This window comes from Gorilla gorilla, chromosome 5 (genome assembly GCF_029281585.2).
Source record: "Gorilla gorilla gorilla isolate KB3781 chromosome 5, NHGRI_mGorGor1-v2.1_pri, whole genome shotgun sequence".
Classification (NCBI taxonomy): Eukaryota; Metazoa; Chordata; class Mammalia; order Primates; family Hominidae; genus Gorilla; species Gorilla gorilla.
In genome coordinates this window covers 51,347,297-51,486,880 of record NC_073229.2, presented here as the reverse complement: position 1 = coordinate 51,486,880, position 139,584 = coordinate 51,347,297, and the positions used below count along the sequence as shown (strand labels likewise).

At 53.2% G+C, this 139,584-nt stretch overlaps 3 protein-coding genes and 1 long non-coding RNA gene across 7 annotated transcripts; 3 read left to right on the top strand and 1 right to left on the bottom strand.

The window, feature by feature from the left end:
• The first annotated feature begins 533 nt into the window (after window positions 1–533).
• On the top strand, window positions 534–25,823 carry IP6K3 (inositol hexakisphosphate kinase 3). 2 transcript variants are annotated; one of them, XM_004043837.5, is made up of 7 exons: window positions 534–781; window positions 8,284–8,412; window positions 11,846–12,223; window positions 19,177–19,390; window positions 20,568–20,743; window positions 21,858–22,033; window positions 24,290–25,823. In XM_004043837.5, exons 3-7 carry the CDS (start codon window positions 12,025–12,027, stop codon window positions 24,755–24,757), a joined length of 1,233 nt encoding a protein of 410 aa, XP_004043885.1. In that variant the 5' UTR covers window positions 534–781; window positions 8,284–8,412; window positions 11,846–12,024; the 3' UTR covers window positions 24,758–25,823. The 2 variants fall into 2 exon arrangements, with proteins under 2 accessions (XP_004043885.1, XP_004043884.1); XM_004043836.5 differs by lacking the exon at window positions 8,284–8,412 and having other exon boundaries at window positions 550–781.
• A 9,848-nt stretch (window positions 25,824–35,671) lies between these two features.
• On the top strand, window positions 35,672–49,867 carry UQCC2 (ubiquinol-cytochrome c reductase complex assembly factor 2). Its single transcript, XM_004043835.4, has 4 exons — window positions 35,672–35,888; window positions 46,011–46,085; window positions 46,923–46,992; window positions 49,685–49,867. Exons 1-4 carry the CDS (start codon window positions 35,751–35,753, stop codon window positions 49,780–49,782), a joined length of 381 nt encoding a protein of 126 aa, XP_004043883.2. The 5' UTR covers window positions 35,672–35,750; the 3' UTR covers window positions 49,783–49,867.
• A 1,007-nt stretch (window positions 49,868–50,874) lies between these two features.
• On the bottom strand, window positions 50,875–128,350 carry ITPR3 (inositol 1,4,5-trisphosphate receptor type 3). Of its 3 annotated transcripts, XM_055390200.2 has the most exons (59): window positions 128,265–128,350; window positions 127,922–128,047; window positions 109,099–109,169; window positions 91,550–91,671; window positions 89,436–89,522; window positions 88,626–88,784; window positions 88,335–88,433; window positions 87,905–87,988; window positions 84,782–84,928; window positions 84,446–84,541; window positions 83,902–83,952; window positions 83,572–83,714; window positions 82,483–82,582; window positions 82,238–82,398; window positions 81,475–81,616; window positions 80,149–80,310; window positions 79,476–79,648; window positions 78,806–78,925; window positions 78,284–78,466; window positions 76,864–77,115; window positions 76,625–76,769; window positions 76,134–76,275; window positions 75,212–75,411; window positions 73,713–73,842; window positions 73,170–73,227; window positions 71,574–71,739; window positions 70,497–70,661; window positions 70,340–70,414; window positions 69,800–69,925; window positions 68,885–69,007; window positions 68,589–68,789; window positions 67,292–67,543; window positions 66,971–67,096; window positions 66,745–66,870; window positions 64,777–64,897; window positions 64,026–64,216; window positions 63,254–63,402; window positions 62,957–63,065; window positions 62,734–62,824; window positions 62,479–62,648; window positions 61,896–62,070; window positions 61,602–61,786; window positions 61,176–61,376; window positions 60,910–61,020; window positions 60,321–60,416; window positions 60,098–60,199; window positions 59,864–59,950; window positions 59,261–59,371; window positions 58,997–59,189; window positions 58,647–58,772; window positions 58,018–58,190; window positions 57,240–57,404; window positions 56,329–56,521; window positions 55,716–55,820; window positions 55,507–55,634; window positions 54,542–54,707; window positions 53,730–53,890; window positions 52,352–52,513; window positions 50,875–51,726 (listed from the first exon to the last, which is right to left on the bottom strand). In XM_055390200.2, the coding sequence occupies exons 1-59, from the start codon at window positions 128,306–128,308 to the stop codon at window positions 51,658–51,660; spliced, it is 8,097 nt and encodes a 2,698-aa protein (XP_055246175.1). In that variant the 5' UTR covers window positions 128,309–128,350; the 3' UTR covers window positions 50,875–51,657. The 3 variants fall into 3 exon arrangements, with proteins under 3 accessions (XP_055246175.1, XP_063563594.1, XP_063563595.1); XM_063707524.1 differs by lacking the exons at window positions 127,922–128,047; window positions 128,265–128,350 and adding an exon at window positions 102,482–102,573; XM_063707525.1 differs by lacking the exons at window positions 109,099–109,169; window positions 127,922–128,047; window positions 128,265–128,350 and adding an exon at window positions 95,537–95,556.
• On the top strand, window positions 115,885–118,375 carry LOC109027313 (uncharacterized). Its single transcript, XR_002006448.4, has 2 exons — window positions 115,885–116,266; window positions 116,617–118,375. It is a non-coding gene; the product is annotated as an uncharacterized lncRNA (long non-coding RNA).
• Window positions 128,351–139,584: the final 11,234 nt, after the last annotated feature.

The following is a 139,584-nucleotide window of genomic DNA, read 5'->3' as shown; positions in this document are numbered from 1 at the left end:
ATGCCCTCCTCACTCTCTGCAAAGTCCTCTATTCTCTCACCAGACACTTATCCTGGAGTTGCCCTCTGACTTGCTGAGCCCCCCAGCTGTAATCCCCTGACACTGGGGGTGCTTGGTCAGCCCTAGCAGGGGGTCTCAAAAAATGCTTGTTGATGGACTGATTGTCCTCAGTCTAACTGACTGTTGACTGACGAACGTCTTGCCGCCTGACTTTCCTTCTCTGGCAGCCACAGTTTGGGGTAAGCTGCAGTGAGGTTCTTGCAGAGAGGATGGGGCAAGAAGCCCAGCAGAAGGGAGAGCACGAACCCCCCAACCCGAGACTCACCCCTTTTCTTTTGAATTAGGAATCAAAAAATAACCAGGGCCTTGGGGTGATGGGCCCTTGGTGCCCAGGTCCTGACATCTATGTGGGCAGCTGAGCTGAACTCTCCCCTGCCTCAGACCACTCCTCCTTTCCTCCTCCCCTCTTCTCTCTCCTCCTCTTTGTCCCCTCCCTTCCAGCCCCTCTGGCCCTGCCCCAGAGCAGCAGAACACCCAGCTGACAGCTGGACATGCCAGTCCCCACCAGCCCTTCCCCAGAGGGTCAGGTGACCCTTCCCTCCCCAGGCCACGGCAGCCCGGCCCTCCCCGGGCAGACCTCCCGCACCAGGGCTCTGGTGAACAGCAAATGCTCCACGCTGGGACGGGCCGTTGCCTGATGCCTGTACATGGTGGGCACTGAGAGACAAGATTCCTGGGCCCTGCCTTCCATACACTCCCCACGATCTTGGAGGAAGCTCTGGTGAGTGCTGCCTTGTAGGCAGGGATGGGCAGGGCCAGCCTCTTTGACGGGGCCTGACTGAGGGGAGAGAGGGTCTCGTGTTCACAGGGCCTGTCTATACCCTGGGGTCTTGTCTCCATTCCGGGCTGGCCAGGAGTCTGCCCCACGGAGGTGCCAGCGTCTTCGTGGAGGTCTGTCCATCTGTGTATGGCGGGGGTGGGGTAGGGTGTTGGGACAGTTCAGTGTATAGGAATTCTGGCATCTGTTCCTCTTTCATCCCTCTCCCTTCTCCCAGGGGAATTCCACCCCTCCCCTTTCAGGGGTGCCTGGAGCCCTCTCACTTCAGGGTGGACTGGGACTACAGAGGAAGCTGGGGGGAGGGGCAAGTACCGGGGGCTGCGTTAACCCTTAACAGAGGCTGGTGTCCAAGAAACGCGGGCAGCATCCCCTGGGCACAGGAACAGCATGTCCTAGCCCAGCAGCCCCAGCTTTCCACGGGAGGGGGCAGGAGGCCGGCACAAGGCTGGATGACATCAGCATCTACAGCAGCTGCCTGGGGCCTGGGGCCTGGTGCAGGGTGGTGGTAGACCACGGGATGGCGGTCATGGGGGTGGGAGACATGTCTCCACCAAGCGGTGGTCCCTGATGACCTGGGCAGTGGTGGAGTCTTGGCCCCCACCCATGACTCTTCTAGGCACCCTAGTGAACCTGAGAACTGAGCTTGCCTTGGGGGCCTTAAACCCCCCATGCCAGGCCCCTTCCCCTGAAATTCTGATCCCATAGGGAGGGACTCTGCCTTCTACATTTTTAAAAAGCTACCCATTTATTTTTTAACCTTTTATTATGAAAAACTTCAAGCATACAAATAGAGGGAATGATCTCATGCACACTTGTACATCCTGCGCCTGATTTCAGCAGTGGCCCGAGTTTTGTCGTATTTGTTTCATTGAATACACTACAGCTAGTGTTCTGACATCACAGCACGCCTCTCCCCTGCACAAAGTCCTCGGTAGGTCCTCACATAACCCACTGTCCACTAACAAATGAACAACTAACTACCCATGAGCATCTGCATCCTGTCTGCAGTCTCCTTTCCCCAGCTGGCCCTAAATGTCTATTAATGTCTTGTTAGAAAAGGATCCAGTCAAAAGGCATGGGGTCAGCAGGTCTCTTAAATCTCTTTCAATTAGGAAGAGCCTCTGCCAGCCCCCCGACCCCCCACCATGGTGATTTTTCCCCACCACTTTGCCTTGCTGAATCAAAGGGGGGGTTGTCCCATAGGAGGGTAAGAACATGGCAGGGTCAGACAGCTCTCAGTACAGATAGGGAAGCTGAGGCCCAGAGAGGCAGGCTCAGGGAGCCTGAGGCAGAACCAGGTCTCCTGTCCCCTCCTGGGCCACTTCCCTGCATCCCTGCCCCTCAGTGCTCCTGTGGCCTCTGGGGCCCTCCCCGTCCTCACTCTGCTGCTTCCAGGGGTCACCGGCCAGGCCAAGCCCAACCCCTGACCAGCGGCATCTCCTTCTTTCTCCTGCCCTCCACAGAGCCTGAATAAATCCTTCCCAGGCAGAAACCCGGATGGTTGCTCTCTTGTTCACTGGCAGCCACAGGGAACAGCAATAAACTTTATGAGCATCAAGTCCTTCAGGGAAGAAAGCCTGTGCACTGGCTGGGGAGGCGCAGGGTGGCAGCGCGTGCTGGCCCGCAGGCTGCAGTTGCAGTGTGTTACCTCAATACTAGTTACTGCAACTCATCCGGGGCTGGGAGGCCCAGCTGGCAGCTGAGAGGCCTCACCCACCCACCAGGGTGCCACAGCCTGGGCGGGATGGACGGATGGGGTGGAGATCGCTGGAGACCCCGTCCTGCTCTGCCCAGATGGGCTCTCAAGTGCCCCACCACCCCCAGCCCATTCCCACCCCCTCCCCTTCAGCCCCTGACCCTGGTTAAGCAGTGGGAGGGGAGGGTAAGAGATGTTATAGAACGTTATGGGGAGAATCCAACCTCAATGATGGCTTCTGAGCTTTTCAAAAACACCTGCCCGGTGGAGGCAGAACTTCAGCTGCCGTCGAGGCTCTCTGGGACAGGTCTGGGCAAAGCCAGGCAAACCTAGGGCAGTTCCAAGAATGTGACCCCCGGTCGCTGGGTGAGGAGGTGGGTGCTGGCTTTAGTTTCCAGTTAATCCCTCTCAGGCATTTGGGGCCTCAACGTGTGTGCTGCTGCCCTCTGGTGGGGAAAAACCTTGCCTGCATTCTCCCTCAGCCACACACTCCCACACACGCACAAGCATTCACACACACTCACACAAACATGCAAACACATGCACGCACACACACTCCGTCCCATTATTGTGTTTTGACCTTAAAGAGCTGTTCCATCTTGCAACCATAAAACTGCCATGCTAACCGCTGGCAACACCTTACGTCTGTGGCTCATAGGTCTCTTGCACAAGACAGGTGGTGGCTGATCATATTACTTAGAGGAAGGCAGCAGGTGTGGGGCAGGGTGTTGGAGGCTGGGAAATGTGTAGGCAGGTCTGGGTGTTTAGCAATATCCAAAATCCTGGGTGCAGCTTCAAGAGGCAAAGTCCGGAGGAGAAAAGCATGGCTGGGAGGGGCTGTCAAAGCAGTTGCTAACCATGGCTGAGGAGCTGCGTGTCCAGGGGTCAGGATCTATTAGGGGGCCAAGAGGGAGAAGCCCTCGCAGCCTCTGCCTCCCCCAGAGCAGCCCTTCCAGTGGCACTCGACTTCGTGAGTCATCTTTCCCCCATGTTTCTCCCACCTTGACAGCAAGATCAGAACATTGTTGGTGCTGCTAAGTACATTTGTCAGTGGCTGAAGGGTTTCTAAACTAATAATCGCTGTATTAAAATCGTATTTGGTCCTCAAGCTGGAGAAATGTTGGGAGATTTTAAATGTTAAGAAAAAAAAAACCCTCTCAAAGGATAAAATCAGCCCCGAAATAAGTTTCTATGACTGAGGAATATGAAGTATTGCTCTGTGATTCTAGAAACCAAGCCTTCTCCAGGAAAGAGATGCTCTCCTAAGCCACATATTTCAGCCACGGCTGGGAAAGTGATGTGTGAAGTCCCCCAGCACTAGGTATTGATCCCACTGAGCCGGAGAGCCACACGGACAGAGGGCGCACCATCCTACAGCCCTTGAGTCATTTTTAGAATGGATTTTAAAACTCCATTTTTCCCCCTGGAAAATAAGCTTGTGCCTTCCAACCTGGATGGCCCCAGATGATGCACAACCCCTCAGCCATGTGAGAAACTCCAAATTTCTCCTGCCTATTACAACCTAAGTGGTTTTAAATGGTTTTTGGGTCCTCTCATCTCTAATAGATTAAAAAATGCTCCCTCAGGCATCACAAAGACATTGAATGGTACTTGTACCAAACCTCTGGCTCCGAGAGGCTTGTGAAATGTAAGTTAGAGCTTCAGAGGTGAGAGGCAGGCCATAAACCATGCTGCTTTGCCGCCTGCCACATTTTATATTACAGTTTTCTTTTGCTACAAGCTGTTTCTTAATTATCTTCTACCCAGAAAGCCCTCTCCCCACCACCTAAGATTTATCGGGATGTGGTCCCGAAGGCTTCAGCACCTTGGTGATCTCAGGGTACCACCTCCCTGCACTGAGCTGGGGCCCAGGCCAGCATCTCCTCTGGCTGGCCAGGCTGGGCTCACTCTCCGTCCCCCTCCACTGCCGGCTGCCTCTGCAGGCGCACTGGTGCTGCAGCACTGGCAAGGCCAGCCAAGCACTCCCGCATCCTCCTCCTCCACACAACACTCCCCTCGCCTCCCACCATCTCCTTGCCCTTCCCTATTGCTCCCTGTACACACACTCCCCAAAGCAGGCCCTCCCCAAGGTCCCCAAGGCTGAGCCAACATCTCCCCTCCTCCTGGACTCCTTCCCAGACCCCTCAAACCACCCTGATCTCAGCCAGGAGCAGTACCTCTCCTAACCTCTTCTCCAGGACCCATTTGTCAACATAGTTTTTTCCCTACCAGTCCCTATGCAATACTCATTATACTTTTAGGATCTGTTGATTGAGAAAAATAGACGATGACAAAAACTACTAGGAATTCAATAATGCCTTTAAATGAATTTGTATTTTGTTAATTACCAACATATTTACATACATTTGAGAATTATCGTGCCTCTAGGGGATTACTTTCCTACTCTGCAGATTGTGGTGGTGAGGATTTGGGTACGGTCTTGGCAGGCCCCCGGGTGGGAGCCCTCACCCAGGGCCCTAAGAATCCGCACTGCCAAGCACTTCGTTAGACACTGCCCACCAGCAGCATGCTGCCCCTGGGTGTGCGGCTCTTGCTGCCCAGTCAGGTGCAGCTTCTGAAAGCTCCCTATCCTGACACAGGTTACTGAGGCAAACAGCATAAAGAGGGCCCCAGACAGCACCCTGGCCCTAAGAGCCTGACTTGGGTCTTGGTCCTGGGTCTCTGAGACTCCCAGAGACAGCCAGAGCAACTCAGCAGCCACTCCCCGTCCAAGGGGACCGCACGTGGTCAGAATGGGCGTCGACTTCAGAGTGAGACAGACTCATCACGGCCGAGTCCCAGCATTGGTGCCTGATAGCTCTGGACCCCGGGAAAACTCTGCAACCATTCTGACCCTCAGTGTCTCCATCTGAAAATTCCTAGCTGGAGACACAGAGGTGTGATTGTAAAGCCAGGGGTCCAGAGTTGACCCTTAGGAGTGGCTATGATATAGGATATGTTTGTGCAATGAACTATTTGAGTACCTGACTCAAGTGAAGTTGCTTTCTTTGTTTTTTTTTTTTTTTTTTGCTTGTTTTTGTTTATTTTTTTTCTGAGATGGAGTTTTGCTGTTGTTGCCCAGGCTGGAGTGCAGTGGCACGATCTTGGCTCACCGCAACCTCCGCCTCCCAGGTTCAAGCGATTCTCCTGCCTCAGCCTCCCGAGTAGATGGGATTACAGGCACGTGTCACCACACCCTGCTAATTTTGTATTTTTAGTAGAGACAGGGTTTCTCCATGTTGGTCAGGCTGGTCTCGAACTCCTGACCTCAGGTGATCCGCCCACCTTGGCCTACCAAAGTGCTGGGATTACAGGCTACAGGCGTGAGCCATTGTGCCCGGCTTTTTTTTTTTTTTTTTTTTTTTTGAGATGGAGTCTCGCTCTGTTGCCCAAGCTGGAGTGCAATGACATGATCTTGGCTCACTGCAACCTCCACCTCCTAGATTCAAGCAATTCCTCTGCCTCAGCCTCCCGAGTAGCTGGGATTACAGGCATGCGCCACCACACCCGGCTACTTTTTAAAATATTTTTAGTAGAGAGGGGGTTTCACCATGTTGGCTTAGGCTAGTCTCGAACTCCTGGCTTCAAGTGATTCACCCGCCTTGGCCTCCTACAGTGCTGGAATTACAGGCGTGAGCCACCACGCCAGGCAAAGTGAAGTTGCTTTCAACTTAAGAGCTCCATACTGGGTGCCTGGCTGTGAGTTAGTGCATCAGGCAGGATGGACTAGGTCCTGCTGCATAACAAGCCACCCCCAAATCTCAGTGACTTCATAGAGTGAAGATTTATTTCCATAATGCTATATATCCAGTATGTACAGTCACTTAGGGACCCTGCTGACAGAGGCCACACCTCTGCATGTGCTTCCAAGATCACCATGGCCAGGGAAAGAGAATGGGGGGAACATCTCTTGAAGTTCCCACCCAGAAGTAACACATGGCACCCACCCACGTGATGCTGGCGAAAGCAAATCACGTGGGCCATGCTTACCTTCACAGCTGCAATCATACCACGTTCTCACAGGGAAAAACAGAATGTTGTGAACAGCCCTGACAATGGCCACAGTCAGCCAGTCTGTTTGCGGATATAAGAAGCCAACAGGCTTTGATAAGATATAGTCCATGACTAATCTATTCCTATTTTGAACCCCTACAAGTTTGATTTGTGGTTTCGTCTGCCACCTTCCCTAAAATGGGAGTGTGAGTCCTAAAAGAGATGCATCTTCCGTAATGTTAATGAACTCAGATTTAGCATGTGGAAAGCGGTTATAAGATACAAAGACTCTCCGGAAATAAAAATGTGCCAATGGGTTGTGACAAGTTATGATGCCCTTATCCGCCTCGGCTTGATGGGTGGCATCTGTCATTGTGTCTGGCATCAGCGAGGTCTTGGGGTCTTAGAATCACTGGTATTGTCCTGTGTCTCCACTCTGGAAGCCAAACCCACTCACGGCCCTGCTGTCAGTGACCCTCTTTTCTGACCGGGGAGTGTCTCACGGGCTAGCACAGGCTGGCTGTCACTCAGGCCCTGTGGGGCTGCGGAGCAGGGTCTGTACTGGCACAGACAGCCCAGGGCCTCATTTAACAAAAAGCTCGGTGGCTGCGCACCATCAGCAGAAATTAGCCCTGGAGTCTCCTGGAGTGAGGCCCAGCGTTACTTCATTCAGGACATGATGCAACGACAGGGCAGGAGGACACAGAGACCTGGGGCCATCTGTCCACTTCCTGGTGGTGGCAGGAGTTACGCAGCCTTTAAGTTGAGCTCTTCTGGCTAGAGGCATCTCACCCTCTTCCCTGCTTTATTCTTACTCCCCCTATGCCTCCCCAAGGAGCCCTAGGGAAGGATGCTGGGCAAGGGGTCTGAGCTGTAGGGATGTGGGAGGAGATGTGGGCTGAAGACAGGGACAACTGTCTCCCTTCAAAGCACTAAAGAGAGCCAAGGATATTTGGCAGCAGGCGCCTCACCTGCCATGCAGCACCCAAGTTGACTCATGGAAGTTGGTCCTGAGAATAATGCAGGCAGTGACAGACCCTGCGTGGTGGCAATGCTTGGAAGGAGGACTCCACAAAGGAGTGTCTGCACTTTGTCTTCCGAGCATCATGACAAGGCTGTGGCAGAGGGTGACAAGCCAAGCCTCAGAGCACTTCCCCAGTTCATCTCAGGCCTCAGCAAGCTCCAAGAGCGCCTGGAGTAGACCCTGGACTTCTGACTCTTGCCCAAGGCTCTTAGGAAACACAACAGGCCCAGGGCGCTGATCAAAGGCAGGGCCCATGCCAACGGCAGAAGTGCCTGCATGTGGCAAAAGGAAGGTCTGGGCTGAGAAAGGTCCTGCCAACTTGAATGATTTAATTGGGACTTGCCCGTGAGGAATGGGAAAAACAGAGGCCTTCCCCAGCTCAATCCCACAGAGCTGGAGGCCACACACAAAGGCAGAAACAGATAAAGAACCCTACTCTTCCTTGGGAATTTGAGGTCAGCATCAGTGCCAAGGGGAAGCCACAGACTGCCTTCTCGAGCAGCGGCGAAACCCACCCTGCCCAGCCCCAGCTGAAGCTCCAGGGGCAGAAGCCACTGCTCCTCCCTCCTCCTTCTGCCCCTTCCCACCAACCTGTGTCAGAACTGCAGATCACACAGCTCAGGAGCAGGAGGCCCTGCAGATGTCACCTAATCTACATCCTAGGCTGACCCCCAAGAGAAGGGGCCTCAGTTTCCCTAGCAGCCAAGTCCAGGTTTTCTCTTTTTTTCACAGGCTGGCTACCTGGTAGACAATCGCTGCCAATCCATCCAAGTCCAGGGGCAAGGGAGTTTCCACTGCTGTGCCACAGGCTGCGCTGATGGCCCAGGGGTCTTCCCTGCTCACACTGCGCTCTCTGAGAAGGTACAGCCAGGGTTCCTGAGAACATCTGAGATCAGAGGGGAAGGTTGCAGCAGGAACCAGTTCCCTGCTGGGAATGACAGTGCCTCTCGGGTCTCACTGATACCCCCAGCCAGGAGGCTGTGGGGAAGGTCGATACCAACCCCTGCTCTAGGTGGGCCTTCAGCCTGATCCCTTGTGGTGGTTTCTGCAGAGGTAGGAGACAGATGTGCTCCCCTCTCCAGCTCACCCACTCCTAGCCCATGTACTGAATGTCATCAAGTGGGATAGGGGACAGGCCAGGGGGTAGACCGGGCCTGGGAGACAGGAAAACCTGCCCCAGCACCGCCAGTGACTTATAGGTGACTTTGGCCAAGTCCTGGCCTCCTTGTGGCTCAATTTCCTGAAGTTTAAAGTATATAAACAACAACCCTCAGCCCCCTGCAGTGTGGCCGGGGCGCACACTCTGGGGCTACCATGCCTGGGTTCAAATCCCTGCTCTTCCTATACTAGCTAGGTGCAGATAGGGAAGCTACTTAACCTCTCTGTGCCTCCGTTTTTTCATCTGTAAAACAGGGCTGGTAACACGAATTGCCTCATAGGGTTATTATGGATTGTAAGGCTTAAATGGGTTACTCTATACAAAGCACTAGAACGTGGCCACAGCGAGCGCTGTATGCATGTAACCATTTATTGCCATTATTTCCTTGCCACACCTTGCCACGGTGACATCCATGTCCTTAGAGCTCTTTGCGGATGTGAGCTGGGGAAAGACGAGGGGTGTGGACTTCCCAGTGCAGCAGCACGAGGTCCCAGGTGTGATTTGGCTGGGACGCAGCTGTGGAGCTGGGCTGGCATCCGCTGAGGCCAGGTCTGGCTAGTGTGGGGCCAGCCCTGCGGATACAAGTGTGCGGGGCAGGAGTCTTGGCCCTTCCAAGAGTGGCTATAAATGAACTTTACAGACTAGATGTCCTTGTGGTCACCAAAAGTGCCTCTGCCTGGGGACAGGTCAGGTGGCAAAGGCCAACATGCCAGCAAGCCCAGCGAGAGGAGAGGCATCAGGCTGCCTTGGCTTCTCTGCTCTACTCCTTCTTGCCTTCTCCAAATTTGCAAGTAGGATTGGGTTTACAGGCAACTGGCATATCCTGTCCCATAACCAAAGGGTTAGCAAACTGAAGTTATCAGCCTTTTTTGTGGGCCAATTTTCCTCTGTGTCCAGATACCTGTCACCAACTTCTTTTCTCAGGTCCTGAAACAGCTTCCAGATGGGGCTCACCTCTGTGCCACACTGGAGCAGGGCTGGATCAACGCCTAGGCTGGAGTCTCAGGCCCAGCCCCCTCACCATTAGGCCTCCATCCTCCCACCCCAGCAGCCCCGGTTCACCCAGTCACTCCAGCTACGCAGCCAGCCACAGAAGCCTCACCCCGCATCCTACGTACCAGCCAAAAGCCACACTCCTTCTCCCTCCTATAGAGGCACTTCTGGCCTGTAGGGCAGTAGCCAATGTGGAAGAGGCCCAGTGTTGGGGAATGAACAGGCTGTGTTGAGGTTTTCAATGCCCGAGTGAGCTGGAGGTCCGGGCGGCTGGCAGGAGCCTCTCTGAGCCAGAGGCCTGAACAAATTGATGGGCACTGCTGTGCATGAATCCAGCTGGCTGTGCTCGTGGCCTGGACTGAAGGTCAATCAGAGCGTTAATCACGCCCAGCACTGCCCAGCCTGGTGGCATCCATGACCAGGAGTCCAGCAGAGGGAGCGAGTATTAATAACTCGGTGGTGACAGGCACCGCTGTGGGAACGTGCTCTCAGGACAGGACGAAGAGGGCAGGAAGAGCCTCCCCTTGCAGTGTCTCCTTCGCACTCTCCTGAGACAAAGTCAGGACGTCTTTAGGGGCTGTGTTTCCAGCCCCGAGTGCCAGCTTTTGCCTGAGACCCACAGGCCCACCCTCAGGGAGGGTAAGAGGAGTGGGAGGGGGAGGAGGGGGCCAGGCCTAGAGAAGAGCAGGCCCCGGCTTTACTTCCCACTCTCCTGGCCAGCCGCAACCCTGCGCATGGTACTGTAGGCCTCACTGTCCTCATTTGCAAAGTGGCCTGCCTGTCCTACAACCCAGAGCTGTGAGGAAAATAGGACCAGCATGGCAATAATGCTAGAAATAATGATCAGATTTACTGAACGCTTTGCTCTGGGTGCTGGGCTGTCCTTTCCACGGGCCTTATCTCAACCATGTCCCTAACTCCATGAGGTGGGTATACTTATTATCCTGTTCTACAGAGGGAGAAGGAGAAACTGAGGCCCAAAAAAGTTCAGTAACTTGTGTGAGGTCCCGCAGCAATTATGTCATGGTATCATGATGTAAATCAATGATGCACACCCATGCTGTACAAAAATAAAGCACTCCTGGCCGGGCGTGGTGGCTCACGCCTGTAATCCCAGCACTTTGGGAGGCCAAGGAGGGTGGATCACCTGAAGTCAGGAGTTCGAGACCAGCCTGGCCAACATGGCGAAACCCCGTCTCTACTAAAAAATACAAAAATTAGCCGGATGTGGTGGCAGGCGCTTGTAATCCCAGCTGCTCGGGAGCCTGAGGCAGCAGAATCGCTTGAACCCGGGAGACAAAAGTTGCAGTGAGCCGAGATCACACCACTGCCCTCCAGCCTGGGCAACAGAGTGAGACTCTGTCTCTAAATAAACAAAATAAATAAATAAATAAATAAAGCAAGCAAGCACTCCCGTACCCATAATCCCCTGCAGGACAGTGAGAGCCCCAGCAGCAGTGGCTCAGCTTGCTTCTTGTTGGGCCTGGGATGAGTGTTCCAGATGAAGGCAGGCAACATGTCAGGTGAAGTTAAGATACAGTCTCTGCACCCTAGAAGCTTAGCATGTTGCTTGAATTTTTAAAATGTTTTAATATTTAAATTCAAAAAGTACAAAACATTATTTAAAGTCTCTGGCTGGGCACAGTGGCTCACGCCTGTAATCCTAGCACTTGGGAGGCCAAGGTGGGTGGATCACTTGAGCTCAGGAGTTTGAGACCAGCCCAGGCAACATGGTGAGACCCCGTTTCTACAAAAAATATAAAATTAGTTGGGCATGCTGGCACACACCTGTAGTCCCAGCTACTTGGAGGCTGAGGTGGGAGGATCATTTGAGCCCAGGAGGTCAAGCCTGCAGTGAGCCAAGATCATGCCACTGCACTCCAGCCTGGGCGACAGAGCAAGACCACATCTTAAATAAATAAATAAGTCTCCTTCTCATCCCTGCTCCATGGAGGCAACCACTGTAACTGGTTTCTCATGACAGATTATTCCAGAAGTACTCAATGGATATTTACAGTCCTGTTTAAGGTACCAGTGAGGAACCTGTTCTGGGGTCGAGGCTGTGTGGGCCCTTCCAAGCGCTGCCCTGCCCCAGCCACCACCTCCCTCATACAACTTCCTCCTTCCTCCCCTGCTTTCCAGAGGACCCCGCTGAGAACCCACAGACAGGAGGACAACTGCGCTATGACAGCAATAAACGCCAAGAAGGAGAAAGTTGAGGACCGCTGACAGCCCCGTGTGCTGTTGGGAGCTGCCCTTTCTACTTCACACCTTCCTCTAGCAGACTGTGCAGGGACCCCCCACCACCACCATCTGCCACCATGGTTGTGCAAAATAGCGCAGACGCCGGGGACATGAGGGCAGGCGTGCAGCTGGAGCCCTTCCTGCACCAGGTCGGGGGGCACATGAGCGTGATGAAGTATGACGAGCATACGGTGTGCAAGCCCCTCGTCTCCCGGGAGCAGAGGTTCTATGAATCCCTGCCGCTGGCCATGAAGCGGTTCACCCCACAGTACAAAGGTGAGTGTCTAGGCAGCCAGGCCATGTCTGGGTGCTGCCACACGGGGGCCGGCTCATTCAATGCACCCACCACGTCCTCCTGTGGTGTGGGTGTGTGTAAGGGTTGCCACGGAGACGCGCCCCTCTCCCATCGGGGCTGGCCTTCTCTGTCCTAGTTTCTCTGAACTCTTCAAGCCTCCAGGTCTAGAGTGTAATGCCATTTGGTTTCCTTATAAATTAGCTCAAGTCACCAGGCTTTGAGGGATGGAGAGAATAAAACAACACCCTGGTCCCACCCAGTCTCCAAGGCGGCATTCTGGTCTGTGCCTTCCCAGTGCCATAGCCAGCCATCTCATGCTGGCTGTAAACACAGGGCAAAATGGGGCCTCCTTAACCTCCCTCTGAAAGCCAAGGAGGATGGCGGGACCCTCAGGCCTGGGACAGGGCTTGGGATGCTGCGATGTGGCTTGTCTGGGAAGCCAGAACTCCCACCCTCACCCAGGAAGAGGCAAAGCCAGGGATACGGGCTGCCGCTTGCGTGCAGCTGGGAAACTTCTGCATGGGGCAGCATGTGTCTTGGATCTGAGCACAAGGTGGGTTCTGGGGAAAGAAAGTGGGTGGGGAGGGTGCTGCCTGCTGGCCTTCAGGCAGGGGTCGGGCTCCCCAGGACAGGCTGATTTGTCCACACCCAGCCTTCTGAAAGTGAGGCTCAAAGGGCTCAGCCACACTCTGCCAGGCAGCCGGCCCAGCAGTGAGGTGAGTGCTCAGAGAAATAACCTCTTTAGAGGACGGTAGACCCCATGACTGCAAGCTGCTGCCCTCATTGTCAAAGTATTGGTGGTGAAGGTGACAATAATATCCAAATAAGTCAGTCAAAAACACATCTGCATTTCAATGATTAAGATAACTGGGAAGGATGGGGCCTGGTGTTTCTCAAGTGCAATCTGGCCTGGGAAACTAACTTTACTAGAATCCGGTGTGTATGTGCACAAAGGCACACAGGTCCCCACGCCCCATGCCAGACCTGTGAATCAGAATCCCCTGGGGTCTTGGGGTGAGGGTCAGGAATTCTCTTTTTTTTTTTTTTTTGAGATGGAGTTTCGGTCTTGTTGCCCAGGCTGGAGTGCAATGGCGCGATCTTGGCTCATTGCAACTTCCGCCTCCCAGGTTCAAGTGATTCTCCTGCCTCAGCCTCCGGAGTAACTGGGATTACAGGCGCCTGCCACCATGCCCGGCTAATTTTTGTATTTTTAGTAGAGACGGGGTTTCTCCATGGTGGTCAGGCTGGTCTCGAACTCCCAACCTCAGGTGATCCACCCACCTCAGCCTTCCAAAGTGTTGGGATTACAGGCGTGAGCCACTGCACCCAGCCAGGAATTCTTATTTAACATGGTCCAGACCTAACGCCGGTAGGGGGACCAGGGCCTGGAGCCTTGAGCATTGCTTCCAAGCACTGTTTCACACATGCCTGGATTTCAGGCCGGCCTGCCAGGACCTCCTGAGAGTCTAAGACAAGACCGATCAGCGTCACACACGGAGAGACAGGGGAAGATGGTCCATGGGCTGCCTGTGTGGGCCTCCCTCTCCCTGGGGTCTTCCCGGCCCGCAGGCTGGTGTTGCCTGGCTGGTTGTGGGGTCACTTCCCATCTTGTCAGAGCACCCACTGGAATTAATGTCTGTTCCTTCACAACTAAACTTAGCCCAGCAGAGGGGTGGCAGGATCATGTGTGGGGCGGCCTCCTGCCAGCACCATTTCACGCTTGCTCCACACAGCTCTGGGGCTGAGATGGATGCCGGGCAGCCGCAGGCTAAGTGGGAGAGGCAGAGAGGCTGGCCTGGCCTTCAGGAGGCCGTCCTCATCCCCTCCTCTGCTCCCCATCTGCACACGGCCATGAGCCAGTGGAGGTAGGAGGGCCCCACTCTCAGCGCCCTTGAGTACTGATCTCTGTCCAGGCCTCTGCTCCACCCTGCTTTCCCCTTCAGGTCAGCCCCATCCCAGGGCCAGCCCCCTTGGGGCTCTGCTAACTCAGTACATTAATTTGAGCCAAGGTGTCAGAGCTAAATGTATCCATAGCTACAGGGGATGCCTCAGCATCTGCCTTCAGGCTTCACACAGGAGATGATGTTTCTATATAAGCCAGGAGGGACCTGGGTCAGGGCACCCCCTGAAACCCTTCAGAAACCACCTAGCCGGCCACCTACTCTGCCTGCAGGTGGGGGCAGACAGAGCCCGTGGGCTGAAGTTTTGATGAAGCAGAAATGCTGATTCACTCACTGACCAGAACACGACTCACAAGGGCCACTGTCCAAGCACTAACTAATGAAATATGCACATTTAAGGAGACTCTAGGAAAAGGCCCAGAACCAGGACTCAGGTGCTCAGATGCCTGGGGTAGGGGAAGGAGGACAGGTGGCTGAGGTCTGGTCATAGATGGGAAGAGTCCCTGAAAGGGCTCTCGGGTGGTGTAGGCTGCTGCTAAGCAAAGCCACATCTGCTAAACCTCCGTGTCTGCTGTGCCTGACACAACTATAAGCAGCTTCCGTGCACTAATTCACACAATCCTCACAGCACACTGAGGCAGGGACCTTTATCCGCCCTGTCATAGATGAGGAAGCTGAGGCACAGAGAGGTTATCTGGCATGCCTGAGGCCACACGGACACTGAGAGGCAGAGCCAGGATTCCAAGCCCTGAGGTCTGGCTCCCGACTGTGGGCTCTTGGCCACATGGGCCAGCTCCACTCAGCTACACTGTTACTAAAGGGGTGGACTCGGGTGTCAGTGTTCAGGGGTCATCTAGCCCAAGGAGGGAGGGGGCGTGACTTGCCCAGGGTCATTCAGCTAGGACCTCAGGTCAGGGGCACTTGAATCCCCACAAGGCTGCCATAAGGGTCTCCCTTTTCTCCTCTATAGGAACAGCCCCCACTGAGAGGGGCCATTTCTGAAGTGGCCACCACATGCCACAGAGTGCATGTTCTCCCTTCTCGCCACCCTGCGCCATGATGGCATTGGGGAGGATGATGGGCAGGGATGCCACTCCAGAGGGCAGCCTCTTGGGTCAGAGTTCGCCTGGGACCTTTGCTGGGCTCCGCAGGCATGATGGTGCCCTGGGGCTGCATCCCTCTCCTCCCAGGCTGCCGGCCAGCACTGGGGAATGAGGACATACTCGTAGGTCCAGTTGGTTAACAGTTGACCCGATTCATATTACAGATGGCAGCAAGTAAATGCTCTCATAAACTTAAAAATAAATACATGATAGAATATTCATGGAGGCTCAGGAAGCTACTGGGCCAAACCAAAATTGCTGAGATGCTCTGGGCATGCCAGTTGTGGCAGTAAGCTCTCTTGTCTGTCCAGCTGGCATGGTCTTGGGTTGAGATGCATGGAGAGGGCTGGGCAGGCAGGAAGACTCTGGCTGGGTCCCACACTCTCCTGGTCAGGAGAGCTCTGGGAACCCGTGGGCCTCCAAGACCTTGTCCCCACAGACACACAGGGCAAGCTGGAGACCAGGCTGGAGCTTGCATGGCTCTTGAACAGGTCAAGCACCGAGAAGCCTGGATTCCACTGGCATGCTGCTCTGCCAAGGGCAGGCAACTGGAGACTGTTTGTAAGGGGGCTATCTACTTGGGGTCCCCGACTTCAGAGGGAAGGGCTGCGCTGAGCCACAGAGGGGTGTGACAGGGAAAGACAGACAAGAGCTGGAGACAGACACAGCCCGTCAGAGGCACGCAGAAAGACAGAGAGGCAGAGATGCAGAGCCTGGCTGTGTAACTCTGACAATATGAGAAATGGAAATGACTTTTGGATTTTATTGGTTTTGGGTTATTTGCACCTCTGCTCTCCTCCATTTACTCAGACACTCAGAACTGATGAGATCAGACAAGTACTGGAGCCTACAGGAGCGGGTGAAGGTCACGCTTCCTGTCCCTCCAGGGAGACCTCCTGGGCCTGGGGCTCCCAAGACTGTGGTTTCTGGCAGGCCTGTCACCATAGCCTCACATGTGGCAAGGCCAGGGGAGTGCTGGAGGGCAGCTTGAATTTTCCAAGACCCAAAAGGGCCCTGCACAGGACCGGCACACCAGGCTCCCCAGGCAGCTAGGAGGCCTCGGGGTTCCCCAGGAACTGCACGAGGCTGCTGGCTCTCTCCCCTTCTCGCACCTGGAAAGATGAGCTTGGGACAGTCATTGGTTTCTGACAGGTCAGTTCTCCTCCCTAGAACAAAGCACTCCAACCTTCCTTCCCCAAGACACAGGCCTGGAAATGTAAACACCATCTCCTTGCAGCCTGGGCTCCCAGCCCTCAGCGCTGACGACCCTCCCTGAGGGGAGGGAATCACAGTGTCTCTGTTCTCTCCTATGGAACAGAATGACCAGAACAAACATGACTGGGGACACAGCAGGAATGTCCCTAATGCAAACTTGGGGTAAACAGCGTGACAACACCAGACCTTCTGGAACAGCCTGTCCTTTCCTCCATCCCCACGTCTGGCATGGCCCTCCCAGAGCTCCACCCCACACCGACCATGTGACCTTGGGCAGATTATCCCATCTCTCCGAGCCTAGGCGCCCACCGTCAACACCCTTACAGGCGTACTGTGACTTAGTGGTAGCAAGGGAAAAGCAGCAACATGCCACCCAGCAGGTGGAAGACAGGGTGGCTATGACGCTCTGTGATTCCTTCCTCAACCTGCCGTCAGCCCCTGTCTCACGAGCAGGACAGCGACAGTGGGCTTGGCCTAGGGGTGAACGCTAGTGGCAGGTGAATGGTAAAATGCCAGGTTCAGGGACAGCGTTATCATTATCATCATGATGACTTCACAGGACACGGGAGCCTGGGATGGAGGAAAGGCAGCACCTTTTAGGAGATGGAGAGAACTGAATGTCACTCTCAGGCTGCAAAATTAGGGCACTGGGAATCTGAGACGACAGGACTGGCCCAGGGAGACCGCTGAGCTAGGCACAGGCAGCTCTGGAGAGCGACTTGCTAAATTATAGAGCAGCCCTGATAATGAGTGTCCACGCTGACCAGCCCAGGAGGGCCCGGCAGGCATGCAAGCCGAGAGATGAGCCGCCTTCACGGCTGGCTCAGCAGAAATGGCCACTTACTCTGAGAAGGTGACCACGTGGCTGGGGGGAGAAATAAACACCTTGAAGGACATAAAAACATGCGGCCTACCCTCTTTCGGTCAGGGCCCAGCAGAAAACAAAAGGCACACTCAAAGGAGATTAAATGAAGACAACCTTAAAAAGGAACTGTTTGGCAGGGCACAGTGGCTCACACCTGCAATCCCAGCACTTTGGGAGGCCAGGGTGGGTGGATCACAAGGTCAGGAGTTCGAGACCAGCCTAGCCAAGATGATGAAACCCCGTCTCAACTAAAAATACAAAAATTAGCCAGGTGCAGTGGCGGGCACCTGTAATCCAAGCTACTCGGGAGGCTGAGGCAAGAGAACTGCTTGAACCCATGAGGCGGAGGTTGCAGTGAGCCGAGATTGCGCCACTGCACGCCAGCCTGGGCAACAGAGCGAGACTCCATCTCAAAAAAAAAAAAGAAAGAAAGAAAGAAAAAAGGAACTGTTTGCAGAAACATATGCAGGATTCAGGGGAACAACCAGGGACTGGGGGGACCCAGGGACCAGCAACACTGGAAAGCTGTCACCACCCCAGGCCAGGAGGGCCACAGAGGAACACAGCAGGGTATGAACATGGTGAAGAGGGGTGGGAACCAGTGGAATAAACGCCCAACCTTTCTCCTCCCACCCTCCCATCTCCTGCCAGTGCCCCCCACTGGGCAAATCCACTGGGAAACTAGAGGGCAAGGGAGCCACTGGTATACTCTATCAGGTCACTCCTTCAGCATAAAGCAGGACAGAGGGGGTGCAGAGTGGGCTGGTGAGGGCAGGCACAGAAAGGGTGAGCGCATCAGCTGCAGGAGAGAGGACATGTATTCTCACCTCCACTTCTCCCAAAACCACAAGGGTGGCCATCTCCTGTGCTACTACCAAGACTCTGGCGAGGCCAGGCACCACTGGAGGCCAAGCTCCACGGAGGAAGGCCTGGGTTCTGCCACCACCAGAGGAAGGACGCTAAAGGGTGGCTACAGAGCTGCTAATGTGCCTGCCACAGCTAATTACTCAAGCCCGACCAATGTCCAGGAGAACGCCCCTTAGTATGTAGGGTAAGGGCGTTTCAGATACTCTTCACTTTCACAACCAGTGTTTTTTTTGTGCCTCAATGACCAACACTGATGGCAGGACGTACCACAGTTGGGGAAATCTCACAAGGCTTGTTTCATCAAAGGACCATGTTCCACCAATAATCTTCATGTGCGGATGCATCTAACCAGAGGAAATGGAGGCCATCAGCTGAAGGGCAGACAGACGGGGGAGGGCAAGCGAAGAGGCAAAGGGGAGCCCTGAGCCCTGGAAGGCTGTGAGAGGAAGCCTTCCTGGAAGACGCAGGTCCAATAAAGACACGTGGGAGGGAGAAGAAGGGTGCTCAGGAGGCAGAGGGCATGGAGGAGGGATGGGATGGGCCCAACTTCCCTCACTGGCACTCTGAGGTGGGCGGCCCCTTCGCAGAGGACCAGCTCCAGTGCCCCCAGGTCAGGCAGAGCTGGGTTGGCTGTGGCGTGACTGGGAGGTGTGACTGTGCACAGAGGAACTGGAATGCAAGGACAAAATGTGCGGAGTTGACTTTGTTGAAAGCGCAAAGAGGCAGGGAAGTGCGATAAAGCAGAGGATGTGCCAAGATCAGCCCAAGGCTATTTTCTCCAAGCTCCAGGGCTCATTCTGGGACAGGATCGGTTCAGGCAAAACCAGGTCAGTCCCATAGCTCTTCCTTGAGAGAGGAGCTGGGGAACGGGGGAGGTGGACCAGGGCCATTAAGCTAAATTCCCAACTCGTCATCACTCCTGCATGTCCGTGTGGAGGCCCTCTCAACTGGCTCCTCCCCTCCCCTTCCCTGTGTGTTTGCAGGTACCGTCACAGTGCACCTCTGGAAAGACAGCACAGGCCATCTCAGCTTGGTTGCCAACCCAGTGAAGGAGAGCCAGGAGCCCTTCAAGGTCTCCACAGAGTCGGCGGCGGTGGCCATATGGCAGACGCTCCAGCAGACCACCGGCAGCAATGGCAGCGACTGCACCCTTGCCCAGTGGCCACATGCCCAGCTGGCACGCTCACCCAAGGAGAGGTGAGGGCACTGGGCAGGATGACAGAAACCCTGTCCCTCGGCAGGGACCGGCACTGCTCCCACCTGTGCCCAAGGCCAACCACTCCCTATTAAGGCTGGTGCTGAGAAAAAGAAATTCAGATGAATGCTCTGTCTAGAATAACCAATGTGACCAAAGAAAGGAATGGATTTTCTTTATGTCACTCCTAGAAGGGAGGATTACGATGCATTTTATCCCAGAAGTTGATGCACAGGCAGAGTTGTCTACTGAGTAGGTATTCAGTACATATTTGTTTAATTAAATATCTGTTTCACTGAGACCATGAAGTGTCTCTGGGGAGGAAGTGCACAAAACAGAAACCCTAGAATAGTGTACGTAGAGGAAAAGTGTGGCTAATTGCTCTCAGAAATCATCTCTTTCCCTAGCAGTTGGAAGGGGCCAGGAGGGAGGTCAATGTGGTGCTCAGAGGGTCCCTGGAGATGCAGGAGGCTCAGGTGCCTGAGGTCCCTACCAAAAACCTTTGACAATGTCAGCTGACCTTTCTCAGGTGAAAAGGCTCCCCACGGCTTTTTAAAACATTTATGGGAAACAAAAGGGAGCTAATACAATGAAAATATCTCCCTTCCCAAGGAGTGCTGCAGATCTCATTAAGCCTCTGGTCTTGGAGTCAGGAAGCGGGAGCATTATCTCCATTTCACAGATGGTGACGCCAAGATGCCAAGAGGGCAGAAGAGGGCCAGCCACTGTCCACGCTCACCACAGCTCCCACCCCACTCCTGTGCCCTTCTGAGGTCTCAGGGAGGTGACAGCCTGCCTGCTGGATTATCAGAGTCCAACCCCAGGCTTGTGATTCCAGATAGGGCCACTGCCCCCTTAGTGTGTCGCCTCAATAGTAAGGCCATTAATAATCCAGATCACTTACAAGTGAGTTTAAATCACCTCAGCCTTCTAAGGGGGCAACATGTTCTAATAAGTTCTCCAGGGTTTGGAGAAGCCCCTTGAGGGCTGCAGTGTGGTGAAATCTGGTCCCAGAACTGGAGTTGGGCAGGGAGGGTGCCCCAGCCTGGTGAGGGCTGCCCTGGAGAGCAGCTGGGATCACCCTGTCAGAGCCCATCTCAGAGAGCCCAGTCAGCCACAGGCAGCGGCGCCCTTCCCCAGACCTCTGCTCTGACTGTCCTGTGCTCCACTCCGCCGCAGCCCAGCCAAGGCTCTTCTGAGGTCCGAGCCCCACCTCAACACTCCAGCCTTCTCGCTGGTGGAAGACACTAACGGAAACCAGATTGAGAGGAAGAGCTTCAACCCGTGGGGCCTGCACTGCCACCAGGCCCACCTGACCCGCCTGTGCTCCGAGTACCCAGAGAACAAGCGGCATCGTATCCTTGCCATCCCCCTCACATGTGGTCCCAAGGGCAGGGCGACAGAGAGACACAGAGGGGCAGAGGTGGGTAGAGGAAACACACACAAACACCGGGCCAATGGACGGTAGCAGGGAGAGACAGATGTGAGGGATAGCTGGAAGGCACAAGCCCTCAAACCCGGGTCCTAGAAGAAATCAGGTGCCTCCAAAAGAACAGCTAGACAGTATGGGGAAGGCAGATGGAATTATACTGAGCGCAGTGCCCTGGGGGGGCCCTGGCTATGTCTTTGCTACTTGGCAGTGAAGATGGGTTGGGATGGGAGTGTCTGTGGTTAGACAGGAATAAGGAATGCCATGTTGCGTGGGGGCAGCAGGGGGCTCAGAGAGCTGGATGGGCCCCCAGCCCCAACCTCCCTTCCATCCCTCCAAATTCTCCCTGCAGGCGTCTTCCCATGGGGCCCACACAGTGAGAGGGAAGTGTGGCTCCTCCCTTAGGGTAGCACCCATGGGGTAGACTATGGGAGGAGGTAAGTCCCCCTCCCCTACAGAGTTTTCAGGGAGAAAATTTAGGTTTGAAATGCCCCTTCATCACCACTGCTCTGCTCCTTCCTGCAAATGGGTGGCTGGTTTCATAGTATTTACCAAGACACATCTGCAATCCTAATCCCTAAGAAGCTTTTGCGGGATAATTACTCCACTGAAATTAATATTCCTGCAACTCATCTCCAAAGCTAACATCAACCCACTTCTCCCAAAAGGTATTGGTCCATTCAGCACGACTGAAGGTTTTAGCCTTATGATTTTCTGCCGTAAAATGTAAATTGGGCATGGCCTGCTAGGGATTTCACACTTGCATTTAAATTTCAACCTCAGAGCAAAATGTAAAAGGAAAAAAAAGCTCACATACTCATAAACTCCCCCTAAATAAATGGACTTATTAAAGCAGCCTGCAAAGCTAATACTTCGAATTCTTAATAGCAAGGATGAGCTTGTCTGTAAGGAAGGCAATGGGAGTGAAGAATGGTGCCCAGAATAGGGAATTTCCAGGCAGCTTCTGAGGCATGCAAACGACCTCTGGCGGAGCAGCAGTTCTGAAGTCCTCAGAGCCTTCCTTAACTTAGTGTGACTAGGGTTCTTGTTGCTGGAAAATGTAGTGTCACAGTACACGCATCCCTGTGTCCTGGATCTGAAGATGGGGACCCGGCAGCACGGCGATGATGCGTCGGAGGAGAAGAAGGCCCGCCACATGAGGAAGTGTGCTCAGAGCACCTCAGCCTGCCTGGGTGTGCGCATCTGCGGCATGCAGGTAGGTCGCAGGGGACCCACCACAGGGGGGGACATCCCGGCACGTCCACGGTGGGGCAAGGATATCTCCCATCCAGATGCCACTGCCCCCCTGCAGAGCCCTTCACTCTGGAGGAGCCACAGAGGAGGCCAGGAGCCAGTCTTCCAACGAGGAAATGCATACCCTGGTCTATGACACACTGGAAATTTTCTTTTTTCTATTTTTTTTTTTTTTTTTTTTTGAGACAGAGTCTTGCTCTGTCGCCCAGGCTGGAGTGCAGTGGCACAATCTCAGCTCACTGCAACCTCCGCCTCCCGGGTTCATGCCATTCTCCTGCCTCAGCCTCCCGAGTAGCTGGGACTCCAGGTGCCCACCACCACGCCTGGCTAATTTTTTGTGTTTTCAGTAGAGACGGGGTTTCACCATGGTCTCGATCTCCTGACGTCATGATCTGCCCGCCTTGGCCTCCCAAAGTGCTGGGACTACAGGCGTGAGCCACTGCGCCCGGCCCACACTGGATCTTTCCAAAAGCACCCTTCAGAATAGTGATGTCAAAAACCATCACATTTGAACTTTGTCTCACAATCTTTGGCAGCTGAAACTTTCCACAGTGGCCATGTGGCTCCTGCTCATGTTGTGAGCAGACCTTTGATGCAGTGTGTGAGGCTGGGCTGGGGGAAGGACTAAGAGAAAGGGCTTCTTGGTGCACCCCGTGGCTTCCTGAGTCCTCCTTCTCTTGAATGATAAAGCTGAATTCTCTCCTTCTTAGATGCTGTATGGCAGTCAGCTCTTTAAATTTCTACTAGCCATTTCCCCTTCTTAATCCACGTTTTCTGCTGCTTTTTGCTACCAGTTCTGGTTAATAAAGTGGGAAGGTCATAACCTGCTAACCCGGCAAAGGAATGGTTATTTTCTATAACTCAGACTCCACACCTCCTTTCTGGGGCTCTGATGTGGCTTATGGCAGGGGCTGCAGGAGAACAGGAGAAAATAAACTTCCTCTACTCGTTCCCTCTTATAGTCTGTCTACTCAAAGCAAAACCAGACACTGATTTGACGGTAAACGTTATAGCTTTCCTTAATTGAAACCGCCACCCCTTGAAGCTGGAAGTTGAGTCTATAAATTTGTTGCACAGATGTCCTTTGGAAAGCTGGGAATGTAGTCCTCAAGAGAATGGAGTGTGATGATTTGTGGTGTAAATGGAATCTCTCTCTGGACCTCAAATCTTCTGAAATTGATCTGATTTATTTAGAAAGTGATGCCTGTCATGTATTTATGACGGCTAATTTAGCAGCCAATCCGCAGCCTTCCAAAGGCAACACTAAGGCTATCGTATCTTTCCGATTTTTTTCAACACTGGTTTTCTATGAACATATGTAATCTGAAGGCAGGAAAGACCTGAGAAACTGTCTTGGCCAGGCACAGGCTGCCCCTTCTAGGTATGCCAGGCAGAGGGGTGCCACCCCCCCGGCCATGCCCACTGCTGGCCTTGGTTCAGCCTCAGCTGCTGCCTGTGCCATCTGAATGAAATGGGGGTTGCTGCCACTGTCCCCCATCAGCATCTCTCTTCCATCTGCTCCCTTCTGGTGGCCAAGACACAACAGGGGAGGGGAGGAGAGATGGTGCCAAGGAGAGGAGCCACCAGCCCCACAGAGCTGCCATGAACCTCCCTCCTCCACCAGGCTCCCCTCAACTGCACTGGCTGCCTAGAAACCCTGTCCACACCTGACCTAGCCTGTCTTTTTATCTTCAAACAATTCACCCCACTCCACTTCAAGAGGCATTACTGTTGCCTTGGAATCTGCAGAGAAAGGACTTTATAAACTTTGCTGAGGAAATTTTAATCTAGTTGGCTTTCCAAGGCCATTGGCTGTGATTTCAGATTCCTATTAAAGCTTTCTAGCTTGGGTTTGCTAATATTTGAATTGAAGAGGGCCAGAAGCCAGGGTTTAAATCATGATTTGGAGGTTGACATTGGAAATTCACAAGAAAGAAGATCCAAACGTTTTCCTCGTGGGTGGAGGGTCACCTCTGTGGGGTGAAGGATCTTTAGACCTTGGATTACTATTAAAGACTTGCACAGAAAGCACTTTAAAATGTCAAAGCTACTCTGGCACTTGATGGAAGATCATCTTCTGCTCATTTCAGTCACTCTTGCCCTCCATCTCCTAAAAATCTGTTCATATATTATCCTAGCTTATGATGCTGCAACCGTACCAGATACAATTTGTTTAAGTTTCCAATCTTCACATTTTCTTTATTCTTTTTAATGTAAGGTTTATCAAACAGATAAGAAGTACTTTCTCTGCAAAGACAAGTACTATGGAAGAAAACTCTCAGTGGAGGGGTTCAGACAAGCCCTTTATCAGTTCCTACATAATGGAAGCCACCTCCGGAGGGAGCTCCTGGAGCCCATCCTGCACCAGCTCCGGGCCCTCCTCTCCGTCATTAGGAGCCAGAGTTCATACCGCTTCTACTCCAGCTCTCTCCTCGTCATCTATGATGGGCAGGAACCACCAGAAAGAGCCCCAGGCAGCCCGCATCCTCACGAGGCTCCCCAGGCAGCCCACAGTAGCTCTCCCGGTGGTCTCACCAAGGTTGACATCCGCATGATTGACTTTGCTCATACCACATATAAGGGCTCCTGGAATGAGCACACCACCTACGATGGACCAGACCCTGGCTATATTTTTGGCCTGGAAAACCTCATCAGGATCCTGCAGGATATCCAAGAGGGAGAATGAAACTTCCTGGGCTTATCTGGATTCTTCTGGGCTATAGATCTCAAATAGAGACCTGTTGGTTGCTAGGGTAGTCCAGACACCCCTTAGATGTCTTCATAATAGTCCTATCTACCTTCAAAAACCATCTCTATATATGGCAGACTATGTTAACAGCTGCTGAACAAATCAGCTCTGGAGGTGATTCCACATCCCCTGGCATTATGCTCTAATGCTGCTCATCGGAGAACGGACAGCCAGGATAAAGTGGCACCTTCTGGAGTACACTGGAGGCCGGCATTGCTGACATTCTGGAATATTTGCATCTAAAAATGTTTACTCGTTGCCATGCTGCAGTCCGCACAAGCTGTGAGGCAGAAAACTTGACTTGAAGCAGCCTTGAAGAGTGAGTTCATGAGCTCATGGTTTTTCTCCTTATATGGACTGCCCGCTCCAAGGGCAGGCAGAGCTCATGAATGCCTCTTATCTTCCTAAGCGGAGTTTTAGGTGACACAGGATGAAGCAGAAGAGATCTACCCATCTCACCTGCTCTGCACCCAGCTTCTAAGTGGACAAAGCCAAGCCCAGGTATGAGCTCTGGCAAAGCAAGACCCCAGATTCTCCATTTTTGCCTGTGGAAAGGAGGGTCCCTTCACAGGCTTTTTTTTCCTTTTTTTCCCCCCAAAATCTCTTAAAATGAGGAATCTCTTAGCAGACTTTGGAGTTCCCCATTCTGCCACATTCTGACCATGAGACGCGGCTTGCAGTGGGGGTGAACGCACATAAAAAGGGACCACTGACGTCCAGCTCTACTCTCTGCTTTCTATTTATTTATTTTGGGGGTGGGTTGGGGAGTCAGAAGAACCTGGAGGACAGAGGAAACCAGGGGCAATGTTTACAAGACTGGTGGACAAGTGTAAATATGGAATAAGAACAAACAGTTCTAATTAATTCCTTCTTCTGCAGTACGGAAACCTATTACAATGCCCTTGAGTCAAGCACTGAGATACGTTACCCAATTAGGGAAATAAATTTGTTAATAAAATTGCTGAGGTCACCAGTGATTATTGGTGTGCCTTATTACCCTTTCCATTTGTTTATTCTGATCACACTGTGTGGTAGTTCCAATTTATGAGCGACTAGCATATACCACAAGAACAGTTCACTGATTTCCTACAATCCTTCAGGGAACTCGGGTGGAAATGGTGGCTAATAAAATATTTGCATGTATCTGCAAGGGAGGCACCAGACCTGAGAAGTGGTCCTTTTATTTGAATCGCATACAATGTACAATTAAGTAATTTTTTTATTCTCATGGATAATTACTATCCACACTCCAAAATCCACACTAATAAAAAGAATGGACTGGATAATTAAAAAAACAAACAAAAAAACAAAAAAAAACCTTTTGTTTAATTTTAGAACATACTCTATGGGTTTCTAAGCAGGTTCACTTCCCAAATTATGTTTGGCCAAGGCAATGATGTGATTCATTTGCATGCTGTGTGCCCAAGTGGGGAGAGTTGAGTCAGAGTGTGTTGGGCGACAAAAGGGAGTCGGACTAAAACTACATATTTGCTAATGACAAAACAGAGCCCTAAATACCGCCTTTTCCAGGCCAGTTCCTTGTTTGAGAATCTGGAACCACATCAACCAAGTCCAAACCCCCTGCTTAGCTTCTCATTTCTCCACCTGTTCTCAGCTCTCAGTGTGAGGGGACTTGCCCGAGGATGGCACAGAGATGATCAGCTGGAATCCAAGTTTTTGGAGGCTGGCCCACCCAGGTCATTAGCTGTGTCACAACTGTTCTCTAGTGGCTGGGGTCCCAATTCTTGCCCAGGTGATGCCCCCTCTCTCAGCTATTCCTTTATCCCATGGCACCCCTCATATATGAGGCCTTCTTCCTCCTCCAAATCATTTGAGGCCCAGCCCATGTTCCCATCTCCTCCTAAATATGTCCCTAAAAAAAGTAATTTGTTGTTAAAAAAAAAAAAGTTGGGGGAACAAAGTTGTCTACTGGTTTTAGCGCATTCTCATTGGACTAATAGACTCCGAGGGGTTGCTGTGATCTGAAAATTTGCGCATGACTCTGCAGATTCAGAAACTCAATGAATTTAGAAACTGAATGAGCCCACCCAGTTGCTCCAATCTGGGAAGCAGGAGAAGAGAAAGGCATGGAAAGAAGAGATGGTGGGGTGTGTATGTTTTTGGTCTCCAATCTGTGTTTACTTGAAAATGGCAAAAAGAGTGAGAGAGCCCTAAATAATCTGGCAGTCAGCAAGAGTACACTGAGCAGCTATTCCTTGCTCATCTCCCGGCTCACGCTGGGGAAGATGCAGCTCTTGGGGAGCCTGTATTCTAGTTAGGGAGGCAAGAATAACACACACGAACTGACACAAACCATGCAAGACAGGACCAAGTGAGACAGAGGATCACCTGTGTGGGGCAGACGATCAACCCTATCATTTACAGTTGAAGATGTTCATTCAGAACAGGGACATCACTAACACTGTTGACAGAGGTGGAGCTCCATCTGAACCCTGAAGGGTGACAGGAGTGGAGAAGGGCTGGGGGATGGGTGAGGGGAGGGCGGGTGGAGAGTGGGGGAAAGGAAAAGTCCAGCATGCCCATGAGTCTGTAGACAGAACGACCCATTTGGAATGGGGGTTTTGTGGTTGGAAGTAGTAGAAGAGAAATGGAATGAGCCCAGACGGTGGAAACACTTGAAAATCTAGTTAAGTAGATCATTCATTTGTGATGTCATTATTCTGTCCTTCTTTCCTTCTTTCCTTCCTGCCTTCCCTCCCTCCCTCCTTCCTTCTCACCAAGTATTTACTGAGTGTCTGGTACATACAACACAGTGCTAAGCCCTTGAAAATCTGGCTAAGTAGCTCATTCATTTGTTTGTGATTTCATTAATCAGTCCTCCCTCCCTCCCTCCCTCCCTGACTCCCTCCCTTCCTTCTTGAGTGCCCAGTACAAACAACACAGTGTTAAGGCCTATACAGAAAACAAGGAAGCGTGAGGATCATATCGTTATTGCTAGGAACCTCATAATTTAACAGAGGAGTCAGACCTCCTTATGAAAATCTCACGGGTGCTTCAAGAGGGGATGAGGACCATCTGCTCAGCTGTGCAGTGCTACCCAGAGAGGAGCGGCAGCGAGGGCTCACTGCTTCACGGGGTGATTGCGGAGGTGGTGTTTGAGCTGCAACTTGAAAGAGAGTCAAGTCTGAAACGTGATGAAGAGGGGCAGGTGTTCCAGGAAAAGTATCAACAAGTATGGGAAAGGGGAATCAAGCATTCTGCCCAGGGAATGGCAAGTAACAGTTTGGAGTGGCCACAAGGGGTTGATATACTTGGGCATTGAGAGATTAAGACGGAAATGGAGAAACCCCTGAACATGAAAACTAAAAAGGACCTCCGAAACTTCTACCTCTACGGCTCCCTCTTGTCTGGAAGACTGTAAGAGCCTCTCGGCTGGCTTCCCTTACCCAACTGGGTAAGGGAAGAGCCCTCTTCTTTTTTGAATCGAGGTACACAGGTATTAGTAATTACTAATTGAATAACTGAATTAGTAATACACAGGTATTAGTTGGAGTTAGGCTAACTGCTAACAAACAGTCCCCAAGTATCAGCAGCATAACGTTACAATCCAATGTGGTTAGCGGAGAGCCCCCTGCTCCACACAGTCATTCAGGAACCCAGGCTCTTTCCATCATGTGACACCACCCTCTTCAAACACAATCTACAAGGCTGCTGTTGATGGGTAAAAGTCAGACAGCAGGGAGAAGGCACATCTACCTCCCATGGGCAAGAACTAGCCATGTGGCCCCACCCAGATGCCAGGGGGTCTGATGTGTCGTATAATTAACTGTGTGCCTAAAAAGAGGAAATAGGTTTGATGAGAACCTCTTTCTCCATAAACCTCAAGTCAAGTTGATACCTGACCTAAGGAGAAACAAAGACATACAGAGCAAGTGGAGAGCGTGAGGGGATGGCAGGGGCCTGGCAGTGCCAGGGCTGCAGGTTCTGACCTAGATCCTTCCTCTGCCCATGTCCTCATATGGTTAGTGTGCTCCGAGTGCTGGTAGATCTCCTAAGCATCTCCCCTACCTCAGTTTCCTCTTCTGTCCCACGGGAACTCTAACTTGGTCCTCCAAATAGGAGATGTGGAAGAGCAAACATGGATCCTTCCCATCTCTGTGGAGCAGGGGCTCAGGGCAGCCTGGGAGATATTCATCCCCCACCGCCACCCCATCCCTCCAGTGTCCCCTGTGTGATTAAAGAGGAGGCTAAAGAGTGGAATGTTATTACAGCTTTTCCATAATGCAATGTCATCAGGAAGCCCTGGGCCTCTGGGAAGCACCCTGGCAGCCCCATCACTCTTCCCAGCTGCACGGAGCTTTTAAACCACGCAGGAAAGGGCAGGATGCAGTCTAATAAAACAAATGGCAAGGCAAGACCACTCATCAGCAGCCCTTCAAAATGATCTAAGCTGACTTTTGATTTAAATCTGCATCCTCTGTGGCCAAAAACATAAAACAGAAGATGAGGAAAAGAACTCAAATGAAAGTGTGCAGTGCCAAGATTTAGAGGGGAGAGAGGGAGGGGGAAAAGCAGCCTGGGACAACACTGAGTTGAGCGCCAGCCAGGCAGGCTGACTTGCAGCCAGGCTCGGGCCATTTTTATTATGCATCCTCAGAACTTCTCCCTTCCACTACTAGACTGCCCTGAAATAGGACAGAAAGTTTGAGAGTCAATCCCAGAGCAGACAGGCGCGGTGGCTCACATCTGTAATCCCAGCACTTTCGGAGGCGAGGTGGGTGGATCACTTGAGGTCAGGAGTTCAAGACCAGCCTGGACAACATGGTGAAACCCCGTCTCTACTAAAAATAAAAAAACTGGCCGGCATGGTGATGCACGCCTGTAGTCCCAGCTACTCAGGAGGCTGAGGCAGGAGAACAGCTTGAACCCAGGAGACGGAGATTGCAGTGAGCTGAGATCACGCCACTGCACTCCAGCCTGGGTGAAAGAGCGAGACTCTGTCTAAAAAAAAAAAAAAAAAAAATCCCAGAGCAAAATCTGGAAATCTACCTGCTCCCAATTTCCCTTAGCCTTTCTCCCCCAGCCCTCGAAGATGGGCAACTTAAAGGGGAAGGGCTGAGGCTGGGGACAGGGTGGGGGTGGGGGTGCCAGATGACCTGGGCTTATATTCTCAGGTCGTTCATTCTCTTCAGATTCTTTTACTCAACAAATATTTACAGACGAGTGGGTACCAGGCCCTGCTGTCAAACAGTGACCAGTGCTTTGAGGCAAAAGCAAACGAGAGAAGAGGCTGCTACTTTAGATGAGGGTCAGGAAACCTGCTCTCAGGTGACATCTACTACGGAACAGATGCAGAGAGGCAGCAGATCCCTGGGGCAGATGACAGGCATTTCAGCAGAACTGAGGGGCTTTGGATATATTCGGCTGCACTTCAGGTCCCCACTGAGCCTATCCCAGCACACCTCAAACACTTACATGTCTTTAAAAAAAGCTCACCTCCAGAATAAGGCAGCAGTCTATTACCAGAGTGACCCTTCCAGCTACCTTTAACAGGAGGCATGAAATGACTCACTATTCTGATGCAAGTCCAGACCCACTTTTTGGGTAACATATCTGGGTATTGCAGCCAATCGTTTCCTCCAGTTGAATAAGGTGAAAGAAGAAAACTCAGGCAGTTGTGCTCCACAATGAAGCTAAGTATTTAATTCCTTTTTAATGTTTACATTATTAACACCAGCATTACAAAACGATATTTTTTACTTGCAAGCGATTTAAATGTGCAATTCGGTGTCTCGATTACTGGGATCATTACAACTTGAAAAACCGAAGAAGTGCTCCCTCCCTCTTCTCTCCTCCCCCTGATGGTGCCTAGTTTCTATAAAGAGCAATCAGCGTTCCATAAAGCCCAAATACCCATTCCAAATGACTTGGGAGGTGAGGCCCTGGTGGGGGTTTTCAATGAGGCATTCAGTGTGGAATGAGTGACAGTCGGCAGGTAGGTGTTAAAATGGTCATCAACTCCCCAAGGTGCTGGCACCACCCAGCTGCATTCCAGGCAGTGCCTACTAATGTGCTGGGAATGGCGCTGGGTGATTGACAAGCCGGTCAGTCCAGACTGGCTGAAACCACCTTCAGGCACAGGGAAAGGAAAAGGGGGCCTAGAAAATGATCAATAAGAGCCACTGCGATGTGTTGGCTTACTTTGTGCTGGCACTGGCCAAGGCTACACCAGGTGTATAAACACACCACGCACATGGTTTACGATGATAATGCTACAAGGGGGCCTGAAGAGGCGCCTGGGGGAGTGGCCAAGAGCACGGCTCTGAGCCACCCAGCCTGGGCTCAAGTCCTGGCTCTGCCACTTACCAGCTGGTGACCTTATCCTCTCTGTGCCTCAGTTTCCTCAGTTTCTGTAAAAATGGCAGGATAACAGTAGTACATAAATCTGAGAGCCATTGTGAGGACTAAATGAGTCCATACGTGTAAGGCATTTAGAATTGTGCCTGGGCTGGGCACAGTGGCTCATGCCTATAATCCCAACACTTTGGGAGGCCAAGCCCAGAGGATCACTTGAGTCCAGGATTCGAGATCAGCCTGGGCAACATAGCGAGACCCCATCTCCACAAAAAATAAAACAATTAACTGGGCATCGTGGTGCCCACCTGCAGTCCCAGCTACTCAGGAGGCTGAGGCTGAAGCAGGAAGATCGCTTGAGCCCAGGAATTCGAGGCTGCAGTGAGCTACGATTGTGCTCCTACACTCCAGCCTGGGTGACAGAGTGAGACCCTGTCTCTAAAAAAGAAAAAATAAAATACAAAATTAAAATAAAAAAAATTGTGCTGGCACATAGTAAATACTCGGTGTTCATTTATCATCATAGTTCTCATTTTAAGATGAAGAAACTGAAGCTTACAGCAATTAAATAACCCGCCTGGGGTTGGCTGCTCTGAAGACCTTTGCCTTTGCTGCCCTGTGCCTGGAAGACTCTCATGCCCGTCTTCCCGTGGCTGCCCCCTCAGGTGACTCACAAGCTGCTCAGGGATGGCCTCCAGACCACTGACCCCTCCCCTGCCCCAATCACTGTGGACCCAGCACCCTGCCTTGATCTCTCCTTCGCACTTATCACATCTGAAATTATCTTGTTCATTCAGCAAATGAGCTAATACATATAGAGCACTATTATTATTATATGTTTGCTTGGTTGCTGTCTGTCCTCACAGGGGCAGGGCCCTCACCTGTCTTGTCCACCACATGACAGGAACTCAGGGCCAGCTTCATGGGTGTGTGGCCTGCACAATCGCCCAGGGCCCTGCACTCAGAAGGGGCTACATTTGCTTTAATGCTCTGCTGTTATTGTCTTGAAATTCTTAACAATTTTTTTAGAGACAAGGTCTCACTCTGTCACCCAGGCTAGAGTGCAGTGGTGTAATCACAGCTCACTACAGCCTCTGACTCCTAGGTTCAAAGCAGTCAAGCCATCCTCCCACACAGCTAAGACTATAGGTGTGCACCACCACATTCAGCTAATTTTTTAAATTTTGGGGGAGATGCGGGTCTCGCTATGTGGCCCAGGCTGGTCTCGAACTCCTGGGCTCAAGTGATCCTCCCGCCTCCAAGTAGCTGTGATTATAGGCACAAGCCACCACGCCCGGCCTTAACAATTTTTTAACAAAGGGCTTTACATTTTCATTTTGCACTGGGCCCCAGAAAATTATACTGATAGAGTGATCAGGGCTATAGATCAGTGAGTAAGTGAATGAATGAATGAATGAATGAGCAAGCCTACATTCCAAACAGGTCTCTCTGACTCCATAACCCTACTACTTAACCACCATGCCAAACAACCTCCATATGGAGGAAGAGAGGTGGGCAGGGCAGTCACAACCAGGGACAACCACAGCCTGACGGAGAAGCTAGGGTACAGGGGAAGGGAGCATCTTAGGAGGAAGCATCTGTTTGCGCTTCCTCTGGAGCCCAGCATTCTTCTCAACCTCTCATTGTCCTTGTACCTCAAGCGGCATGAAAACCATTTGCTGCCACCTAATGTTACTTTTTGGTTGCCTAAGACAGAGGGACCTTGGCTCTGCCTCCCGGGACAGATGTGGACCAGCCAGGTGCTCTTCAAAGCCACGGCTATGACAGCGCCTCGGGGCACCCAGCACAGCCCTAGGTGCCTGGACCTTGGTAAGTAAATAGATACAATCCTTGCCCTTTGTGCCTTAGGGGTGTCATCAAAACTACATGGCTATGAGGTGAGGATGGAGCAAGGAGGGACTGCTGGGCTGGGAACCTGGTGGGGTTAATCAGGGGAGCTTTCTGGAGGAGGTGCCCTTGGGCGCCTCATTTTCCACTCCCCCTGAACTCTCCTTACCTCAGGCGGGCATCACACATTCTGGTCCCCAGAGGTTTTCCTTTAATGGTCTTGACTCCTAACATCTTCAGAACAGTTAAAGCCATTCCAGTTTTCCAGTTAAAATCACCCATTGATCTTTCCTCAAATTAAACTCCTCCCTCTCTTTCCCATTGCCACCCCAGGCCTGCCTCTGGCTGTTCTTGGAGCCATCCCTGATCTTCTCCCACTCTCCCCTGAACAGCAGACATCTGTTTCTCCAAACTCTCTAGCATTGTCTAACACTTCAGTTAAAGCTCTGTCATCTGTAACTTTGTGTCCTGGTTATGTACACATTCCCAGACTTGGCCGTCAACTTCTTGAAGGCAGGACTCTCCTAGATTCACCTTTAAAATGTAGGTAAGGCAAGAAGGAAAAGGTTTGGAGGAAGCAAAGTTTTGTACACATTGGATGGTCTTGGCTAAATACAGGATAGTGGAGATATACGGGGGGCTGAGGCTTTCTTATGAAAAATGCAGATGGTGGGACAGTCTTTTGAGAACAAAAATTAGTCCACATGGTGATGTAGCTAGAGACATATAAGAGAAGACTTGATAAAACAAACACATTTTAATGGGAGAAAATATTCTGAAATCACATAGCTGTGAAGGGAGTAATATCTGGAATATACAGAGAACTCCTAAAACTCAATAACAACAACAACAACAAAAAACCCGATTAAAAACAGGTAAAGGACTTGAATAGCTATTTCTCTGAAGATATACAAATGGCTGATAAGCACATAAAAAGATACTCAATATCACTAATCATTAGACAAATGCAAGTCAAAGCTACATTGAGATACAGCCCTCACCCATTATGATGGTTACTATCAAAAAACCAGAAAATAACAAATGTTGGTAAGGATGTGGAGAAATTGGAACCCTTGTGCACCGGTGGTGGGAGTGCAAAATGGTGCAGCTGCTGTGGAAGACAGTATGGCAGTTCCTCAAAAAACTTAAAATAGAATTACCATATGATCCAGCAATTCCGCTTCTGGGTATATACCAAAAGAATTGAAAGCAAGGTCTTGAGATGTCTGTACATCCATGTTCATAGCAGCATTATTCACAAGAGCTAAAACATGGAGGCAACCTAAGTGTCTATCAATGGATGTGTAAACAAAATGTGGTATATACATGCAACGGAATATTACTCAGCCTTAAAAAGGAAGGAAATTCTGACATATGCTACAAAATGAATGAACTTTGAAGTGAAGATATTATGCTAAGCAAAATAAGCCAGTTGCAAAAATACTGCAGGATTCCACTTACATGAGGTACCTAGAGTAGTCAAAATCATACAGACAAAATAGAATGGTCGTTCCCAGGGGCTGGGGGTAGAGGGGGGAATGGGGATTTATTGTTTAATGAGTATGGAGTTTCAGTTTTACAAGAGTTTCGGAGATGGTGCGATGGCTGCACAACATTATTCAGTGCTATTTCATACCCATGAACTGTACACTTAAAAATGGCTGGCTGGGCACCATGGCTCACGCCTGTAATCCCAGCACTTTGGGAGGCCGAGGCAGGTGGATCGCCTGAGGTCAGGAGTTCGAGATCAGCCTGGCCAACATGGTAAAACCCTGTCCCTACTAAAAATACAAAACATAGCCAGGCATGATAGCGGGCGCCTGTAGTCCCAGCTACTCGGGAGGCTGAGGCAGGAGAATCACTTGAACCTGGGAGGCGGAGGTTGTGCCATTCACTGAACACCAGCCTGGGCGACAGAGCAACAGAGCAAGACTCCATCTCAAAATAAATAAATAAATAAAAGGTAAAGGCCAGGTGTGGTGGCTCACACCTGTAATCCCAGCACTTTGGGAGGCCAAGGTGGGAGGATCACTTGAGCCCAGGAGTTTGAGATCAGCATGGGCCACATAGCAAGACCTTGTCTAAAAAAAATGGTTAAGATAGTAAATTTTGTTATGTGTATTTTACCACAATACAAAATAATAAATTGTAAAGAAAAAAAAGTTTTTCTAGGCTGAATCAACCCAGTTGGCATTGCTCATGCTAGAAAACCTGTGCCTCTCAGAGAAAAATGTCTGGCTTATGAGGGGTAGGAAGGGGGGAACAGAAGGGATACTAACAGGGACTGGGCAGAGAGGAACAAGAACTAGGAAGCACTAAAGAAGGAATTGAGGCAGAGTACCAAGGGATAGTGACAGGTACAGGGGCACCCACGAACAACGTTCAAACATATCTTCATCCAGTAACCTGTATTTACATGCAAATATATTGGTTTATGCAAAACAGCGGAGGCCTCGGGGGAGGGTTTTTTAGTCTCAAGCTTGTGCAGTCATTGAAAAAGAGACGCAAAGCTTTCTCTGGGGTACTCCACGTCCGCCTTGCCCCTGGGAGCTGGACGGGTTCCAGGAGGACGAAGACTGAATTAGCTCGGCTTGCAGAGAAAGGCGAGCAGCGCCCCTACACGGAGAGTAGCGGGGCGCCTACAAAGTCGCGCATGCCCACTCCGGCCTCCCGCCCCACTCCTAAGGCAGGCGGCGAGACTTAGTGCGCAAGCGCCATCCGTCGGCGCCGACTCCTCCCCCTAAGGCGGGAACACGCGGGGCCCAAGATGGCGGCTAGCCGGTACCGGCGTTTTCTTAAGCTCTGTGAGGAATGGCCAGTGGACGAGACCAAACGGGGCCGGGACTTGGGCGCTTACCTGCGACAGCGGGTAGCACAGGCCTTTCGGGAGGGAGAGAATACTCAGGTGACCGGCGGGGAGGCGGCTGGGACGAGGGGAGGAAAGGACGAGGCAGGGGCGGGGCCAACGAGCGCGCTAGCAGGGGAATCTGCGCATGCGCGCGCCCTCTTTCCAGGCAGCACGTGAGCGCGGACCCCCTTTTTACCCCAGGGAGCTACTGATAGCGACGCCCGTTGTATTCAGCGCTCTCCCCCGGCTGCACCTTGGAATTGCCGAAGAAGCTTTTTTAAAACTCCAGATGGGCCGGGTGCGGCGGTTCACACCTATAATCCCCGCACTCTGAGAGGCCGAGGCGGGAGGATCGCTTGAGCCCAGGATGACCTCCTGGGCAACATAGTGGGACTCCGTCTCTACAAATCAAAAAACAAACAAAAACTTCAAATGCAGAATCTCTAGGGGTGGGGTCTTGACCTCAGAGTTTTAAAAGCTCTCCAGGTGATTCAAGGTGCAGAGAGAGTTGAGACCCACACCACCAGTGGCAGCTGGTGACATCCTCAGCTTTTTGCTCCCGTGTCACGGTACCATTACCTCATTATTTCGCAGTGTTGTGTACTGACTGAGCTAATCCCCAGTTAACTCTGCAGGTCCCCGCTAAGCGTTTGCGTTCTTCCTGAGCCCCTGTAAGCCTGTGCAGCAGGTTTGGGTCCTCAGCTCACGCAGCTGTGTGTGAGTAGTAGGCCTACGTTCTTGCTCTCCTCCAGGTTGGCGCTGCAGCTCTGGGATTCATTCATTCATATAGCGCGTATTTATTGAGCACCTACCGTATGCCTGGAACGGTGCTAGGGAAACAGCAGTGTTAAACAGGTGAAGTCCTGCCCGCATGAAGTTTTACATTGTAGTTCAGGACACAATAAGCAGGTAGGTGTACGTAAGACAGATAAGTACTGTGATCGATAGAAAATAGAGTAGCGTGATAAAAGGGTAATGTTATTAGTCGGGCCTTTCTGAGGAGATGACACATAGGTGAGACCTAAGGCAAGAGGATGAGCCAGCCATGTACACTTGGCGGGAAGGACATTCCAGACACTGCACATGTCCAGAGGCAGGAGGCAGATTGACATGTTTGAGGACAGAAAGAAAGCCAGAATGGCTGCAGGGTAGTAAGTAAGGTGGAGTTTGCTAAGGTGAAGGTCCAGAGCCAGGCACAGTAGGATATTATCTGCTCTGATTAGCTTTAGACCTCATTGTAAGGCCAGTGAGAAGTCACTGGGGATGTTTAGTGAGGGGACTGATGTGCCCTAATTTACTTTTTAAAAGACTATTCTGGTTGTATGTGGTGAGTGGGCTATAGGGGGCAATAACAAAAAAAAGAGGCTGGAGAGAAGCCGATTATGGTACTATAAGCGACAGATGGGGGTTTGATGAGGACGGCAGCACAGAAGATGGAAGTGGTTGGATTCAGGTTATGCGCAGGTTGAGTCAGCAGGACTTTCTGATACATGGGATGTGGGATAAAGGAAAAGAGAGGAACCAAAGATAGCACCTAGATATTTTTTGGTCTGGGCATCTAGGTCTAAGATGGTGCCATTTACTGAGGTAGGAATAGGTGAAGTGTAGGAAGAATATCTTGAGTTCGGTGTTAAGCAGGTTAAACCTGAGATGCCAAGTACACTGATTTCCAAGTGGCAATGTCAAGTAGGCAGTGCTATATTTGAGCCTGGGGCTCGGGCAAGAGACCAGAAATGAAATGAGATAATGAGATGCATATACACACAGTCTGAAGAAATGACTTGTGAAACTTGGCCAAGACTTGTTACAGAAGGAACATGGTCTTTTTTTTTTTTTTTTTTTCAGCTTAGCCCAAAACAGAGCCAAGCCAGCCCACCTAAAGGAGCAGGAGCACGCCCAGTGGCATCATTGTGACTGTACTGCTGATTGGCTGGCAGCCCAGGGAGTGTCTGGCCCAGGTTATACGATACCCAGGGCCGTCACATCATTCATGGTGGTCTTCACTGGCCCAAAGTGTAAAGATCTTTAAGGCAAGAATCTTATCTAGTCCCAATTCTACAAACCCCGTGAACTTTCTAAAGCTGTACTCCCTGCATATTTTTAGTATGAGCTTCCTGAAAATAGAGATGATGCCATTTTTATCTTTCCCTCTCTCCCCTACCAGTGTCTAGCATAGTTCTTGGCCCATAAAAAACACTCAGTAAATGTCTGAATGGATAAGTAAATAATTGGTTGTGGCTCATGAGACAAAGATAATTTGAATATAGTTTCAGATGTAGCAGAACTAGATGAAGAGAAGTTGTGAAGAGTGAGAAAGGAATATTTGTGTGTCCTGAGTGGTGAGAATTGATTTGAGAGCTTACCATGTTTGGGAAATTGCAGGATCTATGGAAGAAGGCCATAACCTGGCCTTCACCACCAAGGAGCTTACAGTTGAGCAGTCAGAGGCTCCATCCTTGGGGAGGTGAGAGAGCGTAACGTTCACTTGCTTGATTGTTAGTGTAAGAGGAGCCAGCAAAGGAGGAAAGAGTTTTCTCTTTTGGAGTTGTCATCACCTAGGGCAGTCGTTTCTGATCAGTCAAAGGCCCACACAGGTTTGAGTCCCAGCTGCAGATGCAACTCATGGCTGTGTTAGTGATTCTGTAGCAGCTGATGAATGCATTCCTGGTAGAGTGAACCAGTGCACGATGGCAGCAGGTGCATTACTCAGGACCACTGTTGCGGTACCTCATCCTAATGTCACCTGAGAATGCACTTGGCCTTAGTAAATCTTTGTGGTAATTTTTGAAGGGCGCAATTCCTTGCTGGAATTGAAAACAGTATTGTGAGTCACTCCTACTGACACCCCCAGATCATTTATAAAGACCTTGAGAAAGCAAGATGATTCTGGTAGGCTCTTCATTAAACTGGCAGCAGGAGGTGGGGCTTAGATCCAGTTGACCGACTAGTATGGAGCTCCTCCTTGGTTATGCCGGTTGCCAGAAGACAGAACTGGAGGGGAAAGTAGCTCTGCTCATGCCATCTTTCCATTCCCGTAGAGGAGAGAGGCAGTCAGTCCTCCTCAGCCTCTTGGCTTCCTTCGTCCTAATGATCACCCTGAAAGGTTCACAGCACACCTTTGCCGGCATGATCTCATTTAATCCTTAGTACAGCTGAGTGGTAGCCATTACTGTTCCCGTTTTACAGATGAGGAAACAAATCAGAAAAACAAGACAACGCACTGGGGGTTCCGTAGCCATAAGAGAAAAGCCAAGTGAGAAACAGACCCAGCCCCTCTGGCCCTAGTGTGCATCGTCTCCTGGGTGCCTGGCCTTTCCTCAGCTGCTGTTCCAAGTTATTGTTAGAACAACCTCTTATTCCATGAACGTCAAACCACTTCCTTCCCCTGGTTGCCTGTTCAAACCTTTTTGGGCCATAGATAGTTTGGGCAGCAAATGGAACTCCCTGTGTTTACCCACCTATTCTTTGCCCCAGCCACTACCAGTCCAGATGGGAAGAAAGATGGTCCTGGGTGGGACACCAGGCGGAGAAAAGCTGGGTTAACTAAAGGGCAAATCAATAATTCATACACAAAACCAGAGTACAAAAACCACTGCCTCCATTTATTCCACCTCAAATTGCCCTCTGGGGAGTCTTGTGGTCCACCCTAAACCCACCAAGTGGGGAGGTGGTGGTGGGAGCGGGAATACACGTAACTCCTCTTACACCCCATATCCTATTGTGTAGTTTTAAAAAGTCAGTGTTTATGGGCTTTGCTAATTTTGAATACAGTTTGTCTAAGAACACGTGTTTCCTACAGCGCTGAGAGCTTAATAAAAGAATTGCAACATGGGGGAAGGTGGCACAACAACTGTAATTGTTGACCTAACAACAGAGAAAGGAGCAGATCTTTCTAATGAGTTCATTAGGTGCTTCCTAAAAGATCCCGGACTGCACACCAGCACCCACTTATATAGCACAAGGTGCAACTCCGAGGGGCGTCCTAGTAGAGCTGCTGCTCTTCGCCCACCAGGGAGTTCTAACTGTATTGTATGCAAGTTTAAGTATAATAATATTGGCCCAGTTTGAAAGAAGTTAAACTTTTTCTTGGGTTTCTAATGAGGTAAATGGTATTTCCACCTTCTCAGAGGAGAATGCAAAGGTTTTTTTGATTCTGTTTTCTCAGTCATCCATTTGAGGCCTGGTCCTTGGCATTCCTCAGTGTGGCAGGGAGCTAGCTCCCAAGCCACCTGGCATATGCTGGCCACGGTGAAGCCGTCTTAACGTTGCTCACCCCCACTTGTGGGCCCCCTGAAGTTATGCTTTTGAAGAGTGTCCTAAGAACAGATTATCCTATTTTTAGTTATGTATTGAGCCCATCGAAAACCTGGAGTTGTAAGGAGAATCATCTCTAAGAGGGAATGCAAACATCTCCATCTTTTTTTCTCTCCCAATTCTGAATGGCGCCAGTGTGAGCTAGGGTAGTATTCACACCAAGGGGTGGCGTTTATCTCTGCATATGTAAAGCTGCAGTGCTCCACCTGAAGGGATACATTCTTGGCCACTTCTGGTGGGTCACTACTTTATTCAAAGATGTTTGGGGTCTGCCTGTTGCCTCCTAGACAGGTGGCAGGCAACTTTGTGAAACCTGCAGTGCCTCTGATCCTTGGTCTCAGCCTGTGTTTCCAACCTTGCCTCGCACCACCCCAACATGAGCCGCAGGCTCAGCAAGGGTGTCTTCTCATGGTCTCCCAAACTGGCCATGGTACAAGCAATTCTGATCCTTTGAGACTTAAGTGCGCTGTGGATCACTGCACCCCTACAACCGCAAAAAACCCAAACACAGAGTTTGTCAAGAATTTGGTGGCTTCCCAGGCTCTTGGAGCCCTCCCTGGGTTCCCCTTAAAAGCCCTGTCTGCCTAAAACACTCTTGTCCTGTGCCTCTTCATGCCTCATCCTCCCAGTCATTTCTGGTCCCTGTGTCACTCATGCCCAGGTTGGCACTCCTCACTCTGTGCACTGTCGCTGCAGTGAAACTCAGCCCTTTCCTGCCACACCTCCCCATCAGCACAGCCAGGTGCCCAACTCCCACCTCGGGTTTCGTGCAGCGGCCCGTGCTCCGCAGATCTGGCTCTCACTTGCATGTTGCCCCGGGCAGGGTTGGTTTCTAATTCATGTGTATCTTATCTCTGTAGTGTGCCTGCCAGCTTCTCCACAGCCGGCCTGGGTCGTCTTCTTTGTGGCCCCTCACCGTCCCCTAGTGGAGCACTCTTTCTATAGTAGGTGCTCAAGAAATACATTTTCAACTCAATTGAAGGGAATAGGCTCCCATAACAGAATGAACTCATTTCAGAAGTTCATTACCAAGTCTTGAAAACCTTTTTTTATAGATCCTCCTGGACCGAATCCAGCTCTACCTTAATTAGCAAAGCAATTTGCAACACCCTTTCCCAAAAGTGCTTATGCGTCCCTTTGTGTGACTAGAATAGGGGCCGCTGTACCAATTGCTGTCACCACCCAAAATTCAATTTGGAAAATCGAAATCAGTGCCTGCAGCACTGATGTAGATTTGTATGTATAAAAGTTTAATATGGTAAAGAGAAATTTACTGACGACTGAACAGGGGAAATGCAAAAGGAGCAAAAATAGAGCTATAAAGGACACTCGTCAGATGAACATCTATTTTATTCACATTTGGGAGCAGTGCTGAATTTTTCATAATGTCCCCACTGCTGCCTTTTCAAACCCAGCACTATTAGTCCTAAAACGTCCGTGATCTCATTAGGTGTGAATGCAAAATCAGGTAATTTAAAGCATGTATTAAGAATATTTCTAAAAATGCACCATCCATTTCATCAGAAAAACTGCATTTCAGAGCTCAGGAATGTTAGTGCTGGAGTCTGTGAATAAAGTGTAAGCTATAGGAACGTGGTGAGGCTTCTGGAATTCGACAGATGTCTCCACTGACATCCTTTTAAGTAGTAAGCATGACTTTTTTAATTGCTGAGCTTGAGTTATCTGTGGCTAGGAACCCAGCATTGACCAAGGCTTCATCACTCCTCAAGCAGTAAGAACTTGGCTAGAAATGGGCATGTCTCAAACTCCTGTCACCTCCACTGAGCTGCTTTTACAGCCTCAGTTAGACACCTTCTGACCTCAGACGGGAAACTGGATGGCAAGTCTGTTTTAGGACTCAGGTGTTTGGTTTTCTTTCTCAGATTACAACTGAGTCCAGGAATTCTGGGAACTCTCTAGGAGACTGTCTCTTTCACACAGAGGAAGTTTCAGAAGTGAGAGTGGTCGGGTGCGGTGGCTCAAGCCTGTAATCCCAGCACTTTGGGAGGCCGAGGTGGGCGGATCACAAGGTCAGGAGATCGAGACCATCCTGGCTAACACGGTGAAACCCCATCTCTACTAAAAATACAAAAAATTAGCCAGGCGTGGTAGCGAGCGCCTATAGTTCCAGCTACTTGGGAGGCTGAGGCAGGAGAATGGCATGAACCCGGGAGGCGGAGCTTGCAGTGAGCCAAGATTGTGCCACTGCACTCCAGCCTGGGCGACAGAGTGAGACTCCATCTAAAAAAAAAAAAAAAAGAAGTGAGAGTACCTGAGGGTCACTTTGCTTTTTGCACTTAGACTTTGTACACTTTGCTCTTACAGGAGCAGCACTCTGCAAGGGTGACCCGCACCCCCTGCCCCTCCTGTCTGTCCTGCTGCTCATCAGGGATGGGACTACGTGGCAAGGAAGGACAGCACCTTATACCACACCTGCTTGAGGGTGTGATACAAGGTTGCTGAGCAGCCTACTGATGACTTCTCACTGCTAGAGAAGTTGGAGCAGGAAGGGAACTTGAGTTGACAAGGTGTTTGAGGGTGGGGATCTGGTCAGAATGCAGGTTTATCAGGAAGCAGTGTTAGGAGCCCAGGAGAGAGGCAGAGGCTATGGGAGGAAGGCAGATCAGCGTGTGGACTCCTTTCCTAAGAGCTTGGTTGGGAAGGTGGTGGGGATGGTGGCAGGACGGGAAGGTCCAGATAAGCGGCCATCAGGTGAAGACCAGGTACAGCAAACAGCTGCTCTCCTGGCAGACCGTGGAGAGCTCAGTGACTGCTGAGAGCCACCAGGGTCAGTCAGAAGTGAAGCCTCAGCAGTGTTTCATCCTTCCTCACTTCCGTTTCCAGCGCCACCCTCGGCAGTGCACACCAGCCATGCTGATCCACTGGTAACATGCTGACCCATTCCCTGGGCACGGGCTCCACCTGGTCCTGTGCCTGGAGCACCCCACTCCCTTGCCGGTACATGCGCCCATCCTCAGCCACTCATTCTCCAGCACTTCCTGCCTGGCCCCGTAGGCCCATAGCACCTTGTACATGCCCCTTCATTCCACTCCCACCAGGTGGTTCTGAACTGTTCTGTCCTTTCCCCTCTTATTTTATGAGACAGGGGCCTGTGTTTACTACAACTCTTTACTACTAATAACTGTGAGAAAAACTGATCACTCACATTTATCGGTGTTCCAGGCCCGGAATTCAGAGCAGCCCAAGCATTACCTCATTTATCCTCACACCACCCTGGGAAGTAGGGGCTATTATTATATTTTCTTTTAAAAGAAAGGTTAAGTTGGCCAGTATGCTTTAAAAATGTTCAGTGCATGAAAGACAAAGGCCGAGGAACGGTCCCGGATTAAAGGAGACTAAAAGATACATGACTGTTAAATGCAGCAGGACATCCTGTTTTTCCATAGATTATTATTGAGACAATTGACAGAATTGGAATATGGACTGTGCATTAGATAATAGTGTTGTATCGATGTTAAGTGGCCTGAATTTGATCATTGAACTGTGGTTATATAAGAGAATGTTCTTGTTCTTAGGAAATGCACACTGAAATATTATGGGGTGAAGGGGCATTATGCTCCTACTTTCAAGTGGGTCAGAAGAAAGATATGTATGTACAGATACAGAGAAAGATAAACTGTGGCAACTTTTTTTTTTTTTAAGTGTATTTCATGGGGGAAGAGTGAATGATTTGCCTGACATCACATAGCTGATAAGGGATGGTGCCAGGGGTCAACCCAGGCAGTTTGACTCCCCTGCTCCCTACAGCTTTGGAGATACTCATTCACCCAAGCGTCCCCTGCTCATAGATGGGCCAATCATGCTATAGGGTCTCGATGAATGTCTGTTAAATTTATAAGTGAGCGCACTTTGGGAGGCCGAGGTGGGCAAATTACAAGGTCAGGAGTTCGAGACCAGCCTGGCCAACATGGTGAAAGCCTGTCTCTGCTAAAAATACACAAAATTAGCTGGGCGTAGTGGTGGGTACCTGTAATCCCAGCTACTTGGGAGGCTGAAGCAGGAGAATCACTTGAACCCAGGAGGGGAGTTTGCAGTGAGCCGAGATCACGCCATTGCACTCCAGCGTTAGCTCTTGGCTGTGCGTGCCCTGCTGAAGAAATGTTCCAGGTGTGTTCGCCCAGATGTGTGCAGAATTCCATTCTAACGGGACTTTCCCCGGACAAGCTGACCAGCAGCAGGGAGACCCCAGCCTCGTATTTTCCATTCATTCTGTCCACTCAGATAATGACTTTATTATTCAGCAAACGCTGGCCACCTCCTCAGGCCATAATCCTTCCTCTTCTGATGTATCTGGCTGTACATTCTCATGATGAGTAGCCTGAACGCAGGAATGGGTCAGGTAGAACTAAATGATGGATTGTCTTTTTTGTTTGCTGTAAAGTAGGGACCTCATTTGACATGCACAGAGAGGCAGCAGTGGAGCTGCCTATTAAACCACTTTACTACTGATTTATTTATGCTCTGCCTTCTCCAAGGAAGGATTTAAGTTAGGAAAAAATCCATCATTTGAATTCTGGGGGAAAAAATATAAAAGAGAAAGTTTTGTTCTGGGGAGCTTTTCAAAATTCTTGGCAGAAAAATGTGAAGAACTATACATAAATAATAGCAAGGACAGAGTAAAGGGAAAGTTAGAAGAGGTGCAAGGGAAAAGACCACGCCTCTGTATGCTGCCTGTCTTCCTGAGAAGGTCCAGCAGGGGCACTGCTGTCTCTGGCACCAGAGAATTGACTTACATCACCCTTTCTATGGCAAGGCCTCAGTGTTCTGGGCCATCTCCTTTCTAGCAGGACCTAACTGTGGTCCTGGCTTGGTTCTCCTCAGTTTACACATTTTATCTTAAATGTTGCCTTCTTCATGTTTCTTTCCTTGTAGAGTTTCAGCCGCTCCCCACTTATCATAGATGAGAACTCAGATGATTTTTTTTTTTTTTTGCCTTTGCTAAAAGAATCTGTTGGTCTGAGGCCGGGCATGGTGGCTCATGCCTGTAGCCCCAACACTCTGGGAGGCTGAGGCAGGTGGATCGCTTGAGGTCAGGAATTCGAAACCGGCCTGGCCAGCATGGTGAAATCCTGTCTCTACTAAAAAATACAAAAATTAGCTGGGTGTGGTGGCACATGCCTTTAATCCCAATTACTCAGGAGGCTGAGGCTGGAGAATTGCTTGAACCCAGGAGGCGGAGGTTGCAGTGAGCCAAGATTGCGCCACTGCACTCCAGCCTGGGCAATAGAGTGAGACTCTGTCTCAAAAAAAAGAAAAGAATCTACTGGTCTGGCCTGAAGCATCCCACAGGATTCCTGCCTCCTCTTCCTTGCTGACGGCATCTCCTCCCCCAGGAAGGCCTGCCCTTCTCCCTTCTGCTTGCTGACCTTCTGCTTGCTGACCTGCTGTGCTTCCTTCAGAACCTAGCACTGTCTCACTTCCATCATGCACTGACCACTTGAGCATGCGGGGACTCCCCCACTGAGTCCCTGTAGCCCACTCTGCCCAGCACCCCCTTTGTTAGGCACGCCTTTCCAACCTTACATTTCTATTGTGGTATCTCCCACTGCAGCTGGTGTCGTGGCTCACAAGTCACAGATGCTCAGCAAATGCTTGTTTGCTGATTAATTGATCTGATTTTTCTGTAGGTTGGGGAGTTGATGAGGCAGAGCTATGCCTCCAAAAAGTAGTTTCTAATAGCAGAGCTGTAGTCCAGGTTTGCTTCCCGCAGAGTGGAGAAGCCAGTGCTAGCTGCAGGCCTGCTTCATGTGAACGCTTTATTAAGTATGGTCTTTCCTCAAGGTACACACACTGTGGGAGGCAGGACTCCTTTGCTCACCTCCTTTGGGGTTCTTTGCTTTTCAGGTTGCAGAGCCTGAGGCCTGTGATCAGATGTACGAGAGCTTAGCGCGACTCCATTCAAACTACTACAAACACAAGGTGAGTGGGCCACAGTCTTTTATATACCCAGCTTTCTGATGGGACAACTAATAAGAATGAGTGAAAATCTGTAGGTAATGTTTTGTAAAGACTTGGCTTTGCTGCGTTCAAATGAAACCAGTAATTTCAACCAAGCCAACAGAGGTGCCTGGTAGAGGCTTTTAGGCCACCTAAATAAAAGCTATTTAAAATTGTGAATATAGGGAATAGGGAAGAAACAAAACCAATTATGAATAGAAGCCATGTATTTGATATGCCAGTTTGTGCTTCTGGGAATGTCTGACAGCCATTGGATTTATACCTATTTTCCCATCCACTCTGACGGAACTGACACCTCCCCACATTCTGGTGATAAAGTTGGGATGATTGGGAAAGTGCCCTCCTTTTATGGAGCTGGGCCCAACATGATTACTGTCAAATTCCATTTAGAGTGGTTTTTCCCATACTTGAAAAATATGCTCATTAACTCCACAAACATTTGTGGCCATATGCCTATGTGGAAAATTGATTTTTTCTAAATCCTCCCTGCTAACATGTGATCCATGAGCAGCAGCATGGGCATCACCTGGGAACTGGTTAGAAATGCAGAATCAGGGGCCCCACCCATACCTGCGTTTTCCAGGGAGGACTCATGGGTACATTATAGTTGGAGCTGCCTCCTGGAGACTGTACTGGTTCTTGCGAGGCCAAGTCTTGACCTCGAGGTGGCGCTGCTCTTCTCCTTGCTAGGCCTCCTGGCCTCTGGTTGCCCAGGGCCCAGGTGAAATGCAGTTAGAGAGCAGGGCTTGTGTGTTGATCTCTCCCCTCCCTTCACTTCCTTTCTGCCCCGGTGACCAGTACCCTCGCCCCAGAGACACCAGCTTCAGTGGCCTGTCATTGGAAGAGTACAAGCTGATCCTGTCCACAGGTAATGAAAGCACAGCTGCCTTTTCTCATTGGTTTGCAAATGATTCTGAGTTTGAGTGGCCAAGGGGAATTGTCTAAGAAGACAGCTTTGCTTGATGGAAAGTCTTGTAGAACAGCCCAGAGGAAATTCTGAAGCTACAGGGCTCATGCATTTTGACCATATACTGTGGAGAAGGTCAAAGGCGTTATTTAAAAAAGAAAATCTATCTTTAGGGCTTTTAAAGTCAAGGCTGGGCATCAGGGAACAGAGGAATACATATTTGCCAAATGGAAGTAGTTGAAATCAGGATGGAAGGAAAATAATTTTATTTTTATGGTCTTAAGAGGGCTTTATAAACAATGAAGGTTTTAATTAAAACAAAAAGCCATTCAATAAACGTGTTTGGGGATATCCGCCTAAGAGTTATGTGACCCAGGGGACGTGGTCTGTGGGTTAGATATGAGTTTAACTAGGTATGTTTTAGAGTCATTGATAGACTCTGATTATCAAGAAAGGAAACATCCTGCCAAGCCCGTCCTTTCCTTACTTCCCTATCTCCATTGTCTCTAAGGAGGGGGGCCGGAGAGCCAGGGATGAAGTAGGCAGGTACTGGAAAATTACTATTTTTGTTGCCAAGTATATTATATACAAAAATAGGTTAACCTTTTCTGGGAGGACATGGCCCTGACACATTTCCTTCTGGTATTCTAGAAATATGTCTTTCCTCTTCTTCTGGCAGCCTTCAGCAACTTAAGTTTTGAGGATTTGGGCTTCTAGAAAACTCTCTTCTGAGATTAAAACCTGGTGGTGTCACCTGCTATTACATGTCAACTCTAACCGTATTTTTATTCCAGTACTCTCTGGGAAACTGTGGTGAAGATATTTTGGCCAGGCAGAATCACTTTATTGACAATTTTTTTTAATGTGTAAATTTACTCCTATATCCCTGGGTCAGTGTAATTAGCAGCATTGATGCACACTATTGTGAGGGCCCTGGACAGTTTGAGCAAAGTTTGCACTTGAAGTGAGGGCGGAAGTAGGTTCCAGAGGCCCTGCCTCCGCCCTCTGTTTTGTTCACCTCAGGGCAGCCTCTGCAAGTGGAAAACAGGCAGCAACGAAGGCTGGGAGATAGTCCCGCCATTGGTCCGCGCTGCAGCTTGTTCTGGCTGCGAGTTTAGTTCAGGAAATTTGCTGAGAATTTGTTTTCACAGCAAGCCTCATATTTTTGTTGCAAATTGTGTGGCGTAAGCTTACCAAATGTTTCCTCTGACAGGACAAGAAAAGACCTGCAGCACCTTGTAGTGAGAGGCTTTGAGGGCCTGGCAAGTCTGAAATGTGCTGTGTTCTGGGTTATGTGTGTGTCCACCCTGGGATTGGGGTCATGGAAAGCGCCTAAGGGAGGCCTCAGTGTCCACCTGGACATTGGAAACATGGACTTCTGGAAAAGCTCCAGAGCAGGGGCTTTTTTCTGTTACCTTTTTTGGTCAGAAAAGATACTCTTTTTTTCTCCAGTAGTTTTGTTAACATGAAAATTTAGGCTGGTAAAGCAAAACAATATTATAAGAATATATAAAATTTAACATGCACGTAAAATTAGATTTCATGGAACATTAGCCCTAGAGACTTTACACAAATGGTTCCGTACTGGGGGGATGGTTTTGCCCCCCAGGGGACATGTGGCAATGTCTGGAGACATTTTTAGTTGTCACAACTGGTGGTGCGGGCAGCGGTGCTACTGGCATTAGTGGGTAGAGGCCAGGATGCTTTGAAACAGCCCTCAGTGATGCACAGGCCAGCCCAAGACGAAAAATTATCTGGCCCAAAGTGTTGGTAGTGCCAAGGCCAAGAAACCCTGCTTTGGTTCCTGGGTGTAGGGACGTGTATTTTCTTAAACAAGAGCCCCTCCCGCCTGCATTATGGTGGATGATGGCTGCCTTTTCATTGAGTGCGGGCTGTGTGCCAAGCGAGTTACTTCCATGATTTTCTTTAATCCTTACAACTTTTGAGGTACATGTGTTTTTTTTTTCTTTCTTTTTCACCTGTCCCCAAGTTGTCTGCAGATGTGTGTTTTTATCTTCATTTTACAGATGAGGAACCCGAAGTGTAGAGGGTTAAGTAATTTGCTTGAGGGGACCCAGAGTGGGAGATGATGGGCTCGGATTCAGGCCCAAGGCCATCCCCCTCCCAGTGCCTGCTCAACTCCACAGCATGTGCTGAGTCCACACACCAGGATTCAAATCCCTGCTCCACTTCCCAGCTGTGCAACCTGAGCAAGTTACTTCACTGCCTCCTGCCTCAATTTCCACACCTGAAAATTGGGGACAGGAAGGGCTGTGTGGAGCAGGCCAAATTTTGCGATGAAGCATCTGGGTCTGTGGGTTGCACAGCGGACAGCGCAGGGCCATTTCTTTGCCCTCATATGGAGCAGGGCAACGAGCAGCACACCCTGCTTTGATGCCGAGGGTGAGGAGAGGGCAGGAGACCACTGAGAGCGTGCTGGGCACAGAGTCTGGCACACAGTGCTCAGTCACAGCAAGCGGTCACTTCTGTTACCTGTTTGATCTGCTCTTTAGGAGCTGGGTCTCCACCTTTTTCAGGAACACGCTGTGTGAAAAGCAAGCCATGCTTGTGTCGGGAAAGCCCAGTGGGTCCAATCTATGTCATCAAGTTTTAGACTTCAGTCCCTCTCTCTTTTTGTCTTCCCCTTTTGCAGACACCTTGGAAGAGCTTAAGGAAATAGATAAAGGCATGTGGAAGAAACTGCAGGAGAAGTTTGCCCCCAAGGGTCCTGAGGAGGATCATAAGGCCTGAGCTCAGGCCTTACCTCGTGCACATACCTAGGTGTGGAGTCTTGTACATTGCCATCGTCAATAAAACTGCCCCAGTTTCCCCCTGACCTTACGGTTTGGGAATCTCCTCTAGCTTTCCCAGAAAGGAAGCCCTTGCTGCTCTAAAGAAAGTTTCAGCCTGAGAAGGGATGGTGATTGAGCTATCTGCTGTGACTGCTGCTCAGGGTAGGGAAATCTCCTGGGGAGAGGAAATGCAGGTTTCCCTCTGGGCCTGATGAGGGTAATGGGGCCTCGGCACAAGGTGCTTCCTGCATTGCCACGGGAGCCCCCGCCCCTCTGGCAGGGGTCTGGTGTCTCCTGGCAAGATACTCAGGCTCCCTTTTGTTGTAGGAGCTCCTGGGAGGAAGCCAAAAATAGCAGTAAATACTGAAAAGGGCATCCTGTTGCAAACAGAAAGCAGCAGAGAGGTGTGAGGCCGAGAGAGGCAAAAAGGCTGCTTGGCCCTCATCCCCACTGACTCAGAGAAGGATGGACCTTAGGCCTCTGTCCCTGACCTTGCAAAAACCCACATTGCCCAGTTGGCTTAAGGGACAGGGAAGCTATAGACAGGCCTTGGCCAGGCGGGGCCTCAGCTGCAGTTGGCTTCAGCACTGTGGGCAGGTTCTGTAGGTGGCCACAAGTCAGAGGCCCTGCTGGCTGAGGACACACACAGGGTCACCTCGTTATTCCATGGAACCTTGGCTCTTACTGATATTGAGCATCCTTCTGTCTGGAACCGTGAGGGACAGGGCTGGGCCCACAACGCCCCTGATGGGTACAAAGTGGAAGTGGGTTCTTAACCTCGTCTGTGTCTAGACTCCTCAGGATGTTCTGAAATGCATAAAATAAAATCGACAGGACTGCCGTAGAAACCAGTTATGCCGAAATGCAGTTCTGGGTAGGCAAATCTCAGGGGAGGACCCCTGAGACAGGATGTCACTCAGCGCATCTCCTGAGAGCCTGAGGAGAGGCCAGGCCAGCAGGGAGGGGCTCTTGTTCCTGTCTTCCGCCAGTGTGTTCTGTTAATCCCCACAGCCCCTGGGGGAGTGCAGGAAACACATCCCTTTTTAACGGATTAGATTTCTATTAATTTATTTAAGGCAATTAACATATTAGTTCTCAGGCCAAAGGATTTGTAAAACATTACACCAAAAGGAGAAAAACAAGCAGTCATGAAACAGCCACGCAAGCGCAGCTCAGCCCTTGTTGCCTGGGCATACAACTCTTCCCCAGGAAGCCTGGGAAGAGGCAGGTTCTGGGAGCAAGATTGTCCATCATGGAGTCACCAGGCCACCTGGAGCCATGCCGGGGGTGGCATGGACACGACAGTGAGGTCTGCACTGGCTACAGCAGATCTGAGGCACGGAGGGAGCTGCACAGCCATGGGCAGGGCTGAGCACAGCACCCTTGAAATAAGTTAAATAACAAAGGCCTAAAATCACTAGTAACAGCATAACTGCCACCTCCCCCAGAGGCCGGCAGCCGCCAAAATGTAGTGCTTGGAGTTAAAGGGGTGACCCCACTCTTAACTACCCACAAGGAGGACTACAAAGAGTTGTCAGTTATTGCTTTAAGGAACAAAGGTCTCTAGGTAGGATTTATCTTCTGCTAAGGCATTAAGGTAAACTGAGTCCCAGTGAACTTTCAAGTCTTTTTAAGGGCTCTAAGCAGGACTGTCAGCTCTGAGGCTCCCCCTCCATGCTCTTCAAAGCCTGGGTGGGTGTCAGGGTGTCTGGCAGAGTAGGAGTGGAGGCTGGCCAGCTGGCTGGGCCACCCAACCCGAGGGAGGGGGCAGTGTTCTTCCCAGTCGCAGTGTCCAGTGATGAGCATCCCCTGTTGGGGCTTTTGGTGGCTCTCCTCAGCGGCTAATGCAGTTCTGGACATCCACAAAGCCTAGGCGTTGCCTGCGTTTCCGCTGCTCCGTCATCTAGGGTTAAGCAGATGCCAACAGGCCTGGTCAGGCCGCCTGGCACCTTCCCTCCATGGGTGCTGTGGAAGAGCTTGGCACCATCTTCCCCTGTGGGCCCAGCTGCTATGCAGCACTGGCGGCGGGCCAGGGCCCCTCGGGGTGCTTTAAGGATGTCGATGTCAGCACCAAACCCTTGTTCTCAATTAGTGTGTCACAAACCCTGGATTTGATGCAGCTGGGAAACCAGCCCACTAACAGAGGCTGCCTCATCTTCATGCAGGCACTGCCAGATGCAGAAGAGGATGTCTAGGCAAGAGGGCCTTAAACTCCCCCATGTCCAGTGATGGGGATCCCCTCAAAGGACCTACCTGGCAGCTGTCAGAGGAAGGGGATGAGAGACAGAGGGCCCCACCACCCTGTACTAAAGTTTCCACTTGGCCTTGTCTTTAGCGGCCCGGGGCAGGGGTTGTCAACCCCAGTCTGACTTGCCATGCAGGGGAGAGTGGGTTTGGCACCTGCCTTCTCATCCAGGCCCAGGGCCAGAGGCCAGTGGGGAAGAGGGTGGGTCAGGAAGGATGAAGGCAGGCAGGGACTGCCCAGGGATAGAACCCAGGGTGGGCCTGGGATCAGGCAGGGTGCACACCTGCTCCTTGAGCTCGTTGAGCTGGGCAGTGAGGTGGGACACCAGCTTCATGGTGGAGTTGAGCTTGTCCTGGAGAATCCGAATCTCATTCTGCTCCCCCTCGCCCTCGTTGCTGACAAGGGACATGGCCCGCATCCGGGGGAACCAGTCCAGGTTCTTGTTCTGAAAAACATCACCAGTGGGTTAAGCAGGCGTGGGACCGGCCTAGAAAGGCCTCATTTAGAAAAACAGTAATGTGGGGGGAGGCTTCTGCCACACCCTTGACAAAATTACTCGTCAGGGATGTGTCATGGGAAAATCTGAATTGACCTGGTCCTCCCTGGGGCCAGAGTGAGCTGGCAGTCAACTCTCTGTCAACCCTCTGCCACCGAGACAGGCCGACTTCCGTTAGGCAGCGTCGGCAGCTGAGTTTGAGTCCTTTGCTGGTATCAGCACCATCTGTTTACTCTCATAACACCCCCTGAGAGGTGGAGGAAGGCCTCTGCACCCAGACAGACCCTGGATCTCCTTCCTTCCTTCCTCCCGCCCGCCTGCCTGACAAGCACGCCCCACGCCCCACGCCCCGGGAAGACGCGAGTCAGACAGATGGCAAATTGAGGGATCGGGAGGCTCCGCTGAGGAGAGCTGGCATCTGACACGTGTCTGGGAGGCAAAGCCACGTTTCCCAGGACAGAGGAGTTGGGGAGGAGGGGGCACCAAGCAATTCTCAGCTTCCTTGTAGTAAGCTGTGAATTCTCAGACCAACAGATAAACCTGTACACAAAGATCAGTTTGAAATACAGACTAAACGATAAATAATTCCTTCTTTATGATTCATTGCCTTCACTCCATTATTACAGAAATTGGACAGATGACATTTGATTTCTCTAAGTGATTTTTTCCAGGCTACCCTTCAGCCCAGGATCATCTAATTCAGACTTTTTAGGAAGCAGCCTGCCTTCCCACCGAGCTAGAAAACACTCCCTGAGAGCGGCCCACAGATCACTGGCCACGGGCAGGGTCTCCCCAACTCCACCCCTCCTCAGCATCACTGCACGACAGGCCCAGGGATACCACACGTGTTCTTCGGGGCTGATGGGTTTGCTGTGGGATTTTTCCTGATACCCAAAAGCGTGAGGAGGCCCCTCTGCAGCAGCGGGCTTCCGTGCAGCCCAGAGCTGCTTCCAGCTGCTGCTCCTCGCCCTGCTGACCTTTCAACAAGTGTCTGCAGCTGTCCGAGCCCCTCCGCCTGGCCTCCTAGGGCCAACAGTCAGATAGGGCCACTCCTCTCCAGGGCCCAGGGTACTCAGAAGCTAAAACCATGAGGCCTCTGGTGCACAGTGATGACTCTAGAATGGCTGGTTTGGGCCCACAGGCCCGGCACAGCCCCTGCTCACACCTTGATCATCTGGGCCACGTAGCTCTCAGGGCCCGTGTAGTCGGTCTTGTTCTTCACGCGGACCAGCACAATGAAGTACAAGTAGTTCCACATGTTGTGCTCCAGCTTGATGTGTTCCTCAAATGACACTGTCTTGTTATCAAACTTGTCCCTCTCCAGACCTGAGGGTGCAGAGGGCGGGAATGAAACCATCAGCCTTCAAGAGCCACTGCAGGGTCACCTGCTGGAGGGGACCCAGCTTCCGGGGGTTGGAGGCATTTGTTCTCGGGATGAGCGCTTCTAACAGCTCAGTCTGGGCTATTTGGGTCACTTCTATTTAAAGCAGCAGCCACTTAGTGGAGATCCTGCCCTGCCGCAGCTGCAGCCCTCCCGCAGCGGCAACCGAGGACTCTAGGAGTAAACGCGAGAATTTCTCAAACTCAGGGGAAGCCCGAATGGCTGAATGAGCGAGGTCCTACAGGCCATACAGGTGACACCTGCCTGAGCCCGAGGTGGCTGGTGAGGGGACTAGCACTTCATTTCAGGGGTAGGAAAAGCACTGGACTGAGACCAGAAGCTCCAGACACTGACTGGGCTCATGTCCTCACCTAGAAACCCCAAGGGTTTACAGGGATGGGCCTGTCTCACTCCTTTCTGACTCCAAGTTCAGGCAGGGTCATGTTCTCCCCAGTTCTGGGATGAGCAAATGCATCAAATCATCAGCCCCAGGCCAGGGTTCCCCAGGGCAGGAAGGGCCAAACCGCCACTGCCACTGGCATCAGATGATGTTCCAGCCCCGCTGCAGCCTCCACAGAGCAGGAAGCAACCCTCACCACAGATGAAGCATGTCGTCTTAAGAATCTCCTCCTTCTTCTGCTTCTCACTACGCAGGTCAGCAAAGGTGTCGATGATTACCCCAAAGATGAGGTTCAGCACAATGATGATGACGATGAAGAAGAACAGGAGGTCATAGACCACTCTGGCTGGGAAGAGAGACTCCTGCAGGGGATGAGGCAGGGAGGCTGGGCCCGGTGGTCCCCACATTCACCGGGGCAAGATGGGACTCAGGTTGGGGCCAGGGCTGTGATATTGGGGACCCAGCCCCTAGCAGAAGGAAATGAGGGCCTCTGGCTTGGGGGCCATCAGATGGCAGAGTGGACCCAACCTGGCTCCACAGAGCAAGAATTGCAAGCAGAAGCCCTGAGTTTGGGTTAGGAAAGCGTGGACTCAGGACACGCCGGGGTGAAGGCCTGCAGAAGGAGTCTGGCGGGGAGGTAGGGCTACGAGTCTTGGTGTGTCTCTGCCCCTAACATTGGTGAGGGAAAGAGGCAGCTCTGAACACCTCTGCCCACCCTCAGGACGCCTGGCCTCACACATTCCAGAAACCCTCTGTCTGGCCAGGGAGGCGGCCTCTCACTCCCAAGCAACAGGGGAAGGCCTGACATTTGGGAATGTGGCTGCCCAAGCCAAATCATGAGGCCTCCTGATAAAGCTGACTCAGCTCCGCCCTCTGCCCGCCTGCTGTGGGCTAGGAAAGCCAGTGGTCACCATCCCTAGCCCTGGGGCGAAGTTTGGTTGCCAAAGTCTTTCCTTATGGAATGGGAGGGTGAGGGGGCAGCTAAGCAGTAATATCATGGAATTGGCCAGGTGTGGAAAGCAGGGAAGAGTGGATACAAGTTCGGGGGAGGGGGTTCAACCCTGAATATCTGATGTGAGGCCAAGGACAGGACTCTCCACAGTTGCTGATCTGGACAGTGGCTTGGGCCCCACAGGTTTGGGAGTGGGCAGGAGTGCTCACATCTTTGGAGGGCTTGCGGAGAATGTCGCCCACGCCACCACCATTGCGTAGCCCATGGTTCATGACAGTGACGATGCACATCAACAGAGTGTCACAGGCCCGCTCTGTGCTGTCCAGCTCCCTGTCCTCTGCAAGCGGAGAGTGTGCTGAGGCCCGGGTTGCCTGCTCCCCTTACCCCACACAGACTCCTGCACACACACCACCCTCACCTTCCAGGACCTCAGGCACCGAGACCCCTGAGACACAGTCCATCTTGTCCCCACTGCAGGTGTCCACAAATGCAGCAGCTCCATGTGGCATCCCCAGGGGGCTGGCTGGAGGGGATATGGATGAGATCATCAGGAGGTCCAGTGCCTGGCCTTATCATCCCCTGGCTCTGTCCCCAGTGTCACATTCTCCAGGAAACCTTCCCTGGTCCTAGATCGCCAGCCCTCCACTGTCCAGCCACAGTGAAGGGTCATCACGCCTCTGCCCCCGACTGGGTTGCACACTAAGGGCAGGGAGGGGTCTCTGTACCCCTAGGCCTGGCACACGGGCAGTTTCTGCAAATACTGGGTTTAACATGAATGACAGTTCAAGGGACTCCAGCCCTCAAGCAAGGGGTTCCTTAGGGGCCAGAGACCCAAGGCTCTCCCACCCACTCAGTGTGTTCCAGAAAAGAGCGAGGCAGACTGGTGTTAGCTAGATGTCCCCAGAAGCCAAGAGGAGAAGCAGACGGGAGCCTGGTGACGTAAGCACTGCAGGTCCTGGTCCTGACGCCAGACATTTGTGAGACCCAACCTCATTCCCCACAACCTGCCCAGGAGAGGAAGCCTCCAAGACCTGTGGAGTGGTTGTTGGGCAGCCGGTCGACCTCGAGAATGAAGTCATCCTTGAGGAAGAGGAAGCCGACGATGGAGAAGAGGTAGACCAGGATGAGGGCCAGCAGGGCTGTCAGCAGGATGGAGCGGCCATTGCGGGTCACACTCTTGATGACGTTGAACAGCGTCTCCTCGCGGTAGATGAGGTCAAAGAGCTGCAGGATGGGGTTGAGATAGGGATGGCACCTTGAGGGGCTGGGCCGGCCACTCTCACTGGGGCTGCCACTGGAACCCTGAGGGCTGTCTGGGCTCCAGACAGTTTCCCAAGGCTCCTCCAGGGAGGTCTGCACTTAGTCGTATCCAAGCTGGGTGGGCCTGTCAGGGGAGCTTCTCGAGAAACCTGGAATTCTAAGGTCACAGAAAGGGAGTGGCCCAGGGGAAGGCACGAGGGGTGAAACGGGTGGCTGAATACCAGCCAACTCTTAAAATGTACTTGCTGCATGCCAGGAAACAGTGTAAGTGCTTTCCATGCATTAGCTCATTTCATCTCACAATTATTTTAGAATGCAGGGGCTGTTGTTATCCCCATTTTACAGGTGAGGAAACTGAGGCATGGGGCAGTTAAGAAACTTGCCCAGTTACACAGCTAGTAGTAGCCCAGCTGAGATGCAAACCCCTGGTCCAGCTCCAGAGTCCAGGCTTGAACCACCACTGTACAGGAGAAAGGGGTCAGATGGCCACCAGGAGTGGCCATCAGGGCCTTGAAGGCCAGGCTTGGGTCAGGCAGAGGAAGACTCTGAAATTTCACTGCTCCCAGCCCAGCAGCAAAAGGACTGGACAGAGAGACTGGTGCCGGGGAAGTGCCAACAACTCATGGGAAGCCCCAACCACCCCATGCCCCCATCCGGCCCCAGCCCACCCAGAAGGCCTCACCAGGATGCTGTAGAACAGCTCATGAGCAAAGAGGCCCAGGACACTGGTCAGGATGTAGCCCACGTGGTAGAGGAATTCCATGTCCATGACCATGGCCTTATAGCCCCGGATGAAGGTGCCACGGTTGCCCACGAAGCTCACCACAAACACGATCTTGTTGGTCAGCTGGGGGCGAGTGCAAGGCATGAGAGTCAGCACCCTACCACCTATGCTGAATCTGCACACATGCCCCCCAGCTCAGAGCCTGGGAGGCATGGCATTAATGAAATTGCTTCCAGAAATGCATCTAGGCGCCTGGGACTCAGAATACAGAGGCAGCCCCTTGGGTCCTCAGTTCCAGGAAGACAGTGAGGTACAGGCAAAGGAGGATGAGGACAAAGACCACTGACAGGGTGTATCAGGGAAAGGTATTCCTTGCTCAAAGCACTTTATTTCCATCTGTCAGGAGACTGTCATTATGTATTAATCTTCACGTCTGCTGCGTAGCAGTGCCTCTGGGCAGTGCACAGCCCGCACAGTGTGCACAGCCACCCTGACCCTGTTGCTCCAAAGGGACTCTTGAATTTCTGTCTCTGAGTGCCAGCTGCCCTCAGGTGTTGAGGGAAAGGAAGAAGGTACAGAACAGTCCCTGCCACTGGTCTATAAGGAACTTGGGAGCCCAACAGAGAGGAGGGGATGGGACAGAGCAGTGGCTCCTGGAAGCAGCAGGCCAGCTTGCCGTCTGAATGCACAGTGAGCATGAGCTTGTTTGGGAATGGGGGCTCCCTCTGGCACTCACATTGAGGGCACCCAGGATGTTGAGTGTGGGCCCGATGCCCAGATAGTAGATGGAGCGCAGGATGAGCGCCACGATGAGGGGGCGGATGCTGTAGCGCTTGGTGAACAGGGCCGTGATGGAGAAGCAGATGAGGATCCAGAAGAGCAATGAGATGAGAGGGGAGTCCAGCACGCCTGGGGGCCAGGGGCAGGGTGAGCAGGGCTCCCTCAAGCCCACCACAGCCCCAGAGCAGGTCCAACAGGTGCCGAAAAGCCACCTTCTCCTGGCCGCCTTCCCGGTTAAGTTCCTGGTGCCTGGTTTTAGCCTCCTCCATTACACCTGCCTCTCAGGCCTAAGCGGGAGGCCCTGTCCGGCTGCGGCTACCAGGTCTTGTTTCTGGCTGACACATCTGTGCGTGTGCACGTGCCTGCATGCGCCATCTCCCATGAGGTCAAAGACCCTGACCATCCCCTTTGACCGCACCTGTGTCTCCATGATGGGGCGAGAGCCCACAGGATGGCGCAGGGGGTGCTTCTGCACACTCTGCATCTGGTCCCCTCAGAGGCCAGCTGGCCTCAAGGCTCTGCCCCAACCCAGGGAGGAAGCATGGCAGGGCCCGGGGAACCTGCCGGCCAGCCCTGTGTTCTCACCTGTGGACGCACCCTCCATGTAAGGGTAGAAGAAGGCAATGATGATGTTGATAAACACGGCCAGGTTGAAGGAGATGCTGCCCCACAGGGTCATGCGGCGGGAGAACCAGTAGATCAGCGGCATGCCTGAAGAGGAGGGCAACGGTGAGCTGCTGGAGGGCCCTGGTGAGCACCCCCTGCCCCTTGCATGTGGGGCCCCACTCAGGAGGAAGCCACACATGGAAGAGCCCTTCCTTGGGGTGAGGCGGGGGTGGGCGCAGGGCACCCACAGGCAGGCAAAGGAGGCCGTTATAACAGGGCATCAGTGAGCAGCTCCAGACCGCCCCACCCTCCCGCCCGTGGGTCCTCACTGCGGAGCTTGCGCTGCCACTCCATCTCGTTGTGCAGGAAGGAGGACTGGTCGAAGAAGTCGCTCACTTTGCTGCCCTGCTCGTCCTGCTCAGTAGTGGTGAAGAGCCGGTGCTTGGTTTCCTCCGTCAGGAACTGGCAGATGCCGGGCACTGGGAACACGATCTGCTCCATGCTGCGGTCCTGCCGCACAATCTGAGCACACACAGCACATGGTCACGCCCGGCGCAGGCTCCCACGCCCGCCCCTGCTGCCCACAGGCCCACCTCGATCTGGGACGTGTGGTTCTCGTAGTAGGCCAGGGGGTCTTCCTCCTCCTCCTGTGCTGGCACTGAGGACTTGAGCATCTGTGACAGCTGCTTGTTGTTGAGGCTGAGCTGGAGGTGGGGAGGGCGCGGAGGTCAGGCCCCAGCCTCCACATCCAGGCTGGCACTCAGCCCCCACCCTCCCAGGCCTTCGCCTAGCTCTGAACTACACTTCAGCGAGTGTCCCCGCCAAGCCAGAGCAGGCCAAGCCCAGCCCACCTAGGACTGAGCCTTGAGAACCTGGTGCCAAAGGGAGGGGAGTGGGAGAGCCATGACCAGAGAATCCCAGAGGATAGCGGGGGCCTCCTCAGTCCTGCCCAAGTGTAGCCCGGGTCCTGCTTGAAGCTTCCAGACCCACCCTAGACCCACCTGAGCCTTACTTCCATTTCTGTCTGGGTTTCACCCCCGGCTGCCAGTCCCAATCAGCCCCCTGAGCTGTACCCCCAAATTCTAGCCTGGCTCATATTCTAGGGCCTCACTCTGTTCCAGGCCACGCCCTTGGGTCAAGTGTCCTCCCTGGGTTCCAGGCCCCACCCCCACCCCAGTCTCGGGGCCAGCACCCACCATGGAAGAGATACCCTCGGCCTCCTCCTCTTGAATGCGCTTCACCGGCTTCAGCAGGTGCTGCAGCTGTTTATTGTGCCTGGAGAGCTGAGGGAAATAGCACAGTCACCAGGGCGTGGTGGCTGGGGGACATGGTGGCTGGGGGGCGACAATGGCGACTGGGGGGTGATGGCAGCTGGGGCGGGGCATGGTGGCCAGGGGGATGATGGCCGTTGCCACGGGTGGAACTGGTACCTGCAGCGCCAGGATATAGATGTTATGGCCCACTTCACGTGGGCTCACCTCTGAGTTCTCACGCTCTTCCTCCTGCAGGTAGGCCTTCTTGATGACGTCCACCTGGAGGGGCAGTGCCTGTTCCAATGCTCTCTTCCTAGGGCGGTAGGGCCAGCCGGGCCCTCATCCCCATCCCAACACACTCCACCTGGTTCTGCCCGCCTGCCCGCCTGCCCAGCCTCACCAGCTCCTGGGGCCGCAGGCTGATGAGGATGCGCTCAGCATTTTCACTGTCATGCCGGCTCTCCATCAGAGCCAGGAGCAGCTTGGAGGCATTGTCCTGGGTGGAGGGGCAGAGGGAGGCAGGCCACAGTCTCAGGACACCATGCCCCTGACAACTTCTCCCTCATTCCTCTCCATAACAGCTCTCCCATCCCACAAAAGGTCAGGTGCCATGACCTTCCCATCCTCCCTTCCCCCGGCTTAATGAGAAGCATCCTGCACAGCCAGCCCACCCATAGGCTTGCCTTCACCTCCGCTGTGGCAAACACTCAGCTACCCAGACAGCAGACACACACATAGCAAGTCCTCAGCTAAACCAGAATATATTTGCATCCAGAGTGAGTGTATGTTCCAGCATGCTTAAACATGCGTATATTACACACACACCCTGCACACACCACACACTTGTGCATCCAGATGATGCCCCATCACACACACAATGCTAACACCCACATTACACACCAGTATGCACACTTGACACACAAGTCACACATACATGCATGCACATCACATGCACACCCAGCACTCACACACCTGCCACTGGGCCCCACCTTGAGCTGCAGCACCAGATCCATGCGGTACTTGCACAGGGGGCTGATGTCATTGAGGATCAGTGCGGTGATGATGTCTATGCCATTGGACTCATGAGTCACAATGCAAGTCTGGCAGGAGGCAGTGGGGGACACAGGGCCCAGGCCCTCTCAGAATAGTGGCAGCTCCAGAGACCTCAGCCTCTCTCCCTGCCCCAGCTGGCTCCATCTACCCACATGTCCACACTGCCACCCTGGCTGCCACTTATGCCACCAGGATAGCTCACCTGGTTCTCATGGCAGGGGCCCTGGCAGTACTCAGTGAGGGTCTCCAAGGTCTGGATGACGAGGCCCACGTTGTCCTCATTGATGTAGAGCCCCAGCAGCCCCAGGCCGCCCGTGGTGCTGCCGCACATGATGTCCAGGAACTGCAGCGTCTCGCACACCAAGTTGTAGTTGGTTTTGTTGTTCTGACAGCGCAGGAAGTTCTGTGGGGCACAGAAGGGTTGGGCACAGCACAGCTGCAGCACGGAGAGGGAGGCTGGCCTGGGAAGCACGATCTTGTGTGCTGCAGGGGTAGGGGAAACACCAGCCACAAAGCAGCAGTGCCCAGGGCAGGGCACACATGCCATAGAGGGACACCAGCCACACTGCCTGGTCTGCATGCCGGCTGGCCAGCGGGGGAAGGGGCAGGTGTGTGGCGAGGCACTCACCTGCAGGTCCCGGTTGTGGTTCTCACACAGCAGCTGCAGAAAGCGCAGGATGGGCTGCATGATGAGCACGGATGTGCCCATCTCACTGCTCTGCACACGTTCGCTCACCTCGTGCCCCCGGCGCAGGCTGGGGCCCAGCAAGTAGCGGGATGAGGAGCCAGGTATCGAGAAGGAGGCCACGCGGCCTGTGGGCGAGACCTGGTGAGGCTGGAGCTGCCCACTCCCTTGGCCACCCCCCTGCACATCTTATCCTGGGATCCCCATCACGCCGTGCCTCTGCCTCAGACCCCTGACCTTTGGTGGTGGGGTCGACTGGCTCGCGGTCCTCACGTGGCTGGCTGCCCAGGTCATTCATGTTGACTGCCACCGTGGACTTGGTCTCCTGCTGGGCCCGCTTCATGCGGTCGTGCAGCACCTTGAAGAAGCGCTCTGACTTCTTGTCACTCATCATCAGGTTGTGGAAGGATTTCTGGAGGTGGACAGTGGCCAGGGAGCAACCTCAGCACTGGGCCCTGCTCCTACTCAGGGCGTGGGGCAGGCACACCACACTGCTGGGGCCGCTGGGGCCTGGCTGCAGGCCTGGGTGCTGGCGGCTAGCATCCATGGCCACCCATGGGCGGCTCCATGCCCCATATCTGCTCCTGTGTCACGTGGTCCTTTCATCACCCCCCCACATACCCCTCTGCCCCAGCCAGGCCTGAGCCCGTCTCCTCACCATCCTGCCCCCATCATGCCCACTCTTCTCACCTCTCAGCCACTGCTCAGGCCTCTCCTCTTTCACACCCTCCTCGGCCTTCAGTGCCCAACTCAAGGCCCACCTCCTCCAAAAAGGGAGGGAGGCAAAGGAGGGCATGTCCAGGCCCCAGGCCCCCCACACCTGGATCTCTGTGTTGCCACCATCCAGCAGGTGGATGGCCAGGCCGATGCTCTCCTGGAAGATCTTCTCGTTCTTGGTGCTGGTGATGAGGTCGCATACCAACTTGGTGGCCCCCTCCTTGTCCAGCCGGCACTGGGTGGCCGCGATTGCCGACCAGTCTGGGTCCAGGCCTGGAGGCGGGACTCAGTTGAGGGAGAGCTGGTGTGACAGGAGAGTGGAAGGGAGGGCCCAGGGGCAGGGGAAGGTGATACTGACCAGTGCCTATGGGGTCGAGAAGGTCCCCCCGCGAGGTGGACTTCCGGTTCTGGAGGTAGTTTTGCAGCAGCATCTTGCGCAGCTGGTTGCCCTGGGGGAGGATGGGAGTGAGGCCCCATTGTGGGTACAGCCCACCACTGACCACTGGCCTGACGGGCTTGACCCCGAGCCCCTGGGTACTCCTGACTGGCCCACCCAGCACTTGCCCCACCAGGGCACTCACCCGGTCCCCGTACTTGGTCTTCTTGAGCAGCATCTGCTGCAGGGTCCGCAGCACCTTGATGCACAGCTTCTCCTCCGACTCCATGAGGTCCTTGGTGTGCTGGATCAGCCTGAGCCGGCCAAGGAGGCAGCTCAGGGCAGCCCCACACTGCCTCCCTCCAGCTACTTCCCCACCCCATCCCAGGCAGGAACACCCCCAGGCCCTCTGACACAGTGAGCCTGTCTAGTCCCCACCGGGCCCTTCTCTGTCCCCTGCCACTGCACCCCTGCTGCCCCCATGCCCCAGTGTCTCGCTCACTTGGACAGGAAGCCCCCACTCTCGCAGCGCTGGTAGGCCTCACTGCCCTCCAGGAAGAGCAGCTCAGGCCAGTGCAGGACATCCACCAGCACAGACAGCTCAGCCTGTACCAGGGGCTTCAGCCGCTCCTCCAGGGCTGTGATGATGTCCTGGGGTGGGCAGGGCAGAGTCATTGCCAGGTCCAAGAAATGACCCGGGTGTGACTGCCATTCCCCCGACCCAAACGCCAAACAGCCCCACAGATTGCCCTGCCTCTGTCTGAGGGGCCCACACCCACAGAGACACCCTGAACACAGCGTGATGTCTGTCTGCTCAGAGCCCTGGCTGGGAGCTGCCAAGCCTGGCTTCTCTCCCAGCTCTGTGTGACCTTGGGCAAACCCCTTACCCTCTCTGAGCCTCAGTCTCCTGCCACGTGGGGAAAATAATCCACCACACCCCCTCTACAGGCCAACGAGACAGCGCACAGAAATGTGCTGCATAGACAGGAGGGCGCTGCAGGAGTGAGGGGTGGTCCCGACCCCCTCATGAGCTCCAACCCCACTAGCAGGCCTCTGGGTTCTCCAGGCTTCCTCTGGAAGGAGGCTCCCCACTCCCCTTGCTGCTGGGTCGGCCCTTAGCAGCCCCAGAGTGTAGAGAAGCCAACCAGCCCCTTCCTGGAAGTGTGGGCAGGACAGGAAGAAACACTCCCCGAGAACTTGTCCCTCCAAAGTAGGGGAGCTGCTGACTCAACCAAGCAGCTCCCAAGGCAGATGCCAGGCAGCCCCACACCCACCTGCAGCTTCTCAATGATGTTCTTGTAGTCCCACTGGTTGGCGGTGGGGGTGACGCGGGGGAAGGCCCGCGTGGTTGCCTTGTAGCTGGAGGCGTTCCGCTGGGCGGCAGCTGCACAGCTGGCTCCACTGCTGAGCATCGAGCTGATGTGGGCATCCAGGTCCATGGGCAACAAGATGGCCCGGCCCTTGGCTGGGTGGGAAGGGAGGGGGTGCTGGAGTGCTGGTGCGGGGGCAGTTCGACCAGCCAGAGGCCAGGCTCAGGGCTGTCACACCAGGAGACAGAGTGAACTAGACCAAGGGTCTGGGAGACAGAGACCCCCCACCCTGGCCTATGCTTGAGGGACTGAGAGGCTTTCTTCCCCTTGTTGGGTAAAAGGAGTTTCTGCCTCTTTGATTCCCCCCGGCTCTACCCTGACTTCCCCTTCCTCTCTCTCACCTGTCCTCTCTTCTTCCCCAACTGTCCCTAACAATCCACAGGCCTGCTCCTGCCTGAGCCCATCTGCAAATACCCATAAAAAACTAGCTGGAGAATGTCGGCGAGCATCCTTCTCTGGGGTACTGACCCAGAGGAGAAAACAGCTTCTCTCAATTGCCAGGATGAGGCAGACGCCAAGAAGAACTTACTGACAACCACCTGGGAGCAGGAGATGGGCGAGCTTAGGGATAAAGTGTTTATTAGGAGGGCAGGCATCCCCACTGCGAGCGGCAGGAGGAGTGGTTTGGGGCTGGCCAGTGCCCCGGCACACTCACCCACCATGGCGAGGGTCCGGATGCAGGCCTCCACGGAGCCCTTGTGCTGCTGCTGTAGCCACGGACACTCGAGGAGGCGTGTGGTAGACTGCAGCAGCTGCACCACAATCGTCTGGTGTGTCTGCAAGAAGTCACAGAGCCCGCTGCTGCAGCCCAGGCCCCCACCCTGGGCAACCCCAGCTCCAGGAACCAGGGCCCAATCAGAATGGGCATGGGTGGAGAGACGGAGCCTTCACTAGCCACCATGTGCCTCTGTGCCAGTTGGAAAAAGGTACTTGTATTCCCTTCAGCAGTGCACGACCTGCCCAACTGTACACGGCAGCCCTGTAACTCACCAAGGCCGTGGGCTCATAGCCATGTTGCTGACCCTTTTAAAAAATGTTTAAAAAAATTAATGTCGTAAAAAGGTGATGGATTTACATGGTTCAAAAACCAAAAGGTTATTTAAAAGATAACACTTTGAGGCCGGGCGCAGTGGCTCACACCTGTAATGTCAGCACTTTGGGAGGCCAAGGTGGGTGGATGACTTGAGGTCAGGGGTTCGAGACCAGCCTGGCCAACATGGTGAAACCCTGTCTCTACTAAAAATACAAAAATTAGCCAGGCGTGGTGGCAGGTGCCTATAATCCCAGCTACTTGGGAGGCTGAGGCTGGAGAATTGCTTGAACCTGGGAGGCAGGGGTTGCAAGTGAGCCAAGGTTATGCTACTGCACTCTAGCCTGGGACACAGAGTGAGACTCCGTCTCAAAAAAAAAAAAAAAAAACATAACACTTTGAGAAGTCTCTCCCCCATCACCCTCATTGCCCTGGAGCTGATCAAGGATGGGGAAAGCTGATATCAATTACCAGAGTTCCATCGTCCCAGTGCGATCCCAGGGCCCAAACAATGTGTGTCAAAATACACCACCCTTCCTGAGAAGGCAGAACTCAGCATTTTTCCCCCAGTCTTAGAAGCACGATCCCACCCCACCCCAGCCCCTATGCCCCTAGGTAGCCCCTTTTGTTGGTTTCTTTTGTATCCTTCCAGTGTTTCTTTGATTTTGGTCATGTAGCAGGGCCCTTCCTTAAGGGAACCTGGCTCGCTTTCATTCAGAGGGGCTCTGGGCTGAGCACTGGCTCGAGTCTGGGAATCTGGGGATTGACCAAGGAGCCATGAATCTTTCGAGATTCAAATCAGGCTTCTGTACACTGGCCTGGAGCCCTTCTGCTTAGGCCTTCAGAAGGGTGCCTGCCTATTTCAGTTCTAAGATCACTATGATCAACTAGCCAGCACGAAGGATCCTGCCAGGGAGATTGTCGTGATCCCTGCTTTGGCTGTACCATCCCATGGATGGCACATCTGCCTTATCTTTGGTGAATAAGTGCTGCCACTCCAGGATCCGCCACACCCACTGGAATTAGGAGTTCCTGCTGGATGGTACCATTCCCACTGTCATTCTGGCCCACAGAAACTGAGATAGCGAATGCTTGTTGTTTTAACTGCTAGGTTTGGGGATAATTTGTTAACACGGTATAGATAACTAATATACTTAGGCCGGGCGCAGTGGTTCACACCTGTAATCCCAGCACTTTGGGAAGCTGAGGTGGGCGGATCATGAAGTCAGGAGATTGAGACCATCCTGGCTAACACGGTGAAACCCTGTCTCTACTAAAAATACAAAAATTAGCTGGGCATGGTGGCGGGCACCTGTAGTCCCAGCTACTCGGGAGGCTGAGGCAGGAGAATGGCGTGAACCCAGGAGGCAGAGCTTGCAGTAAGCAGAGATCGCGCCACTGCACTCCAGCCTTGGCGACAGAATGAAACTCCCGTTTCAAAAAAAAAAAAAAAGATAACGAATACACTTATGTATCCTTTTGTTACTTCTTTCTGTACTATAAGCAAATATAAATATGTATTCTTATTTCCCCCCTTCCCTTCACAAAAGCTAGGCAAGTCGGCCCTGGGGTGGGGGGAGAGGAGAAGCTCACCTGCAGGGAAGTGCTGTTCTCAGAGAATGGGGAGCTGAAGAAGGCGTTGATGGTGTCCAGCACAACGCTCAGCACGTACTTCTCCAGGGTGGGGTCAGCCACACGCTTCTCACGCTTGCTGCAGACCTGAGGCAGGAGAGAGGGATGGCTGGGGGCTCCTCACATGGGGCCCCTCCACTCCCACACCTCCTGGGGGGCTTCGCCCACACCCCTAACAGGGACAGACCCGAGCCATGTCCAGGGTGAAGTTCTCGAAGAGCGTCCAGATGTGGTTGCTGGTGTAGATCTCCTTCATCTCCACCTCCGTGTCCACGTAGCAGTGGTTCACGAAGTTCACATAGGCCATTTTCACCTGGGCAGTGGGCGGGAGGTCAGGGGCGCAAGCAGGGCTGCCTGGCCAGGCTCTCCCTGCCACAATGCTCCTGTCCCCTGGCCTCCGGTTCCTGCCCACTTCCCTGGCTTTGCTTCGCCCACTCTTCCTGTCCCGTGGCTTTACCCACCCCTTCGCCCCATCTCCAGCCGTCTTGCCCAGTCTCCCGATCCCCACCTCAGTGATGCAGTCCTCATGCGTCACCACAGACACCACGTCCTCCAGCGGCAGCAGGGAGGTGCACTTGATCTCAGTGTAGACGTTTTTGCCCTCGGCACAGGCGGCCAGCAGGTCCACCAGGGAAATGTGGTACATGAGGGGGCTGTGGTCCTCCACGCCGTCGCGGGCGGCCTTCATCATGTCCAGCAGGTGGGCCAGCGATGCCTTATCATTGTAGAACACGACCACATCGTCACCTGCATTGGTCAGCTGCGGGCGGGAGGGGGCATGTGTCACACTCTCTCGGTCCAGCAAGCCCTGGGCTCTCCTCTCCTTTGCTTACCAGGGAGAAACTGGGACTCTAACCACAGCCCTTACCTGAAATCAGGAAAACCCTCCCCTGGCTGGGATTTGGGGGTTCCCCAGCTGATGTCTCAGGCCCTCTGCCAGCAGAGATATTGACCCCAGGACCCAGAAAGTCCCCGCTTCTCCCCACTGGAAAGAAGTCCCATAGTGGTCATCTCAGAGGCAGCTTCCTCCAGGAAGCCTCGCTAATCCCGCCTTGCTCACCCCCTCCCTCCCCTGTGCTCCCGCAGCAGTTACTTAAACCCTCCTCGCTGAGCACACACCTCTCGTGCCAGCGACCGCATTATTCGCAGTAATATAATAATAGAAATTAATAATTAACACTGCACAGCAGTTCCAGCACATCATGTCTTGTTTATGATGTCGTAATCTCCCTTCAGTGTTTGCTTCTTTCTCCCCCTGCCGCCTACACTGTCAGATGCTCAGGGGCAGGGACTACGTCTGTTCCAGATTTAGACTCAGCCCTGTATCCTTCGTGCCTTCACTCAACAGGTGTCTGTTGAGAACCTACTATGCGCCACACACTGGGGCCCTGGCAATGCACACAAAGGATGGGGTCCCTGCCCGTGCCCCCCAGGAGCTGACACTCAGCTGATGTCCCCCATGCATGTACAGTCCGTGGCACGTAGCAGGTGCTTCCTGATTTTAAATAAACGATGACAAGTGACAAGTGAAGGAATGCATGCTTGATTTCTTTCTGGCCTATTGTCTGAGTTCTGCTAGGTGCCTGATGCTACTGGGACCCTGCTTGAGTTCTATCAGGCCCACAGGCTGAGTTCTACCACATCTGCAGCCTCACTTCTCCCTCTGCGTCCCCTCCATGGTCAGCAGCTGAGTGTTCCTTTTGTGACCCGCCGTCTGACTTCTCTAACTCTGTGGCCTTCCCGCCAAGCCTCCGCTCCGGTCCCCCACCCCAAGATGCCTGAGCACCCCTCAGCCCCGCCCTCACCTCAGTCATGATCATGTCCTGGCACTTCTTGACGTACTTGCCCTCGGCCTTAATGACGGTGTGCAGGAAGTCCAAGTACTGCACATGGCGCCCGTGCGTGGCCAGCAGGTGCACGAAGTGCTGCAACACAGGCTCGCTGATCTCGGAGCAGAGCTGATAGTTGTTCAGGAAGATGTGCTGCATGGTCTCTGCCTCCAGGAGCTGCAGTGGGGGGCATCTGTCAGAAAGAGATCTGGGCCCCGCCCCCACCCCCCATCCCCCGCCTCGTCCAGGTGCTCCCAGCCCTGCGCCCTCACCCCCGGCGTGAGGAAGAGGTGCAGGTGCTTGTGCAGCAGGGCCTGGTTGCCGGGGTTCCCTGCACAGAACTTCTGCAGGAACTGGTGCGTGTAGCGCAGGATCTCCATCATCTTGGCATCACCCTGGACACAGGAGGCAGGGAGAGGGTGCTGGGCCCACCAAGGAGGGAGGCGAGGCCCTGGCTGAGCTCTGACAGGAGCAGGGGTGGGTCGGGCTTGGGACTGGGACCGTGAAGAGGCCAGCGTAAAGGGAAAGTGGGGCCCCCAGGTCAGGATGGAAATGTAGGGGGGGGCGGGAGCTCAATGGCCGAGATGAGGCTGGAGTTGGGGCAAGGTGAAGTGTCACGGTCAGCGTCAAGGTGAGGCCTGGGACATACTGAGATCAAGATCAGTCATGGCAAGGGGCTGAGGGTCAAAAGGGGAGATGAGACTAAGATTGGAGTCAGGAGCCAGGGTGGGCCTGGGGACAGGTCAGCATAAGATGTCAGGATGAGGAATCAAAACCTGAGGTCAGGACAAGGCCAGCATTGATGTCATGGGTCAAGGAGAGGTTGGGTTCAGTTAGGGTCAACATGGGTCAAGGTAAGGAAGCTGAGGGTCAAAGGTTGAGATGAAGCTGAGATTATCAGGGTTAGGCTGGAGAGGGGGAAGAAAAGGGAGTCAAGGTCAAGAATCAGCATAAGGCTGGGGTCAAATCACGGTCAAAGGGGATTAGGATGAGGGGTAGAGGGTCAAAGATTGAACCGATACTAAGACAGGGTTCAGGGGTCAAGGTGTGCCTGCAAACAAACAGGGCAGTGTAAGAGGCCAGGCGAGGCTGGGAGAGGTTGCCTGCATTAGGGCCTAGCATACAGGTCAGGCCGGGGTTCAGGGGGAAGCCACCCTGGGGAGTCAGAGGTCAGAAGTCAGAGCCACCTTGTCGTAGGGGATTTGCAGCAGGTCCAGCATGACCTTGTGGGCATCCATGTTCTTCAGCAGCCGTTGCTGCTTCTTCCTCATTTGCTCCCCGACCCCGCACATCTTGTTCAGCCTTTCCAGGATCTGCAGGGGAGGCGGGTGAGCCAGAGCCCCTTCCCTACTTCTCAGGCTGCCCTCTGCCCAGCCCACCACAGCCAAGTTCCAGCTGGCACCCGGCACAGGAAGGGGGAAGGAGGTCACAGGCGCTGAATCAGACCCTCGCAACAGGCCAGGGAAGCACTAAAAAAACCAATTCCACCCATAAAAGTAAATAGAACAATATGACTGTGAAATGGAATTTCATGGAATTCCTTCAGCTTTAAAATAATTCCATCTGGACCTTGGCAGGGCTGTTTTTAATGTGCAGCAAAGGCTGAAAGATGTCGATTGTGAGGGCCAGTGGCCAGCACAGGGAGAGGCACAGGGGGCCGGGCCAGCGGGAGCCCCCAAGACCACTGGGGTTGCAGATCCCTACCCCGAGGACCCTTGGCCACTCACGCCCTTGACGATCTGGTAGTTCTCACTGCTTTTCTCCCCTGGTGGGTGCAGAAAGCCCTCCTCGTCCGTGGGACGCTGAAAGCAGAGAGAGGATGGAGGTCAGCCAGGCCCAGCCCTCACAGGGAGGCCTGCCCTGGCCCCCCGGAGCCCCACTTACCTCTTTCTTGTCCTTGGCAGCGCCTGCCTCCACCTCCTCGCCCTTGCCGCTGCCCTTCTTGTCCACCCACAGCTCTGACTTCTCCACCATGGTCCGCAGCCGGTCCAGCTCCGACTTGATCACCTTGTAGTTCTCCACGTCCTGCGCTGAGATCAGCAGCTGAACCTGAAGGTGGAGGATGGGCCTGGCTGGTGAGATGGGCTCCAGGTCCATGCCACTTAGAGACCTCCAGCACCTTCCTTACTCTAGGGTTCCCCTCCTGTAGACCACCACCTGTCCCTCTCCACCGAGCCGATTCCCACTCAATGTTTCTGGCTCTGCCATAAGCCCACCACCTCCAGGAAGCCTTCCCTGCTGGCCACAGGCCTCCCTGCACTGCCTGCCCTGAGCTGCCACATAACCTGGCTTCAGTTACTCACTGACTAGTGTCACATGTGGCTGTGGTCTGTCACTTATCCACTGAGACCCCAAACGGGCAGGGCAAAACATATTGGCAGCCCTGAACCCTGAAAGACCCAGGCCTGCATCTGACTGCCACCATCCTCGCTCTGGGTAAGTGGGCAATGGAGGAAAGCTCCCTGGGCCTGGATTTCTCCCTGCTCTGGAATGGGAGGGAGAGTAGTAACCTCACTGTCAGGGCTGCTGTGAGAATGCCACGCGATAATGCAAGTCCAGTGCTCAGTGCCTGGTACATGGCAGGCACTTATTTTTTTAAAGGCCAACGCCGACTGGTATTGATATTTCACAGGGAGCTGTCAGGACTGCGTGACATCACAACAGCAAATGCCAGTCACGTCAGTGAGGAGTTGTCTGCATGCTAGGCCTGATTCAAAGCATTTAGCATAGGTGCACATAATAGTTTGCAAGCTGTAAAGTGCTGTCCACATCATAAGAAATGGCAGGCACTGAGCCAGGCCAGGAGACTCAGTCTTCACCTAGGAACTCAGCAAGGCTGAAAACCCCAAATGGGCATCCCAAGTTACCCCCTGAGCTGTGAGTTCCTCAATCATCGTTTACTGTCCCCCCGTGCCCGGTGCAGGCCTCATGCTCAGGGCCAGGGCCAGGTAGTCCCGTCACCTGCTTGAAGGTGTGCATGGCCTCCTGGCGCTGGCTGAAGTGCTTGAAGAGCAGCTGCAGGGCACCCGAGACCAGTGGCGCATAGTCGTGCATGGTGAGGTGGATGAGCACGCGCAGGAACATGCGGCCACCCTCGTCGTCCACCTCCAGCATGCTGCTTGTCTTCCTGCGGGCACAAGGGTGCAGGGCGCATGGGTGAGACTGGCACACTCCCTGCTGTCCGTGGCGGGTAAGGGGCCCTGGCACAAGCACACTCTCCGCCACCCAATTAGCAGATGCAGGGCCAGTCTAAATGTGTTTAAAATATTGACACTTTCTCAGCAGTTTAACAGCCACTCCCCTGAATCCCCGGAGTGACCCGTGTCTCCTGGGATCTCTCGGGACTCCCCTTGATTAAGCAACTGAAGCAAGGACTCTTTTTTTTTTTTTTTTTTGAGACAGAGTCTTGCTGTGTCACCCAGGATGGAATACAGCCAGTGGCATGATCTTGGCTCACTGCAACCTCCACCTCCCGGATTCAAATGATTCTCCTGCTTCAGCCTCCTGAGTAGCTGGGATTACCAGTGTGCGCCAACACACCCGGCTAATTTTTGTATTTTTAGTAGAGACAGGGTTTCACCATGTTGGCCAGGCTGGTCTCGAACTCCTGACCTCAAGTGATCTGCCCACCTCGGCCTCCCAAAGTGCTGGGATTACAAGCATGAGCGACCACACCCAGCCAGAAGCAAGGACTCTTAACACAGATCCCACTGCCACCATGCGGGGGATTCATGGATAGAAGCTGGGCCCACGAACAGAGATGGAGAAAATGTTACATCTTTATTTTTCCCAACCTCTAACCAAAATACAGCATTTCCTTCAATGAGGAAATATTTGTGGCACCTGTAAGTCTGTCACCAATAAATATAACAGATGTTTTCACATCACCTCAGAGTTGTTAAATCACAGAATATCGTTTATATTCGTCGCTGCCTTGAAGTAGTGGTACTAATTACACCCACCAGTGCAGCTCGCTACTTAACGTATTAGTAAAGAGGCACATATATAACTGTCACTACTAATTTGTTTTCTCCAATATTTTGATAACTGTCGCTCCAAGCCACTGGTTCCCTTTGTCTTGTTATGTGCTTTATTTTATGAGTTTACAATCACCATTCTGAAAAGCAGTCCATAAGCCCTGCTAGACCCAGGCACAAGCCTGGCCCCAAGATGCTAAGAGCCCCCAGTGAGCCTCTGCCTCCAGCCCCTCAGGGCTTCGGGTGGATGGGATGCATGTCCCCACACTTCCGCCCTGCTGTGGGACTGGGGACGTTGTTCCAGCTGTCCAGCTACCTGATTCAAGTCCAGTGCACAAGAGAGGCACATCTGCCCTGCGTAGGGGTGGAAGAATGGCGGGATGACTGGAAACCAAAGGGCCCCCCAGATCTCTGGGACTGGGGAGGCAGGGGAGGGGCTGAGCACAAAGCCCGGTGAGGGTCTGCAGAGGGAATGGCAGAGAGGAAGAGCCAGTCCCCAGCCCAGGAACCCAGACCAGCCCAAGAGGGGGTGTCGAGCCTCCCAACCCCACACACCCCTGCAGCTCAACCCTGGCCTCACCCCACTCCAAACATGGCCTCTGCCTGCTCCCCGATGCGATCCAGGTTCATGTTGGCAGCTGTGGGGAGAGGGGCAGATGGAAGCAGGTTGTAGGCCCAGCCCAGGAAAGAGGGGAGCACAGGGAGACACTCAAACCACCCTCTTCCCTGCACTGGCTGCACAGCAGCTGCTCTGCCTGCCCCTTTCTGGGAAGGAACCAAGTAGGGGAGGAGCCACAGCCCCCTACTCCCCTGCAGGGCAGTACAAAGGGGGCAGAGATCCAGGCTGGGAATCAGGAGACCAGATCCCGGTCTGGCTCAGCCTCTGACTGGCTGTCACCTCGAGCAAGTCCCTGCTGTTCTGTGAGCCTCAGTTTCCCCATTTGGAAAATGAAGGGAAGGATCCCTGCCCTTCCCCCTCACTGAGGCAATTAAATGAGACAATGGAAAGGAAAGGCCTTTGCAGACTAGAAAAAGGAGCAGGGCTGAGGAGCTGGCTCCACCCTACTGCTGTGTATCCCTGGGAGTCGCACAGCCTCAGCCTGAAGGCAGGGCAGGGGCTTACTGGTAGAGTCGAAGGCAGGGGCTGTGCCATCAGCCCCGCTGTCCTGCATGGGAAACACCTCCACAAACTCCTTCTTGAAGACAGACAGCAGGTAGGATATGCGGTAATCCAGGCGGACATTGAGGATGAACTGGAGAAGAGAGGAAAGAATGGGGAAAGGTCAGGTGAGGATGGGGTGAGGACTGATCTGAGGTCAGAAGGCCCTTCCTACTTTATGAGGGGCAGGGGGCAGGGGGCCCCCAAATAGGCTCTAGCACTTGGGGCAGCGGGGTCCTCAGCACAGTCATTTGGGATGCTCCAGGATGTCACAGCAAAAAAAACAAGACCCCTCTCCCCAGGCCCAGGGTGCCCCCTCCCCAGCTCCTGCCCCAGTGATGGAGTATGAGGGCCTCCTCTCAGCATGAGGCAGCGAGCACCCCTGCGCCCGGCCCACTCAGTCCCTCTTTCCCAGGCTAGACACTGACAGGAAGGGGAATGAAGCCCCTAGGTCCAAAAACTGACTCTTGTCCTCCTATCCTGCTCAGCCAAACAGACCCTGGATACTCACGGGAGGGGAAACTGAGGCCTGTGAGGGAGGAGGAGAGGCTACTGTGGGGCAGACGTGAGGATGCAGGGCTTGCAGACATGGGTGGGTCACACAGTCTCATGGGGCACTGAGCCTTTGGCCAAGCCCCAGGATGCAGACATGGAAGGCCCAGCCCTCAGAATGAGTCAGAAGCTCCCTCCACTCTGACCACCAGAGGTCCCCCACGGAGGTCACTGCGCTACCCTTCCTGCCCTCCGGTGACAGCAAGGCAAAAGCAAGCATCCTCATCCCTCCTCGGGGATGAGCCCCTTCCTGGGGTGTGGCTGGGGAGTCTCAGATGAGACCACAACAGGGATGACTGCATCCACCTTGCCAAGAAATAGGTTCTTAAATCTCTAGCTCTGCTTCAAAATCCCTGTGACCTTGGGAAAGTCCCCTCCCCGCTTTTACCTCCCCGCTTTTACTTTCCCCATCTGTAAAATGGGAGAATTGAATTAGACTTCAGTGCACCTCAGAATCACCTGGAGGGTTTGTCACAACACAGCCCACAGGGCCCCTCTCCAGTGTTCCTGACTCAGTAGGTCTAGGGTGGGGCTGGAGAATGTGCATTTCTGTTTTTCTTTTTATTTATTTATCATTATTACTATTTTTTTTCATAGAGACGGGGTCTCACCCAGGCAGGTCTTGAACTCTGAGCTCAAGCAGTCCTCCCACCTTGGCCTCCCAAAGCACTGGGATTACAGGCGTGAGTCACTGTGCACAACCGAGAATGTGCACTTCTAACAAGCTCCCAGTTGAGGCTGGCCCAAGAACCACACTGTGGGAACCGCTGGGCCTGACAGCCAATCACGATGGAGACTTCCAGTACTAAATACTGAGATCTGAAGGGATTCGCCCTGCCCAGCCTCCCTGTACCCGCCCCATTACCCTCCCCCTATACCCAACACCTCCCACACGGTCCTGGCCCAGGCACCTGAAGGATTTCCAGGATCTTCAGCTTGGTCTCCATCACCACAATGTCCTCATTCTCCTCAAACTTGCTTCTGTCCAGCGGCTCAGCAGCACTGGCCCCAGCAGACAGGCTGGGGGCACTGAAGACGGACTGCTTGCGGCTCAGCACCATGGTGGACATCATGTGCCCCACGCCCTGGATGGACTGCCGCACATTCTTGCCTGTGGAGGGGGAAGCAGAGGAGGTTGCCAAGGAGGTTATAGAGGGTGTACGCAGGGGTCCCTGGTCTGATGAGGGAGGCAAAGGATGCATAATCTGTTTATGTCAGCTTCAGGGCAAAGCCTTGCTAAGGAAGGGACAGGGCTAACCCAGGAAGGCTTCCTGGAGGACATGAGCTTTAAGCAAATCTGGGAAAAGAAGGACGTGTCAGGGCAAAGGTGAGCTGTGTGGGGAGATGACTGAGAATTGTCTGTAGGAAACCATGAGAGCAGCTACACAGCCTGGGGGCTGAGAGGACACTGCGGGGAGGACAGCCCCGAAAACCAGTGCCAGGCTCTAGGCACCTTTTGTTTAGATGACTTTATGCAGCCTGGGAGTGCCTGGGAGGGCAGGGCTGCCGCTCAACCCTCAGACAGGCTGTGCCTCCCTCCTCCTCACACACACGATGACAGAGCTGTCTCGCTCCTCCCTCACTATCTCCCCTCAAGACCAAGCAGGGTTGGAAGGCAACTCCCACAGACCCGGGGTCTCCAGGGAGTCCGGGCAGGGACCCCTCTGGTCCTGCTGAGGTGGGAGGGGCTTGGGCCCAAGATATCCCCTTGAGGCAGAGCCAGGTTGGGTGGGGGGAATGCGGGACTGGGGAAGGTGTTGATCTGAGGGAACTTCCTGTGCTAGGAGGAGGCTGAGGACCGCCAGGGTGGCCCGAGCCGGGCAAAGGCCTCACCACCGGGGTCCTCATAGGCCTGCAGCATGGCCGGGGGCCCCTGCACACAGTCGATGATGCCCAGCAGTGTGCGAGTGAGCCGCAGCAGCTCGCTGAAGCTGTAGAAGCCGAAGTAGATGAGATTGTGCGCCAGGCTGACCACCTGCGAAGGGGGCGTGGCCGAGGTGAGGTGGGAGGGGCCGGCGCGCAGGGGCGGGGCTTCGTGGAGGGCAGGCCGGGACTGGGGAAACCAGGGCGAAAGGGGCGTCATGAGGGCGGGGTTCCCAGGAGGGAGAGCGGAGCAGGGAGAGGCAGCCCTTTCCCAGGCATTAGAACAGGAGCCTGCCTCTTGGAGAATCCCAGCCTTCTATGCGGTCCCCCTGCACTGGCTGGGGACACAGAAGGAAGTGGGGTCATGGATCCCACAGCCGACTCCTGGGTGAAGACTGAGGCCAGTGTGGGGCCAACCAGAGCCCCACGGACCCCCAGCCCCTGGGCACTCCCCCAGCCACCTCAAAAGTGAGCTTGTTCTTCTCCTCGTTGGCAAAGGGCACGGCCTCGCTGACCACATTGTTGAGGTAGTCCTCCACGAACTCCATGGTGTTGGCAAACTTGTTCTTCTTGTCATCTCGGGACGCGTTGAGGTTGGAATCATAGCTGAGGGTGGAGGCCATGAGGCATGAAGGTCCCTGAGATACACCCACTCCAGCCTCTGCCCCTGCCCCACCCACCCTGCCTCCACCCCTCTCACTCCTTGATAGTGATGGCTGTGGGGATCTCAGTCCAGAGACGGGCAAACTTGACCGGCGTGACCAGCTCCTGGGGGTCACGGTCCACGTGCACGTGCAGCATCAGGTGGCAGAAGGAGGCGCGCAGGTCAAAGGGCAGCATCTCGTCTGCCATGCACAGGAAAATCAGGTCCACGCCCAGCTGCTGGGAGATCTCATCGATGGCCAAGTACTGGCGGTCCAAGCACATGCGGGCAAAGAGCTTCAGCTGGTACCTGCAGGACAGGGAGGACTGTGAGGACACGGCAGATGGCAGCTGGGAGGCTGCTGGCACTGGGCACTAGACTTGGTGAGGACTCAGTAAAGTGGCAAAGGGATTAGGTTAAAGATGCGCCAGCTGCAATTCTGAGTTAGAAAGGTGAACGGAAAACCTGTCTGTGATAACCAGTACTTGCAATTCTCCCCCTCCTGGCTAAGGCTCAGCCAGGACAGGTCTTCATGGGAAGAGGGACGTCTGAAAGATGAGGGAAAGGGTGGGAGACAGGGGAGGGCAGTGAGATGAGAAGAGCCAGCCTTGGCCAGGGAGGGTGAGGGCAAGATGGGAGAGAGAGGAGGGGGAGGTGGGTAGGTGGTGAAAGGGGTGCAACCTTGATAGAGGGGATAGCAAAATGAGGAACGTAGGAAGCTCTGTGCTGCCCTGGCAATACCAGGCCCTCTGCCTCCTCCTCACAGACATGACTTCCTGGGGGCTCTGGAGCCAGATAGCCTGGGTGTGGGCCCTGGCTCTCTACTGATGGCTGTGTAACCTTGGGCAAGTTCCTTTACCTCTCTCTGCCACTGTTTCCCCAGCTTTACAACGGGAGTAACTATAGTAGCTACAACAAGGGTTGTCATGTGGCTCAAATGAAGGATCAGGACAAGTGCATAAAAAAGTGCCCACTATGTGGCAAGCATTGTAAGAAGGGCGTCTAAAGAGATTATTATTATTATGATTTTTTTTTTTGAGACAGAGTCTTTCTCTGTAACCCAGGCTGGAGTGCAGTAGTGCGATCTTGGCTCACTGCAACTTCCGCCTCCCAGGTTCAAGCGATTCCCATGCCTCAGCCTGCCAAGTAGCTGGGACTACAGGTGTGCGCCACCATGGCCAGCTAATTTGGTGAGATTATTTTAATAATATACATGTTTGGAAACAGTCTGGGTTTCTTTGAAGCCTGGTTCCTGTGCCAAGCCACCCAGTGCTATTCGGGGCACACAGTCCTCTTCACTCAGCCTTCCTGGAATGAGGCTGCGTGGCAGGGGAGTGACAGCAGGGACTCCGCTTCTGAGGAGGCAGGAGCCCCACCTGAGGCTGTCAGAGCTCATCCTCAGCAGGGATTGACTGACGGCCTACTGAGAAGGCCCAAAGGCACAGGAAGAGGGAGGGGAGGAGCTGGGGCGGGGCACCTGTAGTAGCTGAGCACATTCTCGTCGTGGGCGTTGCCGGCCCGCGCCTCCTGGGCCAGCTGCCTCACACTCTTCTCATGATGCTCGTTATTCTTGTCAGTCCACGTGAGCCACACTTCCTCTTCTGAGTACTCGATGCTCAGGTACTCGTGGGATTGGGCCATCTCCTTCACGGGCCGAAGCCTGCAGACCACCAGCAACCTGTCACAGGGAGCCAGGTCCAGGGCACTACGCCTGGACCCCTCCCTGAGCACACCCGGCCACACAGTGCCAGCCACCACGGGGACCCAGAGAGACCATATGCATCTCAAGGGCAGGGTCCGTGGCTCATTCTTTTCTGTGCCCCTTCCCCACTCCCCCACAGTGCCAGGCACACAGCGGGGCACATAACAGGCACAGAGTTCACAGCTGCAGAGAGCAAGGGTGCCAGTTCCAGCCTGAACGCAGACAGGGCCTAAGCTCTAAGACAGCTGGGGGTCAGCAGCATGGAGCCCAAGTGTGGGCAGGGGGCACAGGGCTCACTCGGTCCGGATGAGAATGTCACTGTTCTTGGGGTCCAGCACACACTTGCAGATGAGCTCTTGGGTGACGGGGATGGCGATGTGGTTGGACACACACAGGTCAGAGAGGTAGTCCAGGAACCTGGGGTGGTGACAGCCAGCGGTGGGAAGAGGGTCTCAGAGGCTGGTCCCTCTAAGGACGGAGCCCACCCTTCCCCTTCCCTAGCTGGCAGCACTGCCACCCTGGAACTAGCTCCCTCCCAAGGCTTAGAGATGGGTGGGATGGACTCCCAGCTCCCCAAGGAGGGAAAGCCCCAGGGCATCACCCTGGGGTCCGGGAAGGCTAGATGGGGGTTCAGGCGGACAGGGTGAGGAGGCGCAAGGGCCGAGGTGATATTCAAAATATATAACAACTGGTTCAATACAGGTTCTGACTTTGTCACTGGAGAAGGTCTTGGGGGCCTCTAGTGGTACAAGGAGTCATTCCCATTGTTGCCAGAGTGGGCCAAATTTTGGGGGATCCCAGAGAAGGGCTAGGGAGGCTAGGGCCTCCCAGTGCTGAGCCACCCAGTGCTATTCGGGGTGGCAGTTACCAACAGGTGCAGGAATAGTTCACACAACCAGCAGAGTTTCTACCCAGGCAAGGGAGGAGGGAGGGGCAGGCGCCGGCCGGGGAGGGGGTTCGGGCCCACCTGGGCTCCCGGTTCTTGCGCACAAGGCTGACGAAGGTCTCCACCTCGGTCTTGGTGATGTGCTTTTCCAGGAGCTTGCGGTTGTTGTGCAGCAGGGCAGTGATGGTGTCCTCGGCCAGGATGTCGTAGCCAATCTGGGACTGCATCATCCCAAACTGCTTGGCAATGTGCTCCTGGGGGGCAGACAGGCTGGGGGTCACAGAGAGTCACAGGGGGGCCAAGGGCCCAGCTCTGCTCTGGAACGCTGCCCCCAAACCCCAAGGTAAGGACCCAATACCCTAGAAAGGCGGAGGTCCAGGAAAGGAAGCATCGCTGGACAGAAGAGTGGCTTACATTACATAGTTATTTAGCTTGTGGGCTGTTTCCCACCAGAGCGAAACCTCCACGAGGGCAGGGACCTTGTTTGTGTGGAAGGATTGGCTACATAACTTGTAGGGCCCAGTGCAGAATGAAAGAGCAGGACCCTTGCTCAGCAGCAGAGCATCTAACCCAGTGCAAGGCCCTTGTGAGCACCAGGCCAGGTCCCATTCCCATGAACCCGGCCCTGCTGTCTGGTGCCCTACCGGACGCTAGGCTCCAAAACAGTGCCTGGCACAGCACATGCGCCTGAGGAAATCGCTTGCTGAGGAAGGAACGCGCAGCCAGCGAGTGGGCCAGCGGGGCAGCGGCGCACCTGGTTCTTGCGGTAGTCCTCCTGGGAATGCCGCAGCACGCGGTAGCACAGGCGGAACATGTGCTGGTAGGGGGCGTTCTTCTGGTCTGACAGCTCCTCCAGCCGCACCAGGGGACCTTCACCCCCCTTCTCACGGAACGGGGCCTTCAGAATGCCAAAGATCTGGGGGAAGACAGAGGGTGAGGACTGATTCCCCAACACCTGTCTGTACCCCTAAGTCATCCCAGGAGTCATCCCTGAGCCCCAACTGACTCTGCCCTAAAGCCAGCCCGGACATCAGCTTCGAGCTGATTCTAAGCTGGACCACAACCCCAGCCCAGCCATCCTCAGCCCCAGTTCCAGCCCCAGCTCTCCCTACTCCTTGTTGGAATCCCGAAGCTGACCCCAGCCTATCCCTCCCTGATGCGGATTCTAATCCCAGCTCAGATCTGGGGCCTGGGGGAAGAGCAGAGGGTCTCGGCAGCTCAGGGTCTAAGGCTAAGAGAAAAGGCAGGCCGGACCACTGTGGCCAGAGCTTAAGAGATGAGACACAGGCCTGCCTTGTCAAAGTAAAATGTTACATAATTACAAAAATGTTTTAAAGGCTGGGGCTGGGTGGAGAGGTGAAGAATTGTTCTGAAACAGAGACCAAAGTGACAGAGCAACAGAATGGAATGAAAAAACCTTAATTGGATCCTCGTTTCTAAAAAAAAAACAAACAAGCTTTATAAAGACATTCTGGGAACATTAGAGAAATGTGATACGGATTTGGTATTGTTGTAATTTTCTTAGGTGTGATCATGTACTATGGTTATATAAGGCAATGTCCCTATTGTTAGGGATGCCTGCTGAAACTTTTGGGTGTAAAATGCTGCCTATTTTGCAATGTGTGGACGGAAAGACGGATGTGTGAACCGAGCTACATAAAGCCAAGGCAGCAAAACAGTGAGGCACCTTGTTCCCTGTACTATTCTTCCAATACTTTCTCAATATTTGACGATTCTCATAATAAAAAAATTTAAAAAAATTTTTTTGAAGCACAGCTCTGGACCCGACATCCCAAGCTCAAATCCTGGCTGCCGCTTCCTAGCTGTGAGCCCTGGGACAGCGACTCTGGCCTGTGTTTCAGCTTCCTCACCAGTAAAACGGGGTAAGAATCATGGCGCCTCCTCCAGGCAGTGAGGATCAAATTCGTCAACACACGTGGGGTACTTAGGGAAGTCCCTGGCACGTGGTCGTGCCCCATATATACTGATTTTTGTTAAAGTGGGGGATGAGCCTGCAGTTGAAGGCATCCCTCTCCAGGGCACCCGGCCCCTCCGCGTCCCCTCATGGGTGCACACGCACCTGTTTGAGGATGTTCTGCTCCCTCATCAGCTTCTGCCGTTCCCGGTTGGGCTTAGTGACCATGATGTCCAGGACATTCTGCCCATTGTTGGGGACATCGCTGACAAAGAACACCAGGTCTTCCAGCAGCTGGATGACAAACCTGGGTGAGGGGACCCGGGGATGATGAGTGTGAGATGCCCACCCAGCAGGTGTCCCTCTTGGGGAGCCAGTCCCTCCCAAAACATGGCTTTCATGAGTTCACTCAGCGGCCCCCAAAGCACAAAACCCATCCTCAGCCTACAATTCCTCTTCCCGGCTTTCCCCTGAAATGCTCTCCAAACACGCCCAGCCCCACCCACCCTGGATTCCAAAGTGGCCCCAAGACACAGAATCTCAGAATATCCCAACCTGGAAAGGAAGTACAGGGCACAAGGCGGGGAGTCTGGTGTGAAGGGGGCTGCATTTGCATCCTGACTCTGCCACTTACTAACTGTGACCCCGAGCAAGTCTCATAACCTCTCTGAGCCTCAGACCCATCATAACTGGCCTTGAGACCAGGCTCAACACAGTAACCAGCTCCATCACAGGGTTAGTTCTGGGAGTACCTAAGCCGTGAGGCACCCAACTCCAAGGTCCCAGGCTCAGCCAGGGCCCCACAGGGGCCAGTCCCCTACTCTCTCCCCAATTTGCCCAGCTTCTGCTTCATGACTCCTTTCTTCATGAAATGCAGGCCCTGGGAGGGCAAGATCACTCAGAAAACCCCTGTGCCACTGCAGCCCACCTGCGGTCATTCTGGCTGATGAAGCCCTCGTTGAGTTTCTCCACGGCACTGGCCAGCATGGAGCTGGCGTCATTGGCAAAGTCCAGGTCTCGGATCTCAGACACGGGCACTGACACGATGGCAAAGGCCTCCTTGTCCTCCTTGGTGGGGCAGGTGCCCAGCTGCAGAGACAGGGGTCAGCAGGGCACCTGAGAACAAGCTCTGGCCCTGGCCCCAGCCCCACCCCCACCCCTAGGGACACGCACCATGAGCCGGATGGGCCGCTCCTCCTCGATGTCAATGGGCACATTGGTGCTCTGAATCCACGTGTTGGTGCAGAGGTGCCGCAGCCGGACGTACGAGTTCCTGCAGGTGGGTGAGAGGGAAAGGACTCGGAGAGTGCACCACAGAGCACGTCATGCTGCCTGCTGGCCTACCTCCCCAACACTGCCACAGCTGCCACCCTACTCCACACCCTCAACAGCTGTGGGACAGCAGCCACTGGTGCCCCTCCAGATGAGGAGGCTGAAGCCAGATAAGAACAGCCAGAGCTAGCCCTGTGCCCAGGCCCCGTCCTGACCATTGCACTGACACGGGCAGCCTTGTCCGTGCTTCCAAAACCAAAGCTTGTTTGTACACTTGGGACCAAAATTCATTTGGACAAATGAGGCTATTTAACTATTTATCCCATTGAATGTCAAGATGCACACATTTCATAGAAACACATGCATTACACAAAAATACTCAATGTCTATGATTACAAAATGCAAGTTTACCTTTCTAAAATGAAAAACAATCTGAATACCAAATCCATCTACCCCCAAGAGTTTCAGGGAAGGGACTGTGGGCCTATGTAGTGACTCAATTAACTCTCCCATTAGCCCTGTTGACCGGGAAACTTGACGTTCCCACTAAAATGACGGAGGCAGAGTGAGTAACAGCCTGAGGTCATACAGCTAAGGACACGCCAAAGCCTGGACTGACACTTGAGAAGTTTCTTGATGTTCCGTCCTAGAATCTCGGGGTTGGCAGGACCTCAAAGGCCAGAGAGTCTGGCCTCCCCATCCAGTGTTTGGGTTCCCCGTGCTGCTGGTGTCCTAGACAAACTGCCATGCAGCCTGTGCTTGAGCACCCAGACCAACTGGGGCAGGCGCCAGGCACCAGGCAGGCATGCAATGGTGGTCAGCCGCTGACAGACTCAGAGCTAGATCCCCAGAGGGATGGGACCTACAGAGACCCCAGAGGCTAAAGGACCTCAGGAGGGCGGAGGAGTGGAGGATCCAGAGAGTCCCAGAGACAGGAGGGCCCACCCTGAGCACCACCAGCCAACCCCCAGGCACATGGCGCATACCCACCGGGGCACGAAAGAGTCGGTTTTCTGCAAGGTGGTGGGGTCCAGCTCAAAGAGAGAGGCGATGTCATTGCCATGAGGCACAGCCACCAGGCGGTACTTGATCTTCTCCCCAGCATTCCTGCGGCCTGTGCGGCCCTGTGCCCCCTGGATGAGGACCCCAAATCAGGTAGAAGGCCCTCCCTCCTCTCAAGCCCATGAAGCACCTGGGATCCCACCTGGGATCCCATCTGTCTCCCTCCAGCCCACCTCCCAGGTTTTCACGGCCTCCCCTGCCCCCGCCTACCCCCAGGGCAGGCCCATGGTCTCGCTGGAGACCTGCTTTGCTCCTCACCATTCCTGCTGCCTTGGGATCTGAGGCATCACCTTTGTAACTGGGGTTCTCCTGGACAGAGATACAAGATGTGGGGGAGCTACTGGACACCAAACTACACCCACACGACCCACTGCAAAAACATGGTCACCTACATAGGGCTCTGGGTTTGGGCAGGCAGGCTGCAACCCTCCCAGGGGTGCCCATATCATTCCAGGGGAGCCCTTCATGGCCCCTCTCCATAGAACCACAAATGAACATACACACATACACACCAATGCTCCAACACACACAAGTGTGCGCATTACAGACAGACGGGAAATTTTGCCCACTCTGTATCCCCTGTGCCTAGAATGGTGCCTGGCACATAGTAGGAGCACAGTGATATTTATTAGGCTTCTTTACAGTCATGCCTTTATTTGATAATATTGGATAAATGCATGAGTGCAGAGAAGTCAGGGTCCATAGGCACATGTGCCACATATGCAAGTATGTGCACACATGCTCCCGCACACCCACGTGTACATGCACACGAGCCCCAGGATGCCCTCTACCTCCCGCTCACCTCAGCAGCCAGGTAGTTGCCTGTAGCCAGGTGCTTGAAGCGGTACAGGCCATTCCAGTGCCCAGCTCCTCCACGGCAGGGGTCGTGGTGGACCACCTAGGGGCACGCAGGTGTGAGGCAGGAAGGAGAGACTGGACAGGCATGGGGAGGGAGTCAGACCCCAGGGAGGCCTGGAGATCTCTGGGTGGGTGGGTTCTGGACCCTCCCTGGCCTTTTGACTCTGGAGGGACTCAGAGGGAGGTAGGGGTCAATATCCCACCCTCCAGGATGGTGGGGAAGAGGGAGGGGTGGCATCCAAGGCTGAGTCCGGGGTGCCAGAAGCAGGGCTCTTCTGACCTCCACCTCCCAGAGAGCATTGGAGCTGGTGGCCGAGGTGGCAGACTGGCGCAGTGTGGTTCGCAGGAACACCTGCAGCTTGCCCTTGTACTCGTCACACGTCAGGAACTTCTCCTGCTCTGCATGGAACAGCCGCACCACGTCTCCCTGCAGGCAGCGGGGTGTGGCTCAGGATGGCTGCGGCCCCTCCAGGCTCAAGGACCTACCCAGGGCCCAGCCCCACCTGCCTCGGACAGGGTTGGCTGCTGGCAGGGCCCCTCTTCCAGAGCCAGCACACATAGAGGGGGATGCAAGCTGAGCCCCCTAGAGAACAGCCAAAGCCCAGGCACTCTGCCCTCAGCCCGCATCCCAGACCCCAAATCCAGAGCTCTCCCAGGCCTTCCCATGTTCAAACCCACCCTGGACCACCTCTCTCCCTATCTGTACCTCTAGACACCCTGCCTAACCTCTAACGGCCCATCTCCAGTCACCCCCTCCATGAACGAGGGGGACCTTACCCCCTCAGTGTCCCCAGGGCCATGGCTGCCCCTCTCTCAGGGTCCTTTCTGCCTAAATATTGGTAGGTCATGCCCACTTCTTTTGCTCCCCTGTTGGATGGGGGCAGCATGGAGGGCATCTCCATAGCTTTGGACACAGATACCACGTTTGGATCCTGTCTTCTTCTTTTTTTTTTTTTTTTTTTCAGAGACAGTCACTCTGTCGCCCAGGATGGAGTGCATGGCACGATCTCGGCTCACTGCAACCTTCGCCTCCTGGGTTCAAGTGATTCTCATGCCTCTGCCTCCTGTGTAGCTGGGACCACAGGTGCCTGCCACCACGCCCGGCTAATTTTTTTATTTTTAGTAGAGACGGGGTTTCACCATGTTGCCCAGACTGGCCTCAAACTCCTGAGCTCAGGCAATTCACCCACCTCAGCTTCCCAAAGTGCTAGGATTACAGGTGTAAGCCACTGTGCCCGGCCTCTGTCTCTGCTCTTAAAAGCTGTGTGACCTCAGATAAGTTCCTTAACATGTCTGAGCCTCAGTTGCCTCTTCTGTAAAATGGGAATACTATGACCTCCTTGCAGAAATTGTGAGGAATATAATATGCGTGATGAAGTCACACTGCACACTTACCGCGTGCCAGCCACTGTGCAAGCACTTGTAAGCTTTCTCACCTGATCCTCACATCAACCCTCTGGGTAAATACATCATTAGCACCATTTTATGGGTGGAGAAACTCAGGCATAGAGAAGGTAAGTATCCTGCCGAGGGTCATGCAACTAATGGCAAATGGGACATGAATCTTTGGCCCAGTTCCACGGCCTACACCTTAATCATTCCATCACCTTCCTCCCGCTGAGCCTGCCGCCCAGCAGGCACACAATGCATGGCTGCCACTCTTGCTATCATCACTAACGGCACTTTCTGTCTTCCCTCCACTGAACACACACTAGACACAAAGCATTCAGTGAACACCTGCAGAGTGAATGCAGCAGTGAATGCAAGAATGCATGAATGAATGACGATATAAAGATTGGGTCAGTTACTATGGCAGAACCTAGTGACTTCTGTGCCCCAGCAGCGCAGGGCAGGGGCAAAAAAGCAGTGGACTTAGCACCAGAAAGCCTTGCTTCTGAGCTGCCTTGGAACCACGGAGCCATGACGGATTCCCCAGAAATAATTCTATGTAGACCACAGAGTGAGGCCCAAGTGATGCTTCATTTTATTTATTTGTTTGTTTGTTTGCTTGTTTGTTTTTTTGAGAAGGAGTCTCGCTCTGTCACCCAGGCTGGAGTGCAGTGTGGTGCAATCTTGGCTTACTGCAACCTCCACCTCCCAGGCTCAAGCGATTCTCCTGCCTCAGCCTCCTGAGTAGCTGGGACTAGAGGTGCCCACTGCCACGCCTGGCTAATTTTTGTATTTTTAGTAGAGAAGGGCTTTCTCCATGTTGGCCAGGCTGGTCTTGAGCTCCTGACCTCAAGTGATCCACCCGCCTCGGCCTCCCAAAGTGCTGGGATTACAGGCATGAGCCACCCCGCCCAGCCAAGATGCTTCATTTCCTAAGTGCTGCACAGATTCGGGGCTGGAACATTAGGGAAGGCTTCCAGGAGGGGTAGTGCATGGCTGCACCTTGATTAATGTGTGGATGATGTGCAGATTTAAGGGAGGGAGGGAGGGAGAAGGCATTGGGGCAGGGCATGGGTAGACGGGAAGCAGCCCAGGAGGTAAGAAGGATGAGGAGGGTGGGGGACTGAGGCAGCCTGAGCAGGGCAGGAGAGTCTAACAGAGCAGCTCAGCGCGGGGAGGAGGGCAAAGGGAGCCATTGCAGCTTCCGAGCAGGGAGGAGCACCTAAGCCTCCTTAGGTGGCTGCTCTCGGGCCTGTCACCTGTCCCTCTAACAGGTTTCACAGCCGATGTTCCTGCCTGCTCCCCTAGCTGGACAGCCTCACACTCTACAAATCTGCTCTCCCTCAAGACCGTCTACACACCATCTGCTGGTTCCACCCCTTGCAGCCCCACCCAAGAGACATCTGAACTCTCCTCTCTCGCCCACATCTGCTGTTCAGGGTTTCTTGAATGGTCTCTCCGGTGGCCCCAGACAGCTCCCTCTGCCCTCAGTCCTGGATCCTCCCGAAGTCTTCACTGCAGTATTTCCCAGGCCTCCCTTCTCTCCCAGAGCCCACACCAGCATGTCTGGGACCAGGAAGGAGACAGGTGGTGACCCCTAACTCAGCAGACAGGGCAGCCTCACTCCCTTGCCAATGAGGGCACAGGGCAAGGGGCGGGGGCCTGGCGTGGATCCAGGCAGCAGGAGTTGGGCAGAGGAAGGTGCTCAAAGGCTCTGGGTTGGGGGGGGATGGAGACCCCCAGTCCACTGACACTCCCTTAAACAAGAGAGAAAACAAAGACCAGGCAGGACCCAGGGAGAATGGAGAAGGGAGCTGTGGCCAGAGACGAGAGAAGCGGCAGCCCTGGTAGGGCCATGTGGGTGGGGTCCTGTGGAGGTGGAGGGAGGCTGGGGGGTGCAAAGCTGGGGAGAGGGTAAGGGCCTGAGGCCTGGCGGGTGGAGAAGGCAGGAAGAGGGCCCTGGTGGGGAGGGCTAGGTGGCCAGCTGGGCAGGGCAGGTGTTCCCAGTCCTTACCCCTTTCAACACCTCCTCCAGGTGGTCCCGAAACTGCATAAACAGGTTGATCTTCCAGCTGGTGTTGCAGTTCACAGAGTTGACCTGCGGAAGGGTGACAAGACCCGTGATGCCAGGTGGACCCCAGCCACTGAGGGCCCAGAGCAGGGCTGAAGGGAAGAAGCAGCCCAGCCACCATTACAGCACAAGGACAGGGTGTCTTCTCCTAGCCAGGGTCCCCAGACCCCAGCCTGGCTACCATGGGGCCACCAGCCTGTGGGGTGGAGAATGAGGGCAGCGTTGGGAAATGGATGCAGAAGCCGTGAGGCCCAGCTTGTCCAGCAGGCCAGATGGGGCTGGAGGCAGAGACCATGGCGGGGAGCGGGGTATCTACACCACCAGGGGTGTGTGGACGTCCCTGCACTGCATGGCTGACCCCCCACCCCCTCACCTCCTTGCAGCCGGCGTTGTCGCTGAGCTCGTAATTGCTGGCATGCAGAGGCTGCCCGGCATTGACAGGATTCAGGATCACCTTGTCCCCCACGACCACCTGAGCAGACAGGCGGGACAGGTTAGGTGGGAAGGGCAGGGCCCTCTTGTCATCACACCTCCAGGCCTCCCTTTGGTCTCAGTCTGCCCTTCTAAGAAATGGGCATGACCTTATCCAGTCCCCACACCGAAGACCCTACAGAAGCCCCTCGGGAGTTCCACCAGGCCCCTCCAACCCCGGCCCTGCCCTCACGTTGTCTCCGTTGCTCCGCAGCTTCCAGAAGGGCTGGATGAAGAGCCAGGAACCCTCGTTGCCTGTGGCATCCAGAGTCACCCGCATGGCGTTCTTCTCCAGCAAGGCCGGAAGCCGCTTGTTCACTGTCAGGTACTTGTTGCTCTTCATGTGCAGGAGCTGGGGGTCAGGTGGGGTGCGGGAAGGTCACCGGGCCCCAGGAGTCGGCCCATTAGGGAGGGGATATGGGGGGATCCCTTAGACCCTTGGTCACATTCTGGCTGCACACATAGTGTCAGACACCTGTCACAAACATACAGGCTGACACCCACATTCACAACCACAATCACACACAAATGTGCACACAACAGGCACACCCCCATGGACACCCTGGTGATCACAAGAAAGAAGCTGTTCTAAATACTTTACATAGATTAGCTCAAGTAACCTACAACGATCCAAGAGGGAAGTACTATTACTGCCTGATTTCACAGATGGGGAAACCAAGGCGCCAGGTGACGTTAGGTAACTTGCCCAAGTTACACCATTAGGAGTGGCAGAGCCAAGATTTGAATCCAGACAACGTGGCTCCAGATTCCATGCTGATGGCCACCATGCTGTAAACACACCCATGGCACAGCTACTCAGGCCACACAGCAACAGACACACACACAGTCAGACGCACAGCCACACAGGTGGCCCCAGGGCCACTCATTCACCCGGGGACACACATGCACAGAGGGCAATGCCTGCTGGCAGCCCTCACCCGGCACCAGCCCAGCCTCTTAGGCAGGGAGAGGGGCAGGCGGGAGAGAGGCAGGCCAGCCTCACCTGGATCACACTGCCATACTTCACGACATCCCCGTGCACCTTCTTGTTCTCCGTGTCGTTTTGCTTCTGCTCCATCTGTGCCGCGTGCTGCGCAGACACACACAGAAGTGAAGGGTGGGTTCAGAAGCTGCTCCTAGAGGGAGACATACCCCAGTACCCCACACATGCACACAAACACACACACACACAGTCACCCTGGACTCCAGGACCCCTTGGACCCCTGCCCCAGCTCTTGGTGCTGCACCCAGAGTGCTGCACTCTGAGTGCAGAAGGCAGCCTGAGGTCTCACAGCACACACAGCCCAGGGAGCCAAATCCCTAACCCTCCGCAGCCACCTTCCCTGGAGAGGGCATGCCAGCAGGACCTTGAGCATCCCCCGCAATCCCCTTACCCCTCCAGGAACCTAAAGCTGTGTGTGTCTCACCACCCACCCCCACCTCACCAGACTCCCAATGCCCCAGACACGGGACCCCTGTCCCAGTCCAAACGCTGGCAGGAGCTGCTTGGTGCCATTTCCTGGCTCCCACCACCACCCCCACTCCTCTGCAACCTTCCCTCCCAAAACTGTGTGCATTCAGCCCACTGCCTCCAGGCAGCCCTCCCTGAGTGGTCGCATCCCAGTCTGATGGATCCACTGCTGGTGGCCTTGAGGATTTGGTTTGCATCCCATTAGAGACAGCTTTTTAGGCTCTTCTATCCTCTGTTAGACTGGAAGCTGCCTAAGGATAGGTGCCCTGCCTCCTCACCAGATTAGGGGTTCCTGGAGGGCAGGAGCCCTGTCCCCTCCATCAGACTGGCACTCTCTGAGAGCAGTGGTCTCTGCCCTTTCCTCCTCCTCAGTCCTTTACTGAGACCGAGGCGAAGGTGGCAGCAGGAGAGCCTTGCCATGGACCATGTGACTTTCCACAAAGCAACAGCATGTGGCTGTGTGACCGCTTGCGGTTCTGATTATGTGGCTCTGCATAGGCGAATGCCCTCCCCCCAGGCCAGATCCCCAGCTCAGCCTCTACCTGCCGGCAGCAGGAAGGAAGCCTGTTGCAGCCCCCATCCCAGGAAGAGAGCTGAGGTATTAATACTAGAGCTCAGGCAGCCCACCTGCAGCTCCCTCTCTCCAGCCCAGTCCACAGCTATAAGGCGCAGCCCAATGTCCCCATTCTAGACCCACCTCCTCTAGGCATGGGGCTTAGAGGAAGGGGCAGAGGGAAGCAAGGTTTGTATGACAAGGGGTGGGGCAACAGGGCCCAGGGCCCAGGCTACAAAGTTCTTGACCACAGCCAAAGCCTCCCACTCTCTTTGTGGTTTGGGGAACGGGGTTGGGACCCCGAGATCTGCCCAGGATGTGAACTGAGCCACTGCCCACAAGGGGCTCATGAGCGACCACCACATTCCAGCATCATGGCACGATCCACATGTCTGAGGAAGCCAGGGTGAGTCAGAGACCTGGGGGCCATCTAGGCTCTACTGCAGACTTACAGGATGGACAGACCATGGACAGACCAGTCCCATCTAAGGGCCCCAGGCTCCAACTCTATAAAACAAGGGGAGAGGTTAAGACTAGATCCAGGGCTCCCAAATTGGGTTCCCCAGAGCCACTGTCTCCAGGAGCCACTGGGAACTCCATGGACAGCTGTACAGGTTGTTCACTGCTCTATGGTGTCGACATTCCACTCTCTGAGCCATGCACCCTGGCACAGGGCTGTGCCAGCCTGGAGGAAGGGGCACTTTCTTCTCATTGACACAAGAGTTATACAGACTGGTGGGTCACTGGGAAGGGATCCTACTCCCCCCACATCCCCTCCTTCACAGCAATTCACACCAATCTCTTGCGTATTGGAATTTATTTTTTTATTTTTATTTTTTATTAATTTTTTGTAGAGATAGGGTCTTGCTATGTTGCCCAAGCTGCTCTCAAACTCCTGGCCTCAAGCAATCCTCCTGCCTTGGCCTCCCAAAGTGCTGGAATTACAGGTGTGAACCGTCACGCCCATACGAGTTTTAGAAACCACTCAGCTCAGCCACAGAGCCCCTACTGGCTCCGACAAGCAGCACCGCTGCTTGTGTACCCAGGTTCCTGGTACATGTGCACAGATGCACGCCTGCACACACACACATACCTGCAGCTTCTGCAGCAACACCACGTCAGCGATCTTCTCCTTGTCCTGCTTAGTCTGCTTGGCCTTCCAGTACTGCTTCTGGGCCGAGTAGCGGTTCATGGGGCACACCTTGAAGAGGCAGTCTGTGGTGGGGCAGGTGGGGGGTGAGGGGAATGGCTCATCTGGGGCTCAGGGCCCTCCCTGGAGAAAACCCCAGCCTGCAGCTCTTCTCTCCCAACCCTTCCCCACCCCCGTTCCCCGCTGCAGGTAGAGAGGAAGCGGTTGGAAGAACCTCACAGAATTTGGAGCATCCTGGAATATGCTGAGTAGAATGGGGAGGCTCAGAGGCAGGTTTGAGAGCAGTGCATCTCACTTGGTGGGGTGGACACGTGCCCTCTTCCCCTGGGAGATTTACCAGAGGCTGCTGGGGACTCACCCTTATGCCATGTCTGTGCCCAGCTTTTGTGAGTATTGGCAGCTAACAGCTCACATCTGCATCCTCTTTAGCTAATTGCCTTGGCTGATGGAAACCATCTTGCACACAGATGCCTGGGAAATGACATACCCCTCTTCCCAGGGGCAGCTCCTATCCAGCGACTGACACAGGCATAGAACAGCCCAGCCTCTGGAAGGGACAGTCTGAGGAGCAGCTCACAATCCTGAGCTCCCTGAGGGGTCAGGCTGAGGCACATCTTCCCCTGAAACCACACCCTTGCTCAGCTTCTTCTCCTGCCCTATACAAAGAGGAAGAGGCTCCCTCACTGTGTTCTCCTGAGAACTTCCTCAAGAATTCACCCATCTTAGGCTCTGCTTCTAGGAATCTGACCTAAGACAAGGCAAATCCAAATTCCAGAAACACGTTCTCTAGTACAATTTGTATTTTGGCAAGTAGATAAAACAAGTGTCATTCCCATAAGCCTAAGCTGCAGGAAGGGTGTCCAATTTTTCTGCTTATCCAAAGGAGGCAGGAGTTGGAAAAGCCTGTTCGAAAGCTTGGTAGGAGGGGAGGGAGGATTCTGGGTGCTGGTGAGGGGCTGGTGTGGGTGACTGGGCCTGTGTGACAATAGCCTGGGCTGGGCTGGGAAGCAGTGAACTCCCCATCACAGGAGGGATCCACAGCCTGGGCACAGAGCAGGACTCAGTGGCCCTGAGATGCCTCTCATGCTGCAGCTGTGTGAGTCCCTGATCGCACAATGCTCTGGCAGTGCGGAACAGAAAGGAGATGGCTGTGCGGGGAGACTGGAGAGGAGAGAGCCACTCGAGGGTCCCAGAAACAAAACCCCTTCTTCAGGTCCTTTCCTGTTCCCTGTAAGAAAGCTGTGTCTTTTCTCTGGTCAAAGCTGGTCATCCAGTCCCAAGGGACCAAAGAAAAATTAGATTTTCCATCCAGTTCATAAGGAGGCACAAGCTCCATGGGACCATCGGGAGTAGAAACAGAGTGAACCAAAGATCAAGGAAGACAGAACTTCCTAGAAAGAAAAGGGAAAAATGGCAATTCCACAAGCAGATGGAGCCACCAAGGGCTGCCCCGCCTAGGCCCCTCAGCATTGCCAGCATGAGTGGACATCACTTCCGAAAGAGCACTCAGTTTGTTGGAGAGAGTGTGTCTTTTTTTTTTTATTTTTTATTTTTTATTTTTTTTTTGAGACACAGTCTCACTCTGTAGCTCAGGCTGGAGTGCAGTGATGCAATCTCGGCTCACTGCAACCTCCACCTCCCAGGCTCAAGCAATTCTCCTGTCTCAGCCTCCCAAGTAGCTGGGATTACAGGCATGCACCACCGTGCCTGGCTAATTTTTGTATTTTTAGTAGAGACGGGGTTTCGCCATATTGCCCAAGCTGGTCTCAAACTCCTGACCTCAAGTGATCCACCCACTTCGGCCTACAAAAGTGCTGGGACTACAGGCGTGAGCCACCATGCCCGGCTGAGAGTGCATCTTTATGGGTTCGGCTCGGCCCTCAGGAGGCAGCTGGGGTCCTCCTGCCTCTTCAGGCTGGGTTGGCACTCCCAGGGCTTCCCCACATCATTTTGTGGATCTCAGTGCCTTGTTAGAGGCAGGCAGTTCCCAACAGAGTGGTGGGGAATGGGACACACCAGGGAATGTTCCGGAAATTCAGTGGGCAGGGAGTGATTTGGGTTGTACCACCAATTGTCACAGTGGCACTTAGTGAGCAGAACAGGGTTGCTGGACGCCTGCACCACAGAGATTATCCTGGGTGATGCCTGATGGCAAATGTCCTGCCCACACGCATAGGTGGACATCTATGAGCAGTGTTCCGGGCCTAGAGCTATACACAGAGGCACAAATTTTTTTGCATGGATTTAGCAAACACTGAATTTTCCAGGAATGCAACTCCAATATAAACTGAGGGAAAGCTGTCCTTTGTGTTTTTCAAATTTTCCCAGGAGTTTTCTGCTATTTCAGAAAATACATCACTCATGGCCACACCAAATGGGTGCATGTGTGGCTGCCACATTCATGATTTAAAGGTAAGTGGACTCGGCGCAGTGGCTCACGCCTGTAATTCCAGCACTATGGGAAGCCGAGGCAGGAGGATCACTTGAGGCCAGGAGTTCGAGACTGGCCTGGGCAACATGACAAAATCCTGTCTTTACAAAAAAAAAAAAAAAAAAATTTAATAAAAAATTATCAACAGGCAGCAAGTGGTGGGAAAAAATAAAAATAATTTAAAAAAATAAAAAATTAGCCGGCATGGTGGTGTGCATCTGTAACCCCAGCTGCTCAAGAGGTTGAGGCAGGAGGTTCGCTTGAGCCAAGATTTCAAGACCAGCCTTGGCAACACAGCGAGACATTGTCTCTACTAAAATTCAAAAAAATTAGCTGGGCATGGTGGTACATGCCTGTAGTCCCAGCTACTTGGGGGACTGAGGCAGAAGAATCACTTGAAACCAGGAAGTCAAGGCTGCAGTGAGCCCTGATCATGCCACTGCACTCCAGCCTGGGCGACAGAGCAAGACCCTGTCTAAAAACTAAAATATATATATTTTTAAAGTTACTTTCCTTTCTTTTCTCTTTTTTGTCGCACTGAGGACATTAAACTACCTCATTCCCTCCCCCTGGCTCCAGGCTCACTCAGACCCTGGCTCTAGACCGCCACCATTTTGCATTATATAAATATGGATATATAGGCCAGGCACGGTGGCTCATGCCTGTAATCCCAGCACTTTGGGAGGCCAAGGCGGGCAGATCACGAGGTCAGGAGTTCGAGACCAGCCTGACCAACATGGTGAAACCCCATCTCTACTAAAAATACAAAAATTAGCCGGGCATGGTGGCACACACCTGTAATCCCAGCTACTCAGGAGGCTGAGGCAGGAGAATCACTTGAACCGGGGGTCGGGGGCGGAGGCTGCAGTGAGCTGAGATCACACCACTGCACTCCAGCCTGGGTGACAGAGCAAGACTTCGTCCCAAAAAATAAAAAATAAAAATATGGATATGGATAGATTATATTATTTATCAATTCCACTTTATGTTTTTTGCTACCCTCACCAGACTCGGGGTGGGCAGGCTGGCAGGGCCTGGTTAAACTCATCACTGTTTCTCCAGGCCCTAACCTGTTGGCTCAGCATGAATCTGCCGGATGCATACATCAACCCAGAAATTACTTCCTCCTGTATAAGGAGGTAGGGTTTGATTTAGCCTTGGAGGGAGGAAGAGGTTACGAGGCACACAACTGGAGGAAAGAGCAGGAGGTGGGAGAGGATATGGCGCATCTAGAAACAGGACAGAGGTTCCTCCTGGCAGGGGCAGGGAGCTCATGCAGGAAAGAGGGGCCAGGCAAGGGAGGTGCTGAGCTGAGACCGGAACGGCTGAGAGGTGCAGGGCCCTGTGTCTGAGCCCACAGGTCCTGGGGATTGTCAGCTACTTGGTCTCCACATGGCCCACCAGCCCCTTCGAACCCTAGTCCAGACAGGAGAAAAGGCAGAAAGGGACAGGTGCAGCCCCTAGAGCAGGGGTCTCAAGCTTTTCCGACCTTGACTCACCTAAGAAATAAAACTTAGATCACCACTGCTTAAAACAGCATAAGGACTCCCTGTCCCTGGTCATGGTACCAGGCTCCAGGTCCGACAGGGCTGAGAACCATGGTGACCACCTATGGTGACAGAAAGCAACTAAAACAACGGGATTTTTTAAATGTGTGTTATGCTAAGACTTAAAGAATCAACAAGATGGTGAAGAATTACCCACCAAAAAGAGAAGATAGAAAGGAAAACAAAACAGATATAGAAACACTCAGCTACTTTTGCCTTGAGGCGACTTCCTGATTCCCAGAAGCATGGACTTTTATTTTGACAGCTCCTTCAGATGGAAGGATCAGAGGTCCATGGCCAGGCCCACAGAAGGTGAGGGGTCAACAGGAGACCGGGACCCTAAAGGGATACAGTCTCAGACAAGGGCTGAGCCCACAGTAGAACAGCTCATGTCAGGAGCTAAAGATACTAGTTGGAATCCCCCAGATGGTTCAAGTAACCCCAAACGAGCTGGGCTTCAAGTGGGCTTGAACTGGTGAGACCCTCAGGAGTCTGGCAGAAGGAACACCAGGGCCTTCCTGGAGGAAGGTACCTTCATCCTAGACTCAAACCAGACTTTTCTTTTTTTTTTTTTTTTTTTTTGAGACGGAGTCTCGCTCTGTCGCCCAGGCTGGAGTGCAGTGGCGCGATCTCGGCTCACTGCAAGCTCCGCCTCCCGGGTTCACACCATTCTCCTGCCTCAGCCTCCTGAGTAGCTGGAATTACAGGCACATGCCACCACGCCCGGCTAATTTTTTGTATTTTCCAGTAGAGACGGGGTTTCACCATGTTAGCCAGGATGGTCTCGATCTCCTGACCTCGTGATCCACCCGCCTCGGCCTCCCAAAGTGCTGGGATTACAGGCGTGAGCCACCCCGCCCAGCGACTCAAACCAGACTTTTCAAATGCAATAACCAGTATATGCTCAAAGAAAAGCAGGGATCCTTGGGAACCAGACACCGCGAGGGAGAACAAGCCCACAAAATAGACACTAAAAACAGACACAGGCAGAGACTTCAGATGCAGACATCACCTGTAAAACAGATATGTCTTCTCTGCTTCAATCAATTAAAAAAAAAAAAGCTTGAAAATCCCTGCAGAGAACAGAAAACGATAAAAAAAAAATGACACAGCAGACTGAAAAAAGAACCAAGTAGAACTTCTAGAAATAAAAAAAGCTTCAATAACCAAAATTTAAAACTCACTGGACATATTTAACCAGAGAATAGCCAGAGCTGAAGAAAGAATTAATGAAACCATAACAGCCCTTATAGGGTGGATGCATTCCAATTCTATCCTATCCATTTCTGTCAATGATGGCTGAGCCCATTCAAGTGACTTCACAGCCCACTAGCGGATCAGAGCCTGTGCCTGCATGAGACACACTGCCCTGAAGCATCCCCGGGAGAGCAGTGAAGTCAGAAAAGAGCTCTCCCTGCTCCTCCTGACTCCTCCGTATCTTTCTTGGAAACTTAATACCTGGAACTTGTAAGATTCAACTTTTTCTCTCACATAGATCCTCCCTCAGAGCCTTGCCCACACATACACATGCCAGAAGATGCCGAGTGAATGAATAAACAAGTGGGTAGACTCGGGGCCTGTCGCCATACACATCTCATGCTTCTACTGCGCTGTGCTCCTTGCCCAAAGGCAGCCCTGTCAGAACCCCAGAAGGGGCCTGAGCCTTCCCTGTCACTAAACCACAGGGCTGAAGGGCAGAGAGAAGGAGGGTGGATGGGTAGCCGGAGACTGGGCCCACACAGGAGTTGCAGCATCAAAGGCCATGAGAAAAGGTGGAGGGTCCAGGGAGGTTTCCTAAAGTAAGGATTGTGTGTCCCGGGGTGTGTACCTGTGGATGAAGGGGCACAGGGCTGGTGAGGCTGCAGGCAAGAGGCTATTCATTTATTAAATAAGGTCAGTCAACATTCATCCAATACTGACTAAGGTGCCTACCACTCCAAATGCCCACTGCCACTGCATACCATCATTCCAGGGCAAGGGGGATAGCTTTAAAATACACAAACTCCCAGGCCCTCCACAGATCTTGGCAGGTCTGGGGTGAGGTCTAGGAATATGCATTTTTAAAGGCACCTCTCCCCCACTCCCTTTCTACCCCAGATGGTTCTGCAGCTCAACCAAGCACCAGAGTAGAGGATCCAAGTCAAGGACAGAGAGCAAAGCAAGTTATACGGTTGCAGTAATGTACAAGCTCTGCAAGAAATAATGCCTGCATCTGCTTCCAATCATCTTCAATGTTTAGACTCAACCTATAGAACAAAACACCCAAGATATCATTGTGGTTACAGAAGAGAATGGAAAGGTCATTCAGTCTTGTTGAATTAAAAATAAAAATAGGCTGGGCACGGTGGCTCACGCCTATAATCCCAGCACTTTGGGAGGCCGAGGCAGGCGGATCACCTGAGGTCAAGAGTTTGAGACCAGCCTGACCAACATGGAGAAACCCCGTCTCTACCAAAAATACAAAATTAGCTGGCTGTGGTGGCAGGCACCTGTAAGCCCAGCTACTTGGGAGGCTGAGACAGGAGAATTGCTTGAACCCGGGAGGCAGAGGTTGCAGTGAGCCAAGATCGCACCATTGCATTCCAGCCTGGGCAACAAGAGTGAAACTCCATCTCAAAACAAAAACAAAATAAAAATAAAAATAAAAATACGGCCGGGCGTGGTGGCTCACGCCTGTAATCCCAGCACTTTGAGAGGCCGAGGCAGGTGGATCACGAGGTCAGGAGATTGAGACCATCCTGGCTAAAACGGTGAAACCCCGTCTCTACTAAAAAATACAAAAAATTAGCCTGGCATAGTGGCGGGCGCCTGTAGTCCCAGCTACTTGGGAGGCTGAGGCAGGAGAATGGCGTGAACCCGGGAGGCGGAGCTTGCAGTGAGCCAAGATCGCGCCACTGCACTCCAGCCTGGGCAACAGAGCAAGACTCCATCTCAAAAAATAAAAATAAAAATAAATAAAAATACATGTGGCATAGGCTGGGCACAGTGGCTCACACCTGTAATCCCAGCACTTTGGGAGGCCGAGGCGGGTGGATCATGAGGTCAGGAGTTCAAGACCAGCCTGGCCAAGATGGTGAAACCCCGTCCCTACTAAAAATACAAAAAAATTAGCCGGGCATGGTGGCGCAAGCCTATAATCTCAGCTACTCAGGAGGCTGAGGCAGAGAATTGCTTGAACCTGGGAGGCGGAGGTTGCAGTGAGCTGAGATTGCACCACTGCATTCTAGCCTGGGAGACAGAGCGAGACTCTGTCTTGGAAAAAAAAAAAAAAAATACACGTGGCAGCCTGGGCGTGGTGGCTCACACCTGTAATCCCAGTACTTTGGAAAGCCAAGGCAAGAGGATCGCTGAGCCTAGGAGTTCAAGACCAGCCTGGGCAACTTGGTGAGACCCCCAATTTCTACAAAAAATTTTAAAAACTAGCCGGGTCTGTTGACATGCACCTGTGATCCCAGCTACTTGGGAGGCTTGAGGCGGGAGGATCGCTTGAGCCCTGGAGGTCCAGGCTGCAGTGAGCCATGATTGTGCCACTGCACTCCAGACCCTGTCTCAGAAAAGAAAAAAAATACATACGGCAGTAGTGGGAGGGAGACATGGACAGAGTGCTTGGAGGAATTGACAGAATGAGGAAGAAAAAAAAAAGGGTAACTGAGACTCAGGTTTATAAAGGTGACCCTAGAGAAACTACAGGCCACAGGATGCTGTTGGGAGGATGAGGGGGGGCAGTGAAAGAGCAGGCCATGAAAGCTAAATTATCATCTATCTTAGAAGGGCACCAACAGATACTCTAAAATTGGTAAATCAAGCAGTAGCGGCCAGGCACTGTGGCTCATGCCTGTAATCCTAACACTCTGGGAGACCAAGGCAAGAGGATTGCTTGAGTCCGGGAATATGAGACGAGCCTGGGCAACACAGTGAGACCTCATCTCTACAAAATATTAAAAAATTAGCCAGGCGTGGTGACACACACCTGTAATCCCAGCTGCTCAGGAGGCTGAGGTGGGAGGATGGCTTAAGCCTGGGAGGTCAAGGCTGCAGCGAGCCATGATTGTGCCACTGCACTCCAGCCTGGATGACAGAGGAAGACCCTGTCTCAAAAAAAAAAGAAAAAGAAATAGAATAATCATAACATTTGGAGACATGGGGTTAGCTAGCAGAAGAAACCATGAAAAGAGTTAAAAGGGGTTGCTTTCTCTTATTACATTGCTGGTGAGGGTGCAAAATGATACAGTGGCAGTGGGGGGCAAGTGGCAATCACAGAGCTCCCGACCTCTGCCTCAGCAACCTCAGTGCTGGGCCTGCATTCTCAGAGTGCACCTGCGCTTACATAAAATGACCACAGAAGAGGGTCTTTGCTGCAGCACCAACAGGAATAATAAAAGACTTGAAACAGCCCAAGAGTCCATCAGGGGGACTGCTGAAACAAATTACAATAGAGCCACATAACTCTATGTGTGGAATGCTATGTAGTCATAAGAAAGAGAGAAATTCTGACAGATGCTGCAACATGGATGAACCCATTATGCTAAGTGAAATAAGCCAGTCATAAAAGGGCAAACACTGTATGATTCCACTTGTATAAGGTACCAAGAGTAATCAAATTCATAGAAACAGAAAGTAGAATGGTAGTTGCAGGGGCTGGGGGGAGGAGGAAATGGAGAGTTATTGTTTAATGGGTATTGAGTTTCAGTTTTACAAGATGAAAAAAGTTCTGTGGATGGATGGTGGTAATAGTTGCACAGAAATGAAAATGTACGGAATGCTGCTCAACTGTACGCTTAACGATGGTTAAGATGGGAAACTCCCTCCCCCTCCCCCCTCCCTCTCCCCCCTCCCTCTCCCTCTTTTCCACGTCTCCCTCTCATGCCGGTCTCCCTCTCATGCCCAACCCTCTCCCTCTCTTTCCACGGTCTCCCTCTCATGCCGAACCGAAGCTGGACTGTGCTGCTGCCATCTCGGCTCACTGCAACCTCCCTGCCTGATTCTCCTGCCTCAGCCTGCCGAGTGCCTGCGATTGCAGGCGCGCGCCGCCACGCCTGACTGGTTTTCGTATTTTTTTGGTGGAGACGGGGTTTCACTGTGTTGGCCAGGCTGGTCTCCAGCTCGTAACTGCGAGTGATCCGCCAGCCTCGGCCTCCCGAGGTGCCGGGATTGCAGACGGAGTCTGGTTCACTCAGTGCTCAATGGTGCCCAGGCTGGAGTGCAGTGGCGTGATCTCGGCTCGCTACAACCTCCACCTCCCAGCCGCCTGCCTTGGCCCCCCAAAGTGCCGAGATTACAGCCTCTGCCCGGCCACCACCCCGTCTGGGAAGTGAGGAGCGTCTCTGCCTGGCCACCCATCGTCTGGGATGTGAGGAGCCTCTCTGCCTGGCTGCCCAGTCTGGAAAGTGAGGAGCATCTCTGCCCGGCCGCCATCCCACCTAGGAAGTGGGGAGCGCCTCTTCCCGGCCGCCATCCCATCTAGGAAGTGAGGAGCGTCTCTGCCCGGCCGCCCATCGTCTGAGATGTGGGGAGCGCCTCTGCCCCGCCTCCCCGTCTGGGATGTGAGGAGCGCCTCGCCCGGCCGCGACCCCGTCTGGGAGGTGAGGAGCATCTCTGCCCGGCCACCCCGTCTGAGAAGTGAGGAGCCCCTCCGCCCGGCAGCCGCCCCGTCTGAGAAGTGAGGAGCCCCTCCGCCCGGCTGCCACCCCGTCTGGGAAGTGAGGAGCGTCTCCGCCCAGCAGCCACCCCGTCCGGGAGGGAGGTGGGGGTCAGCCCCCGCCCGGCCAGCCGCCCCGTCCGGGAGGTGATGGGCACCTCTGCCCAGCCGCCCCTACTGGGAAGTGAGGAGCCCCTCTGCCCGGCGAGCCGCCCCGTCCGGGAGGGAGGTGGGGGTGTCAGCCCCCTACCCGGCTAGCCGCCCTGTCTGGGAGATGAGGGGCGCCTCTGCCCGGCCGCCCCTACTGGGAAGTGAGGAGCCCCTCTGCCCGGCCAGCTGCCCGGTCCGGGAGGGAGGTGGGGGAGTCAGCCCCCCGGCCCGGCCAGCCGCCCCGTCCGGGAGGGAGGTGGGGGGGTCAGCCCCCCGCCCGGCCAGCCACCCCGTCCGGAAGGTGAGGGGTGCCTCTGCCTGGCCGCTCCTGCTGGGAAGTGAGGAGCCCCTCTGCCCGGCCACCACCCTGTCTGGGAGGTGTACCCAACAGCTCATTGAGAACGGGCCATGATGACAATGGCGGTTTTGTGGAATAGAAAGGGGGGAAAGGTGGGGAAAAGATTGAGAAATCGGATGGTTGCTGTGTCTGTGTAGAGGGAGGTAGACATGGGAGATTTTTCATTTTGTTCTGTACTAAGAAAAATTCTTCTGCCTTGGGATCCTGTTGATCTATGACCTTACCCCCAACCCTGTGCTCTCTGAAACATGTGCTGTGTCCACTCAGGGTTAAATGGATTAAGGGCGGTGCAAGATGTGCTTTGTTAAACAGATGCTTGAAGGCAGCATGCTCGTTAAGAGTCATCACCACTCCCTAATCTCAAGTACCCAGGGACACAAACACTCTGCCTAGGAAAACCAGAGACCTTTGTTCACTTGTTTATCTGCTGGCCTTCCTTCCACTATTGTCCTATGACCCTGCCAAATCCCCCTCTGCAAGAAACACCCAAGAATGATCAATAAAAAATTAAAAATTAAAAATTAAAAAAAAAAAAGATGGGAAACTCCTTGTTATGTGAATCTTACCACAATTAAAAATAAGTGACTTTTGCCAGGCACAGTGGCTCACACCTGTAATCCCAATATTTTGGGAGGTTGAAGCGGGCAGATTGCTTGAGTCCAAGAGTTCGCTTATTTTCCAGCCTAGGCAACACAGTGAAACCCTGTCTCTACAAAAAATAAATAAATTAGCCAAGCATGGTGGCACGCACCTGTAGTCCCAGCTGCTCTGGAAGGTGAGGCAGGATTGCTTGAGTCCAGGAGGTCAGGGTTGCAGTGAGCCATGGTGTCACTGCACTCTGACCTGGGAAACAAAGCAAGACCCTGTCTTAATAAATAAATAAATAACCTTTTTTAATGTTTAAGACAAATTACTATGTAATTTGTAGGAGACTGTTTTCTCATCGTTGTCCATGATATGCAACTAAAATGAATATACTTTTTTTCATATTTTTTTTTTGAGACAGGATCTCACTATGTCGCCCAGGTTGGAAAGCAGTGGTGCAATCACTGCAGACTTGACCTCCAGGCCTCATGCGATCCTCCCACCTCAGTCTCCTGTGTAGCTGAGACTACAGGGGTGTGCCACCACATCCAGCTAATTTTTGTATTTTTGTAGGGACGGGGTTTCGCCATGTTGCCCAGGCTGGTCTCAAACTCCTAGGCTCAAGCAATCCACCTACCTGGGTGTCCCAAACTGCTGGGATTACAGGCATGAGCCACCACACCTGGCTAGAGTGAATATAATTAATGAAAGAGAGAGAGAGGAAGTTTGAGCTTCTATATGTTAAGAGAGAAAGATCTCCAGAAGGGTCTGTCTACAGCAAGATTTATAAAGCGAAACCAGCAAAAAAACAGAATAGTGTATATAGAATGCTATCTTTCTGTAAGAAAGGGAAAATCTGGATATATGTTTGTATTTGCAGAATGGAACACTGGAAGAGACATAAGCAATTAAAGACAGTGATGACCTAAAGAGGCAGTGGTGGAGGGGGTGAGGGGTGGGAAGAGGGTGGGAGCAGACTCTCAGTGTGTGTTTGTATGGTGTTTTGATGTTTTAACAGAATGAATAAATTACCTAGTTAGATTTTCTTATATGGTTGCCCCTGGAGAAGGGGAAAGGAGGTTGAGTGAGGAGGGTAGAGTGGAGGACCAGGGTAGAGTGGGGGATCCTAGATCATGTATTTGTCTTACTTTTATAAAAAGGAATAAGAGTACATTTTCGGCCAGGCGTGGTGGCTCACGCCTGTAATCCTAACACTTTGGGAGACCAAGGCGGGTGGATCACAGGGTCAGGAGTTCAACACCAGCCTGACCAACATAGTGAAACTCTGTCTCTACTAAAAATACAAAAATTAGCCAGGTGTGGTGGCACATCCCTGTAATCCCAGCTACTCAGGAGGCTGAGGCTGGAGAATCGCTTGAATCCAGGAGACAGAGGTTGCAGTGAGCTGAGATCGTGCCATTGCACTCCAGCCTGGGTGACAGAGTGAGACTCCATCTCAAAAAACAAAAGAAAAAAAAAAAGTACATTTTCAGTGACCAAAAAACTTATGAAAAGGTGTTCAACCTCACTAGTAGTCAGAGAAATGTAAATTAAAACCACAGTAAGATGCCATTTCACACACAGCAGGCTAGAAGAAATTTAAGTGGGACAAGACCAAGTGTGGCAAGGATGTGGGCAGAGCGAAGGGAGCTGCCCCCACAGTCGCCACAGGGTCACTTCTCATGCCATGGAGGCGCATCCCTCTCACCTAGTAATCCCCCCACTCAGAACATACCAGAGGAACCCAAGCACACGAGCCTAAGGGGGCTCACTGCAGCATCGCAGGCAATTGCCAAAAGCTGGAAATGAGCTGAAAGTCCATCAACAGGAGTGCCAATGAAGGGATTCAGTTTATCACCCAATGGAATGCAACATTGCAATTAAACTCATGAACTACAGCCATGTGTATCAACTCAGATAAATCTCGAAAACAGTACTGAATTTATTTTTATTTTATTAATTTTTTGTTTGTTTGTTTGTTTGAGACAGCGTCTCCCTGTGTCACCCAGGCTGGAGTGCAGTGGCGTGATCTTGGCTCACTGCAACCTCCGCCTCCCGGGTTCAAGCGATTCTCCTGCCTCAGCCTCCTGAGTAGCTGGCAGTACAGGTGCCCACCACCACACCTGGCCAATATTTGTATTTTTAGTAGAGACAGGGGTTTCACCATGTTGGCCTGGCTGGTCTCAAACTCCTGACCTCAGGTGATCCACCTGCCTTGGCCTCCCAAAGTGCTGGGATTATAGGCGTGAGCCACTATGCCCAGCCAGGAACCAGTATAGAATTTAAAAAGTGCAAAAGGATTTGTCCAGGAGGCTACCTTCAATATATGGGGTTTAAAAAAATATAAAAACTCAGCCAGGTGCAGTGGCTCATACCTGTAATCCCAATACTTTGGGAGGCCAAGGCGGGTGGATCACCTGAGGTCCGGAGTTTAAGACCAGCCTGGCCAACATGATGAAACCCCATCTGTACTAAAAATACAAAAATTAGCTGGGCGTGGTGGCATGCACCTGTAATCCCAGCTACTTGGGAGGCTGAGGTGGGAGAAACACTTGAACCCAGGAGGGAGAGGTTGCAGTGAGCCTTGATCGCACCATTGTGCTCCAGCCTGGGCGACAGAGCGAGACTCTGTCTCAAAAAAAAAAAAAAAACAAAAAAAACAAACAAAAAAAAACCTATATTGTGCACAGTTACATCCCTATGCATTAATAGCAAAAGCATTAAAACAGACCCCTGGTCAAAGCTTTGTGTTAGGCATGAGTAAAAAATAAAAATAAAACAGGCCCTTGAATGATGCACACCAATTTCTGACAAGTGTTTACCTCTGGAGAAGGCAGGAGAGGAAGGGGAAGGGAAGAAGATGTAGGGGGCTTCGGCTACAGCTATGTTAATTCTTTAAAAGTAAAAACATCTGGGCCAGGCGCGGTGGCTCACGCCTGTAATCCCAGCACTTTGGAAGGCCGAGACGGGCAGATTGCCTGAGGTCAGGAGTTCAAGACCAGCCTAGACAACAAGGTGAAACCCCATCTCTACTTAAAAAAAAAAAAAAGTAAAAAGATCTGAAATAAACGTAGCAAAAAGGATTTGACAAAGCTCAGCAGTGGGTGCATGGGGTGTGTGTCACTTTTCTCTTTCTTTTTTTTTCCCCTGAGACAGAGTCTTGCTCTGTCACCCAGCCTGGAGTGCAGTGGCACGATCTCAGCTCACTGCAAACTCTGCTTCTTGGGTTCAAGCAATTCTTCTGCCTCTGCTTACCAAGTAGCTGGGATTACAGGCACATGCCACCATGCCCGGCTAATTTTTGTGTTCTTAGTAGAGACAGGGTTTCACCATGTTGGCTAGGCTGGTCTCGAACTCTGGACCTCGTGACCTGCCTGCCTCGGCCTCCCAAGTGCTGCAGTTACAGGCGTGAGCCACCGTGCCCAGCCCTATTTTTCTCTTTACTATCATGCAGACTTGAAAAATATCTTAATCACAATAACAATAAGCCGGGCTTGGAGCATGGACAGGTAGAGGAGGCGTAGGCTAGGGAAGGGGGCATCCAGTCATGCAAATGGAGGGCAGTCACCTCATCACTCTCCTCCCTGGCACCTGCCCCCACACACATGTCTTGGGGGCACTGGGGCTGGGGGTGCAGGCTCTGAGCTTCCCTGAGGTAGACCTGGAGACAAGGGCTACCCAAGTCCCTTGCCCCAACAGGAGGAGGAAAAGAAGGAAAAAGGGCTAGGAGAGGGAATGTGCCCCAGTCTCAGCCCAGTCAGCAGCTCGGGACTCAGGGCAGCCACAGCCCGAAACGTTACAGCCAGGCAGAGTTCAAGGGCTGGCCTAGCGTGGGTGCCACACATACCAGGGCATCAGCAGCCTGGGCTTCCCAGGGCCTTGCCAGCTCTGGAAATAATTCCCTGAACATGTTGGGGCTTAGGGTGGCTTCGAAGGTGGCTGGAGCTGAAGCCACAAGCAAGGAGCCATGCAGGGATTCCTTCCCGAGGTGGGGGTGGTGGGGGCTTTGCGAGCCCAGCCTCCAGGGTCAGCAAGTGAAAGGGGAGCTGGCAGGGAGCCGGGCAGGGAGCTGGGAGTCCCAGCAATGGCCAGGCTCACCCCAAGATGGTGGGGGGCAGAACTTCTGGGAGTCTTCAGGACAAGGCCATTTCTGATGACCACCAGCCAACTTCTAAAACGCCTGCCATAACCCCACCCCCTTGCTGGGTCCCACCCTCCAGGGCCAGTGGAAACAGTGAAAGCCAGGACTCCTGGCTTGAGGCCAAGCTCCATCTTTGTCTTTTCTGGGCTCCAGTGTCAAAACTGAAGAGGCTATAGTCCATGTCTCTCATCCCACATTCTAATGCCCCAACTTGTACTCGCCAGCCAAAGGGTGTACGGAGGCCTGGCTCTGTTCCAGAAGGTTGGCTCCGCTCAGGTCCCAACAGGGCCATAGGGAGTCCACAGGGGCCTCTACCCACCTCACCAAGACATCAAGGAACCAGGAGCTGGGGCAAGGAAGAGGGGGAAGGAGATGGAGTCTGAACCTTTCTCTTCCACATCACTTTGCTGGATGGACCCAGCAAGGATATGGGACCACGGGGTGGCCCAGGTATCCTGGGGTGGGCCTCATTCACAGGCTTTGCGAAAATGGAGAAGAAGAGATGGGGGCCTGGGGGAGGAGGGAGAGGGAAGGCGCAATGAGGACAGAGGAGGGCAAGAAGTCAAAGGCGCATTTGTTCTGCTAAGTGGCTTTGTTGTTGTCAAAAATTGGCCCCAAACTGTCCACTAGAAGCTTAGGGCAAGTCTTCCTCGGTCACACCCACCTCCCTGTCACCAGCCTGTCACACCACACAGCTGCCCACACACACCTCGACACACATGCAAAGCTTCCCCTTCCGGTCCTGGCAGAGCCCACCCTTGGGACCCTCACCTCTCTCTCTCTTTCTCTCTGTCTCTAAGTTCTTTCCAAGAACTAGACTAAATCCTGCTACTAGACGGCAATCTACCCTCCATCTGCAGCCTTAACGCCCGCCCGTTTCTGACTCCAGGAGAGGCCCAGGCCTCCTTTCTCTACCTGTCCGTCCTTCAGGGAACTGGGACAGGCGAGGTCAGACCTGTGCCTCCAAGTGAGCACATTAAACCCACAGAGCCTGGGCTCCACTGGGGAAATTCTGGGTGGGTCACAACAACAGGACATGGAGCAGCCAGGCCTGAGTGAGGGGCAGGGCAAGAGGACGCTGGGGAGGGGCCCTGTGCATGCATTGATTACTCAAATGTGCTCGGGGATCTGCCGTGTGGCAGACACTGCAGGTAAAACAGCAAACAACAACAACAAAAACATAGAAATCCCTCCCCTGGTGGAACTGACATTCTAGTGGGGCAGAAAAATGGCAAACACAAATAAATAAAATACACTGAGCACAGCAGATTCATGCTACAGAGAAAAAGAAAGCAGGGAAGGGAGGTGGGGCCAGCAGTGCGATTTTGTATTGAGTGGTCAGGGAAGGCCTCGCTGAAGATGTGAGACCTAAAGCTGCTGAGCATCTGGGCTGCGTGGATATTTGGAGAAAGAACGTTCAGGGCAGAGGGAACAGCAAAGATGTGGAGGCGGGAGTGTGGCTGGTGACTGTGAGGAATGGCAGGGAGGCTGGTGTGGTTGCAGGGAAGTGGGAGGGGGCAAGGGGGAGAGGATGAGGTGGAGAGGCAGCAAGGGCCAACGGTGTAGGGTGAAGGGGCCTTATGGTGGTGAGGTTCGTCCAGGGCCAGGGCAGTTCCCACCTAAGACCTCCACCAGCCAAAACCCTCACTCAGAGCCCCGTGATGGAAGCAGGAACAGAATTGCAGACAGGGGGCCCCTCTGCAGGTTCCAAGTGATGGGCAAGGACCCCGGCCGCCAGCCAGCCAGCCAAGGATGCCGCCGGATTGTCTTAAATCCCGCTCCCCTTCCAGCATCCCCCGCGAGGACAATCCCAGCTAAGCTCTCCCCAGAGGAGCAGCCACGCGGACAGACTTGGTGGCAGCAGGCCCAGCGTGTTGCTGCCTGCTCCCACCCTGCCCAACACGCCCAGGACCTGTCTGTCTGACTGTCAGTCAGTCTCAGCCCTCACAGGTAAGCACAACAATAGCACCTCATCCTGGCTTGGCATAATGACAGCCAGGATATTGTTTAATCCCCACAAAGGCCCTCAGCCTGCTGGGCGGCCCGAGGAGCCCACTGACCACTCAGGACAAGGTCCCGTGAACGAAGTCACTTGCCCAAGGTGAATTCTCACCAACTTCCCACCAAGGGGCTTTGTTATTAGAGCCTCCTGCAGGGCAGGACTCACACACAGGAGGGGGCTGAGGACACAGCCAGGGTCAGAAGAGTTCTGGAAACCATGGGGTCCAAATCTCTTACCATGCAGATGAGGAACTGAGGCACAGGGAAGGGCTGTCACCAGGGCCTCCTAAAGTCTAAGACAATTCTCTTTTCCACCCGTTCCCTCAGAAAACATCCAGTCACACAGACAAAGAAAGCCCTGTGGCTGTGGGGATTTTGGGGGGAGAATGGGCCCCTGGCCAGAAGTGGGTGTGCCCCTGAGAAGTGGGGTGTGGCCCCGGAAAATGAAGGGAATGGCACGTCTGTGCCAAGATGGCAGCAGTGCAAGCCAAGGGGGATTCCGCTGACAGCAGAGTGAGGTCTCCAGGGCAGCGCCACATCTAATCCAGCCACTGGGGCTGAATGCAGTTGAATAAATTCAGTCGCAGGTCCAGGATCCTGCAGCCTGGGAGGGGCGGTGGCAGAGGAAGCGGAGGTCTTACCTCGGAACTTCTTAGGGGGGTTGTCCAGGTCCCCGGCCGCGGGCTCCACCACACAGCGGTCATCCACCAGCCTGGGGAACAAAGCAGCTCGGTCAGCAGGAGAGAAGAGACCTATCTCCCACAGCATCCCTCCCTTAGAGCAGGGGATGCCAGGGTACCAGTGGGCCCCTAAGATAATTCCTCCATCTCTAACAAGCTCCCCACCATCAAGTCATTCTTTTCTGGCACCACCGTTGAAAGGCAAGGTGTCTCTTGGGGGTGGGGAGAACCCCAGGAAGAACACAGAAGCACACCCAGCCCACCCCAGCCCCCTGACTGGAGCTGCAGCTGTCCTGGGGGGACTCTGCCACCAGTCGGGCCTGTCACATGCTGCAGGTGTATCTCCTGTCCCAGCCCTGAGACCCTGCTGCCCTGATGGGATGGGCAGTGGGTGAAGAGGGCAGGAGAGGAGGAGAAAAACAAAAGCGTAGAGGAGTGGAAGGGAGGGAGACAGAGAGTCAGAAAGACAAAAAGCATAAGAAACAGAAGCAGAGAGAGACCAGAGACAGACAGATGAGAGAAGCACAGGAGACACCAAACTAGCGGCATGAGTCTTTAGGTCTCCAAGGAAGGATGATGATTCTCACACCTTCCCAGTCTCAGTCAGGCCTCATTTCATATTCTCCTCTTTGGTTCACCCTAGGACAATTTCCCTCTTATAGCCATGCTGGCATTAATCTTGCATCTCTTGAGGGCATTCATTTACCCATCCATCTATCCACCCATCCACTCATCCCTCCACCCATCCGTCTACCCAGCCCCCAATCATCCATCTATTCATCCACCCACCCATGCACCCATCCATCCACCCATCCACCCATCTACCCATCCAGCCACCCTTCCTGCATTTAAAATTTGTCAATGCCACTCCAGCCTCTAAGATAAAGTGATGCTGATCACCCACCGTGTCAAAGGCCAACTCTGTCTCAACACCCCCATGCCTGTTACCTCTGAATTCTCACCAACTTCCCAGCAAGGGGCTTGTTTTTAGTGCCATTTTACTGAGGAGAAAACCAAATCTGAATATTAAATAACTTGCCTAAACCCACAGAGCTGATTTCAAAGCCCATGCTCCTTCTGTACCTCCTCTCCCTGGGTTGGTTAACAAGGTCTTTTCTGGTTTTTTTTTTTGAGACAGAGTCTCACTCTGTCGACCAGGCTGGAGTGCAGTGGCGCGATCTCGGCTCACTGCAACCTCCGCCCCCCGGGTTCAAGCAATTCTCCTGCCTCAGCCTCCTGAGTAGCTTGGATTACAGGCACCCGCCACCACGCCTGGCTAATTTTTGTATTTTTAGTAAAGACGGGGTTTCACCATCTTGGCCAGGCTGGTCTCAAACTCCTGACCTCGTGATCCACCTGCCTCAGCCTCCCAAAGTGCTGGGATTACAGGTGTGAGTCACCACGCCCAGTCTAACAAGGTCTTTTGTGATCTGACCTCTACCTACTCCCTAGCTAGCCTCACTATTTCCTTGCCCCAACTCTACTAAACCTCCAGTTGATCCCAAGGTCCCTGGAGCTCTCATCTCTCCAGAGGCAGTCCTGGCAGCCTGCAGTGCCTTAATACTCACTCCACTCTGGCCCCATGAAGCCACAGGCCTAGCAAAACTCTATCCTTCCACCCTCAGCTCTGCTTTCCTACTCTACAAAGCCTTCCTTGGCCAGCCCCTGTGGGCCTCCCTCCTTCATGTTCCGGCGCCTGGTCCTGGCAGTGTCTCTCCCCACTTCTTGACTTGCTGTGTCTACACTGTGAGTTCCTTGAGAACGGAGCCCCTGTGTGTTTTCTTTGTAATGATTAACACCTTGCACAATGCAAAGTGTTATGATATAATAAGAAATATATATTTGGTCTTCATCCCGGCTCCCGGCCAGAGCACTTAAAGCCCTTGTAACTTCCTAAGTGATAAAGGCAAGAAGAGTTACAATGTTTAGATTTTTGTATCCAGTTCCTGAAATAGATCGGAAACAATAAAGATGAAATGGCATGAATTTTGTTCATTCCAAGCCTCTTTCAACCACACCTGGTTTTATGCTAATGAGGTGACTTTTGGAAAGCCCCTGAGGATTGGGCTGCCAGGGAATAACCGTGTAATTTGAGGGTTCCCATTTTCAGCCCCACCCCCGTCACGACCTCCTCCTGGAAGGAGAGAGCCGCTGAAGGTTAGGTTGACCACCCGTGGCCAATGGTTTAATCAATCATGCCTATGTGGATGGGCGCGGTGGCTCATGCCTGTAATCCCAGCACTTTGGGAGGCTGAGGCAGGTGGATCATTAAGTCAGGAGTTCGAGACCAGCCTGACCAACATGGTGAAACCTCATCTCTACTAAAAATACAAAAATTAGCTGGGCGTGGTGGTGCGCGCCTGTAATCCCAGCTACACAGGAAGCAGAGGCAGAAGAATCGCTTGAACCCAGGAGGCAGAGGTTGTGGTGAGCCAAGATCACGCCACTGTACTTCAGCCTGGGCGAAAGAGCAAGACTTCGTCTCAACAAAAACAAAACAAAACAAAAAACGTGCCTATGTAAGGCAGCCTCTGTAAAAACCCAAAAGGGGCCAGGCGCCAGTGGCTCACGCCTGTAATCCTAGCACTTTGGGAGGCCGAGGCAGGCTAATCACCTGAGGTCAGGAGTTTGAGACCAACCTGGCCAACATGGCGAAACTCCATCTCTACTCAAAAAAAAAAAAAAAAGAAAAAAAAAAGAAAGAAAAAATCAGCCGGGTGTGTTGGCGCACGCACGCTTGTAACCCCAGCTACTCGGGAGGCTGAGGCAAGAGAATCGCTTGAACCCGGGAGGCAGAGTTGCAGTGAGCCGAGATCGAGTCACTGCACTCCAGCCTGGGCAACAGAGCAAAACTCCGTCTAAAAAAAAAAAAATTGCTGGGTGTGGTGGCACACGCCTCTAACCCCAGCTACTCAGGAGGCTGAGGCAGGAGAATCGCTTGAACCCTGGAGGCAGAGGTTGCAGTGTGCTGAGATCGAGCCATTGCACTCCAGCCTGGGCAAAAGAGCGGGACTCCGTTAAAAAAACAAACAAACAAGCAAACAAAAAACCAGGTTCAGAGAGCTGGGCTGGTGAACACATGCGGGTACTGGGAGGGGGTCACCCCTGGAGAGGGCCTGGAAGCTCTGTATCTCCTGCTCCATATTAATCTCTTCCATCTGGCTGTTTTTCTGAGTTCTGTGAGCCATGCTAGCAAATTATTAAACATAAAGAGGGAGTTGTGGGAACCCCTGATTTATGGCTGTTTGGTCAGAAGCACCAGAAGCCCGGACTTGCGACTGGCATCTGAGGTGACGTTAGTCTTGGGGGACTGAGCTTTCCACCTGTGGGATCTGACACTGACTCCAGGCAGATAGTGTCAGAATTGAATTGAACTGCAGGACATCCAGGTGGTGTCCCCAGAGTACTGGAGAACTGCCTCATGTTTTCATATATTGTTATTTAAGTTTCTAATTCTACTTTGTTATTTCCATTTTGCAGGCAGAGAAACCAGGGTATGGAGATGTTAAACAATCCACAGAGCCAGGCTTTGAAGCCAGGCAGCCCGGCATCAGAGCAGGCGCTGTGCAGGACTGCAGAATGACAGGGACGGCAGAGGGTCCTCTGTCTCCTTTTCTCTCCCGGCCTCCAGCACCTGCTTAGTCCCTGGCCCTCTTCCCGTCTCCATCTGCACTCACGTCGTTGGGCATCTTGACCACACTCATGAACTTAAAAGCACCTCCAATACCTTCACTGAGAACTCCCACATTCACCTCCCATGAACTCCAGCCTCGGAGATCTAACTGCCTACTTGGCATCTCTGCTTGGGTATCCACAGGCATCGCAAACTCAGCCTCTGCAAGCTGAGCTCCTGGCCTCCCACCGGAACATGCTCCTCCAGAGGTCCTCCCCATCTCAGTCGATGGCAACTCCATCCTTCCAACTGCTTGGTCCAAAAACCTTGGACCTATCCTTGGCTCCTCCCTTCCACTCACACCTCACACCTAACCTGTCAGGAAATCCTGTGGGCTGCATCTTCAAAATACACAATCAGGTACAGAATTGGACCTCTTCTTGTCACTCTCACCACCACATTGTCCAGGCTCCCACCAGCTCTCACCTGGATTTCAGTAACTACCTCCTCACTGGTCTCCTGGGTTCCCCCTTCACTGCCTTCAGCCTATTTCCCACACAGAAGCAGGGGGATCCCTTTAATTTTTTATTTTTTTGAGACAGAGTCTTACTCTGTCACCCGGGCTGGAGTGCAGTGGCATGATCTTGGCTCACTGCAACCTCTGCCTCCAAGGTTCAAGCAATTCTCCTGCCTCAGCCTCCCAAGTAGCTGGGATTACAGGTGCCTGCCACCATGCCCAGCTAATTTTTTTTTTTTTTTTTTTTTTTTTGTAGAGACAGGGTTTCACCACGTTGGCCAGGCTGGTCTCTATCTCCTGACCTCAGGTGATCCACCTGCATCGGCCTCCCAAAGTGCTGGGATTCCAGGCGTGAGCCACCGAACCCGGCCAGGGGATCCCTTTAAAAGGTAAGTCAAATCAGGCCAGCACTCCACTCAGAACTCGCCAGAACCACCCATCTCAGAATAAAACCAAAGAACTTACATGGCCTGAAAGACCCATGTGGTCCACCCCCTCACCTCTCTGATCGCATCTCCTCCCCATCCCCCTTCCCCTCACCCCTCTGCTCCAGCCCTGGAGCCCCCTCCAGGCTCCTCAAAGCCCCCAGGGGAGTGGGCACTGGCTCCTTCCTCTGCCCAGAACCCTCTACCTCCAGGATCCTCACTTCCTTCAGATCTGGGCTCAAACAAGCCGGTTCCCATGGAAACTGGAGACCCTCTCTCCCATTTTTATTAAAAATTGTAAACTGCTTCCTGCCACACTCAGTATGCACCTCCCTGTGTAATTGTTATCCACAGCCTTTATCACCACCTGGTTGGCTAGCTAGTTTACTTATTTTGTTTACTATCCCTTAGCCTGACCCCATGGAATGTTAAGTGCCGTGAGGGCACAGACGTGTCTATTTTGCTCCCTGCCGTATCCTCAGCACCCAAACCACTGCCTGGTGCAGAGAGGGGACACACAAAATACATACTGAGTTAATTAATTCGTTTTACTAGCTGTGCAGTAAAGTACACAAGAAGCAAAAGACAAGGTCCCTGCCTCAGGTAGTTTAAAATCTCACTGGGAAGACAAATCACATACTCAGAAGATAAATAATATAAAGAATATGTATCAGAGCCGACTGGTGGTACCAGCCGTGGGTTTCGTCCGAATTCAGGGAAGGGAGAGGTCACTGCTTGGCCAATCAGAGAAGGTGTGGGAGAAGCAGGAGCTGCTCAGAGCCTTGAATAATTCATAGAATTTCCTGTAAGATATTAGTGAATCAGATTAGCTGGTTGTCTCTTAGCAAAGCCCTGAAGGGAGGGGACACAGGATGGATGAATTTTGATGGTGAGAGAAAGAAAGCATTGACTGGGGTGATGGAGCCGCAGGGCAGCATGGAAGTTGTGCAGCTGAAGAGAGGCTGGCGGCAGTCCCCACAGCCCCCATCTTGACCGGTACACAGGGCCTTGTAGCGGGGGAAAGAGGAAGAGGCCGCAGAGTCCCCCTCCTCAGAGGGTCCCTGTCTGAGGAAAAAACTCATCCTCATCCCTGACCCCTCCACGCCTCTCCTGGGAACTCCTTGTCTGGGTCACACATGCAGGAAAGACATGCAAATTTGGGGGCCAAAGTGTTTTTCCTCACCCCTCTGGACAAGCCCACCTGGTCATTAGGTGGATGTCCATTTGTCCGAGCCCACGCTGGCACAGCTTCTGAAGCCCCGCCTCTCCAGCTCAGCCCCTCCCCATGCCAGTGCCCAGCAGTCCACAAAGCAAGGAGTGCAAACAGAAGCCACTTAGAGAAGGGAGGGACCGGTCAGAAGGGGAGCACGGATTCCGGAGGGGAATTCAAACAAGGTTGGGAAGGAAAACATCCCAGATGTGCAGCTGAGCAGACGACAACGGTCTGTGGAAGGGACTGGAGCAGAAAAGCAAGCCCTGGGCAGGGCTACGGAAAGCAGGGAGGGTCGGTCAGGAGTGAGGACTTGGGAGGCAGGAGATGGGACCTTGGGCATTTTCTCCTGGGTCTGCCAGGACCAGCAAAAGAGGCATCATCTGGGAATGCTAGGCTCCATTCTGTGTCCCCCAAGAACCTCCAAGAGGTGGCACCTTGCCACCTTGCCTTCCTTGTTTTATTCTCCGAAGTTGAGCGCAGCCCCCACCTGGTGTGTGAGATAAAGAAGGTGGCCCTGGGCAGATGTTTGCAGGGTCCCACCGTGCCCCCAAGCTCCCCTCACCCGTGTCTCTGTGCATACTCATTAGGCCTAAGGGATCCCATGAAGGTGATCTCCGGCGACAGCGGAGCAGGAGGGGACGGGAGGGCGCGTCGCGTTAAGTCATTAACAGATAAGCAAGAAAGCTCTTATCAGATGGCCTGTCGGGAGACCTGGGGCCAGAGGGAGGTCCGAGGGCCGGGACACAAGTTAGGCAAGTTTGCATGGAGAGGGAGCCTCACCGGGCGAGGCCGCGACCTCCCCATCGCCGCGTGGTGGGAGCGGTTCTGGGTCCGCGCGGCTCCGGACAGCGTAGGTCTGGCCTCCCTGGCCCCGCCCCGGCCCGGCCCGGCCCGGCCCCGACCCGCGCCCGCCCCGCCCCCAGCCTGGCCCGGCCCGCGAGCTCCGGGCGTCCGGCCCCGGCCCCGCCCCCGCCCCCGCGGCGAAGCGAAACTCGCCGTCCCACGTGCAGCCGTCTCCCCCGACGCGCCGCCGCCGCCAAGGGAGGGCCAGCGCGGCCTCGCCCCGGCCTGCCTCCGACTGCCGGCCGCTGCCAGGACGCCGCGCCTCCGCCAGACGCGCCCGGGGGCGGGGCGGGTGATGTGCCGCTGCGCCCGCGCTTTCCTGCTCTCCCCCGCTCGTCTGCCCGCGGAGGGCGGCCCCGGGGTACCCCTCCCCACCTGCTGGCACCGACGTCCCTGGCCTTAGCGCCCCACCCCGACTCTTCCTCATGGCGGGCACCTGTGTTTATCAAACTAGCCGGACCACAGGTGCCCTGCTGAGTGCGCACCTGGCGCTGAAACCAGAGCCGCGCTCTACAGGGGTAAGTGGCCGCTTCGCTTCACCCCCCTCTCCCCAACGCCTCCCCACAAGGTCCCTCCACCCACGGGCCCCAGAAAAAACCTGTTCCCACCCTTTACCAGCCCACCGATCTCTCACTGTCCAGCCTCTACTAGGATGACGCCCCATCCCACTCCTGCCATCTCAAGGCCAAGCTGAGGCTCCCGCGTGGTTCCCTGCCCACGCCCCGCTACGCCCACCACCGGCATCTCCCCTCACCTAGAGGCCGGTGGTACCCCAGCCAAGATCACACAAAAACTGCCCCTCCATCGCGCGACTCTATAGTTTATCAATCGTTTTTACATCCAGTATCTCATTGTGTTCTTACCACAGTCCAGAGTGAGGCCCACAGAGTGGATGGAACCCCTGAGCCACACAGCTGGTCAGAGAATGGCACAGACACAACCCAGGTCTCCATCTACTCGACAGACCTCACTACGAGCCTACTATGTGCTGGGTGTGGTCCCCACCCTCCGGGATCTCCTGCGACCACGCTGAGTGCCGAGGACAGGAGCCCTGTCTACACCTGTGTGTCCCCTTCTCCCCTCCAGGACCAGCCCAGCAGAGGCTCAGGAGCCCAGAGGACAGTCCCTGCAGTGCGCCTTCCATCCACTGGGAGGCACAAGACCAGTCTGAACAGCAGAGGGAGCAGGAGGATGGGGCTACAGGGAAAGGGTCCTGGCTGGAGGCCTGTGGGCAGGCAGGGCTGTTCTGGGCCCTCTGGAGAGGAGCTGGTTGACAGCTTGTTCTAGGGTTGCAGGAGGGCACAGTCACTGAAATGCCCACGGGGTCTACACCCCAAGACCTTGATCTGAGGTAGGAGAGGAAGACAGCTGCATCCCATTCTACCCCATTCCACCCTGCGTGGACTTTGAGATCCAGGTGGGCGCCATGGGAAAGGTAGCAGGGCGGGTCAGTGCTGTCTGGAAAGATTAGATAAGGAGGAGGAAGGGAGCTAGACAGAAGTGGGGCAGGTGACTATCAAGGAGCCTGACTCAAAACCTACCAGCTTGGCCACCATCAGAGCACCATGGAAGGGGGAATGACAGACTGGGGAAATCCCCGAGGGACCCTGAACAACACCCCCCCCCCCCCCGCCCCCATTCAGCTGTGGATGAGAAAACTGTCCCTGGGGCATGGAGGAGAAACTGACCCGCCCAGGTCACACAAGTTAATGGAACAGCAAGTTCCAGATCCCAGGTCTTCTGGCTCCCAGCCCCAGACACTGGCTGTGGGTGGAGGATTACCCAGGTGCCGAGGCAAGAGACTGAAGGCACAAACTGTTTCAGTATAATAAAAAAAAAATAGAATAAGAATAGTCGTAATACAAATTAGATATAGAGATGATCATGGACAATTAGCAATCACTATTAATCTTTAGCTTTTAATATTACTCTTTGTTGCATTACTAATATAACCTAGGAATAACCGGTGGGTATAGGGTCAGGTGCTGAAGGGACATTGTGAGAAGTGACCTGGAAGGCAAGAGGTGAGCCCTCTGTCACGCCCACATAAGGGCCGCTTGAGGGCTCCTTGGTCAAGTGGTAACGCCAGTGTCTGGGAAGGCACCCGTTACTTAGCAGACCGCGAAAGGGAGTCTCCTTTCCTTGGAAGAGTCAGGGAACACTTTGCTCCACCAGCTTCTTGTGGAAGGCTGGATATTATCCAGGCCTGCGCGCAGTCATCCGGAGGCTTAAACCCCTCCCTGTGGTGCTGTGCTTCAATGGTCCCACTCCTTGTCCACTTTCATGCTCCTCCCGTACTCCTGGTTCCTCTTTGAAGAGCACAGTAGATAGCGGTAGAAGAAATAGTGAAAGTCTTAAAGTCTTCGATCTTTCTTACAAGTGCAGAGAAGAAAACGGTGACATATGCTGCCTTCCCTCTCTGCTTCGGCTACCTAAAAGGTAAGGGCCGCCTATCCTGTAATCACATGACTTGCTTCACCTTGTCAATCACTTAGAAGATTCACCCTCCTTACCCTGCCCCCTTGTCTTGTATGCAATAAATATCAGTGAGCCCAGCCCTTCGGGGCCACTACCGGTCTCCGCGTCTTGATGGTAGTGATCACCCCGGCCCAGGTGTCTTTTCTTTATCTCTTTGTCTTGTGCTTTTATTTATCACAATCTCTCATCTCCGCACATGGGGAGAACACCCACTAAGCCCCGTAGGGCTAGACCCTACAACTGGCCACCACTCCACAGATGCAGGCCAGCCCCAAGGAGGCCACTCCAACAGGAGGCACTGCCAGAACACTTGGATGGGCTGGTGGTGGGTGGGAAGCCTGGGGGGCCCTTTCTCCAGATAGCCAAAGTCACACCTACTAGGCGGAATGTTAAGAGAGAAACCCAGATTCACTGGTTGGGGCTCCTGGCTCATCAGAGAAAAGAAATTAACTCCTGCATCCCTGCAAAAGCAACCATTTCCTTTACCTCTACATATCTTTACCAAGAATCCACCCTGTGCCAACCAAGGGGGGGCCAGACAGTATATGGAATATATGGAATTTTAAAACAAGTACAGCTAAAGCCTTCAGAAAGCTTAAAGTCTAGAAAGGACAATAAGCCGCACACGCAGAGAACCCAAATAGTCTCTCCAGGAAGAATGGAGATAGCAAGAACAACTAAACTTGGCCCAATAGAAATAAAGGTCGGGGCCAGTGTGCCACCCTGCCTCTGCCACAGGCCTGGGTTTCTGGCTGTCAGGGTCAGGCACGCTGTCTGACAAGTCCTGGGGTCTCTACAGCGGTGCTGGGTGCATGGGAGGACATATCTGTAAGGCCAAGCAGAAGAAAGACAGGGAGCAGGAGACCAAAGGGAAAGCTGGGAAGAGAGGGAGAAAAGGTGCAACCATGGGCCGCCAGCCAGCCCTTGCCTCATATATTTGGTCTGCCAGCCCCAGGCTTGTCTCCCACTCTCCATAACCCAGAACTGGACTCTCTCAGTCTTTCTCACTTGACAGAGTAACTGAGGCTGTAGGACCCTCAGCAGGGCAGACCCTCAGGCCAACCCGCCCTGGCTCCAAACCTCCGCAGAGCTCTCTGGGAAACAAAGCAATAAAGGCAGCCCTGACAAATCAATCCATAAAGTGAAGCAGCCTACACCACAACCCCGCCTTGCCAGAAACTCAGTGTTCATGGTGGAAAAGGAGATGAGGGCGGGGCGCTGTTTTAGATTAAAGGAAACTGAAGAGGCATAAGAAAATGTAACACGAGTACCTTGACAGGATCTCAATGGTTTTTTTTTTTTTTGACGGAGTCTCACTCTGTTGCCAGGCTGGAGTGCAGTGGTGCGATCTCAGCTCACTGCAACCTCCACCTCCCGGGTTCAAGTGATTCTCCTGCCTCAGCCTCCCGAGTAGCTGGGACCACAGGCATGCGCCACCATGCCCAGCTATTTCTTGTATTTTTAGTAGAGACGGAGTTTCACCATGTTGGCCAGGATGGTCTTGATCTCTTGACCTTGTGATCCGCCTGCCTCGGCCTCCCAAAGAGCTGGGATTACAGGCATGAGCCACTGCGCCCGGCCTAGGATCCTGATTTAAAGAAACCAATGGTCAGGCCCGGCGTGGTGGCTCACGCCTGTAATCCCAACACTTTGGGAGGCTAAGGCGGGCAGATCACCTGAGGTCAGGAGTTCAAGACCAGCCTGCCCAACATGGTGAAACCCGTCTCTATTAAAAATACAAAAATTAGCTGGGCATGGTGGCTGGCACTGGTAATCCCAGCTACTCTGGAGGCTGAGGCAGGAGAATCACTCGAACCCGGGAGGCAGAGGCTGCAGTGAGCCGAGATTGCACCATTGCACTCTAGCCTGGGCTACAAGAGGGAAACTCCATCTCAAAAAAAAAAAAAAAAGAAACCAATGGTCGGTCAAACACAGACTGAACCTAGGCCCAGTGGCTGTAATCCCAGCACTTTGGGAGGCCAAGACAGGAGAATTGCTTGAACTCAGGAGTTCGAGGTTACAGTGAACTCTGATCACACCGCTGAGGACAATGGGCACATCTGACTATGGATTGGGCCCTGAATGCTATTAGGAAACTATTAATTGGTGTGATCACAGCACTGTAGTTACATAGGGATGTATAATAAAATATTTAGAGGTGAAAAAGATGCAGTGTATGTAATTTATCATAAAATACTTCAGCAAAAAATACACGTATCAAATGTGACCACTGTAAACAATGATTAAGTCTAGGTGGTAAGCAAATTGGTGTTCTAAATGCTTCCCACTACTTTTCCTGAATTATATTTATGCCTCAGGCTGTGAGAACATAGGTAAAGGCCAGGGCCACCCAATGTAAGTGATCTGTAAAGTCTACCCACTGCCATCATCATCATCATCTTTGAGACACAGACTTAATTTTCCCTCCCATTACCTATATCACCCCCATCATCTATTTCTAGACTCATACTGGAGAAGAGGGCTCTCCTGCACTGTGCAGGAAGGGCTAATGGCTGGCTGGCTGGCGGGCTGGCTGGCTGAGTGATGGGGAGAGCAATTTGCTAACCAAATATGCACAGGTGTCTGCCTCAAGCACCTGCAGCTGCTCCTGGACTGAGATTTGTGTTGACAGCCCCTTCCGGCTCTGCCCACCTGCTGACCAAAAAAACATACCACTCTGGTCATTTTACTCCCTCACTGAAGCCTCTGCAATGAGTCTCTCCTGACTGTCTCCCCAAGTGGAAATCCCTCTGTAATGTGGCATGTGGTTCCACCCAGTTCCATCCCCAGCCCACACCCTGAACTCACTGTGTTGTGAACGCCCAGCCTCATTTCTGCACCCACGATTTCTCTCACAGTCCCTAGCCTGAAAGGCCCTACAACCTTCTCTCCTCAGTCCCCTGCTGCGTGACCCCAAGCTCTCCAAGCCAGGTGTCCTGACTGCAGGGAATTGTGACTGCAGGTACAAATGCTGGGTGTCACTGGCACCTTTCGCATGACCAGCCTGACATACCCAGGGGGCTCAGAGCTCACATTCAGAGGCCTGTGATGAACTTAGTAGAGATCTCCATTCTGCTTTCCTCCTTCCCCACCCCAGGTTTCTTCCCTTCCACTCACACAGCCCTCACTCCCAGAGAGGGGTGTCCCAGCCCCACATGGGGTGAAGTCTAGAGAGCAGGGCTGGGGGTGGACATGCAGGGACTCCAGGCATGTGTGCAGAGGTCATCCAAACCCAGAAACCTCCCCCTAAGCTGAAAACAGAAAGCTGGTGTGGCCCCACCCTAAAACTCAGCATGTGTCCCCACCCCCAACCCAAGCCACCGCCCCAGTGGACCAAGCTAGGGAGGGGATATGGGGTCAGGAATGTAGGGCAGGGCAGAGTGTAATCAAGTGGCTCCAGCAGGATTCTTTCAGGCCGGCAGGATTCAGGCCGAGCAGCTGGATGCAGCCTGAGACCCTGGAGTCTCAAGGTGGATGTGTGGCACTGGTTCTAGGCTGAGCCAACCCCGTGCCACCCCCTCTCCACTTCATCCCTTCTCCATCACATCCTCGCACTGCCTGGGAAGTGCCTGGTACCTAACCTTAAGGGCAGAGACTGGTCTTACTCCCCACATGCTAGTGCAACACTCACACATGACATGAATCGTGTCTGACCCTCTGTGGCATCGAGTTCTGTTCCTATACCCCCCCACCACCACAGAAACGCAAAAAGTTAGACAGCCTAAGAGTTAAAGGTGTACCTTGTCTTTGATCTCCATTTCTGGGAACGTATTACCTGAGAGGATAACTATAACTAGACAAGTGTTCAGGCATGCATGCACTAGGATGTTCAGGGCAAATTGTTCTTAACAGTAAAAATTTACAAAGAGCCTGAATGTTGAATACTAGAGTTGCTTAAATAAATTAAGGTACAGCATACCATGGCTGTGCAGCCATAACAATGGTGTGTTGGCATGGGAAAATACAGCTCACTATATATATGCAAAAAAGGACAGGGTACAAAGCCATACGTGCAGTTTGATATTGTTTGTAAATGTTCATTCATGAATATAAAAGGCTAGAAGGTCATAGGGAATGTTCATGTAAGCCATAGGGTATTACAGATCATTTTTTTGAGTTTTTCACATTTTCTCCATGGAATGTATATTATTTTTTTAATCTGAAAAAATATATATATTTTCAAAAAATGAGTTGCATGGATTAGGCTAAGACCAAGAATCTGCCTTGAGGTACAGAACAGAAGTCTAACATCTTCTTCCAATGAAATCACAATTAAATGAAAGCCAAGCCGGGCACAGTGGCTCATGCCTGTAATCCCAGCACTTTGGGAAGCCGAGGCAGGCAGATCACCTGAGGTCAGCAGTTCAAGACCAGCTTGACCAACATGGAGAAACCCCATCTCTACTAAAAATACAAAAAAATTAGCCGGGCGTGGTGGCACATGCCTGTAATCCCAGCTACTCAGGAGGCTGAGGCAGGAGAATCGCTTGAACCTGGAAGTCGAAGGTTGTGGTGAGCTGAGATTGTGCCATTGCACTCCAGCCTGGAAAACAAGAGCAAAACTCTCTCCAAAAAAATAAAAGAAAGAAAGCCAAGACAGGTCTGAAATCCACCCAGGGAATGCTATCAGCGAGGGAAAGGCAGTCCCCTGCTCCTGGAATTACATGTGTCTCAGACTTAAGGCTCAAAGGGCCCCACTGCACAGAATGGAACAAGCTGGACCTGTGCCTTGATTACCACTGATTCTGCAGTGCCTAAAACTGTGCCTTGCCTAGCACATGGTAGATGCCTAATAAATGTTTGTTGAATGACATTATGAAGTCTGATAAGGGCAAAGAGATGGGCCTTCTGGGCTGAGGGGCAGGTAGACCTAGCAGGCAGGCTTCCTCACAGCCTGTCAGCCTGGGAGGGCCCCCAAATCAGGGATCCAGGCCCCAGGTACTCACTAAAACCACCTGGAGAACTTTTTAAAAATCTAACACCCAGACCTTAGCCCTAGAGATGGTGATTCAATTGGTCTGGCATGGGACTTGGGAGCTGAAATTTTTTTTTTAATCCCCAGGTGATTCTCAGGTACAGCCAGAGCACCATAGAGGATAATGCAGGCTGACAGAAACTCACTCTGAGAAGGCAGGGCCTTGTTCAAAGCATCCAGCAATGGCCAGGCACGGCGGCTCATGCCTGTAATCCCAGCACTTTGGGAGGCAGAGGAGGGAGGATCACTTGAGCCCAGGAGTTTGAGATTAGCTTGGGCAGCAAGGGGAGACCCCATCTCTATAAAAAATACAAAAACTAGCCAGATGTGGTAGCACATGCCTGTAGTCCCAGCTACTCGGGCGGCTGAGGTGTAAGGATTGCTTGAGCCTGGGAGATTAAGGCTGCAGTGAACCCAGATCACACTACTGCATTCCAGCCTGGATGACAAAGACCCCATTTCAAACAAAACAAAACGGAAACCACCCAACAAGTTGGTGATGGAACATGAGACAGACAACCTTCCTGAGAGCTATGCCTCTGAGGTTTCTGACTTAGGGATCCTGAGCCTGGAGACCTGGGGCTTCCTCTATATTCACCCCCATACTTCTTGGGTCCTGACCTCCAGGGAAGCAGGTCAGGCTGGCAGGTAGACAGAGAATCCCATGGGTAAGAGGCAGCATCTCCTACTCACTATGATTACCCAGCCCTGGGTGATCCAGGTCCAGAGGCCCTGAGAGCTCCAAATGAGTCTCCAAGGCTGAGCCATGGGTGGGCAGAGGCACTTTGACAAATGTTGAAAGCTCAGCTCCAAGACCCAGTTCACCTGCACTCCCCCAGTTTACTTTCTGTGGGTCTGGGGCCACCTCTCTGGGTACTCAAAAGAGATCTTCGCCAGGCACAGTGGCTCGCGGCTGTAATCCCAGCACTTTGGGAGGCCGAGGCAGGCGGATCACCTGAGGTCGGGAGTTTGAGACCACCCTGACCAACATGGAGAAACCCAGTCTCTACTAAAAATACAAAATTAGCTGGGTGTGGAGGCACATGCCTGTAATCCCAGCTACTCGGGAGGCTGAGGCAGAAGAATCGCTTGAACCCAGGAGGCTGAGGTTGCAGTGAACTAAGATTGCCCCGTTGTACTCCAGCCTGGGCAACAAGAGTGAAACTCTGTCTCAAAAAAAAAAAAAGAGATCTTCAAGAGATGACTTGAGATCCTGATGGGTCCACCCTGTGTACCCAAGGCCAGTTCTCCCTAGCCACTGGCCTGAGGCCACATTCAATCCTCCACTTTTTGTTGGCCCTAATCAGCTACTCCAGCCCTGGCCTCTGCTGCTCCCACCTAGGGTAAGGGATAAAGCAGTGGCATTGCCCTTGCTCTCCTGCCAAGAACAGGCGTGGGCCTGCTTTCCCTTGCTGGCCGGCCGGCAGTCTCAACCGCTCCTGGATCCACTCCCCAGATCCCTCCCAACCTTCCCACCTAGAGTTAATGTACAATCTTCACCAGGACTTCTAATTCTCCAGGAGGCTCTAATTGGCCTCCTCCACTTTGCACTGAAGAGCTCTGGCCAGAATCTGAATGCTGCCTCTGCCTCCCTCCCCAACAAATGCCCCCTTCCCATCTCCCAGGTGACCTGGCCCATCTGCCCACCAAGGCCACCCCTGCCTTCAACACATTCATTTTTATCCAGCCCTTACTGGGTACCTCCTGGGGCCCACACACTGGGCACTGGGTTAGCCCAGGAATTCAGTCAAATCAGCCTATGGGTTCACAGACATGGGCCCCAACAGCCTCGGGAAAAGCAGAGGGGACCAGAGTTCAGAAAGGAGGCAGAAGGTTTCTGAGGAGGATGGGGCAGAGAGAAAATCACTCAGAGCAACGCTCCTCACACTTTAATGCACCAGTCCCCTGGGGATCTTAATAAAATGCAGATTCTCATTCAGTAGGACGGGCACGGGGTCTGAGATTCTGCATTTCTGACAAGCTTCCTGGTGACGCTGAAGCTGCTGGACTGATTACTTACAGCACTTAAAAATCATTCCTTCTTTAACTTCCAAGGAAGCAGGAAGCGCAGCTCCCTTAATCACCACCAAGTCCCCAGCACCCAGTACAGTGCCTGTAGACCTGCTAAATATATGAATGGTGTTAATCCTGGCAAGGTGCCCAGCATTAGATGGGCCTACAGGGAAGCCTCCAATGTGAGGAACACCAGAGAGTGGTTTGTACAAAGCAGTTCAAAAGCATAGAGGACGAAGGGTTAATTCTGCCCTAGGGGTTGGGGAAGCTGGATTTCTCAAAAGAGGCCACTTTGCATTAAGCCTTAGAGGGTGGGACAGATTTACCCAGGTGGAGACTTGCTTGCTAAAGGGCGGGAACAACCCAAGAGCAAAGGTAAAAGAGACTGAGAGCGCAGGACAGGTTGCAGTCGTGTGGTGCACCTGGAGTTCCAGGTATGGGAAGGTGAAAAAGCCCCAGAAAATTATGATGCAGACCTGCACAGGCCGATGCTAGAAAGCCATGCTAGGAGGGTGGACATCCGCTGGTGGAACATCAGGAGATGTTGGAGGTGTTTGCAGAGGGAGGGGACACCCCGGCGTAGAAGGGCTTTCTAGAGGTCACCAGGATCTGCCCCAGGATCAAGGTGGACTGGAGGAAGCAGTTCCTGGGGCAGGAAGGGCCAAGGTGGGAGGAAGTTTTGGAGGCAACAGAGGGAATCCTTTGTGAGGGAGTGAGGCCTGCACGAGGGCAGGGGAAGAAGCAATAAGATGTTTTCCCTGATCTTGTTAAATCTCACAGGTGCTAGGCAGGGCACGGTGGTTCACGCACTTTGGAAGGCTGGGGTGGGCGGATTGCTTGAGCTCAGGAGTTAGAGACCAGCCTGGGCAACATGGTGAAACCCAGTCTCTACAAAAAAAATACAAAAATTAGCCAGGTGTGGTGATATGCCTGTAGTCCCAGCTAGTTTTGGGAGCTGAGGCAGGAGGATTGCTTGAACCCCGGAGGTCGAGGCTGCAGTAAGCCGAGATTGCATCACTGCATTCTAGCCTGAGTGAGAAAGTGAGACCTTGTCTTAAAAAAAAAAACAAAAAAAAAACTCACAGGCGCTTGAAAATCATCATGTGTTCAGCCCCAAGCCAGGCACTAAGCAACAGAGGTGGTCATTTCCCAAAAGTCCCTGGTGCTCTTCAGGTACTAGGAGGGGACTTCCACGATAGATCCCTATGTCCCTCCCAGTCCCCACACCCTCTCCTCCTTCCCTCAGCTTTATCAGAGGTGTTTACTCTGTACCTACTGTGGGCAGCCCTGGCCTCAGGGCAGCCAGGGCCTAGTCACTGCTCTCTGGAGGAGGCCTGCACAGATGCTGGCCCAGATGTGGCTCCACCCCCATCCTCTAGGGAGCTGGGAAGAAGTCAGATCTAGTGGAAGTGGGGACAAATAGGCAGGGATTCCACGTATGAAGGGGAGGGCACCAGGAGGGACCTGGATGGTTCTGCGAGAAGGCGAGCAGGGCACGCTGGAACGCCAGGTGAGAACTCCCTGCTTGGCAGAGCCAGCCCTCCAATCCCACAATCCATTCCCTTTACACCAAGATGAAAGCTAAAATCCCAGCAACCCTGGGAGAGACCAGTGACCCCTCACCTCCCAGGCTTGGGGTGAGCCGGGCCCTGTCCAGCATCAGTCCTGAGTTGAGGGTGCCAGGTTGTCCTGCAAGGCCATCACAGAGAAGGCACCACATGGCTGGCTGGTCCCACTCAGTGGATCAGCAGAGGAGGGTGGGTGTACCCTAGAGGACAGCCATGTGTGGTTGGGAGGATGAGACAATTTAACCCAGGCCCCCAGACTGAAAACGGGACAAAGGTAGCCGACCCTGCCCTGAGGTCTGGCTGGAGAAACCACCTACGCTCCCATCCAGCGAATCACCCAGCTGCTTCTCTGAAGATAAACCCATCCTCTCTACCTAATTTCTCTCCTGCCCTCTCCCTGCTACAGGCCTGGCCCTCTCCAGGGACGTGAACTGATTCCCTGTTCATCCAGCCCAGACCGTGGGAGGTGGCGGCCAGAATTAATTAATGTTTGTGAAGTGCTGGAGAGAAGCTAGAACCAAGGACCCAAGGGCGCCAGATGACCGGCGCAGGAAATTGAATGGGAGAGGCGGGGAGAAGGGGGCAGCTGGCCAGGACCTTGAAGCCTGGAAGGGGAAGGCTGAGAAGACACTCCTACTGAAGCTGGGAAGAACAGGGAGAGAGCTGTGAGGAGAAGGCGCGACCCCTCAAAGGCACCACGGGATCGGTAATAGAGGATTACGGGCTCCAAGCTGAGCCTGCCCACTCCCGACAGCTCCGCCCTACCCTCAGAGCCGGGCACGTCTCGGCCCGGCTGCCCTTCCCCAACTCAGCCTCCAGCCACCCACCTGCCCGCCCCCGGGACCACCTGCAAAGGAAGCCTCGGTCCCTCCGCCCCCTCCAAAGGCGTGCGCGGGAGGGTAGAGGCTGCGCCGCCGAGGGAGGCTCCTCCTGCCAACTCCAGTAGGGAGCCCGAGTCCTACCTGAGCAAACACTTCACTTCCTTTCTGTAAAAGAAGGAGGCGAGCCGTTCCCGCTCCTTGAGACTAGGGGGACGTCCAGGCCTCTATCGGGGGACGGCGGCTGGACGCACGCAGCTGGCACCAGGGCCCACGGCGCCCCCTCTTTACCCGCGCCCCTCTCGAGCTCGGCTCACTCACCCCAAAGTGCTGATGAAGCCATTGACGGAGCCCTCGGCGTACAGGGAGACGATGTCCCCGATGTGAAGAAAGCTGGACATTTCACTCATGGCTGCGGCCCTCCGGGGCCCAGGGCGTGGAGGGCGCCTAGGGGCGCGTGGCCAAGCTCAGTGCGGAGGACTGAGGCGTCCGGGGAGCGGGGAGGGGTACGCTCCCACCTCGGAGCCCGACGCTCGGTGCGGCCGGGGCGGGCTGGCGGCCACGGAAGCCAGGAGGCGGCTCGGCGGGGCCCGGGGTCCGGGTGAGGAGGTGCCCACGTCTTGGCGCGCCCGCCGCCCGCCCGCCCCGCCCGGCCCGCGCGTACCTGCAGCGTAGAAGGAGCAGGAAGTCTGGGGCCACCACACACATGCAAATCCCGCCCGGGAGGCGGGGAGGCCACACCCCGCCCCCCCTCCCCCGCAGCTCGCCCGCCGGCACCCATGTGCACCCGCCCGCCTTCCCGCGCCCCGCGCTCCTCGCGCGTCCGGGGCCCGGCCTCCCGGACGCCGAATGCGCCGCCAGCCCTCCTGATCCCCAGAGGCGTCCTGCACGGCACCGGGTCTAGGGGGGCTCTCGGAGCTGCCATCCCTGGGAGGCCCAGGCGTAGTGGGGAGCTCTCCGCCCTCGGGGTTCCCGGACTATCTGCACCCGGGCCCTCGGCTGGCTAAGAGCCAGTGCAGGCGCCCGCGGAAGGGGGAGTCCAGCTCTCCGGCGGGCGTCACCCCGGAGCCGCTCGCGGAGGACGCGCCCTGGAGCGCCCTGGCCGCGGCCGCCCTGTGGCCACCGCGCGGTCTCCGCGCCCAGCTGAGAGGAGGCTGGCGCCCAGAGGCGCGCTCATCCCTTTGCAGAGCAAATTCGGGATTCATTTTTCTCAACGTGAAAAGCCTTTTCATTGCACAATAGAAAGTGCTCAGGCTTGGAGGGGAAATGAAGCAATGGGGTGGGTTTTGTTTTTTTCTCTCCGCATTCCTGTGTACAAAGAGATCCAACTTCCGAATCAGTTCAGCCGCTCCCTCTCCAGGAGTTGGCTCCAAAACTCTTGGCTCCTTCCGTCTTTCCTTTCAAAAAAAAAAAAAAAAAGCAGGGATGAAAATTACCTTCGCTAGTTGACAGAGCACCCAAGCGCTAACGATGCCAAGTCTGGGTGCCGGCCCCCTGGGAGTGACCCGCTGCGGCAGCGCCGCCAGGCTCTGGCTCCCGAAGTCCTGCCCTCAAATTCGCGTCCCCGGCTCGCTTACTTTCTGTTCTGTTCCCCGGTGCTTGGGTGTTTGCTTCCTAGTCCTTTATTTGAACGCCTAAGATAGGGTGCCCATTGCCACCGCCATCCGATCACTTTTGCTCCCTTCGGACCCCCCAACCCCACTTCCTGAGTTGTGGGGGGGCGTTTGTCCTTGGGAGAAAGGGAGGAGGGGACTCGGTGACTGAAGCAGGAAGAAGAGAGGCTAGGGGAGGGGTGGAGACAGCTAAAAGCAAAGAGACAGCTGCTGACCCTGGGAGGAGAAGAGCCCCAGGCAGTGGTTTTTTTGTTGTTGTTGTTTTGGTTTGTTTGTTTGTTTTACGAAGACCCCCAGGAACGATGTGGGAGGGAAGGACACCTTCAGGATCGCTAAGTACCGTGTTTTACAGTTTTGTTTTGTTTTTTCACCATGTCAAACAGTAACAAGTTTTACAGCAGACCAGTCCACACCTTCGTCTATATATAAGCAAAACAATAGTTCACCAAACAATACTTACTCTTATGACCTTTGATGCACGCTGATATTTTCTATTCTATTTCAGTTGTGTTCTTGTTGTTGCTTTAATGCTGATTGTAACCCACTGAACTGGTTTTTTTAAATGTCCCAAATGGGTTGCAAACTGCAGTTTAAAAAACCTCATCCAGTCCACTGTGCCAAAAAGAGATGACCAAAGCCCAGAGAAGGAACACCACCCATCAAGGGCACAAGGCAGGTTCCTGGCAACTGGAGGCAGAAGCCAACCAAGCCTCTGATTTTTAGCCCGGTATTCTCCTATTACCCCACACCAACTGAGCCACAGCAATGGGTCACTGGAACCTCACTGAGAAGGGGCAGCCCCTGGGACAGTTTCACTTGCTCCCAGGAGTCAGGCCTCCTGTATCTTCCCCAAAAGTTAGAAGGGAAAAATATGCCTTCATTCCATAAGCATTTATTGAAGGCCTGTTATGTCAGGCCTCTGCTGGGCACCAGGCTCTGATCAAGCTGTCAGCCTGGGCCCAATTGCCTTTTTCCCTTCCCCAGACCGTGAGGATGAAGAGGGACAAGTTGAAAACTTGCCTCCAGTGGCCGCACTCAGAACTTGTGCCACAGCCACACCCAGGAATCCACCTCCTTCCTCCCCTGACATCCGTATAGATGGTTCCATAACTCAGCCGAGGTGTAGCAGCCAGGAATGGAGGTCACTCCACTTTGGGTCTCTCTGGACTAAAGCACACGGCCTTGTTTCTCCCCACCCCTCCCCATCCTAGGAATACTTACAGCCTCTGTCTCTCCACCAACCAGGAGGTCTCAGAGGTGAGGGCTCTGGGCCCCTGTCACCTGCTTCTTCCAAATCAGCTCCACTGTAAGCTATTTTATATACCTGCGTTCTGAGTTAGAATTTGTTTCAAGAAAGGTTCTGTTGGTTAAACAACAACAACAAAGACCAAAGCTTAAGAAACAGACGGTACAGCTCCAGTGAGTTCCCTCCCCTGCTTCCTGCTTGAAGCCTTCCTATGCCTCCTCACTGCCCACAGAAGTCTACAGAACTGAGCCCAGCACACCGGACCCTCAAGTCTTGCTGTCCTCCCACCCTCTGCAGAAAACACAATTGCTCCTCAAGAAGGATCCATGCTGTGGACTGGCCAAGAGTGCAGACTCTGGCTCCCTTTTTTTTTTTAGACAGAGTCTCACTCTGTCGCCCAGGCTGGAGTGCAGTGGCGCAGTCTCCGCCCACTGCAACCTCCGCCTCCCAGGTTCAAGCGATTCTCCTGCTTCGGCCTCCCAAGTAGCTGGGATTACAGGTGCCCACCACCACACCCGGCTAATTTTTGTATTTTTAGTAGAGACAAGTTTTCACCATGTTGGCCAGGATGGTCTCCATCTCTTGACCTCATGATCCGCCTACTGCGGCCTCCCAAAGTGCTGGGATTACAGGTGTGAGCCACCACGCCTGGCCCGGACTCTGACTCTTACAGGCCTGGATTAGAGTCCCAGCTCTGCCACTTTCTAGCAGGCATTCTCTCAGCCTGTTTGCTCATCTGTTAAATGCAGAGAGTACCATACCAACATGTGAAGGAAGTGTGAGCCATCAGCACAGCATCCCAGGCAGGAAGGACTCAGTGTGTCCCTTCTCATTTCCCCAGGACCTCATCCACTCATACCCCTGTGCCTGGGCTCCTGTGGCTCTCTCTAGCACTTCACCTTTTCAATTTCCCGTGGTCAGAATAAAGTCTTCTTCCCTAAAGTACTGGAGCACCAATCTTTTAAGTACTACTATGAAATATTTTAAGAAGTAATAGATAAAAATACAGTGAGTGCCCTGTATCTTTCCTCTAGCTTTGTCAAATCTTTGTATTTTGCCAAATTTGGTTTTTTGTTTTTTGTTTTTTTAAAGAATTAAAACTTAGGCCGGGCACGGTGGCTCATGCCTGTAATCCCAGCACTTTGGGAAGCCAAGGCAGGCAGATCACCTGAGGTCAGTAGTTCACGGCCAGCCTGGCCAACATAGTGAAACCCCATCTCTACCAAAAATACAAAAATTAGCCAGGCATGGTGGCACATGCCTGTAGTCCCAGCTACTCAGGAGGCTGAGGCAAGAGAATCACTTGAACCCAGGAAGTGGAGGTTGCAGTGAGCCGAGATCATGCCACTGCACTGCAGCCTGGGTGACAGAGTGCAATTCAATCTCAAAAAAAAAAAAAAAAAGAATTAAAACTTTAAAAATTTCAGTTGTGTCCAGGCAAGGTGGCTCACATCTAATCCCCACACTTTGGGAGGCCGAGTCTGGAGGATCACTTTTGCCTGGGAGTTCAAGACCAGCCTGGGCAACACGGCAAAACACTGTCTTAAAAAAAAAAAAAAAAAAAATTAGCCAGGCATGGTCGTGTGCACCTGTAGTCCCAGCTACTTGGGAAGCTGAGGTGGGAGAATCACCTGAGCCCAGGGAGATCAAGGAGGCTGCAGTGAGCCATGATTATGCCACTGCACTCCAATCTGGGCGACAGAGTGAGATCCCGTCTTAAAAAGAAAAAAGATCAGTTGAAGTTCTTTATGCACCCTTCTCCAACTACATTCTCTCCCTCCAGAGACAGCCACTATCCTGATTTGGGTGGGTTTCATTTCATGCAGCTTTTTATGTTTGTATCGCATTTCAATGTATCCATAAACAATGTATGATATCACCTTGCAGGGTCTTATATTTTGTATAAATGTTATCACCCTGTGTGCATCCTTTGACACATAGCTACTGTGTGATAGTCTACTTCCTGACCACATCACAAATGCTTTATCCATTTTGCTGGTGACAGGTCTCAGATAAAGACTTATCAAAGTTTTGCTATTGCAACAATTTTGCAATAAACATTCTTGTCTCCTTATGCACAGACATGCGTGTCTCTAGGGCAATGTTGTTCAAACTATGGATTGAGGCCCATTAATGTGTTAGGAAATCAACTTAGTGGGTGAAGATCAGCTTTTTTTTTTTTTATTTTTTTTTAGATGGAGTCTCGCTCTGTCGCCCAGGCTGGAGTGCAGTGGCACGATCTCAGCTCACTGCAAGCTCCACCTCCCTGGTTCACACCATTCTCCTGCCTCAGCCTCCCGAGTAGCTGGGACTACACGCGCCCGCCACCATGCCCGGCTAATTTTTTATATTTTTAGTAGAGACGGGGTTTCACCATGTTAGCCAGGATGGTCTCCATCTCCTGCCCTCGTGATCCGCCTGCCTTGGCCTCCCAAAGTGCTGGGATTACAGGCATGAGCCACCATGCCCGGCCAAGATCAGCATTTTTAAAACTCAAAATCGACTAGGAAATATCAATGTTTGTAACACATCATCAGTGTAACTAGTAGGGTGAAAGTTGTCTGTTGTGTGGTATGTGTGCTGTGGGTCACAATATATTTCTTATTGAGGATACTTGTCAAAAAGCCAGAAAAGCCCTGCTCTAGAGTAAAAACTTAGAAAGTACAATTGCTGGATTATAGAGAAGGTGCACTGTCAACCTCCGAGGAGTTGCCAAATTATTGTCCAACTTGGATGTTCTAATTTACCCTCTTGCCAGCTACATGGGAATGTGCCCAGTGAACCATATCCTCACCAACACAGACTTTTTAACATGAGATTTCTTTATTCCCCCACTATCAGAGAACATATCATGAGCCATCTTGGATTGAAACACTCAGTTCTTTCTGGGCTCCCTGAGCCAACTGTTAGCTAGATGAAGGAACACTTCACTTCACTTTGTGTCTCCAGACCAAGTCAGGAAAATAGTAAGTGCTTGCTTGGCAGGGTGCAGTGGCTCACACCTGTAATCCCAGCACTTTGGGAGGCCAAGGTGGACGGATCACTTGAGGTCAAGAGCTCAAGACCAGCCTGGCAAACGTGGTGAAACCCCATCTCTATTAAAAATACAAAAATTGGCTAGCGGGGTGGCTCATGCCTGTAATCCCAGCACTTTGGGAGGCCGAGGCAGGTGGATCACCTGAGGTCAGGAGATCGAGACCATCCTGGCTAACATGGTGAAACCCCATCTCTATTAAAAATACAAAACATTAGCTAGGCATGGTGGCGGGTGCCTGTAGTCCCAGCTACTTGGGAGGCTGAGGCAGGAGAATGGTGTGAACCCAGGAGGCGGAGCTTGCAGTGAGCTGAGATCGTGCCACTGCACTCCAGCCTGGGCGACACAGCGAGACTCCATCTCAAATAAATAAATAAACAAATAAATAAAAAATAAAAATACAAAAATTAGGCCGGGTGCGGTGGCTCATGCCTGTAATCCCAGCACTTTGGGAGGCCGAGGGAGGTGGATCACTTGAGGTCAGGAGTTCGAGATCAACCTGGCCAACATGGTGAAACCCTGTCTCTACTAAAAATACAAAAGTTAGCCAGATGTGGTGGCAGGCGCCTGTAGTCCCAGCTTCTCGGGAGGCTGAGGCAGGAGAATCACTTGAACCCGGGAAGCAGAGGTTGCAGTGAGCCGAGATCGTGCCATTGCACTCCAGCCTGGGTAACAAGAGCAAAATTCCGTCTCAAAAAAAAAAGAGAAAGAAAATAGTAAGTGCTTAATAAATCTGTGTGGAATTGAACTGTCAGGGAGAAAGAGGTGGGGAAAGTATATAAACTACACCAGGAGATACATACACAAGGAGACTGTGGGAGCCCCAGCTTGGGGTGTCACGTGCCTGGGTTCCCTGGGTGTGGAGTACAGAGCTCCCAGATATGCTCTAAGGAATTGGGAAGAGCTGATGGGCTGCACCTCTTCTGAGTGGCTTGAGTGGAATGCTGTTAAGCTGGGGCCAAGTTCAGGCCCAGGAAGGAGGTCACCATCATCCCCTTCATGACCAATCTGCCCGGCCCAGGCCCCAACCTCAATGGCTGGGTATCTCCCAGCACCCACTAGCCCCACCTCCCAAAGGGAATAAGAAGCTCTGATTAGGATTCCCAGGAAGCCAGTGATTTTAGGGGTCTCTGCATGGGAGGTCTTGGGGCCAGAGACTGGTGAAACGATCACTTTTTACCCTATCTCTTTTTAAAACTTTTTTTTTTTTTTTTGAGACGGAGTTTTACTCTTGTTGCCCAGGTTGGAGGGCAATGGCACGATTTCGGCTCACTGCAACCTCGCCTCCTGGGTTCAAGCAATTCTCCTACCTCAGCCTCCCGAGCAGCTGGGATTACAGGCATGCACCACCAAGCCCAGCTAATTTTTTGTATTTTTAGTAGAGATGGGGTTTCATCATGTTGGCAGGCTGGTCTCAAACTCCTGTCCTTAGGTGATCCACCTGCCTCAGCCTCCCAAAGTGCTGGGATTACAGGTGTGAGCCACTGTGCCTGGCTTTAATACTTTTACATTTCAGACTATGTGGCTGTATAACCTATAACCAAAAATAGATACAAATAAAGATGTTCAAAGCATTACCCCCAAGCTCCAAGTGCCAGCAGAACGCCCCCAGGAAACCCTCCTCCTACACTCTGCATCCACCCTGGGCCTGAGAAGGCAAGGAAAGGAAGGCAGGCAGTGCCCAGACCTTCTCCCTGACTCAGGAGAGGACACTGGGGCCGGGGAAGGGGACTGGGATCTGGGGAGGGGCAAGCAGCTCTGAACCTAGGTGTCCTCCACCAATGTCCTTCTTTCCCCTCCATCTTCTAGAGACTTGCTCTCAGCTCTGCTGTGTGGCTTTGCACAAGGATCAGACCTCTCTAAGTCTCAGTGTCCACCTTGTTGTAAACAGGGTTCACATCACCTTCCCAGATTCCACCCTTGGCTCTGACTGTTCTTTAAGCTCTGACTGGCCCTCTCTGACTGTGATAGGGAGGCGTAGGATAACACCCTCTTTATGGCAGCTGGCTGTGCAGACAGATAGTCTCGTGGTTGGGGGCAGATAATCGGGAGTTCTCAAGGGCTCCTCTAACCCTCAGTCCTGATTTGACAGCAGGGCCAAGCAGGGCGGGGCGAGGCTGGGCCAGAAGGCCTGACTCAGTGTAGCAGCCATCCGGCTGGGTCACCCGCCGTGGGTGGGGTGCCAATCCAGGCCCGCTGGGGTTCCCAGAGAATTCCTTCCCCATGCCATAAGCTGCCCTGGGCAAGCACCCCAGCCCACAGTAACCATTTAGCCACAGCCAGGGAGAGTGTACAGGGCTTCCTGCCCCAGGAGCCTACACACACACACACACACACACACCCTTATACACTTTCACACTCATACACCAACACTTTCACTCACATACTCTCATCCACATACTCAGATACACTGGCACACCCGATTTCTTGGGAAGGCTAGAAAGGAGACAGAACTTGTTCTGTTTTCCTCACCCCCACCCCCATGCCCCAGTCATCAATGCCACATCTATTTCTTTCAGATATTTGCTAACCACCTACCACATGCAAGGGACTGGAGGAATGCAGCCAGCTAACTCCAACACGTGGTCCTAGCCTGGTGAAGCAAAAGATGAAAGCCAGCCGCTGCTGAGATTCCCACCAGCCACAGAAGAAAGCCTGCCCCTTGCCCTCTTCTGGTGTTGGCCTTGGAATAGGCCCCCTGGTGCTGGAGTCCTGAAACCAAGGGGCCGCTACTCCAGCTCTTCCCCAGGCTGACACTCCATTACTAGGTGCCCCCTCCTCCTCTCCCCTGAGAGGATAGGTCATAGGGTAGGTAACCTATGACATCTCCCGGGGCACCTTCACAGTCACAGTGAAAAACAAGTCCTGGGCTGGGCGCGGTGGCTCACACCTGTAATCCCAGCACTCTGGGAGAATGAGGTGGGTGGATCACAAGGTCAGGAGTTCAAGACCAGCCATGGCCAACAGCCCCATCTCTACTAAAAATACAAAAATTAGCCAGGTGTGGTGGTGGGAGCCTGTATCCCAGCCACTCAGGAGGCTGAGGCAGAGAATTGCTTGAACCCAGGAGGCAGAGGTTGCAGTGAGCCGAGATTGCTCCACTGCACTCCAGCCTGGGCGACAGAGCAAGACTCTGTCAAAAAAAAAAAAAAAAAGAAAGAAAGAGAGGGAGGGAGGGAGGGAGGGAGGAAGGAAGGAAGGAAGGAAGGAAGGCAGGAAGGAAGGAAAGAAAGAAAGAAAAAGAAAAACAAGTCCTGGAGCAAAATTACTGGAGTCCTAGCTCCAGCCACTAACTGGGTAGAGAAGCTCCCAGTCTCTCTGGGTCTCCATTTCCTTCTACGTAAAAAAAAAATATAGACCTGTATCTGCCAGGTCCTGGCAGGAAGTTGGCAACACACCCCCAACAGGTGATTAAAGAGAGGTTAGTGGACTGGCATGGTGGCTCATACCTGTAATCCCAGCACTTTGGGAGGCCGAGGCAGGTGGATCACTTGAGGTCAGGAGTTCGAGACCAGCCTGACCAACATAGTGAAAACCTGTCTCTAACTAAAAATACACAAATTAGCCAGGCGTGGTGGTGCATGCCTGTAATCCCAGCTACTAGGGATGCTGAGGCACAAGAATCATGTGAACCCGGGAGGCGGAGGTTGCAGTGAGCCAAGATCGTACCACTGCACTGCAGCCTGGGTGACAGAGTGAGACTCTGTCTCAAAAAAAAAAAAAGAGGGTAGTGAATGGATGGATTTGCAGAGGTGTGGGCACCAAGGGTAGTGCAGCACCCTGGAGCTGGCAACTGCAGGAAGCTGTTACCACTTAGGCCTGAAAAGGCCAAGGAGGGGAATACAGCCTTCCAGAGGGCAAGGACCAGACACTGCCAGCCTGGTCTTGGAAGCAGGGACCTGATGGAACAGATACCCCCACCTCTCTCTCTCCTCCACCCTCCAGTCTCTTACCAGTGCCTCCCACTGGCACAGCTTAATGGGAAACCAGAGGGCAGGGGAGCTGGGTGATTCAGGCCACAAAAGTCAGCCTTTTGGGGCACAGAGCCAGGGCAGAAGAGTGGGCAGAGGAGCTGGAGGGGCAGATAGAAATATCTAGCATAAGTAACTACTTTGTAAAACACCTAGCTCAGTCAACAAATATTGTCTGTAATTGTCATTATTTGCCTACATCTGAGGATTCTAAAAAAAAAAGACAAGTGCGTGTAGATCTAAAGGAATGACCATCTAACGGTGGAATTTTGTTTTGTATGGATGACTAAGAATAGGACACGTATAAGGCAAGATTTTATCAAGATCTCCACAAATCAGGCCTCCAAGTCCCCTTCCCTGTTTAGTAATCAGTTTTTGAGTGCCTGTTACACCCGCTGGACAGAAGGAGGAAGCTGGGGGTCTGGGCTGAGCTGCCAAGCCCCCTGAGTTCTGAGTCTGAGTTGGGAGTGGCGGGGATTACAGTGGAGGCTAATTACAGTTCCGAGTTGCCCTCTGAGGTCATCCCATCCTGAAGCCCAGGTTGGCATCCTGGCAGGAGCTCCCAAGGACAGGGAGTGGCCTCTGGCCATTCTTCCTTTCTCCAGACTCCAAAGGGGGACCCTGCACGAGGAGGGAAGCGGCGCAGGTCTCTGTGAGTGTGCCCAGGCCTTGGCACTTCACCTGCCAACAAGAAAGGTGGGTTGGGAGGGGAAGCATCAGCCCTGTGATCCTGTTGAGAAAGGAGAGCAGCATGGAAAACTTCCCCGGGGGCAGGGCCAGGCAGGAAGGAGCAGGCTTTGTCTGACAGAGACAGAGGTGAAAAGCATGACATCAAGTCCACCTGGGCTGGGCCTGGCCTCTAGCCGCACCCCACCCCACCTTGGCAGGACTAAGGCCCTCCCAGCCAGTCCTTGCCCTGGCTGCCCGGCCAAAGCTGGGAATGGATGAAATAGAGGGGTTCACCCACTATACAGGACCTGCTCCTGCGCCGGGTTTGTCAGCCTCTGTTTCCGAATCATTCAGAAGGAAAAGGTCATGCATCCAGGGCTGTGCCTTCCGAGGGGGCAGGGAGGGGTCACAGCTGAGGCTCCAGAGTGGAGAGGGAGAGAAAGGCCTGCTGTTTGTAAAAGCTGAGCAGACACTGGGGCCCTTGTCCTAGGGCAGCGGGGGAGGCTGCTGGCCTGGCCTGAGCAGTCGGCCTCTTCCTCCCACAGCCCCACCGGCTGCTGGGCCAGCCTAAGAACAGAGGAGACCTGACTGAGGTCTGCAGGAGTGCAACCCCCAACCCCCAGCCAGGCACCAGAATGCCAAGGCAACCAGGGCACTCAGAAGCATCCCCAGGCGCTGAGGCCCTGGCGCTGCAAAAATCCTCAAGAGTCTGGCCTTCAAAGTTGGGCAGGTTTTCTCTGGAAGGGGCTCTCCAGTCTGTGGTTGACCAAACCCAGCCTCTAACTTTTGAGGCAAGCAGTCTGGGGTGGAGGGCTGCATTCTGCCACTTGACAAATATTTATTGAGTCTGTGCTGTGTGCCAAGTGCTGTACAGGATGCTGGGGTACTATAGTGACCCCAAGTAGATGCAGCCCTGCCCTCTTGGAATTCAAGTTTGGGTGCAGGTCTGAATCACTTACCTAAATTATATTGCAACTTTGCCATGTGCTGTGGGAGAGTAGGGTGTGATTATACAAGACTGGAGCTCTCCCAAGGGAGGCTAGAGCAGTAGGGGATGGGTGGGGAGGTAGGGAGAGGCAGGAGGGATTCCCTGAGGAAGTGACACTTGAACTGACATTCCAAGCATTGGGGAATGGAAAGTGCAAAGGCCCAGAGGCAGGAAGGAACACAGTGAACACGCTCCAGGAAGGAGCAAGCAGCGCAGCTGTAATGGAGCAGGAAGGGCCCCGGCAAGAGATGGGGCCGAGGCCAGGCAGGACTTGGAGCCACAGGAAGGGATTGGTCTTTGTCTTAAGCAATGAGAAGCCATGGAGGGCTTTTGCCTGGGAGGACTGGCTGGTAGCTGGGTTTTGAAGCCCACTCCCTGTCTCTGAGGGCAGCACTGCTGAGAGGGGCTGCCACAGGGTCCAGGCAGCAGGTGCTGGGGCTGGGTGTGGGGGAGGGAAACAGGA

Coding starts and splice junctions, on each gene's coding strand:
- IP6K3 (XM_004043837.5), top strand. CDS start 12,025: ATGGTTGTGCAAAATAGCGCAGACGCCGGGGACATGAGGGCAGGCGTG. Junction 20,744..21,857: donor CCCAGAGAACAAGCGGCATC/GTATCCTTGCCA, acceptor TAGTGTGACTAG/GGTTCTTGTTGCTGGAAAAT. Junction 22,034..24,289: donor TGCGCATCTGCGGCATGCAG/GTAGGTCGCAGG, acceptor TTTTAATGTAAG/GTTTATCAAACAGATAAGAA.
- UQCC2 (XM_004043835.4), top strand. CDS start 35,751: ATGGCGGCTAGCCGGTACCGGCGTTTTCTTAAGCTCTGTGAGGAATGG. Junction 35,889..46,010: donor GGGAGGGAGAGAATACTCAG/GTGACCGGCGGG, acceptor TTTGCTTTTCAG/GTTGCAGAGCCTGAGGCCTG. Junction 46,993..49,684: donor CAAGCTGATCCTGTCCACAG/GTAATGAAAGCA, acceptor CCCCTTTTGCAG/ACACCTTGGAAGAGCTTAAG.
- ITPR3 (XM_055390200.2), bottom strand. CDS start 128,308: ATGTGTGTGGTGGCCCCAGACTTCCTGCTCCTTCTACGCTGCAG. Junction 59,951..60,097: donor TCTATATCCTGGCGCTGCAG/GTACCAGTTCCA, acceptor TATTTCCCTCAG/CTCTCCAGGCACAATAAACA. Junction 51,727..52,351: donor TCAACGAGCTCAAGGAGCAG/GTGTGCACCCTG, acceptor GCTTAACCCTAG/ATGACGGAGCAGCGGAAACG.